The following is a 131,747-nucleotide window of genomic DNA, read 5'->3' as shown; positions in this document are numbered from 1 at the left end:
CAGGATTCTCACATATTTGCAGAACAAAAGCAATAGCCAGTTGTGAAGACTAAGCACATAAATGATTAATACATGGTTTCCTCAATCTATGTTATGAAGCGTCTCAAGTGAAAGAAACTTTGCTACATGGTGAGAGTATATAAAGCCTGTAAGATATACTCTCTGTCCTCAAGGAGCTTACAGACCAATGATAAGATTGATTAGTAAATAAGCAATCATAATACACTGTAATAAATGGAGGGTAAACAACCCACAACTCCTGCCGTTAATAAAACTCGAGGTCACTTAATTCCTACAAATACCAATAAAGATATTGCTAACAAGAGCAAAAATGCAATAAACTAAAGATTTTTCACTAACATGTCATCTTAGAATTGTCTTCCACTCTCAACAGAGGAGAAAGAAGACCAAGATCATCCAACCAACTAGCCTTTTGTCTTTGTGCAAACATACCTCTATTCCAGACCACCACAATAAAGCAAACATCACAATAAAGTGAGTTGTAAGCTTTTGGCTGGTAGAGGGTCTTGCCTTCAATTTGTAAAAAACACAGCATCTGTGACATATGATAAAGTGAAGCACAATAAAACAAAGTAGGCCTGCATCTGTAAATTGTTTGGTTTCTTTCATTATACATGTCTCCTATGTTTTTAAAGCAATCTTCTCTTCTACACCTCTAAACAGAACACTGGGAGGGGAGCGACAACAAAAAAAATCACAAATAGCAATTGTGACAGTCTGTTTACACTTTGAGATGCAAGTTTCTTAAGAGATTGACAGAGATTTGAAAAGGATTAAAGTCAACACAGGTAACATACGGAATTTATTCTAAGAGTTAGTTTGAGCTAAAAAAAAATTATATCTTTGATATTAGAGAGTTATATAATTTACTTATGACTGGAATTTTAAAAGAAGAAATACTCACCATGCCCAGGTTCATACTGGTTTACAGTCAATTGATCAGGTTTATGTCTAATGAAACCTTCCTTCAACCATTTCTCCAAAATGCTATCACAAATGTCAGGAAGACCTGAAGTCAGTAATCATAAAGGTGAAAGTTATTAAAATACTTACTTTGCATGTTTCACTCAAGAATAAAAAAGTCACTGGTAAAAATCACACACCTTTTAATTTAGTAATCGGATCCAGAAATAACAACAAACCCTCAAGCAAAGCAAAATGAAAAGAAAACCTTCTTAAGAATCTTTTAAAGTTTACGATATTGATTTTATCAAATAAAACACCCAAAATAACAATTTTGGCATTTTGTAAAACAAGAATAAACTTGTAACATTTACTATAAGATATACTGGAAATCAACCTGACCACTTTCTTATTTTAAATTATTTATTTTAAATTATTTCTCTTTAAAAAAACTTTTTTAAGTGGAACTTAATTTTATTAGACTCATAAATGTTATTTCATGAAGGAAAAACATCCTTAAATGAAACCAAAGTCAGAAAAATATACATAAATTAAATTCCAACAAAGAATTCTACCAAAGGATTAATATCCATATTATATAGTGAATTCTTATTAATAAATCAGACAACCCATTAGAAAAAAGTGGTAAAGGATGTGAAAAAGAATTTACAGAACAGAAAATACAGATGGCCAGCCTCACAAGTAATCAGGTAATTATAGAGTTAAAGGTTTTACAATATCACGTGTTGGTCGGGGTGGGGGGAAAGGGATGCACACTCACTGAGAATATGTTGGCACAGCTGTTTAGGGGGCAGTTTGTCAGCATCTATTAACAGTTTTAAATGAACATAACTTTAACACAATTCTAATTTCGTAATCTCTCTTTAGAAACTCTTGGTGCATAAAGAGGCATGTACAAAGATATTCACTGCAGCACTACCTATAAAAGCTAAAAATTACAAATAAGCGAAGTGTCTATCCAAAGGGAACAAACCGAATAAGCTATTATTGTCATTCAATAAAATGGAAAACCATATAAGATCTCTAAGCATATTGTAAAGGGAAAAGAACAATTTGGAGTGACACGTGTAATATATGAATATACAATTTATCATATAAATATAATAACATGTTAACCATATACTTTTATAGGTATCTATATCTGGAATGCACATTCATTTTTTAAAGAATTGAAATAATATATATGAAACTGTTAATATGGAAGTAAGCATAGCGTACAAGAGGAACTTCAGTGTTATCTGTATATATGCATTTTTTACACAAAACTGCACTAGTTAGCTAATTAAAAGGTTTTAAATTTAATCAACTGTTTCAAAAATTTACCTAGATATGACAATGAAACACCGTTGATTATGATATACTTTTAATATTTATTAAGTCTTTTTTTCTGAACCAGCATTTATTAACAATTACTTACCCCCAGGTAACGGTTTATCTTTATCTACACTGTTGTTCTCATAGTGGAATTCATAACCAAAATGCTTTACTCTTCTGTGTTTTAAGGACTTTTGAACTGTACAAAGAAAAGAAAGTGAACTATTTGGGTAAAAAAAAAAAAAATTCATTCTCTCATGTTTCAAAATCAACATTATGAGTAAGGATTACTTTAGTAATGGTAACTTTTGTCAACTGCTAAATTACTGTCTTTTATAAAATTCACCATTCTTCATATATCTGCTGTTCTTTTAAATCTTAAACTGTAACAAATACTTAAAAGAGTTTTCCCAATCGATATGAAAAAGATAAACATGTACACAGCCACTCATAAGACCGCTAATGATCTGGAAAGAATCAGAGTAACTATTTTGCAAATATCTCCAGGAGGCTCTTACTACATAATGTTATGGCTGTGTACTGCTGATTCCTCATAGGAAATTTGCCGTAAGGAGGAGAGAATCAAACAGATAATATATGTAAAAGTTTATAAACGTTAGGTCTACAAATGTTGGCTAATAAATATTAATCAGTTTGGAGTCTAAAATTAATAGCTATATAAATGTTATTTATTATTGATGCTACGAAGAATTGTTGGTATGACATCCTAATACTGCATCCAGGCTACTTTCAGTAATTTTGAGAAAATATCATAGGTTAAATAAAACAAAAGAGAAAAAATAAGGATCTGTACATTCTGTAGAAAATTTTAAATACCAATTTTAAAGGTTTTACTTACAATTTTGAAGGTCTGTATCTTCTGTCCAGTTAACACTTTCCAAAAGCATTTTCTCATCCTCAGAAGTAATAATTTCCTCTACTACCATGAGGCCTGGGGGTAAGGCCTGAAGCTCCGACTCTTTCCATTGTGCTGTGGGAAATCAAATTAAAAGCCATATGTAAACCTTAAAGCTCCTATATACAAATAATTCTATCCGATAGCCATTTCTCAGTTAACAAAACTCCCAATCCTCATTTTAAGAAATAAGAATGCTAAACGGCACAAGACACATTAAAAGTGCAAAATTAAGACCAAGATAAAAATTACAGTACATTTTATCTACTGCAATAACCAACAGCAAATAGAATAGTATTTACTTAAATATTGTGTTCAAACATGAATGAATCATTTTTAAATCTCACTAAGAAATAAGGTTTCTCATAATGTCTACAGTATGCTCCTCCATAAACAAGACCGATTGTCTATAAATACCAAATACAAAAATCTAAATGCTTGTTTTTGCCTTTAGGTTCTTGATACTACCTATGGTCAATTAATAGAAAAATGTAAAAGGACATAAAAAAATAAAAATATCATTGTATAAAAAATTATTTAGCATATATTAAAATAATTTAAGAGCCCATGTCCTTCAAAGTTTTAGATAAATACAGCTCTAGAAGGAAAAGAAAAAATAATTTATGACTAAAGGGAATAGTATAAGTAACATTTACTATTAGGGATATGATTATTCATTGTACAGACATAATTTCTAAAGCTGTTCTGAAGTTTTCATCTTCGAATGATTTAATGTAAAAATTCAGAAAAATAATCATATAAATATCTGCCAGATTTCATTAATATAAATAGTGAATTATCTGATATTTGCCAAGTGCTTACTTATGTCAAGCATATTATTTATTCAAATAATATAAGGAAAACTTTGTGAAGAATTTCTTAACAACAGGTAATTTGTAATGTAAATAATTCATATTTAGTTTTCTAAATATATCTATTGAAAAGTAAAAATTGTTATTCAGTGGTTATCCGGTAGCAGATATCAAAGCACTATCAAAACATCTGTGATGTAGTTCTATCATCTATTCAGTCCATTCCTTCATTTCTATTAAAAATGATTTCCAAAATTATAAAGGTGGTTGCAACAGTCTTAGAAGTACATGTGGATCTAATGTAGGATTTCAAATAAAGAACACTTTAAAATTCACTTTGTGCAATTTTTGAAAGAATGTTCAATATACTGAAAGGGGGAAAACCCAAGGACAGTATTTTCTGACTAAAACTTACTTCTAAACTGTTCAATTATCAAAAACTGATCACAAATACATAATATATGGAGATAATATACTTTTTATAATCTATAAAGCTTAAATCAGATTTAAAATACATCGAAGCACTGAAAATTGCGACTTCTAAAATATATCTTTACAAGTCTTTAAAAGTTTCCTTTGAGGCTTATTTTATAAAAACATATACTTGACAAGATTATACTCACCTATGCATCCACATGATGTTTTAAAAAAACTCTCCAATTGCCTAAATAGATGGCAAATGATTATACTAGAACATTAGATATCTAAATCAAAGTTCATCTCAATACGTCTCATTTCCACAAGACAGTGGTATTTCTGTAAATCACTCTATAAAGCTTTTATTTAAATTAACTTAATTAATTTAAATAAAACTAAATTGAAAAATCAATTCAATCACAATTGTGTTGGACAGCACAGATATGAGCATATTATCATTTCCATCATCACAGAAAATTCTACTGGACAGCACCATTATAAAGCTTTACAGATCTGTGCTGGCTGAAGTTGTTCTTCCATAATATGAAGGCTTGGCACATAATCATTTAGATCACAAGTAATTCTTAAGCAATTAGTTCCAGGCTTCTGGATAGACCACGTAAAGCAAACTGGTAATCTGAATCCTTCAACATTAAATTATGAAAAACACAATTAGGCAGCACGTCTACAAAATAAGTAACACGCATAATAAACATATTGTTAGGTTAGTGAGACCAGCTCCTTAAAGGCAGGCTATGTCTAATTCACCTCTCTTCAACTACCACTCCCATGCCTGGCACAAACCAGGTGTTTAAAGAACGTTAAAAGAAAAGAAGCTGTTTACCTGATGTTCCATTTTGTTTCACAATAACTAAACCTCCCAACTTAGATACAAAAAGAAAACCCAAACAAAAGCAAAAACTAGTTTTTAAAAGATACCCATATGATAATACCTTTTTCCACAAAGTTCAAGTACAGAATGATCTTTTGTCCTACACCATCCGCTATTTCTTTTCCATTGAGAGTAACATAGGCTTTCTTGGATTCTTCTGGAGTTTCGTATCTTACAAATGAGTAGGGCTTATTAGGTGGCATTAAGAGAGCATCCACCTGCCCGAATTTCTCTAAAACTGGGAGCAGTTGGTTCCTACTCACACCATTACCCAAACCACCATTGGCAACAACCAGGATCTTAAAAAAAAAAAAAAGAAAAGAAAAGAACATGAACAATTGATATCACCCTGTTTATTTTTAAAGAAGATTTTAAAATAAGATTATTTTTAAATAAGATTTCTACAAAGGTGTAATTAAGAAAAAAAAGTTTCCTTATGGTTATTATTTGGTTTTCTAATTTCATACAAAGGATATAAATTAATTTACTAAATATTTGGAGATTAAAAATTATTCCTCTGTTGTAAATAATACCATTTAAAAAGCCTTTTCAGTAAAATATTCATTTAATGACCTATATACAAATTAAAAGATAACTTTTTGTTGTTCTTAAAAATAAATTTAACATAATGAAAGAGAAAGAGGAGGAAGAGAGGAGAAGGAACAGGAGTTAGGTACTACTACTTGCTTTTGCAGGATACTGTGCTATATGCTTTTATCTACATTATCCTCATTAACAAAATTTTCACAATAATTTTACAAAGTAGGCAATATTAGCCCTACTTCATCGAAGAAGAAACTGAAGATCAGAAAAATTAGGTTAAGGTAGTGATTAGAAGCTGGGTTTCAAACTTATTTATGTCAGTTTCCGGAATTCAGTTTTTCTATGACCATTGTACAACACTTACTCAAAACTAAAAGTGGTGGCTCAAAAATAAAACAAAAAATAAAACAATTACAAGTTATTCTGAATATAAAATAGGAAAATTTTACTGTGCCTAAGTAATTCTGTCATTTTGCAATTAAAATTTTTTTCCTTTTTAAGTTTCATGCTTACTTCCTGTCATTTGCAGTCCTGTGCTAAACTTTATTTAAAGGATTTTTTTGGGAGGCGGGGTGGGTCTTCCTGGCCTAGTGCCCTTATAGTCTTTGTACTTAAAAAACATTCTACATGGTGTTAAGGTCTTTAATTTTTGATCCATGCGTCTTAAAAGCTTTATAACATAAGTAAACCGCTGATGGCCTACTTGCATCAGTTCATCATTTATACCAAGTATTGAAAAAAGTCTAAAAAAGATCAGATAGTGAAGATTTTACACTTCACAGGTCATATAAGTCTCTTTCGCATGGTCATATTTTTATTTAACAACCTTTAAAAATGTAAAACTCTTAGATCACAAGCCAGATTTGACCTGAGGAGAGTAGTTTGCCAACCTCTGATTTACACTAGAGATTAGAACATAATGGATTAGTTTCATATACACAAAACGGGAATATCCAGCATCTTCTTTTAAAAGAGTATAATAGAATTGTTTAAAATTAAATAAGAAATGTAAAGCTCTGTTCTTTCATGAGACACCCGGTACTTATATGTATGCAAGCACACATATAAATACTACATGTATACAATACAATACTACAAAATAGGGTACAAAATTTAGCCTCGGATTGCTTTCCCTGAACTTCATTCAGTGAAGTTTATAAATGAAACTAAGAAAATAATTTCATTATATGCAGGCGTAGTTACAAAAACATCTCCATATTCCCAAATCTAAGGAACTGCAAAGATTTCGTGAACAGCAAGGTTTCACTGCCATATCTAGGAACTGAGGAAGATGGTGAGGTGTGACGTCAGGAATATTAGTGATCCTCAAGATTCTAAGTGATATGTAGGCAATTCTAAAGGCAAACCACAGAAAAACAAGTTCAGTGGGGGTTGGAAGGGAGGAATTTACTTCCCATTACATGTGAGTTACACAATGTAATTAAATGCAATAATTGTTTTATTTATAATTTTTCAGCCAGGCAATTTTCCCAATAATATGAAGCAGAGAATTCAGAATTTTTTTTTTGTCTTCAGTCTTGACAATTTGAGGATCACTGCTCTAGGAAAACCTCACAGTGGCTATAAATTTCCCAAAAAACACCTATATTTATAACATGAGGTGAAAAGAGCATCTGTTCTCCCTTGGATAGATAAATACAACTGGAGGTCCTTCTGTAATTCTATTCTTTTCCTTTAAAAATATTGTGGAGAAAAAATATCAAACCTAAATAAGGTGACATCTTAGAAGCCACAAAGGTGAAATTAAAGCTTCTAGAGATCTGAAAGAAACAACAGATCTAACCAGAAATAAGCTTAAGAGCCGGCAAACAAACTTGGCCCATTTCTTTCTTACCACTTTTCTTCAGGACCCTGTAAGGAAAAGAAAGCAAATTACACATGGGAAGAGAGGAGAGTAGGGTATGTCAGTTTAATCTTCGGAATGCCACACAGCCTCTGGCTCTTAGCAGAAAGTGTGTGTAGGCATATTAACCCTAATTTATTCCAACCTTTTTCTAGGGATTTGGTTCAAATTCTTTGAAGTTATTAACGTTTAACAAAATCTAAGTATGGGTCTTTTATCTGCTAACTCTCTCCCAAAAGACTGCTCATTCCCAAACTGTGATGCAGCCCAGAAGCCAGCAGAAGTGTGGTATAAGGGAAAAGTCCTGGTCTGAAAGTCAAGACACCTAAATTTTAATTCCAGCTTCACCTTCTCAGTTGTTTGTCTTTGGTCCTGGGTTAGATGATGGCTAAGCTGCCTTTCTACTTGTATTCTCTATCTTTAGAACCAGAAAGAAAGGGAGGGAAGAAGGGAGGGAGGGGAGGAGGGAGGAAGGAGGGGAAGAAGTCACATAGTATTTTAATGACTAGTAAGTACTGTCATATACATGTTCTCTTTAGAATCTAACAATTCAATGGGATTCTAAAAATGTGCAATACTACAAATGAAGAAAGCTGAGGTCAAAGGACACTGCTCATTTTCAAATATATGGAGAGTCTAAGAGTCAAAGATTTTCTAATTCACAGCCCAGGAAGTCTCAAAGTGCCCTGTATATGAATTATTTCCATAAGATAAAGAAAAGGGTTTATAAATAAGGTCTAATAAAAACTGTTTTATGGCATATAATCAAAACACTTTATAATATAGATGAAGTTAGGAAGAAAAGAAGGAAGACTGAATTAGGATATAAAAGATCTAGCTTTTAGTTTCAGCTACCTTATATCAATGGATGTATTACAACCTCTCAGAACCTTAGTTTTCTCACCTATTTGATAAGGATTTTTAGAGACTGAATATAAGCATGCTTTATAAACTATAAACAGTGTACAGTGTTATTGTTATTTAAACATACCCACAACGTCCTTAATTCGACCAACACAACCAATGGGAATTCAAACTACACTAGGCTATGTCCCCAAACAGAAAGCAAGCAGGTCCTAACATATGTATGTTTTAAACAGATGTAGCACACGACTAAACAATTACAGCCTTCTTTCCTGAGCAATTATTTTAAAAAATTGATTATAACACATTAACATGGCAATCATGTACATTCAAATAATAGCTTTAGGTCACCTGAGTGGCATAGGATACTGTTTCAATGCCTTCATGTCTCAGTAAAGTATGCCTGGCTTTAATCTGTTTTCTTAAGAACTTCTTCTCAGTTTTATTGAGCTTGTAATTACTTTGTTGGCTGCCCTCCATGGCAATACTGGAAAAAAAAGTGGAAAATGTCAACCTTGAGAGTCCTGAAGAGACAGTTATAACGATGCAATAGTTTATATTTTTATGTCACAATTTTTAAATGCTCATTTTACCTTTTTAACAACCAAGAGAAGTGAGAACAAACATACCAGTGGACAATAAAGAAATATTTAAAAGATAACAAAGAAGCAAGAACATCTAATAGCATCTCTTGGGGTTCTACAAAATGTTCCAATGTTCTGGCTCTATTAAGTGAGCAATTCTACCCATAGGTGATAAACCGTTTATGAAGTTCTAGGTAAAATGTGCCACAAATTTCAAAAACATGTTAGGAAAGAAAAAAAAGAACAAAACAAAAAGTTCACAGAAAAATATAAAGTATGATTCCAATTACATAAAGTTCAAAACCCAAAAGTAAGGCATATATTGTGTGTGTATGTATGTATTGTTCTGTGTGTGTGTGTGTGTGTGTGTGTGTGTGTGTTAATTAAAATCCACAGACAAGCAAGGAAATGATAAACAAAGTTCAGGAGAGACATTATTTCTGAGAGGGAAGAGAGCACTGTGATATGAAAGGTACACATAAAGTCATTAAAGGTATTTCTTAGGCAAATGGTGTTTGAGGTTTTGCTTTATTATTTTTTAAGCTGTACATGTTATGTATTTTTATATCTATAATTCTGAAAATCATAAATAAAAGAACCCCAGAGAACTATTTTCATTTTATTGAAATATGTCGATCAGCAAGTAGTTACCGAGTGCTTTCCAACAGAGGCCTTCGCACTATCCAATTCAGCACCCTACATCATGCTTTATTACAGTAATCTATTTTACTTTGTTCACAGAATTTGACACAATTTATCATGATTCATTTATTAGCTTGATTCTCCAATCAAGATGTAAATTCCAAGAGCAGGAATGCCAGCACACAGTATGTACTCAATGAAAATTTGTTGAAGCGATAAACAAAGGATAATGGATGAATACACACATACTTATGTAGAATCTCAGCGCTCTGCAGCATACGACTATAATACACAGTTTATGCTTTCAACAAATTGATAAGTTATTTGAGGAAAACAAACACTAAATGATGAAAGAGTATGACACATCTTTATGTAATTGGTAATGGTACAGTCTTTAGGTGTGACATGAACTAGAGACAAAAAAAATGTGATTGATATTAACTAGAAAAGTTTGGGAAAACTACAAAACAGAAGGGGACTTGAACTGAGTACTGAAGGACCAGAAAAAAAGAAAGTCAAATAAAAGGGAGGGTATCCAGTAAGTCAATAAAGAGGAGAATCTAAAATCAGAAACAGATGTGTCTGGCCAAGACAGTAAGAGGTAGACATAATTTTTCAGAGCAGAGAATATTGGCTGATCGCCCCTATCCCACTCTTCACCTGCTTGAAAGTCTTCAGGCTATCAAATGAAATAAACTTAGTTTAAAAAAAAAATTATACAAAGCAGCTTATAACCAACAAAAACTCTTTATATATAGAAGAAAAACGCTGAGTCTACTGAAAGAGCTATCACACAGGGTATGTATGATAGGAGGTAAGGCCAGGAACACAGGCTGGCTGGACAGCACAGTAGGGAATTGAGAGGCAAGAAGAAATGCAAGCATGATCTGGGGTAGAGGCTGTAGGAAGAAAGGAAATAGGGAGAAAGGGGGAGGGCAAAAGTCAAGTTCACATATAATTAACAGGCCTTGATGACTACTCAGATGTGAGGGAGAGAAAAGCTTCTAAGAGTACAGAGCCGAAGTGACTGAGAGACTAGCGATGTCATATCAAACTGTAAAGTAAGATCAGGAAAAACTGCTCAGTGAGGGCGGTAATGAGTCAGATTTAGAATATAATATATTTGAGGTACTGGTGAGATACACAGTTGCAATGTCTGGTGGGCAGGTGACAATGTAAAGCCGCTAAAAGGAGAGGGAATGACATTAGAAAGCTTTAGGAGTCATCATTAGACAGAAATAGTTGAAAAGATATTTTTACCACTGCACTAATTATAGTTGTTTGTTCTAATATGTGTCCACTTCCACTAGACTATGAGTTATTTGAAGACAGGGATTAAATTGTATTATTTTGTTTGTTTCCCCAGAACCTCCTTCAATGCTGAGACAGTCTAACAGTGTTTACAGGTCCAGGTTCTAGGTTCAAATATCAGCTCTATCACTTACACAGCTAAACCTGTGTTAGTTAATTACTTATTTCTGCACTTAAGTTTCTTCACCTGTAAAACAGGAATAATAGTGCCTATTCTTGACACATAACTCTATCCAAATGCTGGACTAAAAAACTTCACCAAACACTAGCATGGCTTCTGCAGCATAAAGCCATGTCCCTAGAATGATCCCAATTGCCCATTATAATGCCTGCCTGAGAAAACACAACATGCTGCCAAGAAATTTTACTATTCGTTCTCGCAACACCTGACAATAGGCCCCTAAACTTTCTTAGAGTGTTTACTAAAAAGAGTTTACAACTGTGAATATGTACTCAGAAGTGTCTCACTCAAGGACCTGAGAGCCATGTAATTCAGGAAGTATAGGGCCATCATCTCTCAGTCTCTGTGGCAAGGCAGAATCCAAACTTTGAAAACTGCCAGTAGTAAACAGTTGGCCTAGTTGCATTTGCACCGACCAAACCTTTTCTAAGTTTCACTTCTCTAACTCTGCTGAGCTCCCTACTTTACAAATCCGCTCCCCATTCTCCATTTACTTATTTATTTATTATGGTGACATGAGTTAACAAAATCCATTAAGTTTCAGCTATATACTTTAACGGCAAAGCATATATATATTTACACTGTGTGTTCACCTCTCATAGTTAGATTTCCTTCCATAACCACATATTTAACCCCCTTGACCCCTCTACCTCCCACCTCCCTCCTACTCTCTGGTAACCACTAGTCTATTGGCCATGTCCATTAGTCTCTGTTTGTCCTGTTCATTTGTTGCTTTTAGGTTTATATCCCACATATAAGTGATATCATATGGTTTTCGACTTTTTCTGTCTGGCTTATTTCGCTTAGCATAATTATCTCAAGGTCCATCCATGTTGTCGCAGATGGCATTATTTTATCTGTTAAGGCTAACATTCCACTGTATATATGTATCACAGCTTCTTTAGCCATTCATCTATTGTAGGACACTTCGGTTGCTTCCCCAAAACGCTTCTGCACAAATCGAAATGGATTTGTGCTTTCCCATTTCCCCTACTATCAGCAGTTACTAATAAAATCTATTTTCACTACTTTAACTAATTTCCAGCTGTGTTAATCTTTGACACACCTCAAACTTTTGTTAAAAGGATTAAATGCATCCACTACTAAATTCAGTATTAACTATTGCTGTTAATTTCCAGAAGAACCAGTTCAGAATAGTTTAGGACGATAAAGGAAAACTGAGGGCCCCCCAAGAAACTATCTTAATGCCATTCCATTTCAAGGTCATTATATTTGGAATGGCAACTTTGCAGTATGCAATAGAGAAGAAAGGATGAATGTGCTAAGAATTTTTTTCTTAATATGTCACATGAGCAAAGACTACAGAGGAGGAGTAAGAAAAATGTTGAATACATCTCTTTGAAAGTCTTTCCTGACACTAATAGAGTCCAGCACCAGCAGATGGAGCTTCATAATCCCATTTCTAAGAGAATCACATTCCCTTTCCCTTCTCCTCCCCTCAATCATGCAATATCATCTGAAGAAACATGAAGAAACACAAATCCACATAGCTCTGGAGGCTCATTTGTTCTCCATTCCAGTGACTTGGCAATGAACGTGCCCCAGCAGGTCTGATTCACCTCACAAAGCTGATACCAGCTGCTGAGGTCTGGAGATGCTCCTTCTCTAAAAAGGTCACTTCCCTGGCCAAGGAATTCCTACTATTATACAAAGGCTTGGATGCTGCTTGCCATGTTATGGGAGTGTTATGGGATGTTACAGGACTGAGGTCACTATTTACTAGAATACTAGCCATGCTGAGTCAAGTCTAATCACATCCAGCCTAGGCAAGCTCTAAAATAACAGAGTTTAGAGATCACACATACTCTGCTAGTAAGTTTAAACCCAATATATCCGACCGGATATTGCCCTAAGGGGTAATACTAGTATGCGTGTCCACACCCTCCTTGAACAACAGAGTATCTATAATAAACCAAGCAGTATGGACAAATGTTCTTGTGTTTATATGTAAATTATACTTAAATTATAGCAAAAATTAGAAAGGCCTTAAATTCCTATCAAATGAGGCCTGATGATAAAGTACAGCACAGGTATACGGGGTATACATATAAGTCTCTAGGACACACAAGAAACTAGTGATATGGATTGCCTCCAGAAAGGGGAAATGGATAGACCGGTAAGGGAATGAAGGGGGTGTTCCTCTTGTGTAACTTTTTATTTTAGTAGCTATTCAAATTGCACTACCCATTTAAAAAGAAAAAAAAACTGAAATGATTAGAAAAAATTGACCCTATCACTTATATCATCCCACCTTAATTCTTTGAACACCTATTCTATATTTTTATGCCCTCATTAATTTGTTTATTCCCCATATTCCTCCTCTAATTTACTAGAAAGGAAGCTAAATGAAAGTAAGAGATTTGTCTGTATTGTTCACCCTATAGCACTCAGCACCTAGACAGGATCTAGCACCTAGTAACCACTCAATAAACGTCTACTGAGTGAGCCTAAATTTATTAACTTACTAACTAACCTGTCATCTTACCTCCTAAATCTCTTCTTCAGAATTCTGAGTTTGGTGGCCCGCCTCAATATTTTCATTAATATCTGGTGCATTACGTCTATCTCTGCAGTTTTCACATTGTGGTATAATTCCCTGTTTGTGTGTTGGGTTCATTCAGGAGGCTGTCATCCACTGGAGGTTATAGACTTTAGTGCCTGGCATACAGCAGTTACTCAGTAAATATTCGTTAACTGAAATCAAAACCAGAGGCTCACACTGGCCTAGGGATCTCTGGGATTACTCGAACAAGAGCACAAGAAGATTCAGCTGTGTGAGCTACCAGACCACTAGCAAAGCCTTTTCTTCACTGTATTGGCACGGGTCAGAAAAGCCCAAGAAGCGCCAGACTAACACTTCCCAGGTTCCAACAGCCGGTCCCCAAAGGAAACAGAAGACTGACACAGGGCTTCCGTGCCGAACACAAACACATGCACCTCAAATACTGACAGGACCATCCAACGCATAAACACCCTGCTGCCCAACGATCGCACCAGAGCACTGCTGGGATATCCCTCCCCTCCCTAGGTTCTCAGCTTCAAGCGAGTGAAGCCAATAGAGACCAGAACAGGCCAACGAGAGAGAGCAACATCTGCAGTCATCATGCCCGCCAGTAAGAAGTACCACAAACCTCTGCCTAGACTCAGGCTGGGTCCTCGCCACGTGGGTATTCTCTCCTTCACGAGCCTCTCCAGTCTATCCCGCAGAGCTGCAGCGGGTACTGGCACATCCTCTCACCCGGGCGCAGCCATGTTGGAGAAAACTGCACTACATTTCCCATGAGTCTACCGGGCGACAGACGGCGCTCCCACAATCCCCGTCGCCTCCCAGAGCTCCGGATTAACTCTTTCTCCGCCAAGAGTCTTGGCCAGTAAACCGTAGCCACTAGGCGCAGGTCGCTTTTGAGCATTTTGAGTATGGTTACTAAGGAACTGAATTTTGAATTTATAAAATTTTATTTCGTTTTAATTAATTTAGATTTAAATAACCGCATATGGTTAGTGGCTACCAAATTGGACAACAACGTAAACTCTTTAATCTCCTGTTGGCCAAATTCAATTATTTCATCTCTATCCACCTTACTTGAAGGTACTAAAGCTTTTAAAATTTTTAAATTTCTTAGCCTTCTATGGCCATGCCACCCTGGACGTGCCCGATCTCATCTGATCTCGGAAGCTAAGCAGTGTGGGGCCTGGTTAGTACTTGGATGGGAGACCACCTAGGAATACCAGGTGCTGTAGGAGTTAAAAAATAAAAAATTAAAAAAATTTTTTTTAGCCTTGGTGAAACTCCTCTTTCCTACATCTCGTTACACATTCAGTTTTTCACTAGTTTCCCTCCTTTCCACAATTAAATGCAGGCAATCCTTCAGATTTTCTGTCTTGTCCCTTGTTGTATGGTCTTTCCCTGTCTGCCTCCCAAAGTTTTAAAGAGATTTATGAATCTGCCTAATCTTTATCTTCAGGCCTGACTTCCCTTTCTTCAGCCCTGGCTTCCATTTTAAGAGGGCATTTTGATTTCGTGAAAATAATATGGTCATTAGAGTACGAACTGAAGTAGAAACTGCAAAACAACATTTACCTTTTGGGATTGATATAATCATTAACAACCAAACATAAAGAAGCCTTTTCTACTCCTGCTCCTGAGTTACAGGAGCCCAAACTTCCAACAACCTACTGTCCATCTTTGCCTCCGTAGTCTTAGAAAAAAGTGAATACATTTAAAAGTTTGCATTCAGTCCCTTTTATACAAACCTTTCTCCTTTCTCTCAGAGAAGATGACTCCCTGAAGTGATTTCCAGCTTCATTAAGACCTTACTTTAGTCACTACATAACTCCAGTGTCTTCCATGTCTTATAATAATACAAATTTAATAAATGTTAAACTGAAAAGAAACTTAATTTGAAGATAGAATTCATCTTCATCTATGCCAAAAGCTTTACATGGTGACCTATAATAATTTTTCAAAGGTATTACGTGCTGACCTATTGACTCTTTCCTTAGTGACACCCTAGTCTTAGCTTCATAAGTGAGTCCTCTGTGTGATAATAACAGAGATTAGCAAGATTTGTCTATAAAAGACCAGACAATATTTTCAGCTTTATAGACACATATGGTCTCTGGGCACATATTCTTTTTTTGGTTTTCTTTTTTTAACAACTCTTTAAAAATGTAAAAACCTTCCTTGGCTTTCTTGGCTTATGCCAGCAGAATTTGGCTCATGGGCTGTAGTTTGCTGACCCCAGGACTGTCTTTCCAGACTCTGTAATCCTGAGCATAGTCTCAAGGTTAAGCTAAGATTGGCACCACCTCTTAAGATGTTTAAGAATTACAATATAAATGAATTTAATCAGATTAGCCAACACTACCTTTTACAGCATAGAAAATTTGAGGTTTGTCACACCGTAGAGTTCCAGAAATTAAAGCTAGAAGCAACATATCATTTGGAATCGCTTTTAGTTGCCAGGGACAGAAAACTGCTCTGGTTGCTTACAGTTATTTTTCCTTAACTGACAAGCTATCAGGGAAAAGCACTCACTGGCACTGGTTCTGCTGTTCAAAAATGTCATCAAGAATCCAGGTACTTTTTATTCTTCTGCTCCACCATCCTTGGTATGTTAATTTTTTATCCTCACTCTTGATGTCTCCTGTTTACGAGGTGACTTCTGCTCCAGACATTAAGAGCAGAGTCTCCACCCTTTCAACCAGGAAATGAAGTTCCTAGTGGACTCCTCTTTGTTAATCGGGTCACACATTGGTTGCATATTGTAGTAGGTAGAATAATGGACCCCCTCCCCAAAGTATCCACACTCTAATCTTTGGAACCTGTAAATATGCAGACATAATTAAGTTTGCAGACCTTAAAAATTATCCAGAATCCCAACATAATCACATAGTTTCTTAAAAGCAGAGTTCACTTTGGCAGGAGCAAGAGAGATCAAGCAGAAGTCAAAAAGATTCCAAATGTGAAGGATTCAACAAACCATGACACAGAGTCCATGCGCAAGGACCAGAGAGAGGCTTCTATGAGCTAGGAGCAGCCCCTAGCTGATAGCTAGTTAAGGAAATCGGGACCCCAGTTCTACAACCACAAGGAATTGGATTCTGTTAACAACCTGAATAAGCTTGGAAGCAGATCCTTCCCAGAGCATCTTGATAAGAGCCCAGCCAGCCAACACCTTGATTCTGTCCTTACAAAACTCAAAGCAGAGAAACCAAGTGAGCCAACCCAAACTAATGACCTACAGAACTATGAAATAATAAATTTGTGCTAATTTGTTGGAGCAGCTGTAGGGAACTATTATCATATGCTCACCCCAGACCAAGCCCTGGCTAAAGGGAATAGGATTACCATGATTGCTTTAGGCCAATCATGATTAATTCCATGGGGTTGGGATGAGACTTATCCTCCCTGAGACTGAGAGACCTTGATAGAATACAATATCTAATGAAAAATAAAATTAGGGTTCTATTAGCAAGAAAAATAGAATAGTTGTTGGATAGACAATTAACAGGATATTCCATAAGGGGATTGAACACCATCTGGCTGGATGATCATAACATGGTCTAATCTCAAAATTTAAGACAAAAGGATGCTAGAAGGATGAGTGCTCTCGTCAACAAACAAACCCTTCAAAGGTAGAATTCTAATAGTTGTTATATTTCTACTTCAAGATTGTTCAATCAGAAAAGATTGAAAATGCTCTCAAGATTGTTCAATCAGAAAAGATTGAAAATGCTCTGAATACTCCTTGAAGTTGTTATATTTTTACTATAGTTCCAAACGGTAACACCATTTCACTGCAGTTTCAAATTCAATTCCTCTTCTCATGAGGCCTCTAATTTCCCTCCCCCTTTTCCTTGACTCAGATCATGTTTGGTTTTGGCTACCTTCTGTTTTTTTCCTCACTTGTCTACAGTGGCAAGTGTACTAGTTTTGCTTTTTTCCCTATTTATGGATAAAACACTTTCATTTCTCAATCTTTCCTTTCCACTTATTCTTTTGCTACTTATTTGATCTCTCCTGGGTAATGACAAATTTGTATGAATTTTCCTTTTCACACTTTTGTCTTTTCTGCTGCTTCCCTGGATTGCTGGCTTCTTGAAACTCCAGCAAGAATGCATTATGTAAAACCATTTGATGTACCACTGTGACATTTCAGGACGTAATGCATTATTCATGCTATGATAAAAATTCAATGAAAAGTTTGCAGTTTTACAAGTTGCATGGTAAAAATATTCCATGCAGTAATTAGAGGCAAAGCGATAACAACAACAAAGATGAAGCACCCCTATGGGATGCTGTCCAGAAACGTGGGAAGGGTCATGCTGACTGTCAGTCCTCTGTGCCACTTCATGTACCCCCTTACTCTCTGATTTTTGGCTCATGTCCTAGTCACACCCATTTTGTGTCACCCACTGGCTTCCTACATACTTCCTCTCTGACTCCAGTATCCTCATTGGTAAAATGGACAAAATATCTCCTCTTTGATTGCCCCTTAGTCATGGAGTGATATAAATGATGTGAAAGTCCTTTGGGAATTTTGCCTATTCCTGCCTCAGATCTGTTCTCTTAGGTCCAACCCCATAACTCTATCCTCGTCCTTTAATCAATCTTTGTCAAATAAGGGGCATAACTACATGTTATCAAAAGGGAACAGAGACTGATATTACAGCCCCACTTCTGCTCTTTATTATTTCCAATGATCACTCTTCAACTTAGAAACTGGGACCATTGCCCTGGTTGGCAGGGCCTACTGACTTGCTCCAAAGGGAGGGATATGTACGTTTCATAATGGGCATTATGTCATGGGATGATGCAAGAAGCAGTGTGTGAGATAACTGTGGATACATCAGAACTTATGTCCAATTACTCGTTTTGACAGGATAAGTAACTAGTCATATGCCATTTGGAAAAATGAAAAGAAAGCTACCTCGAATTTCCTCACCTCAACCCCAGCCTTCACCTGCTCTTCCTTTACGTTCCCGTTATTCAACCCACCTTCCTTCCCTGTCTCCTCACCTTTCTGTCCCTCAGCTTACTCCCCAGCACCACTCACCTCTTTCAACTTTCTGCCCGACAAGTTTCCCTTCTTTGACTAGTACCAACCATTCCCACTACCCTACCTTAAAGGTTTCCCTGACCAGCTCTTCCTCTATTCCTCCTAGGCCATCCACTAGTCACCCTATTCATCGTGGTTCCCCTTCCTGTTACCCCTCTACTTACATCCCTAAACGTCCTCCTAGGCCCCCTTTCTAATCCTTTGGACCTTGGTCCTTGCCAACACTCCAACCATCCCAACCAGACTTGATGATTCACAAATATCATCCCGGAGAGATGGTTTTTCTACTAGTGGGACAGTCCGGCGCAGTTCAGAAATTCCAGGAATGTGGACTGGCAGTACCTTGACCTGGTAAACAGAGGAAATCAATGATAATGAAACAACCAACATTCATTCAGCTTGGAGGGTAAGCTCTGTTCATTACAGGACTCCCTTTTCCATGAAGGTGTTTTCAGCCATGACCAGATTCTGGTTATCTTATACTATCTGCATTTTGCCTTCATCCTCATCTTATCAATCCTCCTAAGTCAGGTTCCAGAGACCTCTTTAGCAATTTCCTTTTCTAGAGAGTCTGATCCTTCCTCTCCTGCCTGATCAGCCAGCCTGCAGAAGCTTCTCCCTTTGTAATTGGCTTCTCCATGGAACTTGGCCTGCGACCACAGAGCAAATGGCAAGACCGGTCACAGAGAAGATAGAGAAGAGTGAAGGGTGGAGGGTAAGTCCAATTGACCCACTCAGGGTTAAAGTGTGTTCAAGAATGGGTGACCCCTGAGAACTCACACACAGGGCACAAAGCCCCTACTATAAACACATGGAGACTCAAAGGTTTTTGGTCTAGTTCCTCCAAGACTCTATTTTTCTGCATCCCAGGATTCTAGAACTTTTCCAGGGCTTTTCTGCCCTTGAGGAATGCCTCCCACAGAAAGAGAGAGGGGACCTCTATTGCGTTCTCATCCAAGCTCTGAAGGTTGAGCTTCTCTCTCAGTCTGCTGCCAATATCCCAGAATGTAGGTGGTAGCAGAGGCTAGAAGGCAAGGACATGTCTAGATCCAACCCAGATGATAGGAGACCATCAGAAGAACAGAAGACATATTAAAGTGCTCTCCTCAGAATGATAAGTAGATTCAGTGCAATCCAAATAACAATTCTAACATACACATTTAGGGATCTGGACAAGCTTATTATAATCTATAAAGAAAGAGAAAGAGCCAAGCAAAGCCAAGACTCTCTTAAGAACGGGTAGGAACAATTTCCCTGAACTTATTACAAAGATTATGGTAATTAAGATAGCATAGTACTGGTGCAAATGTAGACAAATAGACAACTGGTATGTAAAAGAGCCCAGAAACAGACTCACACATAAGTGGGCACTTACTTTAAGACAAGCATAGGATAGTAAGACAGTGGGGATAGGACTATCTTTTCAGTACATTGGTTTAGGTCAAAGGGATACTCATGTGAACAAAACTTGAGCTGGACACCTACTTCGCACTACACTCAAAAATCGATTTCAGGTAAAACAGAGATCTAACGTGAAAGATTAAAATCAATAAATCTTCTAAAATTGTTCTGATCATGAGCGGCCATTGAGTATTTGAAATGTGCTATTAAGATTAAAGTTCACACTGGATTTTAAACACATTGGAAAAACAAAACAATAAAATATCTCAATAATTTTTATAATGAAATGCTGAAATGATAACAATTCAGATATATTAGGTTAAATACAACACTTTAAATATTAATTTTATCTGTTCCTTTTTGTTCTAATTAGTTACTAGAAAATTTTGAATTATATGTGTGGCTTGCTTAATATTTGTTATTACACGGTACAGTTCTGGGGGTAATAAAAGAAAATATCTTTGCAACATCGAATCAGGAAAAAGTTATAAGTGGCATTTAGAAAATACTAACTATTAAGGGAAAGGCTGATACATTTGGTCATAATTAAATTTTTAAAAGATACTATTAAGTATCAAAACGACAACATTAAGAAACTAAAAAGGCAAGTTGTAGCAGGAGTATAAATTTGCAGCACATACAACTCCGAAATGGCCTACGCTAATAATAAAGAACTCCAACAAACTGACAAAGAAAACACAAACAATCCAAAAATGTAAAAGATTCAGAGCAGACACTTGGATAGTCACTAAAGAGACTATCCAAATGATCAATAATACATGCAAAAAGTTGGTCAACTACACTAATCAATAGGAAAATGCACATTAAAACCATAATGAGATATCACTACATACCCACAAGATGTCTATAATCAAAAAGACTGACAATGCCCAGCATCGATTAAAATGTGAATCAACAATAACCCTAGTGGAGAAGTCCATCTGCTCCACCTTGTTGGAAAGCCACTTGGTATCACTTACTAAAAGTGAACTACAGGCAATTCCCCTTCTAGGTACACAGCCAAAATGTTTGCATGTATGCACCCCGAGACATCTACAAAAATGTTCATGCAGCATTATTTGTAATAGTCCTTACTGAAACCACCCAGTGTCTATCAATTATAGACTGCATATATCAATTGTAATTTGGTCAGAAAAGGGAACACTACACACTAATGAAAGTATTAAAACCACAGCTCTGTGAAACAACACAGTTGAATTTCACAAACATAGTGTTGAGGAAAGAAAGACAAACACAAAAGCAGGCATATTGTCGACTCTACTTATAGAAAGTGAAAAAAAACAGTTAAAGTATATGGTGTTGGAGGTCAGGACAGTGAGTACCTTCGAGGAGAAAGGAGAAGGCAATGTTTGGAGAGGGGCAGGAGGGGTCTTCTGGAGTGTGGCCAGTGTTCTATTTCTCGGCTTGTGTGACAGTTAAATAGGTGTCCTGTGTGGTAAACCAGTGTGAGCTATATGTTTTGTAGAAAAGCACTTTTGTCTGTATGATGTTTCACAATAAAAGTTTTTGTAGTGTGTGTGTCTGTTTTAAGTGAGAGCACTTATCAAGAATTCTTGACTTGTGACTGAGTTTTGACCAGTCGCAGTGTCACGGGAGGAGGTGCAAGGATCTCCTGGGAATGCAGCAGCTCTCCCCTTAAATGAAACAATTAAAAAACTGTTTCCCTTAACTCTACAAGAAAGAAAATCTTTAAAATCTATAAACAATTCATTTAAAAGTCTAACTAGTTTGGTAGCTTCATATTATCATTAATTTCTCAAAGACCCCAAAATACAAAGATGCTTCCCCAAAGAGGGAAAGCTTCATCACTATACTGGATATAAATCTGTATTTCATATAATCTTCATGATTGTTTCTAACTTGGGGAGATTTCTTGTTAGATATGATTAGATGGTCTCAGCTTTTACCTTCATTATGGCTAACTAAGACCTCATACTAATTTTGCCATTTTCTGTTGATTATTTGTGCTTGAATTATCTTTATTCATCTTTATTGTAGGGAATTTAGGATTTTCTAACTCATCCATTTTGCAAAAATACTTTTTGGATTATATAAGCATTTACCAGACACAAAAGCCATGGCTTTCTTAAAGCAAAGCACGGAAGGTGCCAGAGACAGTACCCCTTGCCTGCACACTCCCACTCTACTTCTTTTAGAGCTCTTAATGTCCGTGACATGTGACGATCAGCCATGCAGACTTAATGAAGTTTCCAGTATACTAAATGTGAGTGGAGAGTCATTAGCTTTAAATAAAACTATAACTAAACTCGCAACATATTCTTCCAGATACCCTAACGTGGTACATACTGCAGGTTAGAGGCCAATACACGAAGGCATGTTTCGCAGAGGATGGTCCTGAGACACGCTGCATCAGAATCACTGGAGAACTTGTTAAAAATACCGGGTTCAACACCCCACTAGACATAATGAGTCAACTAAAAACAATCATAAGTTTTCATAGTTTCTCTGAACCCCAATGATTTATAGTATGCATTTTTAAATCTCTGAGGCCAAGGCCCAGAATCAGCATGCTTTACAAGCAATCCTGCTGATTTTGCAAGTGTTCAACCATCAAAGAAAAATATTTTATATTCTTCTCAACATAGAGCTCTTTAAAAATGTGCCTCAGAGTAACAAACTGCCAAGTTTCTAATATACTGGAGATTTGTATTTTAGTTGCAAGGGACCAATAAGCCAGTTAATACAGCACTCAGACTAACAAATCACTAGGGAACCCGTAAAATTGTCTCAAAATAATTCTAATTATTGGCGTGTCCATATCCCCTTTTACAGATATAGCATTGAGACTTAAAGACAAAGTATATATGCTGTTTAGGAGATATTTTTGAGAATGATTTACATTCGTTTCCATGTTCTCACATATATAAAAGGGTTCCATTTTGTTAGTTAAAGCATATATATCTACAACTATGTTTTAGTAAGGTATTAAAGTACTAAACACTTAACATACATCATTTAATCCTAACAACAATGAAAACGACCTAGGAGTAAGTAATATGCTCTTAATTTTACGAATGTGGAATCTGAGGCTCAGAGAGGTTAAGTAACTTTTCTAAGATCACACAGTGAGTGACAGAGGCAGGAGTCCAACTCAAAGTCCCTCCTCTTTTCCAATTGCATTCATTATGCTGAGGGACACCATTGCAGAGAAAATGCCTTTTTTATATATATATTTTGAAGTCTATCAAAGTGTTATAAGATAAATGCAGACTTGAAAATGTTTTGTTTAAATGGTTCCATCCTTTCAGCTAGCATATGCAAGAATAATTTACACAGTATAACTCTTAAACCTTCAATAAAATAATGTGTTCAGAATTTTAAGGTGCTATATTATTCATTTTAAAAAGACAAGCAGCATGAATAGTCTTGTTTTCTTCCGTTGCTCCGGCTTTCAGTGTCAGAAATGAGATTGCCTGTCATCATTTTCTCAACTAATTGAAATCACGGCCTAAGGGACCATGTGGTTAATAGGAAGTTAGCTAGACCTAGAATTTACTTTTCAACATCTCTAGAAAGCCTGTTGACATTCTGAGGATGAGGCATTAATAATTAATTAGCATTGATTATGGAACTCTTCATGAAATTAAACACACCATAATGAAAACAGATAGCTTTGAAAAATCATTTGAAACAAGAAACTTAGTGAAGTTGAATTATTGAGGTAGTGATACAGGTAGACCATGATCTCAAGTTTAAAATGTTTTCTATGACTGTCAAAATAATTGTTTGGGATTTATAAGTCTCTGACAGATTGCTTATGTCATCCCTTTATTACAAATTCCTCTAATGGATTTAAATGCTCTTTCAGTCCAATGAATATAAATGTTATTGTGACAGTGGCTTCCTGTTCATTGGTTCTAATCTAACCCGAGGAAACTGGGATGAGGTGAGCTGGTTAGACAAGTCTTGGCTAAGAATTCAGGAAACAAAAGAAGTTAGGGACAAATTGTTAAAGAAGTGGGGGTCTAGGACCTAAAGAAATACAATAAGCTCGGGGCCATATTTCGTTCTAGGTAGCAGGCACCTTTGACCAGGAGATGGCAGCAGTGGAAGCAGGAACTTCTAGAAGAAGGCATCCTGGGCAAATATCAGTCAGCACTTGGAAACCAGGATACTGCCTCGGATCTGGAATCACCAGAAGCATCTGACTGATACAGGGGCCTTTAAGAGGTACCACATCAGTGAAGTGGTCCCAAGCCTCTCCTGTTCAGTGCGCAATAGGAGTCTAAAAATTAAAATCAAGGGCTAGGAGTATTGAGCAGATGTTACCAAGCCTTGGTAACAAAGGGTCACTCAGAAGTAACAGACACCAAAGCACTGCAATACAAAGCAGAAAGCTGGACAAAGCTTTTAAAGAGCTAAAGTCACAGAACAGAGCAAAAGCAATTAACTGGGAAGCAAAAATGTTGACACAGTGGCTGGCCAACGCCAAAGACCTAAGCCAGGACTCTGGTTCTGCCAATTAATAAAGTAGTGGTGGGGAACATATTAGCAGGCCTCTGTAGGCAGCCTGGGGTCTGGCCTAGGAGGTAGTTTGGCACTGGAGAGCCATCGTGAACTGGGAGGTAGTTCAGTTGCTTGGGCCATACTGAAAGAGTCTATGAGAACAGCTAAAATGGAATGCTGTAGGTCACAAATGTCCCCTGACTTTTTATTAGCTGTTAAAGTGAATACAGTAATTAGGAATGAAACCAGGGTGTCAACTAATGAGATGAAAGAAGGCCAGTGAATGATTTTCCCAATATCATGAAGAGATGGTTGGGGGGAGGGGGAGGGTGGGGTTAGATCTAATCACCACAAGGAAAGATTTTACAGTAAGCACTTCGCTTCTAGTACAATGCCTTGCATTCTTGCTTATGCATTTTATAAAGTATTCATTTTTATAAAGCATGGCTTAGTCTCAAGATGATTTAGAACTGTCTTTAGTTCTTCTAGACAAGTCTATAGTATAGCAAAGATGGTGGTTGGAGCTGTTAAGTACCTGGGGACATTGAAAGCGGAGAAATGGCACAAATTACTAACTGAAGAAGAGCTGAGAACCTTTGTTCGGTGTTCTAAACAAAAATACTTAGATTTGAGTGATCATTTGCATTTCCTGAGGGAAAATATGCTTCAGGAATAATACTTCCCCTAGGCATACTTTTTGGTAAAAACAGGGTGAAGACCACCTGTACTAAGTTGTCTGTCTGGTCCAGAGCATAATAGTAAACAAGAATCGGTCACCCATCCTTCTTTTAAGTTATAGGACCCGTGTTCAGCATCAGATGCACAGCCCAGCCTCAGGACAGCTCCTGCCAGTTCCAAAACAGTTCCAAAACCTCTCCTCTTTCACATCAGGATCCAAGCTCATACTCTTCTTGTTAGGTCAGGTTTGGAACAAGTGTTTGGCAAAGATTGTCTTAAGGTAAAAGATAGCAGGCAGGCAAAATCAGAGTACTCACAGCCAGAGTACCCTGGGTTTGTTTCTTATACAAACAGGGCAAGAGAGTCTCTGAGGGGGAAGACTGATATAAAGAAATTTTTGAAGGATTTGGGTTTCAGACTTTGATCACCATGATCTAAGCCCTTGGGCCATAAAAAATATGGTGTGAGCACTCCTGCTCCCAAAACATCGAGGGGGGGGCAGGGAACATTGTCCATTAGCTATGGAATGCTGATCTCCACACTACATGGCCCCACACCACGGAAGAGACAGCATTCAAAGGAAAGCCCAACACTCAGGTGTATCAAGTTGGCATCAGGCTGTGCCAAGCAAAATAAGTACTGGTATAAATGCTCGAAGGAAGTGGCTGCAGGTGAGGTCCTACATGGAACTGGAGATTGAGGCTTAAGCCAATAGTCCTTTCACCAAAGACTTAGCCAAGTCTGACACAGTAGACGTAGGTCTGCTGTAAACAGCTGGGGCTTCAGCTACTGTGATGCACTTCGGTTCTACTGGAGAAAGACATCTAGCCTAGAATTTAAAAAGCTGATTTACTGCTTCTCTCTCAAACCCTTACTGTTTCTCTCCCTGCAAATTTGTCTGGGCTTATCCATAAATGCTGTCATGGGGGCTGTTACTCGCACGGCAGGTTGCTTACCCCGTAAGGCAAATGATCTTCAGCCCGGTTTTCATGTGATCAGTAGAGGAGTCCATGACTAGATTCTAGGCTCCAGAAAACTAGAAAAAGCTAAGTCCACACCAAGTAGCTAGACAAGACATCTGAAGCTCTTCTACACATGTCAAACTATCAGTGAGGTGGGCCACACTGTTCTCTGTGCAAAAGGAGATGTAAGGCTTCAGAGCGGCATTGTCCTCCAGTTACTCTTGGTCTAGATGCCAGGGCCACAATGTTGTCAAGGTGAGGCTGCTAGTTACTCATGTCCCTGTTTGCAAGTCAGGCTGTCAGAAACAACTCTCCAACTCCTTAATGGACATAGAGGCCTAAAAGGTACATATGCACTCAGGTAAGGACAAAACACATTCAGTTAGTCTGGTAGCAGCTAAGACCAGAAGCCTCCAGCTACAAGAGTCGCTTCAGCCACCGTTGGCAAGTTCTGCTTAAACCCAGAGGGAAAATGAAGAACTACATAAACTAGACATCAATCCACCTGTGTCACCAGAAAACAGTACACCCAGAGAGCAGAACAGACTTGCATGTGACATGCAAGCAATATAAGGTAACAGTCATGACAAATCTCAATGACAAAAAAAAAAAAAAAATTCCAACAGCAGGCATTTCTTGGAATTTCCAGCAGGCATCTTTTAGGGAAATCCAGCAGGAGGTAAAAGGCCTCAGTTACCAGAGTTTAAAGGGCAAAGTCCACTTCTTAGGAAAAGGACTCCCAAAAGCAAAGCAGGGTCTCCTTTCTCTGGGAAGACCAGCTCCCGTGACTTGGAGTCAGAAGCAAAAGGCGAAAAGCACTTCTGAAGTGCTCACAGACAAAACCAGAGAAGGAACCATATGGGGGCTTTAAATCCCTCCTGGTGGAAGCAGCTGGGGCAGCTTTGAGCCTACGGGTGAGACTCCAGGTGTGCTCAAGAGGCTCTTCCACCTGTGAAGAAACCAAACCCTCAGGGAACAGAGATCGGTGGGGTCTGATATACACCACTCCTACAGTGGTCAGGTAGGTCCCTCCTGCTAGTCTCTTCCATCTCTTAGAGTTTTACATTGTTAATTCATGTTTTCCTAATTAAGTTATAAACTCTTTGAGGGCCACAGCTTATACTTTTGTATCCTATAATGTAGCATCCAGGATTAGGTACTGCACATAAATAGTGCTAATACATATATATGTTTGTTGATTTATTCTGGTTTAAAGGCAGTGTGGTATGCCAGGGGGCACGAGTATTTCATTCCAGCAAGTCTTGTCACCTTTCTGCACCTCGATTGCTTCTCTAAAATGGGGCAGTTAGGCCAAACTGTCAATTTTTAAATTGTCTCCTTTTGAGCCTTAGGGTTTCTTAGAAATGCCTCAGGTAGTCACCACGCACAGTGGGAGTGGGGAGAGGAGAGGAACACTGGCCCACTATATTGCCCACGATATTGAGAATAGATCTGCTTTTGTCGATTTTATATTTTGGGGTTCACTGTGGAAGGTCATTCATAAGGGTGAAATTTTTAAAACTTACCTGACTCAATTATTTCAAAGTTTCTTTTAACTTTGACGTGATATGATTTTGTAATTCCAGTGACATTTATGTGGGACAAGTGTCTAATTAGGTAGTGGTCCCTCCCAGTCTAAAAGCTGTGTGACCCTCATCAGCCTCTGGTGACATCTCCTACTTTGGCAGAGAGGAAATAAAGACAGCTGTCTTGTTTGTGTCTAACTGCATACCTATTTCGTACTACTCAGCTCATTCATTTCAAACGTGTAGCCACCTCCCTTTCCTCCATTTTCACATAAACCTAGTTTGTGTCCTAATTGTTGGGAGAGCTACCTGGAACCCCCCTCCCTCCACTCAGTTTGAATAGATCCATGGTTCTTTCCACTTTTCCCCCCATAGCATTCTTAACTCATACTACATACTATTCCTCCTTGGCCTGGCATAATATTTGGCTTTTTTCTCTGCCTATTTAACACTAAGAAATTTCTGTGGTTGATGTCTGTAGACCAATAGCCTAAGCAATAGAGAAGGAAAAGTGACGGGAGATGGAGAAAGGGAAAAGAAAAAATAAGAGGACGGAAGAAGAGCAAGAGTGAAAGAGGAGGGTGGTTTGTACAGTCTTTTGGCACATGGTGATAGCCACTCCTCTTGCCCCCTCTCTAAAATACATCCCAAATTGCCGCTATGTGTGGGACTGCTTTTGGCTAACAATCTAGTAAAAAAATAATAAAATAAAACTTGCACTCTTTATTCCTTCTCATCAAATAGCAGTCAATTAGCATGTCTTTGAGACACAACACCACATAGTAGTTCAGACGTGGGCTCTGCAGTCAGACTGCCTTGAATCTTGAGGACTCTGAACTCTCTATGCCTCAGGTTTCTTATCTTTAAAGTAGAAATAATAATAGAACCCACCTTTATGATTATGAGGATAAAGTGAGATAACACACGTAAAATGTTCAGCAGAAGACCTGGCACAAAGTAAGGCTCTGTAAATGTTGGCTGTTATTCTTTAACAGAAAACGTTTTGCTCTAAGGCTTGTCCCCCATCTCCATCTGCTACATCATGTTCCTTTGTAAATGAATTGGCCCAGTCTCTTGTGGCCTTACCATGCCTACCACAGCCTCATAAATGTTAATGGCAAACATTGCTTCTCTCTGTGGAGTGCCTATTAAATGTTCTTGCTGTTGTACTAGTAAAGCACTAGTTTCACTTAGGCAAAGAAAAGAAAGAACCACATCTTAGTCTATTCACAATAGGCCTATTTAGAAGGTTCAGCCTGAGGCACCATACTAATGTTTTATTTTATTCTCTCTTGCAATAAAATATGAAACAAGTAAGCTGCAGTTGATGCTTTTACAGAACTTGGATTATCTCCTGAGTGTGTGGTTCTTCATCAACTGTGTGCATGAGAATCACCTTGGAAAGTTTTCAGAAAATATGTCTACATGGGCCCCATTCCCCCAAGGATTCTGATTCACTAGGCCTAGGTGATGTTCTGGCATGTTTATTAGGAAAATGGTTACCCAAGTGATTCTGATGCAAAACTACTTTTCCAAGTATTCCTGGCCCCATTCCTCCCGTTTGATGAAAATGAGTTTCAACTAGGATATAAAGAACCATCCATGATTTTGATGGTGCTCTCCACAGAACTAGGCATACTAGGCATTTCTTATCAAATTCTTCACTCTCAGAAGAAAATGTCTTTATAACCACAGGATTATAACTTATATTCCACGGGACATAAAGAAATTAACTATGGGAGGTGAACACACAATATATATATGCCTTACTATTAAAATGTACAGCTGAAACTTACCGAATTTCGTTAACCAATGTCACCATAAAATAAATAATTTTTAAAAAATTACATTCCACTGGAATTTAGCTACCAGCAACTCTTCTGATGAGGTTTTCTGCTATTTCAATGAGAACAATGAAAACACAAGGACTGTGGATAATTTTACAACTCACTTTCTTCATCTGAAGCTAATTCTACAGTGGGATGTTGAAAGTGTGATGGCTTTGCTCTTGCCATTTTTATTTTTCTCTTGGATGCTTCTCCCCTGCTTTCTTAATTTAGGATACTTGCCTACTTTAATATTCAAGGCACCCCAGTCACTCAGCACTTTAATCTAGAGACAAGAGCAAAACAGAGAATAGAAAAAATAGGATTCAGTTCTATTCTATTTAACTAAAGCATACTTTTTAGTTTCATAAAAGGATAGATGTTATAAATAAAAATACATATTGGTTCACCTTCTTGTGGCTCCTAAGCTTCAAAAGTTCTCCCAATTATCATTGGCTACTTCTCTGCCTTTAAAATTTGTTGATAATCCTGCCATCTGTAGCAGATCTTTCGATACTGGCCCTAAGGAAACACCGACTGAAATCATTTAGCAAACATAAAAGGGATTTCAAAAGAGGACTATTTCCTTGTACATTCAAAATTCAAATAAATCAATTAAGTCAGAGACTTGTGAGAGAGCCCATGTCATTTTAGTTAACATGTAAAGTGCTTATGATAGTATCTGGTACAGAGCGAGAGCAATGTGGAAGTATTTTTATCCTTTTTTAATCTTCAGACATTATTATCCTTGAGCTACGACTAAATTTTTAGGACCTAAATATGTGGACTCTCCTCTAGAAATGTTTCGGATCTATAGTAGGCACTCAAGAAATGCTTGTTGAAGTAAAGGAAGTTAATGGACTGTGAATTTATAAATAATGTTTTTGAGTTTCCAAGATGCTTCATAGGAGAAATGGCCTTTCTACAATAAAAAAAAAAGAAAAAGAGAAAGAACAGATACTCTAAACCCAGCTGTTATGTGGAATTTGAAGAACTGCAAAATCGAATTTTAAAGGCACATCACTCCAGGCTGTTGTATATTGTTGACTACATAACACACACAAATACGTGATGCCATGAAATGTAAAGCAACAGAGTAACGGCATGAGTAACAGAGCATTGCAGTGACATGCCACTAAGAAGAGATGCCCTTCAATGGAATATTTTTATTATGTGTAGGAAATTGTCCCAGACATACTAAAGAAAGGTATATCACAGACACTCCCTCCAGTGGCTCCCATCAGAAATATGTCTATATCTCTAATGCACGGCTTACTCTCGTGCATTAAATTTATCTGTTCCAATGACCTTTTCTGCTACTAGACTGTGAGCTTTTCGAAGGCAGCCTTCACATTATTTATCTTCAAATCACCACTGCCCACCAGAACCTAGCACATAGCACTCAATAAGTGCTGAATGAAGACAGGATGTCACGGTAATCTTCATCATTTCACTTTGCATATTAATTTAGTAGGAGAAATGTCTCCATATATGGTAACATCTTTTGGGAGAAAAAATTGACACATCATCTGGAACACAATTTGACAATGAGAGTAAAGATTTGAAATGTGGATAGTCTCAGAAATTTCTAGACAGATGAATGCCTTATCCACATTTTTCTTTTATCATTCTTCTTTCCATCTATCTGCTCATCCATTCACCTATCTATCCATTCATCAATCTGTTGCTTATTTATTTAAAGTACTCTATCAACTCATATTTCCAAAATAGGGGGGGAATGTGTTGCTTCTGACTTATTAAAATAAATGCATAGTCATAAAGACTACTTTTTTGCTTATTAGGACAAAACGTTTTGCCAATAATAGATCACATAATATAGGACTTAAATTAGTGAACAAAGCTGAAAATCTATACCAAAATTTAAAAATCTAAATGAAAATCTTCTCCACTACATAGATAATTAAGATGGAAAAGGCCAGACTTTATTACATTTCCTTTTTTTTTCCCACCACAAGCTGGTAGATTCTGAAAACTAACTAACTAATAAATTGAAGGCACCAACATCTAAAACTTGATCTTGAACGTTGTCTCATTTGAAAATGAATGAGTTACATAGATTTTCAGAAAAATCAGAGTTTTTTAGTTTTGAAATAAACATGAAAATTTCTAATCCACAGATACAAATGAGCCTTTAGGTTTTGAGTTTATTTTGAGGTCAACAGTATATTTAAACGTAAGGCAAATGATATAATACATATGTGGGATATAGATGTGGACCATTCCCTGGAAAATATTTAAGAATATAACAACCCAATAAATTCACATGTGTTGGAATAAAAAACTTGTAACAATGATATATTGTGTAACAGCTATTTATTACAGTGGTTAGTTGTGTACTTTCAATAGTTTAATGTAACCAAACCATCCATCCATCTTAAATCTAATTTTGCCTGCTATTCTTTACGTCTATTTTTTTAAAATTCTGGACTACTGTGAGGCAGAATTCTTTTAAATACCCTATGTCCTGATTAAAATTTTTCACTATATCCACATTGTCTGACCATACAGATTACTCCCAAAAGTCAGCAAAGTGCTGTCTACTGGCAGGTTTACCATGATAAAGAAGATAGCATGAGATAAAAAGGCCATTTTTTAAATGAAAACTATTTGTGAAATCAGAATTATTTTGGCATGAAATATCTATTCTTGAAAAAAAGTACAGATTTAAGATTTTACAAATGATTCCTGATCCTCACCTTTTTAATTTTCGAAAGAACTATTTTCTTCCTAATGATGAGAACTGTCCCTTTTTCTAGGAATGGAGACTTCTATCCCCAGTGGATTAGAAAGAAAGGAATGACTTCTTTGCCATATCGGCCACAGCCTTCTTGACTGCATGTGCTCCAAGTCAACGCCAGAAGTGACGGGGAGCTGAATATTGCTGAGTATGTTCTGAGACTCCTGGGCATTAATTCCTTCAACCTTGATCACCAGAGCCCAAATTCTAGTTCTCAGCAGTCTTGGATGATGCCATACGCAATAACAGCATATTTCACTTTTCCACCTAAGACAATGTTGAGGATGGTTTCAACCTTAGGATCAGCCACAAGCAATTTAAATATTTCATACAGCTGATCTTCCCTTATACAACTACTGAGATCCAAAAAGTTGGGTGGGTTTGGACCATTAAGGGAATTTACGTCATATGGAGCCATGTCTAGACCAGTACCATTCACAAACCAAGTGGTATTCCCACTGTTTTATGTATTTGAGGTCATTTCTGGAGACTGCATTTTCAATAGATGCATTTTTTAATTTTTTGTTCATGACAAATATGTCTTTTTATGGCTATCTTAAATTGTCCTTAATGTTTATCTAGGTATCAAAACAGATAACTTGTCCTTCCAGAGTTTCGCCAGAGGGTTTCACTTCAACCTAAGTAACACAAATTTCCAGGAGGAAATTACATAACTTCTTAATTTGATTCACAGCCTGATTTTTATAGACCCATAAAAGCCTAAATTTTGTTCCACCACTAAACTTCATAGTTCTTCAAAACAGCCTTTAAAAATATCATTTTTTTTCCTTAAAAAAAATACATTCTGGTGTACAAGCTGCCACCTTAAATGTCAATGCCCCCCCCCCCTTCAAAACTGCCCATCAGTAAAGGCCATTGCAGCATGGGCCCATTATTTCCTTCATTCAAATAACTAATTGCTTCCAAACTGCCTGGGCATAGATCCCTGCCAATTTGGAAGCTCATGAGGACTTCCTAAATCAATCCTAAGACACACTAGTCTCCAACACCCTGAGCATTAGCATTCACAGATGATTTTGGCCTGCATTATCACGGGGGAATGATATCTTAAGCAAAAACCAGGCACAGAGGAATCAGACTGGTGATTGGGATGGGGGAGGAGACTTAGTACAGATTTAATTCTATATTGGATACAAACCTGGAGAAGAAGCCCACATTGTGTATGTGGTGTGTGTGCATGTGTGTGTGTATATGTTTGCACCTCTATCTGGATATGAGTTCCTCAAGATCATGGACAGTGTTTTATCCATCTTTGTGTCCCCAGTATCTAGCATAGTGCATTATATATACTAGGTGCTCATTAAATGATTATTAATTAAATGAATTACATTCTGGACCAGTCTTTAAGTCACTGGAAAGCTCTCTCTAAATCCTGTTTTGAGAACTACTGACACAGCTGCATTTCTGAGAATCTTAGATTATTTGGTTTGGTTTGCTTCTCTAGCGTGATGATCAAATTGTCACATAACCCCAGTCATAATTTTATTAATACAGATATTAATAGGCATATTGGACCTTACCATCCCTTTAGTTTTGTACACAGAACTCCGTGGGCCTATAAATTCATTCTATTGGAATATAGAGTGGCCCTATATTAATCTTCAAACTTCATTCAACAATTAAGCAAAATGAGACGGCACCTAACACTTTCCAGCCCAGAGGCTTATTGTTTAATTATGAAGCCAAAACTTAAAATATGTCTCCTACTATCAAGTTTTCAGGTCACAACCCTAAGGCCAGAGCTGGTTAAAAATAAATAAATGGGCCATGACTTCCACCCCACCCACAAAATGATCCAGGCAGGAAATTCCTACCTGCTCATTGCTTAATCTAACCTTGCTAAAGAAAGAAACTTCTGGGTGGAGAAGTTTTTATTCAAATAAATTCCTAAGGATGATATTCGGTGAGGGAACTCCTAAGCAAGACGGCATACTCACATGTCTGGAACAGACCCAAATACTGTGTAAGTTGTAATGAGCCAATGTGGAGTCGAGGTAAATGACAGAGCTCAGCCATCTCCTAGGCCTTCCCATCTTCCTTAGCTCCACAGCTATAATTGGGGCAGGCATTAGAAGCACAACTTCCTCCTCCATGAATTCTCCACTCATTACTTCTAAATGCTACATCAGGTGATCTCAGTTTCTTAACTACCCCCTCATCTGATCTCCTGATAATCTGTTAAATAGGCTTCTTATCCAGAAATATGTAGCTGGATTCATGGCTAACATACATATTGAGCACTATAGGCCAGTCACCATGCTGAGTACTTTAGAAATCATTACTAATTTAATCCTGCCAGCAACACAACAAGGTAAATGTTCCTATTATCATCCTCACTTTAGAGATACAACTGAAAGAGGTTAAGCCCAGGTTCCCTAACTTCCAGGCTGGTGATTTAACATTATTTAATATTGCTCTAGTAAATGTCAACACTCACTTTATTTCCTTTGTTCAAATAACTAATTGCTTCCAAACTGCCTGGGCATAGATCCCTGCCAATTTGGAAGCTCATGAGGACTTCCTAAATCAATCCTAAGACACACTAGTCTCCCACACCCTGAAATTCTAGAACTCTCTCTGTATGTCATCCTACTAGAGTGTATATTAGTTATTTTTCCAATGTTTATTGATGCAAAATTTGCTTTCTGTTTGCCTGTGACAAAGCTGCATATCAGAATAGTTTTCCTTAAACAGTAGCGCCTAGTACTCTAAAATATAAAGTATGTTTGATGATAGGGATGTTTAGGAACAGCACTTCAGGTTAGCGGAGCATGAGGTTACACATCTGTGTGTACTTCCAGAGTAGGCAGATGTAATTGTAGCCATGATGAAGCATAAAAGAAATGCCTGGAGATGGAAAAGGACTGATGAATTTAAAAGATCCCTGAGAGTTTCACACCAGATAGGATATATTTTGATATTTTTATATATCGTAAAAGGGCATAATGGTCAAGTCCGGTTTCCTAACACACTCTGAATATGTTTATTAGAAGATGAAAGGTGGTTGAGAGAGATGAGAGAAAAGTTGGTGATATCCAGAAGAGAGGGACTAAAGATGGAAGAGAAGAGTCTATTGGTATAGACTAGCATTCGAGAATAAAGAGAACATTTACACTGCTGACATTAATGAGAAAGAAGAAAGGGTGTGGAGGATTCATTTACAATAAGCAGCTAATCCCTAGGGTGATGATACTTGATGGTCTGAAGCAGTGGGGCAACCAGATATACTTTGTTAAAGGCATGGTGGGTGGGAGAGGTGCAAAAGAAAAAAAAAATTGAAGATAGTTGCTGTGGATTGGAGGACGCAATAGTGACACTGCCTTATAGATGATAGTTTGTAGCTTTAGCTAAAACACAAAGCTGTAATGAATTATGGGTAAGATTTTCTTCCGCAATACTCTGTGGACCCTGAAGTGTAGAAATCTGTGAATTTGTGGCTGGAGAGACATTAGCAGACTAGGAAAGGACAAAATTGAACCAAATAGTAGGGTTAGTAGAAAGAGCAATTGGAAAAGAACTATGGACTGAGGACATGAGAAAGGTTGAGAACCTGTATACATTCATCCATTCAGTTTACAATCTTTCATTGAGAGTCTATTCCATATTGGTTATCTACAAGTTGTGTAAGACAAGATGAATAAGATTCTACCCTAGAGTTAAACATTAAACAAGGCAAGCCTGTCACTAATTGCTGTGGAATAAATGTGTACAAACATGCTTTGGAAAGGTAGGTCCTAAGCGGTGTCAAGTCTGTCTCTCACACTCAGACAATAAGAGAAACAGAGAAAAACTTAAAGTTATTCAGATAGGAGGTAGATTCAAACAAATGATATACAACGGAATAACTACTGACATAAATAGAGGCCAAAGGTGGTAAAGTGAGGGTTTGGGGAGTGGTGCATGATCCTGGAAGAGATGTTTGAGATGCAGGAGATCTCTGAGTTCAGGTTGAATCTGACCATTGGAGAAACATTATTTCTTGAGGTTAGAGAAAGGATATATTTTGATGTGGGGATTAAACTCTATGGCCTTCCCCCATCAGCTTCCATTCTTCATATAGATTGTAGGTACCTACCTAGAGGAGTTAGTTGAGGGAGTCAAATGAAAAGTGTAAAAAATCATTGTTTCAAACAAACTGGCAGAGATATATGTCCATGTAGTTTGGTTGACCTAGGGCCAATATTAATATTTTTATTGATTTTCTTGGAAGAATGAGTCAAGACCATCTAGATTAACTCAACAAATAACACAAAGACCAAAAGAAAAACACCTGACATGTGACCTTGGTGATCACTTATTCTTTAGGTGTTTATCACTTATTCTTTAGGTATTTATGACCTATCTTCTTCAAACTAGATTCTAAGTTCCATGAAGGCAAGTATCTTGTCTGCCATGTTTATTGTTGTTTTCCCAGCACCTAGAACAGTCCACATATTAGTTGCTCAGTAAATGTCTTTACATCGCTTAAACAATAGCAATAGACTGTGATAAGTGCTGTGACAGCAGTATGCCCTGAAGCAATGACAGCAGAGCTTTAACTCTACCTTGGGGTTTGGGGAGGCTTTCAGAAGAAGGCGGCATTTGAGCTTGAAGCGTGGGTAGAGTTTGTGAAGTGGAGAGTATTCCAGAAAGGATAGAACACCATAAATAAAGGCAACATATTATGAAGAACATGCTAAGTTTGGGAGGAAATGAAAAGTTTATTTTTGAGACATCAATACTTTAAAACGTGGACAGTATTAGTGGAAGGTGAACTTCTTTCCATAGAAGCATACCTTACTTTATGAAATAGCGTGAAACAGGACCAGTAAATTAAATTACTTTTAAAAGACTATGGAGTGAAATTCTTTTGTCATGTGGATAAACCTACACATAGTGAATCTCTTCTAAAAAGCTTTTCCCTCCAAAGAGGACCCATATATGGCCTTAGTCTAGCTTTTTCCAAGAGATTTGGTTCATTCAAGGAAGTTCAAAGAAACTGAACCATTGAGAGAAAAGGAATAATAGTGGCTAATGCTTTTAACAATGATAAAAAAATTAGAACAAGGTTTGAAATTATTTAATATGAGAAGGGAATATGATAAATGTTCACCACTTAAGGATTATCACTAACCCAATCTTCATTTAAAAAAATTAAAAAACAGAATAATGGAGGTGGAAACCGCAGAGAATTATATTTGGTGAATATCTACTATGTAACAGGTGCTTTGCAGACATTGCTTCACTTAATCCTCACAACTGCTCAGAGAGACAGGGCTCTTCACCACCCTACATTTTACAGAAGAGGAAACCGAAGTGCAGAATGGCTAGGTAACCAACTGGGGTTGTAAATGACCTAGAAATCAAGGCTGACCTCTAAACTCATCCTCTTTCCCAAACCCTATGCTGCCTAACATAAAATTGTGTGTGTGCGTGCGTGCGTGCGTGCGTGTGTGTGTGAGTGAAGTGAGTAGTTCTGGGTCGGTCCTAGTGCACTGTGAAGCAATGTTTCCCAAATAGCCCCAGACCACGGTGTTTATAATTCATCCATTATATTAACCCCGGGGTTAAGGTATTATTTCTGAAGTCCTGGTTGAAATACAGATATGTGACCTGGGAGGACTGACGAGATCTCTCAGTTACACCTAATTAAAGCGCTGGCTCTCTGCGAACTTGACCCGCCTGGTCCAAGAGTCGGCAAGGCGGGGGCTGCCAGGGCACCCCTGCCGAGGAGGTCCCCAAGCACATGAAGCAGGTGAGCGATAGGTATCTGGACTGGGGGAATCGATCACTCGGTGAGTCTGCAGAGGTTGGGGCTAAGATAAAAACAAACTTTGACTTTGGGACAATTCTCTCCAGAGGAAGCGAGGAACGTACCTTGCTCTCTCATTCCAAGTCTCTTCCAGAATCCCATTGAGGTTCACCACCTTCCAGTCCCCCGCGCCTCCAGGGAATTGTCCCAGGAGGAATTAAACTGGGCTGCTGCAGCCACCTCACTGCATTGTGCCCACAACGGCCGTGTCCGCAGGTTTAACCCTTTCCGAGTGATGGGGGCCACGCTCCCTCCCGCTGCGCTGCGCCCGCGCCCCGGGCTTGGGGACTGGGCATGCTCAGTCGCCGCCCGCGTCGTGCTCCCAGGGAAACCTCTGCACGCCCTCCCCCGGCTGCTCGCAGTCGCCTCCTGGCCGCCCGCCGCCCCGGGTGCATCCCGGCTTGCTCCGCTCCACGCGACCCAGATTCCTGCCCGCCCCCGCCCCGCCCCGCCCGCAGCCAGTGCGGCAGCCGCGGCCACCCCTGTCCAGCCTCCGTGCCGGGGCGGACCGCGCCAACCGCCGCGGCCGAGCGCGCAGCCAGAGCTCCTGGGGAAGGCGGAGATGGAGACCCGCCTGCCGCGTGCCAGGACCTGCTGAGCTGTCTGCCGCCGCCGCAGTCCAGGTGAGTAGCAGCACCTGGGGTCGAGCCTGGAGGAGCAGAGGGTCGAGGGGCGAATGCCCTTGGAGAGGAGAGAGGTGGCGGCGAGGACGCGAGGCACTGTGCGAGCTGCGCTGCGTCTGGGGCGCAGCAGGAATGTAAGGGTGTGAACAGAGAAGGGACACGAATGAAAGTGCACGCTGCCTCGGTGCAGGGACTTCGGGGTCACCCAGGTCCTTAATTTGTACCCCATTCAGCCTCTCAAATCAACACCCGCGGAGCTGCAAGTTGGCGAGAGAGGCCGTTTGCAACTCGGCCCCAACGCGGGTCACCTAGCGACTGAACGCCGAGGGCTCTGAAGGAGGCATTCCTGGCACAGGCCCAAATAGGAAGCTGGGGCGAAGGGCGGCCTGGCCCCGGCGAGTGGCCGGTCGGGGTCTTGGGGAACCCAGTGCAGGGCTGCGGGTTAACGGGGTCGCGCGGCCGGGGGTCGTCCGTGCTCCCAGAGGGGAGGAGCTGTCTGAGGGGCCGGTGCGCGGTGCTTCCTCCAGCTACTGAGAAACTCCTTACTAATTGGAGCATCTCTCTTTCCTGGGCAGGTAGAATTGAAGGCGAGTGCCTGACAGCTGTGAAAAGCAAAACAGTGGTGTGTGGTGGTGGGGTGTGCTGTTGTGAGTGCCTTTTTTCAGTGTGGGTGCGGGCTGGTCCTACTCACCGTGTTTCTTCTCAGCCTTTTAGTGTCGAGTCCTGTAGCTGTGTAACACACCTTATGAATATTTCAGGAACGACCTCGCAGGCTCGCTTGCTTCAGATCAAGTTTAATATGTTTGTCCGCCTTTCTGCTCTACGCAGGCAGGTGGAAGCCCCGTGCTTTGAGCTTTCCAAATTTCATCCCTTTCCCACACCAACTAGGAAAAAGACTCTGCCAACCCCCAGTGAGCTTTAGAGTGGAACCGTAAATTGAGTCTGTCAGGCATCCAGGCATTGTTCTGCATCTCTGCAGTGTGTGCGTTTTGAGGGATAGCTTGACAACCGTCCTTAACTGGAGCTGCCAATATGGTGGAAGGCAGGTAGTGTGTTTGTGTTGGGATAAACGTCTTATTTAATAATCATCTTAGGACACCAGGTAGTTATAGCCGACTTAGTCATTCTCTCTCTGGAAGTTGCCCTGAGACCACACTGTCTAGTTGAAATTTTGAGGAAGGCACACTCTTGTCTCTCCCTGCATTGGGAGGTATTTCTCTCTCTTTAATTCTGTCATGGGAATAAGAAATGAATGTCTTTTCAGTAATTGCTGTCAAGAACACGGAAAGAAGAATGCATTAATGTAAGGAACTTTCAGGATTGAAACAAACCGTAGGGCATCTTTGCTTCCACTTTGGGTTATAACTTCCATCGCACCATCGCCGTTAATCAGTAAAGCGGCATACACAGCAGTTTTACTCTAAAATCATACTCCTTTTCAAAGAAACCTGCTTTTTCCTCATTGGCGAGATAGATATGTCTCTAAACAGCTTGTGAGGAATTTCTCTGTTGACCTAGATTCCAAGTGTCCAAAATCTGTACAATGCTGAAAGAGGCAATTCTTTTCTCTTGCCAGCCCATACACAGTAAAGCTGAAGCACTTAGATTTACAGATGTTTCGCATTTAGGGAAGGCTTTTCCAACAAAGACCCACTGCGGTTACATCACAGGCTCCACCTCCTCCTGCCAGGCTGCTTCTTCCCAGCCTGTTAGGACTGTCTCGCTGAGCTTAATTAACGAAGGAAAGAAATCCCAAAATGAAATGTTAATTTCCCTTATCATGTTTTGTTGGTTTAATTGGAAATATGAAATTTTTAAAAATTGTTTATTAATACATGTAGCCAGGGCTTAAAACTCCGGTGAAGTAATAATTATGAATATCAGCTTACGACGAGATATTGAGCAACATGACAGTCTTCTTTGTCCTAAAATTAGTAATAGATGGCATTAGAAGGAAATTCTATGAAATAGCAGAATAAGTGAAAATTTTTCATAATAAACAGCATTTTCTAAAGGATGTTACTGAGATGCTCAGAGATACCCAGCTACATCAACAGACAAAATCCGGTCAATTGCAAAGTTTGTACAGCTTGGATACAAACCTACAGTGGGTCTAGAGAAGTGTCCCTTGAGTCCTCTGCAAATTTTCAGAGTCACTAGCAGAGTTTTGAGGCTTAACAAATAAAAATACAGGTTGACAGTTAAAAACAAAATTGTTTTTAGTAGAAGTGTGTATATTTGAGACATGCTTATACTAAAAAATTATTTACTATCAATTCTGACTAGGCAACCTGTATATTATCTGGCAACTCTAGTCACTGGAAATTTCTCATTTCTCTTTTTTGGGTCACTTATGGGTTGAAAAATAAAGTGGAGCAGAAATCATATGTTCTGCAGACAATCTGGGACAAGCTCAGTTCTGGTGCAAGCTCTTGAAAATAACTCATGCTTAAAAGAAAGTAGTTTCAGTTCAACACATATCTGTGAGTACCTCTGCTTTCTAGGCTTAGTGAGAGGTGCCAAATATACAAAGATGAGTAGGGGAAGGCAGGGGCGGGTGGGGAATCTACATCTTATGATGTGAGACTTGCTTTGCCAAGTGTCTGTGGGGTCCACTGTAGGAGCCTTGGGAGGGATAGTGAATTCTGCTGGGCATCTCCAGTCAGGGAGTGAGATGACCAACAGTTTTGACAGGCCTGTCCTTGAATAAAAGAGTGAGATCTTACCCTGGGTGGAAAGGAGGAAAGAAACTCACAGATTTATACCTAGTGTAGTAAAGCTGGAAGTTGAAGGATTTTGCCTGATGGCCTCAGAGAAATGAGTGGCCTGCTGAGAATGAAGGAAATGAAAAGGGGATTCTAAAAGAAAGACTTTAGATAGTTGCTGGTGGGAAAGGAAGAGGGAGCTGAAAAGGGATAAGCACAGGAATTGGTAAATGGTACTTGGGTGAATGCATTTCTTGCATTTAAAAAAGCAGTTGTTCTGCCCTTCAGACTAATCCCAAAGTGTTCCTTTGCTATTCCACTACCATCCTGGCTTCCTCAGGTAAAAAAGGTCATCATCAAACAACCTTGAAATATAAAGTTTGAAAATCTTATTATTTTTATATAAAAGTAGATAATTAAATGTACTATTTGAGATGCTGGTCAATATTCAGTTGCTTCTGACACAAATTCCTGAAACAAGCAGATTTTTGGCTTTAGCAAATCTATTGCTTCAAGTAGGAAAAGATATTAAATTGTGGTCATTTTCTGATTGGTCCAGCTATCCTTAAGGAAGCAGATTCTGATGATGGAACGAATGTAGGTGTTACAGAAATAGCACTATGTGAAAATGACCATATGCTTGGAGTACCAGAAAGCACCTACCCAGAATGTTCCAAATGCAATTAATTCCAAAATCTTGCACACTACTTACATTTGTGTCTTTGAAGATCCAGCAGGTCCTTTTACTACTGATCAGCATAGGAAGTTTCCAGGAAAGTCGAAGATCAAACCAGTGGCATCCATGTAGAGAACAGTTCCTCATTTCTTGAAGATTCCAGTTTGCCAATCTCAAGCAAATGACAATGGAGTGCCATTCTGTCAACAAATCTAGTTATTTTAGGGACCATCTTCAGAAGAGCTTCACATATTTGAGTGTTCATATGTGTAGCTAAATTTCCACTTCATATTTCACAATAAGTTCTTAAAATCATGAAAATTACTCTATGCTAAAATGTATAATGAAGTAATTGGGGTCTCTCTTATCAAACGATTATCCTTGAAAATAGAGCAGAAAACAGTTCTATTTCAGATACCGTTCCTCTTTATACTGTCTGCCGAACATGCCCTGCCTTATAATTATGATAACATATGAGAAAAAAGTGATCAAGGACATATTGAAGTTGTTAAAATTTCAAGGCATTTAGACCACAGGTTTTATCTTCAGTGAGGTTTCACCTGGATACGGCTTACTAAGAAAGGCTTATGGACTATCACCGAGGGAGAGCTTTAACTGAAATAGTGTGCTCAATTCACATTCTAAGTGCTCAGTAAATACTCTGAATTTAAAGACTCTTATTAAGACACTATGTTCTTGCATCCCAAGAGCTTTTAACCCCTCAGCTCACTTATGCTGACCATGAGTAAGTCTTAGTTACATCAGTTTCTGTGCTCTAAAATGGAAGATATGCACATTTTTAAAAAGAATATTGTGCCAACTCCAACCCCCTCTGTCTATAAATGTTAATTGTTATTACTGTTCCAAGGGATAAAGAACTTCATTCTCAATGTAATTAGACAGGTTGTATATTGTGTGTGTACTCTCTACGATGTTTCAGATGACATAGAAATAGTTCACAATTTGCTGTTTGATCTTTTGCTTTTTTGCACAAAGCAAAATGATTGAGATAAATGATAAGGGAGAGCTCATTAAGCCCCTTTAAAAAATCAGTCTCAAACAAGCGAATGCCTGCAGGTTCAAAGGTCTTTACAGTGCTTTTAAATGTAGTTTCCATTTTAATTATTGGAATTAGGACTTGGTTAATTAGAATGCTTGGTGTAAGAGCTTGTTTCAGCTGCAATAACTATCCTTCCTGTTTTCCTTGTACAAGTACATGGTGAAAAGCTGCCATATGTTTTGAAGATTTCATTCATGATGAAACTAATAATTTACTTATCCCACAGCTGCTTTTTGGTTTAGCAAATATCAATGACATCATAAACTGTTCCCTAATATTTTTAATATTGCCAGTTGACATTATAACTATTCTAAGTATGAATCAATCTCTGGAATGAATTTATTATTCATTTCTTTTTCCTTAAGAAAAATAAGAATGTTCTGCTCTTCAGAATTTGAAAGGCAGATTTTCTGAAGATTCTATATTCCAATAAAACATTTACATTTTAATTTCAGGTTTTCTTTTGTCTTAGATTCATTTAAATTGGCAAGAAACTTAAAACAATTGTTTTTAATCAAGAAGCTTAATCATACATTCTCTTAAAATGGTAAACATTTATCAAAGCTTTAATTAAAATGCACATCATTAGCTATAAATTTAAAAGCCTGTATTAAAACACCTAACATAGAATTTTGACTTTTATGTTCTGTCTTATGTATAATGTACATGTGAACCCAGTATATGAATATCAAATCTTACAAAACAGAAAGATTGGGTTATGATATTTGCTTCACTAAAGCATTAAAAATTTCTCCTACTATTCCTTTAAATTGTAGGTAACGTAGCGTATTTAAAATAGAGTCAGAATAATCAGATTTTTACATCTACACAACCCTTCTGGGACACATCTATCAACCAGGCTCTTGAGTAATCATTGTGGGTGAGATGTAGAAGTGAAGTCTAGGTTCATAAATGTAGAAGCCATCATGGAAGGTGGTTTCTATTGAGCTGCATTATAGCTCTTCTTTTCACCTAACATTTCTATAATTTTATCAATGACTCAGATATACTTATACATATATATCCTGTTTGTTGATAATGCAAAGCTCAAAGAACTAGTGAATTTGGATGACAGTCAGTATTAAACTTGATATCCCTTAGCCCAAAGCAAGGGCTGAAACTAAGATATTTAAAAAGAATAGATGTTGGCTTCATGTAGATTCTAAAATCAATTGCCCAATGACAGGGGGTAGAAGTCCTAGTTTAACAACAGTTTGGGTTTTAAAAAATAATTTTAGTTTTCATGAGCATTAAACCAACAGTATGGAATAAATTAATGCCCTCTTTGATTGGATTCATGGATGAATAGACCCCATATTAAAAAGGTCAGAAATGAACAATTTAACATGCTGTACTGAAAGTGATGTATTTTATGCCACCTGTCATGGACAAAATAAGAGGGAATGCCTTTATTGGGTAGAAAGTTGGCTCACATTACCTTAAAAGTACTTCCTAAATCTGATTATGCAGTTTAAATTGAATTCCCAAGCACTTAGACACGAATCTGCCAATGTCTAATTCAGTAACATTTATGTAACATATAACTATTTCACATCCTTTCCTTGATTTATAACAAATATCTAATCCTTATTCTTTTCTACTTAATAATTATTCCCTAGGTAATTAATCATCAATTAAAATAAGGGTATCTACTCTGTGACCACTACTGTATTAAATTAAAGAGGCTATTTCCAGGCATTCTTTAACTAAGATCATACTTGAAATTCTTAGTTCAAAATTATACATATTTCAAATAGCCATAAAATAGGCATATATCCAGATTTTATAATAAAATTAGACAAAGAAGAAAGGCAAATTGTTCACTCCATGTACTCTATTACTCTGCATTGTGTTTTGGCTTTCAAAGGTATTTGTTTATAGTATAGGGTGAATATTTGTCATTCCTTTTGAACGCTCCCATGTCAGGGGCTCTCCCACATTATGAGGCAGAGCCCACTCCCCCTATAGCAGCTAAAAGTACCAGATACTTCCTTTCCCAGACACCCTTGCATCATAGTCATGGGCCCAAGACCAAGATCCTGTTCCATTGGCAAATGTTCCAGTCAGAAATGCCCCTTGACCAGCGCTGGGAGTGAGGATGAGGGTGGTCAGTGGGACCAGCTCCAGAGTCTGCACCAGGTCGCAGCAGGAGAGGTGTGTATACTGGCCTGGCTCTATGTCAACATTCTCCAAGTTATTTTTAGCTACATAACCACTAAATCCAGTTCTCTAGTCCTCCTGGGTAGAGCTAGTTTATGGCTTTTACAGTAATAAACCCTGACTGGTACAGGGTACAAGCTTACATTTCCATGTTAGTCACTAGAACCCGCTAAACACAAAGCACTCTGAAAGGCACAAAAAGGAGTGTTTTTCGTTCTCTGAGTATTTCTGGAACAAGTCACCTTGCTTGTCATTGGACTGAGGAGAGGCACACAAAGTTGATATTTTTAAATGAGTGCATGGGCACAAGTAGGAGGAGCTAGAGACACCACTGGCAAACTAAGATGGAGGCAGATATCATTCTGTGGATTCTAAAGATTGATTTAGTGCAGGGATGAAGGGTTGAGAGAGGAAAAGATGCTTTTTTGGGAAAATATTGTGTTTTATCAATTCCAAGAGGCAACTTTTTTCTTCATCTTATATTTATGAAATTAGAACACATTGTTAAAGTGTGTCATGTTTTAATTGTAATACTTTTTTCTCCTCAACCCATCTATTTTATTTCACCAAATCTAAGATGTCATTGACATACAGTATTACATTTTTTACCACCAAGAAAATGCTCAAACCAAAGTGTCCTACGATAGATGATTGGATAAAGAAGCTGTGGTGCATATATACAATGGAATATTACTCAGCCATAAGAAGAGATAAAATACTGCCATTTGTGACAACATGGATGGACCTCAAGATAATTATGCTAAGCGAAATAAGCCAGACAAAAAAAAGTTGAAAACCACATGATATCACTTATATGTGGGATATAAACCTAAAGACAATAAACAAACATGACAAACAGAGACTCATGGACATAGACAATAGACTAGTGATTACCAGAGGGGAGGGGGAAGGAGGTAGATGGGGTAAAAGGGGTGAAATATGTGGTGATGGAAAGAAATCTAACTATGAGCAGTGAACGCACAATGCAATATGTACATGCCTTACTATTGAATTGTACACCTCAAACTTACTGGATTTTGTTAACCAATGTCACCATAATAAAAATAAATATTATTTTTTTAAAAAAAGAAAAAATCTCAGGAAGCAAGCACTAAAAGGTGGTGATGCCTAACATTTAAAAAGACCCTAAGAGAACTAAGCCAGTCATGGAAATAGTGTGGGTTAAATACCAAATTCCTGTTCATTGTTGCTGTAATCTCCTAAAACTGTTAAACAGTAATAGGTTTACTGTTTATACTGTGTATACCTGACTTCTGGTATAAACAAATTCAGATGCTGATCATTTTGGCCTTGCTTGGCTGTAAAAATGACTAGTATATTTACAGTGATTCTCAGTTTTGTGGATGGAATCTTTTTTTGGTAACTTTTTTATTTGGAAAATTTCAAATATATACAAAAGTGGACAGAATAGTATAATGGATCCCAATATTCAATAATCAACTTGCAACCAGTGTTGTTTGATTTCTAATCCTATTCTCTATCCACCCCATTTTATTTTGAAGCAAATCCTAGACACACATTCTACCATTTATAAATATTTTAGTATGTATCTCTAAAATATAGTGACTTTTCAGACACATAATCACAATATCATTCTTATATTTCTAAAAAAATCTAATTTGTGACACCTTGTTTAATAAACAAAGTTTGTATTTAATTGGATGTTAAGCTGCTTTTGTCTTTAGAAGTTTAAAAAAATAATTTAAATCCACTTCAATGTGTACTGGTTTTATTTTAAGAAATTTATATGATGCTGGCAGGTTATACTGCATCTCTGTAATATCTATCTTGATTTTCCATTCTTAAGCTTTCTTTTGAATATGTTTTCTAATTGAAGATTTGTATAAAGAATATACTGCTGTTTTGCCATTTCCAAAGCAATCTTCAGGAAGTCATATCTATTCCTTTATTATTTTTGCTTACAAAGAGAGGATTCATAATTACTGTATCGAATGATTTGGACATTCTGGTAGATAATGAGTACACACACATCACCTTGAACCATGTCAACATTTGTTAATTCGAACTGTTCCACTTTCCCATTAAATATTTCCAATGCATTTTTATCTGTGTCAGATTCAACACACAACCTGCAATGCATGGCCTGGTTTGTTACTGTTCTAGAAGTAGTATGGCTTTTTTGAATTCTTCTACTTGTTCCAGGCATGTCTCTCCTTGAGCATTTGTTTCTTTTACATTTTTTTTTTGAGTGTAGGTTAACAGCATTTAAGGGCACTTTATGAGGCTGGAAGTACCACCCTGTCTTTGTCATCTATTTAAAATTTAAGTTTTTGTCTTTATCAAAGTAATATACATCATTTAAGAGATCATCTAATTTAAATCATCTAATTTAATGCCCTAATCCATCTCCATTCCAGATTTACTTCTCAGGAACACCCACTTTAATTCTTTTAGCTACTTCCTCTGGTGTGTTCTACCTTCCTTCTAAATAATCCGCTTATTTCTCAATATTTTTAAGATTAAGATCCATTGATATTCTACTATAGAACTGAAGATTTAACTTTCATACCTAACCTCTCTTCCTTATACTCATATACTTCTTCTTCAATTCTCTCAGTGCCACTTTTTTTTTTGATTAAACAAATATTCAGTGTTTGACAATATAAATTTTATTTGCAATTGATTACATTTTCTTTTCATATGATTTTTGTCTTTCCAAGAATTAGTAATTAACCTGTTTTTATTTGCTTATTTTTCTATTATGCATATCACAAAATTATCCCCAAAACAAAAGAACTGTAAATATTTTCTTCATACATTTATGCATAACAAATAATTTATCAGTGCCAGTTTTTTTGGTTTCTTGTTTTTCATGGAGACATCCTTTTTTTAAGCCTCATTCACCATCATTCTGAGAATTTCTTTCACTATTCTTCAATATAGAATCTTCTGATTCCTGGGTCCAATGTCTTTCTCATTTTCTACCTTCATTTTAGTGGAATGCTCCATTTAGAACCTCCTAAAAAGGTGTGCTTGGAAGGTACATGAAAGTCCTTATGTGTCTGAAATTATCCATTGTCCCCTCACACTTACTTTTTTGATTGGGTATAGAAATCTAAATTGGAAAGAATTTTTTCTCAGTTTTTATTTTTCTTTTCATGTTCCTGTTGACAACTCGAATGTATCTGAGTCTTAGGCTTTTGTATGAGATCTGTTTGTTTTCATACCCTATTTGGAAACTTTTATGTTCTGAAATTTCATCATGACATGCTTTGGTGATCTTTTGTTATTTAAGGAGCTGGTATCCTGTAGGCCCTTTTGATCTGGAAACTCATGTTCTTTAGTTCTTGGAGAGTTTCTTGTATTATTTCTTTAATAATTTTTTCACATACATTTTCATTTTTCTTTGTCTCCATTATGTCTGTTGTATGAATGCTGAATCTTTTCCTCGCCATTTTTCTCCCATTTTTAATCTTTTTGTCAATTTCTTCTCAGCAGATCTCAAATCTGGGAGATTTCTTCAACTTTATTTTTCATTTCTGTCATTTAAAAAACTTCAAAGAACATTTTCTTAGTCTCTTAATGTTCATTTCTATTATTTCTTGTTTCTCTTTTGTAAGCATAATATTTTTTCTTATGTCTATAAATTTAATTATAATGTATCATAGCTTTCTTCTCTTTGCATTTTTCTTTCTCTGTTGCCTGTTTCTTCCAAATCCCATTTTTTACATTTCTTTGAGTCTCTAATTCAATCAAGTTAGAAACTTTCCTTACTTGTCTAATAATCCCTGGCTGTCTGCTTATATTTAAGATTAAGGCAGTAAACTGGTGACAGAAGCTTTCTATGCATGGCTTGTTGACTGTTTGTCTTTGCAGTAGTTTAATTAGGGGGTGGTGTTTCATTGGGGAAGATGCAAGTGTGTGTTGGATAGTTTCCTTAGGGATAAATCTTCAATAACCTGGGGAGTAGCATTCTGGCTGCCTTTGTTCTAGGAGTTGAGTTGGAGAAGAAGACTGGATATATCTCACATTTATCATGTGAACTTTCACTTACCCTTCTTGTGTTAGTAGGACAGCCTAATCTCATTTTCTTGTGCTCAAAAGTTCAGAGTCTTTTTCAGCTCAACCTCTTCAAGAGTAAATCTCACCTCTTCTGATAGAATGAAGAAGGATAATGCCTGCTTTCAAAGGATGGGGAAGGAGATCTAGGCCTGTTTCTTATGAAAACATTTAACCAGGCCTCCTGTGTTAACTTCATCTTACACTACCACTCTTAGAGGAATTGGGCATCACTAACTCATAAATATGACAGAGATTCTATACTCTAAATTATATTGCCTTTGGATCACTTTCCTCACTGCAGGCTTAGTCTGTTAGGCTTACTAAATTACCACTTGTCCATCCCTCTTCAGCTTCCAGAAATCTGATATCTCCTGTATGCTCCTATTGCCCTTAGCCTTATGGTTTTATGCCATTTTATTTCTTTACTCTCATGTTGATGAGATTTCATGTGTTTTATTTGCCATGATTAAATGAAAGTCCATGACACAAGTTTTAAGGGCATACTTAAAAGGAATTAAAGATGTAAAATCGTGTTAAATACATCAATAATCATTATAGTGAGCTAATTACTGTTTAAGTAAGAGTCTTGTGTTGCCTGTGTATACATACCTCCGCAATTTCCATGCTTGTTTGGCTCACTCCTCTTGTCTCCTAACACATAGTAAATTTTAATACTCTCTTAACCTAGTCATAGGACCTTCTTAGCAAAATAGTTCACCTAACACATATTACTATATATAATATATTATATGGAAGTTGAATCTTTTTATCACCATTTTTTTCCACTTTTTATCTTTTTGTCAATTTCTTATACTACAGAGTTGTCGAGAGAGAGAGAGAGAATTTCATACAATCAATGTCCAGAATTTTGTCACATCTGGAAAGAGTACATAAAACTGTGACATGTTGGTTAGAAACCCTTACTTAAGAGTATAGTCTAGTTTAGTCTGAGCATGGCTGAAATGTGAGAAAGTTCAAAGTTTCTGTACTGGCTTCAGAATGGCACTAAATTCCATGTATGAAATCTTTTAGATTCCCCACTCCTCGAGGGCAAAGACTATGTCTTATTTATTTTGTGTCTCTGTGCCTAGAAAGAACTGAACAGAATAAGTTAACAATAAATGTTTATGGACTAGATTTAAGAGCTGAGGTCTTTTCCTGCCAAATTACTATCTGGCCTTGGAGTAGTCATTTGTTGTAAAAGGTTGAGCTAGACAGGTCCAAGAGAGAATGTCACTTAGGAAAGGTATAGAGAAAGAAAGGGGCTGAGAATGGAACATAGGGGAACACATATACTTAAAAAGTAGACAGAAGAAGAGCAGTAGAAGGAAAATCAGGAGAACATGGGATCATGGAAACCAAAAATGGGCCTTTCAAGAAGCAGCATCACATTAAATAATATCATATGAGATAAGGACAGGAAAATGCAGTATGGACTAGACCATGCTCTGCCTTCAACCAAGCATTTACATACTCACTTACACTTTATGTAGCTAAGAAGTACTTTTCACTCCTGAGGTGTTTATGGTCAGAGCTGTCTTCGTAGTATAAGGAAGTTATCTTGAGCCTAGTGTATGTGTGTGAGGGAGGGAGGGAGAGAGAGAGAGAGAGAGAGAGAGAGAGAGAGAGAGAGAGAGAGAGAGAGAGAGAAAGAGAAAGAGAGTGTGTGTGTGTGAGAGAGAGAGAGAGAGAACTGTGTATGTTGTGTGTTTAGTGAAGGGATTGTGATAGGGGAAGGGAACCAGAGCCCAGAGACTATGCAGTAAGCAGCTGAGAGGATCTCCAGTGAGGCTAAGAAGGACAGAAGTTGCTCATACATCATCAACCTATAATGTGTCATAGAATTAATTAACCTGGTTTAACCTGAATGTTTGAGTCCGGGAATAAGAATCTTCTCACGTGATTTGCCGCAGGCCTTCAGTACTCGTTGTCATCAACCACTGGATTCTTCTGCACAAACATCATAACCTGGAATGTGGAAATAAGTAGTTCAGTCTTACCATCTTTCATCAATTCTAAGATGGCTTTTTCCACTACATCACTAAAATGGGATGTGTCATAATTCGATTAGCAGCATTTTATTCTTCCTTAAGGGCATATGAAATAATGGTACATTTTACCATTGATGGCACTGATGAAATACCATTGGAAGGAATAAAAATAATATTCACTTAGCAAACATATATCAAGTCATAGCTCTAAAGTGAATTTAAAACTTTTTAATATTTATTTTACAGTTTGAGTTGTTGCAGAAACTCAAACTAAATGGTCTACTTCTCATAAGTGAATGCTACTATATCATCTATTAGGTCAAGGTCAACAGTTGCCTTAGCAATCAGGTACCCTGTTTGCGTCCAGGTCCCTGGAAATGCCTCAGTTTTCTTGGACTTTCCCGTACATTTATTTCTAGATATATGCCCTCACTATGTTCTGATTATATGAAAGTGAAAATTTTGCAGAAAGCATCAGTTTAGATTGGTAAAAACATATCTATTTAATGTTCGAGCAAATATAAGTTTACCATTCTTTTATTGTGGTTTTATTTATAAATTTAACTTTTTAAACTAAAATTTGTAATCGAGAATGTAGAAAATCTAGATTGAATATTTTTGTGGAAAAAATGGAGTAATATTTAGATTTTAAAATTTCTTTATTCTTTTATAAAGACAAATTTAATCAATTCTACTCTCCCTCTTTGTTCTCTCCATGAAAACAGTACGCGCATGCAGGAAACCACAGTGAAAGCCAGAAAATCATTGTACATTTAAAACAGATCTTGTATATATTTGCAGGCAGCCCTGAATTCTGTGGCTGGCATGAACCTCCATTGCTATAAATCACAAAAATAAACCCTGAGTGAATGTTACATTCCTGTAGAAGGGAGAAAAAACCTTTCTAGTTGTCGTTTTAGTGAGTGTCAGCAGAGCATTGCTCAAAATAATCACCCGGAGAAGGAAGAAAGGAAACCTCTAGAATGTGGCCTCAGGGAGATTTTTATGCATGAGCATTATACCTCCACTATGACAAGTTGGATAGCATGTGTGAAATGTAAATACATAATTTGAAAGATTTTTCATTTCTCTGGAATGTTAAATTTTCATATTGCCTGTTCTCTCTCCTCATGTGCAAACCTGTATAAAGTAAAAAGTAACATTTTATACATGTTTCAAATGCTTGTAAAAAGCCTTAGAAATTTTTCTTTCCCTTCTCTTCCCTCCCTTCCCATTCCTTTCTCATTTCATATGATAAATCTGACTGGATTATGTCATTCGAAGACCAAGTCCCTTCTCTGTCAACTGTGCTCCTTAGGACATTACAAACTACAAAACATGGTGCACACTTACCATCATCCGAATTTGCTAATTCAGATCTATTTATTTTCCTAATTTGAATCTGATACTTGGCCCACCTTATTTAAAAAGACTAACCTCCTTGTGTTGTTTCGTGAGTCAGCTAGCCAGAGTCCAGCCCCTCACAAGACAGGTGGTTTACCAGCTACTCCTTATCCACAAGCCATCTGTGCCCTTGCCTGGTGTTCCCACAGATAGGTGCTTCCTGCTGAGAGAGAGGCCAGCCTTGTTTCAGAGACTTTCTCTCATTTCTTGAAAACCATCCACAGATATACAAACACGCAGAGCATAATAGAGAATTATGGGAGCTGGGAACTGAATTAATCACATCATAAAACTTGACACTGGTTATTTTTAAGTTTTGGCCTTTATCAGAATAGTCACCTTTCTCCTCCATTTTTCCTTTTCCATCTTGTAGCCATCACTGAAGAAAGGGTAGAAAAGAGAAGCCTGTAATCTGTTTATGCAAGAATCCCAAATCACTACCTGACTGACTGAGGAACGTCACCATTTTAATTGCATTAGACTCTAGCAGGGCACAGGTACATTTCTGAGACCATTCAAGTGGGAAACTGAAATTTCCACATAGGTTAAGATAATTTACTTGGAGTTTTTATTGTTATCAGAAAATTTTCTCTATTACTTTTAGAAAATATTTAAAGTACATAGTATAATAAAGATATAGGATAAATGGAATTGAATCAAATTAGCCACAGGCTTTCTTCTGATACCCAAAGCAGCTTTGGATCGATCTGATTTTTAGGGGAGAACACCATAAAATTATTTATGGATGTCATGGTTCAATGTATTGTTCTTTCTTCTTTCATCTAAAATGAGGAGAATATCCCAAACTTAGAAAATTAATCAATGGCAAATAATTTTGATATTGTTGATTTGAATTTATCATCTGCAGAGTAAAATGGTGTGTGCTCCCTTCCCCCAATTGCTAAATAAAACTTTTTTTCACAACTGCTAAAAAATGGTGCCCAAACTTTCTCTTTGTAATCTAGATTCAAGGGGCAAGGAGTGAAACATGTTTTCATCTAATGATTATCATTAATTAATAAAGTAAATTGTATTTTGAAGTTGACTCATTTGATTGAAATTTTTTTCTCCTTGTAGTGTTTATAGCATAAAAAGAAAACAATAACAACAAGAAGCAATTAGGGAAATCTAAAGATCAATGGAACTTACTTTGCTTTTCAATGAATTCAAGAAAATTTATTCAAGTTAGTATATATCTTCAAGGTAGATTTGTAATATTTTATCAGTCATTAGATATGTTTTATGTTTAGTAAAAAATAAAAATAAAAGGTAAACAAATATTTTTATTTACAAAGGAAAAGATGTAATGTATTATGAAAACTAAAACATGTAGAGGTAGACTGAAAGAAAAACAAGAGGAAATGCTCATTTGAAGACTCTATCACACTGACCAATGACTCAAGTAATTTGGGAAAATGAAATCACCACAGAAACAGCAGTGTGGACCAGGAGCTTGAATTTTATAAACCCAAGTGAGTGCTAGATTTACATCGGGGCGGGGGGTGGGGACACAATATTTTTACTATTAGTTATTTCAGAATTATACTGCCAAAGACTCATATCCATGGAAATATGGCCTCAGTAAGATATATAAAGCTCACAGTTTTGCTCTGTGTTTCATAACTTCTTCCCATAAAATTTTGTTTAGAAAATTTCAGCTCTGTAGTACATTTGCTTCAGGAAAGGAAAGAAGTTAATTTTTAGTGATATAATAACCATTGCTATTTAAGAGTCCTCCAGCTAGCTCCCAGAACACTGCTAAATTCTGAGGTGCAGGTATACATCCAGGCTTTGATTATTCCAAGCTCTGAAGTTTAGTCTGAATTGAATGTACTATTTATTCTCTTCATTCTGTGGTTTTCAGAGGCAGCACAGGGGAATAAATAATATCACTGCCTCAGAAGACAGGCTTCAAGGGTTTGAATCTCAACTCTGCCATGTATTAGCTGTGTATGACCATGGAAGCTTACTTAATCAATCTGTGCTTCAGTTATCTCAGCTATAACATGGAGATCATTATTTTTATTCACTTCATAGGAAGACTATTAATTGAGCTATAATAAAGCCATAGAATATTGCCTGGCACATGATAAGCACTTTGTAAATATTAGTTGTTACAAGACCTTAAGCTGAGACTAAATATTTTAAATTAAATTTTATTTTTAAATGTGCTCTATACAACATTGAAAAAAAAAACCTAGGATATTACAAATTAGGAAAATTATAAGAGTGAAACATTATTTGCATTATGGGTTATCTTTCATTTATTCGAAAACATTATGAGTCCACAAACATTTTGCTTGTTACAGGGTTTGCAGTCAGAATTTGAAGGGCTGCTTAGAAAGTAGCATTTTTCATCTCACATACAGATTAAGATTTTAAAGAAAGGAGTTCTGTCCCCTCTAATTGAGTCTCTAATTCATTCCCAGGGATGCTCAATAGATAGATCAGCTTCCAAGAGGTAGAGTCACGTAGCAGTACTTTACAAAGAGCCTCAGGGGGCGTCTTGTTCAAAGGAGGCAGGGCAAGTTCCTTGACTTCAGGAGAAAGGATGAGTTTTCAGAAGTAGCAGACCACTCCTGCTGCTCCTTTTCTCTCAGCTGGAAATAAAAAATACAAGGGACATATAACCCACACTCAGCACTGAAGTATCAGTTGATCTCTGGAGGTATTTAATCCATCAAGCACTATCATTGGCTTCTTCCCTTTGGAATGGTTGGGGCAGTGTTGCTGTATGCATGGAGAGAAATTCATGCAGGTTGTGACTTAAATAAAAGTCAGGAAATTCAGGATTATAACCATATTTCTTATTTTGGTTAAAAAACAGATCTATATGTTTTTTTTCTCTTCCAGTGGGGAGATTTTTAGTTTATTTTATTAGTGTTGTTCCTAAATAGTGTTGTTAAAGAAATACATTTCTCTAAAAGACGACAGAATTCAACAAATCCGAATAGAGCACTCAGTGTGCCAGACATTGTATCAGGCCCTGGGCTTCCCTGGTTACCTAGAGGAACATGTAGTCCAGAAGGGAAACACAAAACAGATCATTTACAACAACATGAGAGATTCGACATATAGCAAGTAATTCTGATGTCCACACTGGTTACAAACCGCCCTAGAGAGACAATTATAGGGAAGCGACAGCACACAGAACAGTTCGTATGTTCTCCTTGCATACTGCGAAGTAGGTGGCATTAAAGTTGGTGTCTGACCAAAAAAAGGTAAACTATGTAAATAGTACCTCAATAAATCTGAATTAAACAAAAAGTTAATATCTATTTTTTTTTTTTGATTAGCAAGACAGCTATAAACAAGGCAAATAACTTATATTTAATCAAGGTAAAGTCAACAGGCTGTGTGTGTAAAGTACTTGAGCAGTCTGTCAGGGCTACCATTTTGTTAGAACATCGTGCAAACAAGCAAACTCAGATTTTCCCAGACCTTAGGCCCTGCCCAGCCACTTGAGAAATGATGCTTTGGCCACAGGGGGCCTAACACAAAAGAGTAGATTAACTCAGTACCATTTATGGAAAAACAACTCAAAGGATATTTCTTATCAACAGTTCAGAGTATCATACGCTGCACACCAGCTATGATTTGTTGCATGTCTTTTGAACAGATTCTTTGGTTAGCAGTAAATAGGACCTTAACACATGTGTCTCCTTTAAAACAAAGTCAGATTTGAAGACACTTAGAGAAGTTATGTAATGAATACCCAGTGAGTAATGAGTTAAATAGCACAGGCTCTCTTCTATCACTAGAAACCATTTTTGGTGTTTCCTCTTTTGGGGGAAAGCTAATTAGAACTAATTGTTGTTTTTGTTTCCTGTTGGGGGGGGCACAGATAATTAGAGCTAATTGTTATTTTCTCTCCCTTTGCTTTTCCCAGCCAATCAGTATGTCCAAGCTATTCCACTTTCCATATATTTTCCACCTCTGTTCACTTCTCTCCACCACTATCATTGTCCTAGTTCTAGTCACAACGTGCCAGAATTTAAGTCTCCTAAGTAATTTTCACTTAGGAAAATGATCTTTTGCTGTAAAGGAAAATGTAATAAGAAAGGCAAAATAATAATACGGAGTACTGCTCACTGTATGCGTATTACATACCTATAACTGTGCTAAGCACCTTACATGCTTTTCTGTTCATTTGGTCCTTATAGCTACCCTGTAAGGTGGTTATAATTACAGTACTTTCTGTCTAACAAGGAGAAAACGGAACCCTACAGAGGTTAATTAGCTTGTGTAATGCCACATGGCTAATGTTGTATCCCTGAAATGAACTTTCCATTTTCCAAGCTTGTGCTCTTAATCACCATGTACACTCTCTGCCATATTTGTCCAATTTTCCCTTAAATTGCAAGCTCTCTTACAGTTTTAAACTATGTTGCATTACCTAGCACAGTGCTGTGCACATAAGATTTCAGAAAGTCTTTTATGACTGGATAGACTCAAGAACCCCTATGTAGAGGGCAGGAAGCTGAAGTATTATATTACTTTGTTTATCCTACATCATTATGAGATGAGTTGTTTTTTTTGTTTGTTTGGTTGTTTTTAGGTAGACTAGTTTTCTGGCTAACTGAAATTAAACCATTTAAGGATTTTTTTTTAATTTTGATAAAATATTTCTGAAATGTATTCCATTCTTTATTGCCTTGGTCTTGGTAGTATGATAATTCTAATTTAATATCCTAATGACAAAGAACTATTGTCATGGACAGTTATTGTGTGTGCTACTTATTTAGTACTTCCTTCTGGCCTATAGTTTTAACTACTATGTATAAGCTGATGAAGCCCAAATCTTTTGTCTCCAGCTGGGATTTCTCTCTTGACCTTCAGATCCATGTTTATCCAAACTACCACTTGACCCTGCAAGCTCAAAACTCCTCCAACCCCCCAAATACACCCAGATCCCTAAATCTGCATTTCTAGAATTCTGTATCTTAGTGAAAGATTCTACTGTCTACCCAGTAGCCAGCCATAAACATGGACATTATGTCAGCTCCTCCTTTTTCTTCATATCCTCTTGTCAGTTAACAAAAGTCCTATTGATTTTACCTTCTAAATATCTCTCAAATCCATCACACTTCTGCCTATGCCTATTGCCTTATCCTGCCAATATTATCTTTGCCTGAATTATTGTAGCAACCTTCTAAATTCTGTCTCTACCTGTAATTTCACCACAATCTGATTTATTCTCCATACTACAATCAGAGTGAGTGTATTTTTCAAACTAGAAATCAGATCATGTCACATCTTAGTTTGAAAGCTCAATAGTTCCTCATCGTTCATGAGATAGGGTTTAAACATCTTTAATATTGCTTACAAAGCCTTTGATACCTGACCCTTTCTTGCTTTTCCGTATCTTGCCATCCCTGTTTTTGCTGGTCTCTCTTAGCAAGCTCCAAGTAGCATGGGCATGTTGAACATTTCCCCCTCTATGCGCTGTGTATCTTGCTTCTAGGACTTTGCATGTACTATCTGGGGGAATCTCCTGACTCCTACATCTAAGTTAATCTCACACTGTCGCAGCACTCATTTTCACTTGTAAAACTATGTTTAAGTATCTATTTGTTTCTCCATATCATCTTCTATCTTCCCTCAAGATTGTTGGGTCTGGAGGATGGAACCCATGCCCTTCTTTCCTAATTCCTCACCCTGTATCCCTAATTGCCTAATTTTGTGTCTAGAGCATAGTAGGCATTAACACGTTGTAATATTTTTTTTTATTTTAATAGTTTTAGATTTACAGAAAATTTACAAAGATAGTACAGAGTGTTCCTTAATTGGCGCCCAGTTTCCCCCTACTGTTAACATCTTATGTTGTTAATATGATACATTTGTCACAACTAAAGGACCAATAATGATAACTAATTAACTAAAATCCTTAGTTTTGACCTAATGTCCTCTTTTTTGTTTCAGGATTCCCTCCAGGATACCACATTACATTTAGTAGTCATATCTTTTTAGCCACCTCTTGGCCATTATAGTGTCTTAAACTTCCCTTGTTTTTGATAATCTTAGGAATTTTGAGGAGTACTGGTTAGGTATTTTGTGGAATATCCCTGAAAGGAGTTTGTCTGATGTTTTTATCATGCTTAGGCTGGGGTAATGGGTTTGGAGGAGGAAGGTAAAGTGCCATTTTCATCAGATATGTCAAGAATACATACTATCACCATGACTTATCACTGTGGTGGTAACCTCGATCCCCTACATGAAATAGTATTTGTCAGGTTTCTCTCCTGCAAAGTTATTCATTCCCCCTTCTATATTGTACTCAAGAAGTTACTATGTCCAGACTCCATGATATTCCACCTCGTTGAGGACAGAGTATCTACGTAAATTATTTGGAATTCTTTTGTATAGGAGATGTATATATTCTCTATTTAGTCATTTATATAAGTATAAAATTATGGATACTTAATATACTTCGAGTTATAATCCAATACTACTTTATTCTGTTACTCATTGTTCCAGTTTTGGCCATTAGGAGGTCTTTCAGTTGACTCCTGTGTTTGACACATCCTTCACTGTTTGTCTTTTGAGCACTTCCTTACTTTCTGGCAGATGCTTCAGACTCACCTTGTATATTCCCTGCCTCTGCTCCAGAGTCAGCCATTTCTTCAAGGAGCCCTTATCCCTTATGTCTGAGAATGCTTCAGAAACTATAATCTAGGCTCTGGGTAGACACTAGCACTTTTTAGTTAAAATCCGGATTCATTTTTTAAATCCACAGAAGTACAAAGAATAATATATATTCCCACCACCCCAAATGAACAAATGTTTTTTTTCCATTTATTTTGCTTCAGAAATAAAACACAAAGTTGAAGGCCATTTTCCCCTTCAGTCCCTCATGTTGCCATTGCAGCTGGTGATCCGTTTGTCTCTTCTCTAGTGAGGTAACTTCTCTCTGCTGTAGTTTCCAGCCTCTCTGCTCTCTAGTCTGTAGGCAGCTTCTGGTGTCCTCTTTCTCAAAAGGAAAAGATAATTCCTAGCATTATAGACTTTGGGAAAACAAATTGTGTGACACCTTTTTTTTTTTCTTTTTTCTTTTTTTTAGCTTAAAGACATTACCAGTTGCTTCTAGTTATTTTTGAGTGCGCTTCTGGAAGGCTGGGGCTGCCAGATTTAAGTTCATCAGATACCTGGAAATCAGAACAGTAATTTTATGGTTTTTCATTTTTATTTTTTTTATAAATACTTTCAGAAATACTATATTTCTTATAAATACAGATATAGGAATAATATCCAAAATAGAGAAAAAACATGCTATTGAAGCGATTGCTCATGAAACTAATAATTTCTCCAGCAAGTGACTTAAAATGAAAGGCTAATTATATAATTACAAAATTAAAGGTGTTAGCTATACTCTCCATCCATTGAATTGCATTGCTATGTGGGTGTTTGGTTGATAATGTTCTGGGTGCCATATAACATATTGTCTTCTTACTAAGGTTAAGCAGAAATTTGGGGTTTGGGATTTCCAGCCCCCTTAATACTAAATATACCTAATTTCTTTCCACAGCTTACATTTACTTTGACAAAGGCAAATTTGAAAGCAATTGCCCGAGGATAGTTTGGATAACATTTGGATAATCAAAACAGGCACGATGAAGCACTTCCTGAGGTAAGTGTTTATGGTTCCCAAGTTGAACTCTCTAAAATGGAGGAACTTCCTTGCCAATTAGGATATTTCTGTTCACTATTTGTGACTCTGCAACCAGGTCTTTTATTATTGCCTAAAATAGCATTGTATTTGATTTGGGCTAAGAATAATTTGGTCATGAGGTTCCTCTGCTGACTCTATGTGCATATTGATGCTGAAAGTAACACTTAAAAGTGATAGGTTATAAGCAATTATAAGAGGGCATGGGCACAAAAACATGGGGAGGGAGCACTTTGGACTATCTTAATGCCTTGTGTCTCTAAAGAGTGGTATGCTGCTGGCCTTAAAGTTGAAGTTTGAGGATTAGTAGTCAAGGAATCAGTATACTTTGTGTAGAATCATATTCCTGAATTAAGTAATTTTAAATATCCCTTAATTTAGATTTTAGTTGGCTGGTCGATCCAAACAGGTATTTTTGAATGTTCCTTTTTGGTAAAAATATATAGTCCAAGCTTCTGCTCTTCCTGCCTCAGTGATGTTTCTGAAATCTGCATTAATTTTTGGTTCCCTGAAGACTGTGCTATACAGAGCACTGTGTAAGTTGGTATGTTTTGGGGTCATCTTGTTTTGTTTGGAAAGCCATTTGCCTAGACCTATAATTATATATATATATATATATTTTATATCATATTAAAATATGACAAAATAAAGTTAGGCTTGCCCTCAAAGTTGGAAAAGAAAACACGCTTTTCAGATTATTGCGTTTTTTTCCTGCAAAATGGTGGCCCACCTCTATTACACATTCTTGTCCCTTGCTCTAGCTTGTTTTCTCTAAGCAAACGATTAGTGAGCTTGCTTCTTTTAGGAAATTACCTAGTTCTTTCAGTGGCTACAATTTAAAATTTTCTTTTCCCCACTGGTTTTGGTTGCAGCCAAAGAGGTTCTTGGAGCACCTAGGTCAGTTTGTCCCGTGCAGCTACTGGACATTTTCTTCCGGTGTTTACTGGACATTTTCTTCCGGGAGGTTACTATTACATCCATTAGCATTTACAGACATACTCTTCAACCTGTTTATCTCAACTAAGTTAAAGGAGAGTATTTGATAAATCACTGTGACTTTTGCCAGCAAGATAGTGGATCTGATATGTTTTTGGTTCCTGTGGTAATAACCCATCTATCTACACATTCATAAAAATGAATGTGTAAGTGGTGTTATGAATCCCTTGGTATTTATGAATCCCTCCTGCATAAAAAGGTAATGTCTTTTAGCCATAGAATCATGTTAACAAAAAGTTGTAGTGTCAGATGAAACTTTGAAGTCAGGAGCTCTTCTGTGAAAGGAGAGATGGTAGTGGTCAGGTCTTTGCCAAGACTTGCGCTACTAGATTTCTTCTTCAGTGTCTTACTTGATTTAGAAAAACTTGAGCAGCCTCACACCCAGATATTTTAGGAGAAATAGTAGCATTTGCTTCTGTTAGTTTTTTAATTAAATTGAATAGGACCAACACTATGTTTAGTATAGATTATAACATTTTAAAAATTAATTTATATTTGATGATTTAGAATAGGAACTGTGAAAATCTATCATTGTAATTTCACACAGACTAACACCAAGGATAATGGAACTAGCACATTTCTATCGGTTATGTGCTCTGATACAAATTTTTCTTTTTTAACTTGGCACATATATTTCATGAATATTACTTGACACTGATTATTTATGTGAAACAGGCTATGACAATAGAAAGAAACTTGAGGATTTTCATTGACTGTTGGTTTTAATAATAAAAGGAAACTCGATCATTGCCTCTCCTTAGTTGATTATTGCTTTTGACTTTAATTTTTGTTTTTAATGCTTTTTATTAAGTCACAATGTGTGTGAATTCATTATGTGTTAATCCATATGGAATTTGGAAGGCTAAGAGGGCAAGGAGTAATAATCCTGCATTATAAACTCTATCAGATCATTTAGATTACCTTTTATTCCCTGTAGTCCATTCACACAGACGTTGGACAATTTGGCAGTCTTTTTATTTGAACCAAAGAGGTTATGTAAACATAAGCTCCATAAATCAGGTGTTAGTTCCTGAGCTCAGCAAATATGTGGAATAAGGAGTTGACTTTCACTGAGAAAAAATCAGTGTCATTTAAAAGCCCACAGAATGATTAATCTGTCACCTTCTGAGTTGCTCTAGGATGAAATGCTCCATGTACAGCCCCAGAAGAAATGAGGTTAATCTTAAAGAAGCCAAGTTGTGGGAAAGAATGGATTTAGTCCAAATTTAATATACATGGCACCCCCACTGTATTCTCTTCAGCTCGCTGCTATTATTAAATATATTAATGGCATAACTACTCAGTATAAAGGAGTGGAGAAAATATTTGATGTATCTTTAAAAAGTTACATGAGATATTTGAAACAAATGCTACAGGATTCGTACATCCATTTGAAGGGTGTATTTTAAATCGAGAGTAGATATGGGATATTGGATAAGTACATCATAGTCGCCCAATATGACTTTAGCCATGGTTTGCATTAAAAGAAAAACAAGGATTTAAATAGAGAATAAAGTGTGTCTGTGTATGATCAGAAAAAGATGGGATAGTTTTTGAGCCCCAAATAGGTTCAGTTCAAATAATATATTTTATTAATTTTAATTGGTGTATATAATAGGGAATACGGAAGATATTTTCCCTTGCTAGAATTTAGTTATTGCGATTATATTTTTAAAAGTCATCGGACATTATTCATTTTGAAAATTTCTAATACAAGAAATCTTTTAAATCACCCCATATAAATAATTGCTTCCAGCTATCTTGGCCTCAGGATCTCACTTTCTTGACCATGGACTTCACTGTGTATTTTTCTTCCTGAGGCAGAAGAGAAGGAAAGCATCTGCCAAACTCAAACCTGCACTTTGAGTAGTACAGCAGACTTGCACCCACATTTTGGCTGTGAAGCAATTGAGAGGGAAACAGAGACTCATGGACATGGAGGATAGCCTAGTGGTTACCAGAAGGAAGGGAGAGAGGGAGGAGGATGGAGGTAGACGGCGTGAAAGGGGTCGAATATGTGGCGAGAGAAAGAAATCTAACTATGGGAAGTGAACACAATGCAATATGTATGACTTACGGTTAAATTGTATACCTGAAACTTACTGGATTTTGTTGATCAATGTCACCCTTCCCAACATAAAAAAAGTATTTTACTATTATAACTAGGTAAATACAGTCTTCCAGTGAGCAAAAATATCTGTAAATTGGGTTGTATAAATCATTCACAATTAATATCTCACTCCACTGACTCATTTAGTATTTACTGCTAACAATTGTAATACCATACCACATTTTAAATTATTATTTTATATTAACAACAACTGTAAAAAGCAAGAATTAATATCCCATTACACAGTGCAGGGCAAGAAGGCTTAACAAAGTTAAGTAACTCACCCAAGGGCACACGGGTATTTGAATGCAGGCCTGTCTGACTTCAAAACTGTCTCATAATTTGCACATTGTGTTACCCCCTCACTGTGTGTCTACTCTGAGGCGTGGATGATACAAAAGTGAGTATGAGGTGGTCTCTGCTCCAAAGTAACATACAACCTGATAAGGAGATGAGGTACATGTGTACAAAACTGAGATATAAAAAAGAATGTGATCAGTGACATGCTAAAGGCATTTTGTGGCAGGAATATTGTGGGAAGGCTTCACTGAGGTGATATTGAGATAAAGGGAGGACTAGCATGTTAATACTTTAAATAAGGTAAGAGGGTGTGGGAGATGGAAGAAGATGCTCTATACAAAGCCCAAGAGAATGTGACCAGCTGCCTCAAGCAGCAAGTGGTCCAGGTTTGTTGGATGTAGACCCTGTTTAAGGTGAGTAGAAGCTAAGTTGCAGAGATAAAGTTGGGGGCAGTTCTCGGACGCTTTTACAAGCATGGCATAAAACACCCAAGAAGCATGGTAACATTTTCGTCCAAACCTGAAGTGGACCTTAAAGATAAGGAGGAGTCAGACAAAAAAAATCGTTTTCCCATGCAACATGTATCTAGCCTTCCCTTAGAGCTAGAAATCTAGTCCACCTTACAAATGAGAGACAGAGGCCAGGAGGAGAAAAGTGGCTTGATCAAAGTCATAGAAATCAGTGTCATAGACTTGAAGTTGGACTTCCGGACACTTCCCTTTTTATTTAGGCACTATTTCCATTCAACACGCATTGATTTCCACTGCTTTTGAGGAGCATAAGGTGCAGGGTCATATAGTTGCTCCAGAATTTTATTAGCATAGCTTGAGGCATCAACTGAGCTTATGAGATATAGAAGCTAAGTACTGAAAGAGGGTTTATGGCCTGCACATCCAAATACCACTCTCCCTGTAGACTGATATGTTGTCTCTTTTTTAGGATACAGCCATACACACATCATGTATGTATATACATATATAAATATACACATATATACACACACATACATGTATATGTATGTATATACATATACCGCATACATACAAATACACATACATATATTTTAACTTATTTCATACCCTGCATTTAAACAAAAACTTTCTAAACTCTTGTTGAAATATGTTAACCTGAATAGTTTCCTAGGCAATATCCTGTAGGTGACCCCACCAGAGTCTGCCCATCGCCATCAAGCTGCCACTAGAAGTTCGTTTGGCACTCCATCTTTGGCACCCCAGCTCTCCCGCCCCTTGGTTTTCCCTCAGCTTCTCAGGGCCAACCCTTCAGCTACTTGCCTGTTCATTAAGCCCCTCATACAGAGCATGAGATAAATGAAAGCCCTGGTTTGAATTTCACTTATTTAACTATTGTATTTTTAACTTTTGTTCTGAAGTAAGGCATGCTGATTTTCATATTGTTCTTGCCTCCTTGTCAGGATAATTAAGAGTTGGCTTTACGGTCCAGTCTCAGAGAAAGGCATTTTTGTCCTCTGCCTCTCTAACATTCTAAGCAATTTACTTTATAGAATTATCACACTTTTTTAACTTTTTGTTTTTATTGTCATTTCCTTGCTGTATTATAAGCTCCTCGTGGACAGGGATAGCATGTGGTCGCAGTGAAATTAGGTTTTTAACTCATATTTGCTTTTTCCCTCTGCCATCATTCCCACACTTTTTCCTTCTGTACCATACAGCTAGTCTTCTCATTTAGTATTCGTTCAATTTAGTGAAGGAATAAGTAAAGTACCTTTCAATGACCACTCTTCATTTTTCCCTGATGCATTTGAAATCTCTTTCCTTCAACAACTCTAGGTCTTTAACTCAACAAAAATTAATTTATTAATAATACCAAGAATTTATTCTAACCTGATTCTGATGGTATATGTATGTATGTATGTGTATATATATACATACATATAAATAAATTGTTTAGTGTAAATAATGTAATAAATTATATTATCTATAATATATTTTATGTAGTAATAAATTATGTAGTAATAAATAAATTATATTCTCTATAATAGTAACAGGCCCACTCCTTTTTTATCTCCACTACTTTTTAGAAGATTTTGAGGCCTATTATGGATGATGACTTTCTTTTACTTATAAATTTGTTTAATTTGGGTTCTTTAAAAATATTTTTATAATAAAAGTTCATATTTGAGATTACATTGAAATTCCTTTTAAATGTCAATGTGTAATGTGTTTTCTGCTTCCTTTATAAATGAATCAATAAAAGTATTATCCAAATAGCACAAAAAAAAACTTTAAAAATCTTGTAAAATGTATTTAAGCATCGAATTTTGAATTGAATAGTGATATCATTAATAAAATAAGATAAACTTGTGCCTGCTTTTCTTTGAAAGGAAAAGGATAAACCATTAGTTTTTTAGTTATCCCATTGCTCTAACCCCTCAGATAAAATTTCCCTAGAATGTAAAAACAATGCCCTTTGCTATAGCAATAATATCAATCCATAGCAGATTTGTACCTACCACTTTGTAAAGGCAGCATGATCTCTTCAGATAAAGAATGATGGTAAAGACCACAGAGCCCACAATGCCTGGGCACTGTGTGCTGCCTCGCAGCTGCTCAGTGGGAAGAATATACTCTTGTTTTTCTAGAGGCCCACAAATGATTTCTTTGTGTGATTTCACATTTCCAGTTCATGAATCAAGTTCTCTGAAGCCTCTCTTTCTAATAGGAAGCTCATTATAGAGAGGGCACCATCTACTAGGCCAACTAACAAGTTAATTGAACTGATGGCCAGTACCCCTGATTAGAAATGTCAATAGAGCAAATACAATTTTTCAAAATGTCATTTTAGAAAGTGAATGAAATGCAGGAATCATTGAGCAATTTGCCATTCTTTATTTTCGTTTACATGAAAAGTTTAGGAAACTGTTGTTAGAACTAAGAACTTTGATTACTTTGTACACTTCCTTCCTCACCAATAGTGTACTTCTTATTTATTACAGGATTTCTTCAAGCAAGAATTAACTTTCATTAGCAAATCCATTGAAACTGTTCAAATTAAGACACTTTTCTCTTATTATTGCAAAGAAGACATCAGAGTCACACATTTAAGATGATGGAGTAGTGTTGCATTACAGGTACTCACATCCCTTCACCTTGCACACAGGAGGCCTCATGGTTCTAGTGTATCTCCTGTTTCAGAGGCCCCACCCCTGCTGAATGGATTCTTCTCACAAGACACCATGAGACAGGAGCTCGCTTTTATTTGGTAGCATAGATATGATCCATGGTGAATAATTTACACTGGGTGGCTATTCTGGTTCAAGCTAGAGAACGAATGTTAAATAATAAAAGTGATCATAATTGCCTTTAGAAAGAAAACTGCTGTGAAATCAGCCATAAACTTCACTCTGCAGCATACTAATAAATGGCAGTAACAGAAAACATTGGAAGTAGAGCATGTGTAAATAGCCCTTATTAAATCAGATTCTCCCAGGGCTGAAGCAAATCATTCATCTTAGGAAGCTGCAGTAACTCCTTTTGGAACATTGTCAAAAAAGATGTGATTAAAAAACAGAAACAAACATAAAAAACTATCTTTGCATGTAGTTATTAAAAATGGGAGATTGTGATCAGTATTTTCTACTCTTCGTCTTGAAAACTGGGTTGTTATTCCTACAAAATGTAGCACCTCTTTTCAGTAGTGAGTTGAGACTCTGCCATCAGAACTAAGAAAACTAAGACTAGTATTATGACGGGGGAAAAAAATGTTCCCCTAATTAAAACTAAGTTTATTTATTTGCTGATTCAGGCCAAGAGTTAAAAACAAGCAGAACTAAAAACCCCCTGAACATAGGGGATGGTGGAGAGGGCATGGCTGTAAGTCTTATTCTAAGAGTAGGAACAGAAGGATGAGATTAAAGAAAGCAAATGGCATCTGCCTCTTAGGTACATTTGAGATACCTTCTCTCAAGGCATGCAGTCAGAAACATGAGGAGATAAAGGAAATTAAAAGGACAAAAGATTCTATGAATCCAAAAATACATAAGCTCAGATAAGAAATAAAGACTCCTCTCTCCTTCCCTCCCTCTTTTCCTCCCTTCTTTCTAAACCAAGGACTGATTAGCTTAGGAGCATTTAAAGATCCATTTCTTAAATTCTTTTTGGGATAGACACGCCAAACCCATTTCATGTTCTCCCAAAACATTTAATCATGTTTATTGTTTTTCACTGGACCTTCAGCAGGTTTTCCATAAACTTTGCAGTTTAAGGACTGTAATAGATTCACAGATTTAAGAAGTGAGCTCTAGTCAGCCATCCTGAAACGCTCATGGGGAGGTTTTGCTGATCTGGTCCTTTCGTGAGGAAGCCACCTCATATTGTTTCTGTCATCAAAATAAGCCTTCCAAAGTAGGGGGGTAGCACTGGTGTTTCCACCTCTGGCCTTGCCTTAGATTTATGATCTAAATGCAAAATAAATTACATTCATCAAAACATAGTTTGGCCTGATGATCTAGCTTGAAAAAATATAATACCTAGCATAACAGGAAAATATAGTGTCTCACATAGCAAGCTGGCCTTTTAATGAAGTATTAGTATATTGGCGCATTAGAAAAACAAGGAAAATATATATCTTTGATAATAAATAGCATCAGGATGACTGGCCCAGAAATTACAAAAGGGTAAGGAAATAGTGTATAAATGCCACTTCACAATTGGAATGGACATTTATTTCTTTTTCATGATTTGTGATATTGTTTATATGATTATGTGAGAGGGACATGAAATACCTCACAGAGCGGTGAGCCCTAAGAAATGATGCAGCATCTGTAACCTTCCTCACTGTAGGTTTCCACCGGGTTTCCCTGTCTTCGACAGTTTGAACATCCTCAGGGGAGTTGAAAAAAAAAGATAAAAGCAAATAGTCTTTTCTCTCCTTTTAGTAAGTCTGTCTTAATGCAAAAGAGTTCCTCGGGCATTTTCTTCTCATGTACAAGGAAGCTAGTGGAAGAAATTACAGATGGGCTATAAGTCACTTTACATCTGGACATTTCCTGCCACTCAGGATGATGCCTCAAGGTTTCAAGCCATGTCTTTGTATAGATCTAATGGAGAAGTTACACAGGGAGAGCTTTCTGTAGTTTAATTTAAGCTATAATATGGTTCAATGGCTCGTACCTTAAATAGGGTGAGTACAAGAATTCTCCTTAAACAATATTCAGAATCCTCATCTCCAGGAAGATTTAGTACCACAAAAACCTGATTATCATGGAGTCCTGACACACAGACTTAAAAGAGACTTCATTTGAGGAGTTGGACCACATGCTAAGCAAACTTCACTAGAGATTCACACAGTACCATAAGGACAGATATTATGGAAAGCTTTTATCCTTGACTTAGTAGTAGGCATAATGCCAAACAGTAATTAACATCATTACTATTTTGCTGGTGACCAGTTCACAGAGATAGTGCTCAATTTTTCTGGCATAGCTATCCAATAGTTGGAAAAATGGAAAACATTTTACAAGAGAGCAAATTGAGGTTTTATGAAATTTCTCACTCAACTAATTAAAATATTCCACTAAATTCATTTTTAGGATTACTTTTTTTTTTAAGGTGATAACCTAAATCCTAAGAGATCTTAGAACGTATTGAAGTAAAACAGTTGAATTTCAGACTTTACAACATAGTGAGTTCATTTTTTGTCTTTCAACAGAATCTAAGTTCACTTAGAAATTTTATATGTACTTTTATAATGGCTTTGGTGATTATCTTATACATTTTAATTGTTGCAGCTTTCTTTTTCTTAAATAAAATAATATATATTTATTATAGAAAAAGAAAATATCCTTGCCCAAAAAAGAATAAAAACTACTCATAATTCCATTACTCAGAGATATCACTATTAACATTTTTTGTTGTGACTCCTACCAGTCTTTCTTTCCTTGTTTATATATCATCATTAAAAATTTTTGATTAACTTCTAAAGAAAAAATAGGTCATCCCATACAAATTCCTTTCTAACTTTTTTTCTATTGGATAAGCCTATTCTGGACATTATCTCATGTTATTAGATGTTCTAGAACACAATTTTATTGCCTTAAAAGGATTCCATTATGTTATGTTAGCATAATGGTTTGGTTACTGATACTGTTTTCTCCATTCCCTTTGCATTTATGTGATCTAGACCTTCTGCTTTTGTGCAAGTTCGTTTTTAGAAATTTGTATTTTTAACACATGCTGTTCAAGATATTGGAGCCAGAGCAATTTGAGCAAAGGAATAAATAATCAAGCTGTTGAATCATAGTCAGAGATGGATCACAGCATGAGGCTGTTAACTACTCTAATTCATCTGAATGACCCTGGATCACCTTATGTTAAAACTGGAGGGGAAATGGTGAATGTTAGAGAAAAGGAAACATCTTTTAGAAATGACACCAATAGGAAGTAATATAAATAATTCTGCTTTTTAGGAATGCATAGTGTTGCATATAAATTCCTGGATGATAAGTCCTCTTTCCTGCTATACCTTGAGTCATTTAAGACTCTGAACAGTACCATGAGGTGGTAGACACTGACATATTAAAAATAAAAGCCAGCATAAAACACAAATTCACATGCCAGAGACATGAAAAAGTACATGATTTGTGGCAATATACTTCATAGTCTGTTGAGGTATTATTGGTGGGAGATAGAGTGTGCAATAAAGAAAATGTTTAGTAGGAACTCAAAACAAACTTGTCAAGAGGTGGAGTCTTTGGAAGGTTTAGATCAGAGGATGTTGGAGAACCAAACGTCAAGGCGCTCATTCAGTGGACTTGTGAGGAGGCCTCTGGAAAGTGTCAAAAGAGAATTGGCATTGGTCAGAAAAGAAGATAGGTAGCCACACAACCAAGTTCTCGAGCAGGACAAAGTATCTAAAGGAAAGCAGAAGGAAGGAAAAAAGAATGGAAACAAGGGAAGAAGTAAAATAGTGGCCAAAAAAAAGGAAGTAAGGATGGGCTGGAAATGAAGCAGGGTGAGCTGAGAGGCTGCTGAGGCAAGAGAGAAGAGTTGCCATGGCACATTCATTCCCAGTATTAAAGGGAGAGACAGCATCTAGAACACACAGATGCTATTTTCAAGGCGCTGATTTATTTTCAAAATGTTTTAAGGCAAAGATCAGAAAGGAAAGGATTCCCATTTCTCACCCTCAGTATCCAATTTGCTAGAATCGGGCATTCTGGAGTCGTGTGCAGTCATAGTGTGTCCTCACAGACCTCGGGCTTCCCTCGCAATGATGGGTTTGTAGCTACTTAAAATAAAATAACATGGATTATGAAACCAAAATAAGTATGTAATCCCAGAAGTCTAATGGTTGGTTTTCTTCTGGGCTTCTTTTCTTGCTGGTGGTGGCTGCTTTCTGTTCTCTTCCAGAGTTCTGTTGGAAGGGTGCTGTCTTTTGTTTTTGACAGAATGTTGATCCAGTTGTGCCTGTATTTTTACTGTAAATTTCTGTGGTGCGGCCTGAAGTTTGTAATGCGGAAGCTGACTGGAAGATGTGAACTGCAACGAATCTGTTTGAATACCAAGCCTGGAGCTTTGAGAACCATGAAAATTGGTAAGCATGAAACAAAGAAGTAAGCAAAAGGTAGGCTTGGTGGAACTGAGGATACAGTGTTATATTGCAGTGTAGTGATTTTAAACCACTTGTAAAGGAAAATTTTTGAATGATTTTTTAATTATTTCTTTTATAGAAACATCACTGAGGAATTCAAAAAGTAAGGTAAGTACAATTGTTTCTATATTTTTTAGCAACTTTGTACTTGGAAGCTCATGTGCATCATCAAAAAATAGAAATATACCATAGGATATGAAAATTAATATAAACTGCGAAGAAAGGATTACCTGCACATCACCGTCCACTGTCCTTTTAACATGAAAGCAGCCACCGTATGTGAATTTTTATGCAGATATATGATGTACATATTACTTCACTGTTTAATTCATCCTTTTTTATATATCTCTTTTCAAATCATAAATATTCTTTGAAAATAAGAGCAGCATTAATGCTCTGCTGTTTCCTCAATGTCCAAATCATTTAACTTTATACTCAGGATTTTCAAAGAAAATCAAGGAAGTCACTATCCTAGCTTATAGCACATAGTTAAGTATTTACATGAGAGAAAAACTTTTTTTTTCTCAAGATTCTTGAATATTATTAAATTTTGGCATCCTTAAGACTTTATCCCTCCCATACTTCACTCAGTCATAGACATAATGCTCATTGACAATGGAAACCATGTATGCTGGGTGAGAAAAAGAAAATATAATATTTTAATGGAAGTAGCTCAATACAGATGAAAATGTTTAAAAAAATGTATTTTTGTTTTACGTTATTACCTTAACTAGGAAAATTGTACTACTCCCATTGTGAACATGTCAAATTTACTAGAATTCAAATACTGAGACAATTTTCTTTTAGTTTAGTTTAACATCCCATAGAGAAGCTTTAAACAAATGCTAGAAGGCCCTATCTGAATAGACCTCATTTAAGCCACTGGTCTTCATGACAGGGAACTGATTTAAATATGTTTTCTAGCTGTTGCAGACTGCAGTGAGTGTTCACCCTGATGCTATTGAAAAAACCATAGAAGACATCATGGAACTGAAAAAAATTAACCCTGACATAAATCCACAGTAAGACTATATTTATTATTTTGTAAATATAGAACACAAGTCACATGGTCACATATTTATTCTTTCTATGGGACTCTCTCTCTCCACCTCCCCAATCCACAAATAATCCTCTGCAATATTTTGACTTTCAGATGGAGAATAAAGAAAAAAGGTTCATTTTAATATTTGTAAATAGCAGCAACTTTGTACTTCTCTTGTGATTTATGCTTATGCTTTGAGATGCAATGAGTATTAGAAATATGATGGAGGCCCCTGGTATCAGAAGATGAAATAAAGGGAGCTCATTCATCAACAGTCATTCCATGCAGTGCCAGTATTTTACATTGAGATAAAAGTTCAAATTGTTAATGTGCCTAAGCTGATTCTGCTCCATAGAATATTCCTTCAGTTCATGGCAGGCTGAAAATCTTGGAGATAGTTTCTACCTGCTTGTCAAGAAGACAGGCATGTGTGGGAGGGAGAGATAGTTTTTATAGGAAGACTTTAGAACTGCTGTCATCGCATCTTGAAAGTATTAAAATGAATTTGGCAATGTACATGCCATTTAAAATTAGCTTTATATTTTTCATTGGGAACAGGAATTTTTCAGTAAAATTTCGGGCTGAGGTATTGGTTAGAATAAATTCTGCATGCAGATATATTTAGAGGCAGTTTAGGTAGGTAACAATCAAACTGTCTTTTAGATATGCATGAGAACTTCAGATGTTGTCACTGAGAAAGGCTTTTAATTGCCATAGACAGGAAGCTGTAGTCGAAGGGAATTTCAGAGTTCACTTTGCATGTGTCTGTCTTTTAGAGGGATTCTTGGTACTTGCTAATTGGGGCTCATCAGAAAACTCCATTTCCACACAGTCTCCATAGCACTTTTCGGCAGACACCAGATAATTAGTTGCCTTTTTATTATTCAGTCATTAAAGATGATTTAATTATGCAGTAAATGACTTTTTGAAACCTTCTGACATATATTTTATTTGTCCGAGAAGGTGATAAGAAGACAATTCATTTTAAATTAAGTTAAATGAAAAAATTTAAGACTGCAATTGGGCTTGAGGGATGTATTAGATCTATAATCATATTTAAAGATTAGGTTAGATTTAAGAGCAAACCTTTTCTGTCTCTTCTGTGGAAGTTATATGTTTCATTCAAGACCATTTCCTTGTGATCTATTCTTTTAATTTTCGTTAAGCGAAAAAAACTCTTGGTAATAGATTGTGTTTTTATATCTCAATATGTATTTTAGTTCTTTTTTCCAGATTGACATTGGCAAAATGTGATTTTAAAAACTTAAATAATTTTATGGAAAAATATCAAGAAATAGGCCTAGGGGAAATGTTTTATAATTTATCAAGCCATTAATATTATTAACCTAACTTTGTTTTAATTACTTTTTTAAATTTTTTTAAAATTAATTTATTTTTTTATTTGAAAAAATAATTTAAATTTTTTTTTCCTCATCTACCTTCCCCTGCCCCCTCCCCCTTACCCTCTGGTAATCACTAGTCCATTGTCCATGTCCATGAGTCTCTGTTTGTTTATCCTGTTCATTTGTTGCTTTTAGGTTTATATCCCACATATAAGTGATAGCATGTGATTTTCAACTTTTTCTGTCTGGCTTACTTAGCTTAGTATGATTATTTCAAGATCCATCCATGTTGTTGCAAATGGAAGTATTTCACCTCTTCTTATGGCTGGTAATTACTTTCTTTTCAAGTGATGCTTATGCTGGTGGTAAGAATTACTACAGTAAAAATTGAATTAGCTTCTCTTATTTCCTCCTATTTCTCCCACTCTTTTTCCCCTCAAAATCAACTCTCTTTTCAGTTCTGCATTAATTTCCTGAGTAACCAATGCCACTGTCCTGTTTTCCTAAATTTAAACATCTGATTAGTTTTTCAGTGCTGTGGTAACAAGTAATTATAAGGACCATTTAACTGAACATTCAATTCTATTTAATTTTAGTATTCTGGGTTATCTAACACTGCCTTCTATGTTGGGATTAAGTATACAATCCTAAGACTTATAATTCTCTATTACCTCCAACTTTACACTTAACGCTGTACATCTTATTCCCTCTAAAAAAGGATGATGATGACTCTCTCATTATGTTTATAATGACCAGTACCACAATAAAATGTTCAAATTTAGTGAGTAAATTAGGAGTGGAAGTATGTTGTACAATAATTCAGTTTGACACATATGAAATTACCAACATTCAATTATTTTGAGCCACAAAAGCAAATGATGATAAGGAAATTAACAACAATAAATAAACATGAAATACAACCTTTAGATTTAAAAATGCCATCAAATGAGTATAGGAGAATAATTTATGTGACAGTAGTTTATAATAAAAAAGGATCTTGGTGATTAGTTAGCTATCTGTTTAATAAACTTGTAATGTTGTGCGACTAGTTAAAAAGACCCTATTTTAATCCCAGGAGCACAGGGATGGTTCAGCATATGCAAATCAATTAACGTGATACACCACATAAACAAATTAAAAAATAAGAATCATATGATCATATCAATAGATACAGAAAAGGCCTTCGACAAGATACAGCATCCATTTATGATCAAAACACTTCACAAAATCGGTATAAAAGAAAAGTACCTTAACATAATAAAGTCTATCTAGGACAAACCCTCGGCCAACATTATACTTAATGGTGAAAAACTAAAAACCTTCCCTCTAAGGTCAGGAACAAGGCAAGGCTGTCCACTATCACCACTGTTTTTCAATATAATATTGGAGGTCCTAGCGAGTGCAATTAGAAAAGAGAAGGATATAAAAGACATCCAAATTGCAAATGAAGAAGTCAAACTGTTACTATTTGTGGATGACATGATTCTCTGTATAGAAAACCCTAAAGACTCCCCAAGAACACTACTAGAAAAAATAACCAAATACAGTAAAGTCTCTGGATGCAAAATCGATGTTCAAAAATCCATAGCATTCCTATACTCTAATAATGAATTGTCAGAAAAAGAGGTGGAAAAAATAATTTCTTTTGCCATTGCAACAAAAAGAATAAAATACCTAGGAATAAATTTAATGAAACAAGTGAAGGATCTATATGATGAAAATTCTAAGACCCTATTAAAAGAAATAGAAGAAGATTCAAAGAAATGGAAAGATATTCTGTGTTTTGGATTGGAAGAATCAACACAGTTAAAATGACCTAATTACCTAAAACATTATACAGATTTAATGCAATCCTCATGAAAATCCTATTGGCATTTTTTAAGAAATAGACCAAAAAATCATCAGATTCATATGGAAGCACAAAAGACCCTGAATTGCCGAAGCCATTCTAAGAAAAAGAATGATGCTGGAGGCATCACTCTGCCCGACTTCAAACTATATTACAAAGTGACAATAATCAAAATGGCATGGGAATGGCAGAAAACAGATACACGGACCAGTGGAACAGAATCAAGTCCAGAAATAAACCCAGGTTTATACAGGCAAATAATTTTCAACAGAAAAGCCAAAAACATACCATACAGTGGAGAAAGGAAAGCCCCTTCAATAAATGATGCTGGGAAAACTGGAAAGCCATCTGCAAAAGAATGAAACTAGATTGTTGTCTATCACCACACACCAAAATTAACTCAAAATGGATTAAGGACCTGAATATAAGATTTGAAACAATAAAGTGCATAGAAGAAAATATGGGAACTAAACTCAAGGACCTTGACCTTAAAGAGGATTTTATGAATTTGACCTCAAAGGCAAGGGAAGTAAAAGCAAAAATAAATGAATGGAACTACCTCAAAATAAAAAGCTTCTGCACAGCAAAAGAAAACGTCATCAAGGCCAAAAGGCTACCATCTGAATGGGAAAATATATTTGCAAGTAATGCCTCCGATAAGGGCCTAATATCCAAAATATACGAAGAAATCATACAGCTCAATAACAACAAAAAACGAATGATCCAATCAAAAATGAGCAGAAGACTTGAACAGACACTTCTCCCAAGAAAACATACAAATGTCCAACAAACATCTGAAAAGATGCTCAACATCACTAGCTATTAGGGAAATACAAATCAAAACCACAATGAAATACCAACTTACACCTGTTAGAATAGCTATTATCAACAGGACCATCAATAACAAATGTTAGAGAGGATATGGAAGAAAAGGAACCCTCATACACTGCTGGTGGAACTACAAATTGGTACAGCCACTATGGATAACAGTATGGAGATTCCTCAAAAAACAAAGAATTGATCTACCATAAGATTCAGCAATCCCTCTACTGGGTATTTACCCCAAACACTTGGAAACCCATATTTGAAAAGATATTTAAACACTGATGTTCATTATTCATGGTGGCCAGAACATGGAAGCAACCGAAGTTTCCTACAATAGACAATTGGATGAAAAAGCTGTGGTACATACATACAATGGAATATTAATCAGCCACTGAGATACTGTCATTTGCAACAACATGGATGGACCTCGAGATAATCATGCTAAGCGAAATAAGCAAGACAGAAAAAGTTGAAAACCACATGATGTCACATATAGTGGGATATAAACCTAAAAGCAACTAATGAACAGGACAGAGACTCATGGACATGGACAATAGACTAGTCATTACCAAAGGGTAGTGGGTAAGGGAGGATGGGGGAGGTAGACAGGGTAAAAGGGACCAAATATGTTGTGACAGAAAGAAATCTAACTATGGAGGGGAACACACAGTGCAATATGTATATATGCCTTACTGTTAAATCGTATACCTGAAACTTACTGGATTTCATTAACCAAAATCACCAAAAAAAAATTAATTAAAAATAAATTTACAAAAAATAAAAAATAAATAAACAAACAAACCCTATTTTACTTTCTAGGTTGTAGGAGATAAAAACAGCATTCACATCATAGGAAATATTGATCCTCTGTGTGTCATACGAGCCAGATTGTTTTCTGTGCCCATGACATGTTGTAAGATGACATGTTATAAGAACCACTTGATGATAAGGAAAGCAGATTTTGTTGCAGCCTAAGAAAAAGTATTCAGAAGTCGGAATACACACACACACACACACACACACAGACACACACACACACACACCCCTTACTGTTAAAATGTATAGCTGAAATACTTTGGATTTCATTAACCAATGTCACCATAAAAATAAATAAATAAATAAATAAATAAATAAATAAATAAATAAATAAATAAATAAATAGAAAAATAGAATTAGAAATCTCGTAAAGTAATATATTCTGTTTTTTCCCCCACCTGGAAGTCTATTTATTTTTTAAAATTTATTTATTTAAATTAGTTTCAAGTATATTGAAACTTATAACAGTACATTGGTTAGACATCTATATAGTTCATAAAACAATTCCCCCCAATTGCTGGTTCTTTCTTTTTCTTGGCATTGCCTCATCTGCCAGGAATGCTCCCAAGCAGAGATGGTGGTGGTGGTATTTTAGAATTTTTCTTACCTTTTAACCCCTGAGGGCCATTTCTCCCTCTGTCTGTCTCTGTGCCTGTTTCTTTCCAGTGTCTCTGTCTCTCTCTCTGTCTCTCTGTCTCTCTGTCTCTCTCTCTCTCTCTCTCTCTCTCTCTCTCTCTCTCTCTCTCACACACACACACACACACATACACACACACAACCTTCTGAAATATTTCTAATATACCTATATCATGAGAGCTAAGTGATCCCTAAAACCTCATTATCACCTCTATTTTCTGCATCTTACTTTCAAGTCACCTGCATATGGGGCTCCCTTGTTTTTTAAGCTATAACATGGCTTAAGAAAAGGCCTGAATGAGAGGTAAGTTTTAGCCAAGTTCTACATCTGTCCATGCGTAGCGTCTGTAAGAAATTATGCTACTATTAGATGGATCCTCTTAGAGCAATTCTCTAAATATTATATAAATATGAAAAGTCCTTTTGTGCATATATCAAGTGAACAAATGCCAAAGTATACGTTTTGTTTTTCTTCGTGTGTGTTTTGTCTTCTGAACACTTTAGGTTGGGAATCTCTCTTCAGGCTTGCCTTCTGCAAATCGTTGGGTACAGAAACCTTATTGCAGATGTGGAAAAACTGCGCAGAGAACCCTATGATTCTGATAATCCCCAACATGAAGAAATGCTTTTGAAGGTTAGTCTTTGAACTCATTTCAGTCCTTTGCTTATGTCAACTGCTCTGGTCATGGAGACACAAAGATGAATAAGACATGGGCACCGATGGTTGGTAAAGCCTACTTTTTGTGCTGGTTCAGATGTTAGAGGTAAATTTTTCATTAGAAAATTTATGTGAGGAGTTAGATGTAAAACCAATTTTCTTTTGTAATCTAAGAATGTATCAGAGGTGATTTCTGTGGGTTTTCACATTTGGCTCAAGTTTAAATTGTTTAACTGCATTGAAAGCCAATAGGAGCAATAGCATTTGAAAAGAGTGACCTGGGATTTCCATTTATGACTTTTAATAGACATCAAAGAAGACGAAGTTGGTTTCTGCTTCAGCAATAGCCATCTTGGGAAATTACCCAAGATCTTAGTGCTGATTATTTATTCATATAACTTGGATAGCATTAGAAAAGGAGGTAAAGGTTTATATCTGGTGTATTAAAACTATTGGAAGACTAATATGCAGTTATAAATACTCCTTCTAGCTGTCAAAGCAAAACCTTAAGAATCTTATATGATCTGATGGTATGTTATAAAACATTAATAAAACTTTACTTGAAAAACTGACTAGTGATTTAAAAAATTAAGACAATTTCAATCAAACTTTAGAAAACTACTCATCTGAATTGTTTTCTAAATTCTCTCCTGAAAATAAATGCTTTTTAGGATGCAGTCCTTTCCTAAAATTCAAAGAGGCAGTGATAAAATTCAAAGAAAACATTCGTTTAGCTACCTTAACCTTATTTTATGGGAAAATGTCAATAGAAGTTGTATTTTTGTGTGAAGTATGTGTTTTTGTGTTTATAAGTACTTAAGCAGATGACTCATCTGTCTCTACTAATTAGTGCTAGATTCGATGTGAATCATTAAAAATAACAGAAGCCTCATTTTTAGCAAGTTTTTCTTCTCTTTCCCCTCTGCTTAATTTTAGCTAAGCCACTGGCCAGCTTCATCTCCTTTTCTTGCCTTATTTTTTTTCCATTTTCTGATAGAAGTAGTTGAATTCAATAAAATGATCTCAAGATGGGAAATAGGTGGATGAAAGAGAAAAGAAGTGGTATAATTAAAAGACTGGCCACAAGCACCTGAACAATTCAGTAGAATGGCTGAGATGCCCTCTGAATCAATGACATTTGGGTGCCTGCTGTGTATCATCTTAACTGATCTGTTATATGTGTGGTGGCATATAGTAGATTTTCAACAAATATGGGTGAACGTATGAATTGTTATAGTTCATTAGATACATGTCAAGAACTTCTGTGATGTGACTTATCTGAGGTCATGATTAAAGTATGTATGTAGACAATCATTTTTTATTGTTAACCACTATAAAATATAAACAAGGTTATGGTTGTTACCTTTACTTTAGAGGTGAGCAAATTACCAGATTTTAGTCCAGGCTCTGATTCACACAGCGAGTAAGTTATAAAGCCAGGATTGTCCACTATTGTGTTAGACACTAGAAAAGGTTGTCTTTTCTGTCCGTAAGTGGCTCACAATCTAATTGGAGAGATATTCTGCATTTACGAAAATCCCTAAATCTTACCATAGAGCTCCCCCACCAAATACTTCTTGAATGTTTTCCGTGCCCACTGCTTTATTCTAGCTATTATCTTCAACTGAAGCTATTAAAATTGCCTTTTAATTCTTCCACTAACATTTCCTGGCTTCCATCTCCTAAAATACTGTTGGAGGAATTATCTAGTCATGTCATTCTCTAGGTTAAAAATTTCAGCTTCCCTATGTCTGATAAAAGCCCATGCATCTTAGCACGCATTTTGGACCCTTTCCAATTTATTTCTTTAAGCTATCTCCCATTATGTACAGTACCTTTCGCCATGCCCTGTCATTCACCCTGACCCAGAATAGGCCATGCCACTCCCTTTGCCCAGGTATTTGCTCATACCATTTCCTCTGTTACTCATTATTTTCACAGAAGGAGGAGGCTCATTTTTAAAAAATTGTTATTCATTGAATTTTGAAATCTTATTTAGCCTCCTCAAGCAGACTTGGAGTGGGATTTCTATTCTCCTACTCTCTTCATTTTATTCCAATTCCTAGTATGATGACAAAATAAGAAAACATTCGCTGAGTGTTTAGTACGTGCTAGTCATTACAGTAAGCATCACAATAAGCTTGTAGTGAGATATTGGTATTAACCCCATTTCAGGTGAGGAAGCTGAGGCTGGGTGGGTAAGTGACTGCCCAAGCTCATACAGATAGAAAGAGCTCTATACTACTGCACTGCACTACCCCTCAAAGGAGACGCCATGTCTTGTTCACATTTGTAATTCCGGAGACTGGTACATGGTTTGTGTTTACCTGCCTAAGCTTAGGGTTCTTCATCTTTAAAATGGGTAATAATACCCTTGTTACCTATTCTAGAAAAATGTTCAGGGCAGAGGTCAGAAAATTAAAGTCTGTGGGCCAAATCTGGCAACCCATTTTTATAAATAAAGTTCTGTGGGAACACATCCATTCATTCATTTATGTATTGTCTGTGGCTGCTTTTGTACTACAATGGCAAAAGTAGTTGCAGCAATAGCCATATGGCCACCAAAGCCTAAAATATTTACGATCTGACCCTTTACCAAGTTTGCCAACTCCCGATTTAGAGGCCTCGGTAATATATTTCCATATTGTTTAAGTGCTTTTATTTATGAACGTAAGAGACCATTATCAGTGTTTCTGCTTAAAGTCTTAAAGAATAAAAAACAATCTGGATTTTATGATCAATGAAACTGAATAACATCACTTTATATTCATGTAGCACTCTCCATAAGAGTTATTCAAATAGGTAGTTCTATTTAGCATTTCTAACCAGGTTAAAAATAAAGACAATTTTAGATAGATTCATGTCTTAATAGAAAAAATATAACCCAGAATTAAAAGATGCTTTCCTGATAAGAAGAGAGAAATACAGCAGCCTCAGTGAGAAACTGCTTCTTGAATGAATGGATGGATGAATGACCTGCTTTCCCCTTCTGTTCTGCAGCAGACCTTAAAAAGAAGGGTTCAAGTAAGCTTACAGCAAAGGCTCAGTACAAAGAGAAGAGAATTGAACAGAGCATGGGCCACACTGGATAATAGTCTCACTCAAAGTACAGCTTCTACATCTGTAGTTTGTCATCTACCACAGAATCACCCGTTTTAGCTCTGGTGTCCTGCACTTTGCAGGTAGCTTTATAATAACTCTGTAGCACGATCTTAGATAGCTGGACTCCGCAGCACCCTCCACCAGAACCCAACCCATAAGTTCAATTTTCCAGTTGGCTTCCGACATGCAAGAAATGACCTCGCCCTTCAGGAGTACCCTGCCTCGTACCCTTACCTCTTTCAGGGTTGAAACTATCAGAATAGAATCCAGTAATTGAAGCATTCTTAAAGGAAATATACACTTGGTAGTACTTCATATAAGTATATTAACAATCAATTTTCATTTTCCAAGAAAGTGACTCTTATTAAATCAGATAAGAATAAGAATTTAATTAATACTTTTTAGCCATCAGTCTATTCTATCATAATACATGAAATTATTAAAATGAAATTTATTTTTAAAGCATTTTATTATTTGAACTTTTTACTTAAATATTTCCTTAATGAATAAGGTTTATGACTTACCTTTAAAAATAAAATTCTTGTTTTTTCCCTTTTACTCCACTCACTTTATGAAACCAGGTATTTCTAAACTGTGTAGAACCCTGAGATTACATAAAATTATTATCCAAATGAATATGATGAGCTTTGCAATCTCTTTCCTTTTTTTTTCCTAATTGTGACAATAACAAAATCAGTTCCTAAAGGAGTTTCAAAAAGACACTTTTATCTCACTTGTTCATACTCTTCTGATGAACTCAGAAACATTTTCCGTTTTGATGAATGCAAAGAACTGGCAAATCTTATATCGATAGTATAAAAGGAGATTTCTTATACCTGTGTTTGATATTTTGCTTCCAAGTATGATAGATTTTTTTCTTTCCTCTGAAAACTCTTTTGATTGAATGTACCTATTGTGCCACTAACATAAAGTATCTCATATTATTTGAATAATACATAATTTTGAATTAGTGCCTAGAATAACTGATGAATCATGACTCTTTTTATTAATATTTCCTGTCGTTGAACATTGTTTTCTACTGCGTCAGATATGTGACAGTCCACTAACTATTTAAAGCAAGGTGGTTGTGTATTCCTATTCTGTTTCAACTTTAAAATCCATACGACATAGAGTAAGCAATTTAGAAGTTGAATTATGTTTGAAATGGTGATAAAGAAATTTTACATTTGTATTTATCTCTATAATGAAGATGTAATAAAAAGTATTATTAATATTCTAAAAAATAAATTTGTTTACATGCCCATTTCTATTTATTAGAAAGAACTAATAGAGCATTACATATTCATATAGCTGTGGGGTCTCATTTTCTCTCCCTTTCCAGTAACTATATCTGTTGAACCTATCTTTCTACAGAAAACCTAGAAAAATAGAACTAGTTTTTTAAGCAGTGAAAAGCATAGTGCTTAGAATTTATATTTGTCCATTAACATACAATTCATTGTAATTGAAAATGTTTTAGGTAGCTCTTAAAGATAATATATTTTGAGGTTTACCCATAAATATTACCGATCTTCTTTATTTAGCTGTATGATGTTTACTCTCACCCCTATTATATAGGTGAGCCCTAAGAAATAAAACTCAAGACAGTCCACTTTTCTTTTCATTAACAATGCTGCTAAAAGTTTGCTATAAGCATTCTCTGAGGATTTGAATAATGCATGGCTTCAAAATTTTTGCTGTTCTCCCCTTCCCTTTCTTCTCTTATATATTTTTGGAGGACTCTAAAAAAGTTTTTGTAGGAGATATATATTTGATTAGAAATTAAAACAAATATTTCAAACACAGAAATGTAAAAGTGCATATTCTGTTGCCTTCAGAGGAATGCCATGATCACATGTCATGCAGCCTCTGAAAAATTCCACTGTATATTCATGAGAAGATGAGAGTGAAAATGCAAATAACCTATTGTTTTTATTTGAAATATTTTTTACCTCCCAGACCTTCTGAAGAGGTCATGGGGTCGGTCCCTCCAGGAATCTTCAAACCATGTTTTGAAAACTGCTATCATTTCAATTTGATCATTGAAAGATGATCAAATCTTTAATTGTAATATATTTGCATGTATTCAACTTTCACAAAACTCTTCTTAAATGACATAGTTTACAAAATCGGAGCCAATAGAAAAGAGTATTTGTGTGTGTGTATCATCAGGCTAATTTTCTTTCTTGTCTCCAGTTATGGAAGTTCTTAAAGCCCAATACTCCATTGGAATCTCGGATTACTAAGCAATGGTGTGAAATTGGTTTCCAAGGTGATGATCCTAAAACAGATTTTCGAGGAATGGGACTTCTGGGACTGTACAATTTACAGTAAGTAAACTTAAGAATGAGTGTGTATTAAAGTGATGTTCTGGTCTCTTCATACTGAACTGACAAAATTGAGTTATTAGTTCCAAAAGCCACTTGCCAGAAGACCCCCAAAAATATTCAAGTCCTCTAAGAATTAACTCAAGTTCATAAAATTTAAAAAACTGCTATCGCCTTCCTTTCATTTGGCAAATTTCATGGATTCTTTTAAGCAAATCTCAAATGTATTTATTTTAAATTTTATCTTATGAAAAATTTTAAATATGTACAAAAACAAAGGGGAAGATTATAAAGAACTACCCTTATACTAATCATCTGGGATTCAGTAATTATCAAGGTTTTGAAAGACTTGTAGTGTTTTTGTGTGTGTGTGGTAGAAGTGCGTTAATGAATGTTATACTGCTTGTCATTTTACCCTCAAGCTCTAAAAAAATAAATTACCTTATGTTAACCCGAATGCCATTATCACATCTAACAAAATTAACAATAATTCCTTGGTGACAGCTATATCAATCCACATTCAAATTTCCAAATTCTCTCAAAAATCTCTTTTTATAGCAGATTTGTTCCAATCCAGTTCCATACAAGATCTCCAAATTATACTGAGTTATCATGTCTCTCCAGTCTTTCTCAATTACAGCAATTTTTCTCCTCCTGCCCTTTCCTTTTGTCCTCTCAGCCATGTCGTTAACTTGTGTAAGATTCCCAGTCAATTGTCCTGTAAAACGTCCCATGGTCTAGATTTGTCTGTTTACATTTATACCCGTCCCTTGTATTCCTGAAAATTGGAGGTACTCAGAAAGGCTTGAGTAGCTGCAGTTGGACAGTATAGTAGGAGGTCTGCAGTGTCCCCACCCTCAGACCTATGCTGAGATATATCAAAAGAATTACAGCCTGATGGCTCCATCATAAAAATTCTGTCAGCCCTTCATCTCATCAATTCTTCCAGTTATATTCACTGAACCAATTAATTAATTGTGCAAAACCTGTTTTTCTAATTCTGTTATTCTTCCCACAGTTGTTGGCTGAAATTCTATAAAGTTTCAGTTTCCTTTATCTGCTATGATTATTTGGTTTCTCTAAATTATAGGCAAGACAGATGCTCACTAAATAAGTTGCCAATTTTTAGATCAAGGACTTAGTGCCCTAGTTCCCTTGTTAGTGATCAAAAAATTCTTTTTTTGCTTTATTTCTCTGTTTCTTAAATATTTTTAACTCCTGGTATAAACTAATTGCACTCATTATTTTTTCATGCTTAAATCGAATCTTTTGTGGCCATTATTTTTCAAGCCATCAACAGTCCTTTTAAGTCAGTTCTTGTGTCCTTTGACATTACCCTATTAATGAGAATAGTAATTTTTTTTTTAGAAATGAAGGCTTAGTCATTTTTGATGGTGCTCCATTTTTCCCCTAGATCTTTGCCTTCATTTTAAATTTAAGAAGTTTAATAATCACTCATTCTTTTATGAAATGTTTTAAATACTACATTATTATATAATATGAATTAATAAAAAGTAAATTTTGTTGACAAAGACAGTGTTACAAATAAGTGATTAAAGGGCCAACTTTTGAATAAGTAGAGCTGAGAAAACAACTGGTGTTCCATTTAGAAAAAAATAAAATTAAATCTACCTTCCCTCAATTCCATAAACTATAAAAGAAAAATTAATAAATTTCACACATTAAAATTGAAAACCATTATAAGATAAGCTACAATAAACAAAGTGAAAAGACAAGCCAAGACTGACACGTAAATGATAAAGGATCTGTATATATCCTGGACTATATTATTCTCTACAGGGTTATCTGTCTTATTTATGTGAGGATTGTTCTAGACATACTGAACCAAGAAATATGAGCAGACATAAAAGAGGAAACCTAGATGACCAACAAAAGTATGAAAAGAAACTCAATTTCATTTATAGTCATGGCCATATATATTAAACTCACTGACTTCAGTTTGAAATTTTCTGAGAGAAAATCTGAGAGCTTGTTTTATCCTAGATTTATGCAAGAAATATGTATACATCGGATTAAATAATATATGCTATAGTCTTATTTTCTAATTGTTGTAATAAGTACTCTTTATGATTTATTTTTGAAGGTATGTAAGCCTTTTATATTTATTAGGAAACTTCATTATCTCTTTCTCCCCAGAACAAAATTTTATTTTTAACATCTCTAAGCTCTATTTTTCCATTCATCCAGAATTAAAATACTCCATGAATATTCTCCAAGGAAAATGCATTTGAAACACATCCTATATCACCTCCTTTAGTCTCCTCCTTTCTGTGTCCTTTGACTGTTACAGTCCCTCATCATTTCCCTTCATCCAGGCTTTTCTGACTCTTAGGGGCCTCATCCTGACCCCTCATCTATAACCCCTCTTAATAAGAATATCTTTGGCTCCCTGGAGAATGGCGAAGTTCATAATTAAATTTTCAAACCTACTGAAATCATTCCTAAATCTATGTGAGTTTTACAACTACCCTATTATATTGTCATTACATTTGGAAAATTCTATTATGGAAAGGTGTTCTCTGGAAGAGCTGAAACAAGTGATAGATAATTTTATGCTGGTGTCCATTTCTGAATCCAAAATGGCCTCAAATTGGATTTAAATGAATGTATTCAATAGGTATGGAGTGATAGTGTTCTTTTCCTCCAACTGCAGGTATTTTGCAGAAAAGGATGCTACAGCAGCTCAGCAGGTCCTCTCCGATTCTCTTCATCCAAAATGCAGGTAATTGTTGAAAATAAAAAGGTAGATTAAATTTTATGAATGAGGTAGTATGAACCTCATCTCCTACATGGATCTGTTGATGAGCTTCTCAGGAGAGCTGACCCACCAGAAGTGAGGCTTAAACCTCTTTCAACCAAGCCCTTTTGACAAATGCTCATGATTGAAACTTCAGATACTTATTATGGGACTGAGGATATAAAATAGCACATTCAAGTGACATGTGTATTTAAAGGGCCTGATAACATCACTGCTTTCCAGGAATATTGAAGAGGTGGACATAGAAGTAGGAGAAAGTATAGTCTAGAAGAAAGAGCTTAGAAACAAGGGAGCACATGGGAGGCTAGAAGGGAAAATGGAAGTCATGAAGTCAGGGGCTGAGAAAGTATAGAATTGCAGGGGCTTTAATTCTTTTAATAAAATTCCAGATTCTAAATTATTTGCATTTTCATTTAACTTTCTAAATTTTTTCTTTAACCGATTACATGAAGGGATATCACTAAAGAGGAAATAAGGTATTTTTTCTTTGCTTTTGTGTTTTGTTGCTTTTCTTTTCTTTTAGAATAAATATAGACAAAAAGTTTTTAAAAGAAGAAACCTAGATGACCAACAAAAGAATGAAAAGAAACTCAAAAAGCAAACATTTTTCAACTTGGTATTTAATATAGTTTATTATATTTAGGCTGTGTTTTAGTGAGAGAAAAAGCATTATACCAATCTGATAGAAAATGTCAAAGAGCCTTTTCTACAGCCATCACTATACCTGGTTGGAGAAATATTTTGAACACTTCACCTAAAGGCTGAACACATCACCACACATGCCTTGACCTCATCTATTCCCTAGACAAGGGTATTTTATTTGGGAATTCTGTTGCACAGAGGAAATTTGCTCTTCTTTTAATATAGTTCTAATTTTATTATTACATATATATATATATAGTGTGTGTGTGTGTGTGTGTGTGTGTGCGCGTGCACGTGCGCGCTTTAGTCCCTCTTTTGCAGTCATTATTTTGTATCACCTCTTTCTCCTCAGCATGGCAAGTTCCTTGTTAGTGTTCATGTTTGCTAAACAAGTCCAAAATTTTATCATACCATTCTCAAAATTCATTGACTTTGGGGTTCTCCTCCAAGCTTACTATTATACTTATTCCAGCTTCTTATAGCTAACGTCCATTAAATTATACTGTACTTCTCAAATTTATATTTATAATCTTTTATGTTAAATTTTTGTTTTCTTTATCTTTTATTCACTTTAAGAAAACATTCAAATCATTTAGTTCTTTCTTGATGCATTATACAGTTAAAATCAAGCTATTCTACTTTTTTAACTACATTTTCTAAATTGCATATTTTGTAATATAGACTCTTGAATTCTCTCTAATTAAAAGGGACTAAGAAGTCTGTGTGCACTGTAAGGTGGCATTTCCTGGGAGAGTTTCATCCAGATGACATGAATCCTCCATGGTCCTGGAGAAGTGACAATAAGCTTAAAATATTTCTTAATTAACCATTGGAAGGGGATAAATTGTGTCTACAAGCCATTCTTAGAGAGGAAATATTTAAGAGTTTGTGTGATTGCTCCTATTTAAGAAGAGATTAGTATGTGTGGGTGTGGGTGTGGGTGTATGTGCGCATGTGCACACATGAACACAGGCGTGTAGATAAAGCTACCATGCTTTGTCCCTCAAGCTACAATAAAATTGACTAGATGAAGTTCAAATATTGATCATTCAAATTGATGGTAAATGCCACTGAATACAAATTAGAATGTTTTGAAAATGTTACTGTCCTTTACCAGTGTTGGAAAGGAGTATATATATTGACCAATTTTGATATCAGCATAGATTCTGTCAGGCCCTAACTATTTCAGGTGTCCAATGGGGAGAAGCCAATATAGATATACCAAGCAAAGCTCTTTCCTATCTGTCCTTCAGCAATTATATGTTACAACTCTTGTGAACATCCATCTATTGAGTCCTAAAGTAACTTGAAAGATAAAAGTAGATTTAAGTTTAAAAGAAGAATTTTTACTGTTAGTTTTTTTCTTTGTTTAGAGTGTGTGTGTGTGTGTGTGTGTGTGTGTGTGTGTGTGTTTCATGAAGAGAGGGGTTCATTCTTTTGGGGCCAGGATATCCTATAGGTAGTCAAATGAATAAAACTCAGTTGGCCTTTTCTTGTATTTCCAAGATTTCGTTTAACAAATGTGGAGACACTATGTATTTATAAAGCTTTGTTGAAGAGAAAATGAGTGCTTATAAACTCGTTTATGTAAAGTTTCTTAAACTTCATACACAACTCATTTTAGTTTGGATATGAGTCTTTTAAGGTAAAAATCTCTAAATGCCTCTTTGGCTAGATGTTTGGTTAGTTAGCAGTTACACTTTATAAACAGGTGGCATGTTTTAACATTAAAGGCAATTACTTTTACTTACAGCTAGTCATTTACAGAGTAGAAAGTATATATAGTTAAATAGCAGTTTTGCATCGTGTTTTCGTGGTCTTGTGCTGTGTGTATGTGTGTCTTTTGATGTTGTGTTTGCCATGTATTATAGAGACCTCTCCTTTCTCCTACTTAGGTGGAAGCTAACTGTTCATAATATCTCTAGTTTTTAAATTTTATTTATTTCAAATGATAACCACATTTTTTAGCATAAAACACTGAATAAAAGTTTCATTAACCATGAAGAAGAATGAAACTTGGCTCCTGCCTACGAGACAGTAGTACAGATTGGGGTGAGAAATGGGTGGATATGCAAGTACACGAAGTAATAGAATGCAAAGCAGAATTTTCAGAATGTTTCTATGATAAAACCCTTTCTTTAAACAGTCTTATTCAGAAGCTCGAATTATAAGGTGGATTAAAAGTGGAATTGCAATGGTTTAACTGTTTTAGCTTAACCAAAGGAAATGTCAGCACATTTATTGAAACAGAATTTTTAAAACCTATATAGTATTTCTCACTTCCTCCCTTCCTTCCTTCCTTTCTTCCTTCCTTTTCTTTGCTACCTCAGTATCTTATTTAACAATAAATATTTATCTGTCATCTACTGTGTGCCAGACATTACAAACAAGGCTGAATAGGAAAATGCCATGAGATAAACCAAACAAAATGCAGTGAGGAATTCTGAGAGAATGAGGAGAGAGATAGCAGGCAAGGTTTCATGAAAAAGATGTCATTTTATAATTCATGATAGTATAAAATAGTCTTCAGGGCTGTCTCCCACTGCTATGCTAAAGTGAATGGGAGACAAGTAACATGGCTTTAACTGCATTTCTGAACTCCATATAAATTGTATCGTGGCTTTTTCATTGAAAAATTTAAATTGATTAGTATTTGATAACAACTGAGTTACACATGTTTCTGCATCTAGTCAACAGTTTAAACATAAACTTTAAAAGACAACAAGTACCAATTAGAGATTAAATGTTATTTATTCATTCATTCAGCAAATTCAGCAAAGCAGAATGGGAGAAGAAAAGGATGGATAAAGCAATTGGGTGAGTGTGGAATTTCATAATAAAGGTGTCAGTCTGAACCAGAACAAAAATGTCCCAAGAACACCATGAAAGATGACCTGTATGAAATCTATTTGTCCTGATGGAAATATGTAATCTAGTTGATTTTTTAAAAGGATCTGTTTATATGTTTTTAATGTATTTGTATGATTATATGACACTTCTTCACCTGTGACCAACTGACAAGGTTTAGAAACATATAACTGTATGAAAATGACTTTTAGAAATTATCATTTCAAATTTTATATGGTAGTTTTATTTTAAGAATTTCTATCAAGTATCAGACTATTAGATAAAAATTTATTTAGAAGTTTTTTTTTTTTTAATAATGCCCATTACATCGAAAAATATTTTTAACTGAGAACTCCTTTCTTTTTAATGTGCTGGATTTATGTCAGATAGGACTTAAAAACACTTTTATTTAATTTTCGATAGACATGTAGAAAAGGGATAGAAAATATACACTGAGTGTTAAGATACTTATTTAAATTTTATCTCATTTTGAAAGTAAAAGTTATTTATTATAGAAAAATTAGAAAATATAGGAAAGTAAACAAAAAAAAATCATCCCAATCTTATTACTCTAACATACTCATATTAATATTTTGTGGCAATTCATTCTGGTTTGCTTTCTGTGCACATTTGTGTATATATAATAAAACTTGGCTTGTTTTATACAAAAAGTTTTAAATCTTGCTTAAATAGTCTTTTGGGAATATAGTTTTTATGGGCTGAGTATGTTATATTAGATTACCATAATTTGTTTCACCAATCACCTTCTTTAGGATATTCAAATAGCTTCCATGTCTTTGCCATTATCAATAAATAATGCTATAATGAATATCTTTACATATAAAGCTTTCTCAATTTTTTATTTTTTCTTTCATATATTTGGAAAAGGAATTACCAAGTCAAAGCACATGATCTCTCAATTCTCTTGTACACATTATTGAAATTTTCTGATAAATTACCAAATTCAGGGTTTCGATAACAAATAGGAAAGTGAAACCTGTCACCCTAATAATTTAATAGCATTTTTAAATCAGATTATTGTATTTTTAAAACTTATTTCCCATATGTGACATGCAGTTGGTTTTGTGGTTTACACTTTACAGGTACTCATTTGCAATTGTGGGCATTAACATAACTGACCTGGCATATAATCTACTGGTGAGCGGAGCTCTAAAAACTCATTTCTACAACATCGCCCCAGAAGCTCCAACATTGTCTCACTTCCAACAAACATTCTGTAAGTGTCCAGTTGCTTACTTATCAATGCAGGTTTCTGTAGAACACTCTAGAGAAGGGTTAAAATTGAGGTATCTTTTTGATTTGGTTGCTCTGGGACCTTTGAACTTCCTCTTTTGGTTTTGATTTTTTGTTGTTGTTGAAAACCTTCGCTTACATTTTCAGGCATTGTAGATTTCTCCTCTTTCTCAGCCCTTGTATAACATCTAATGTGTCAACTTCTGGTGTGACTTAGCATGTCTCTCACCCTCCAAATCCAGCTTGCAAAGCACTTAAGAGTGGAGGTTCTAAAGACAACCCAAACTGACTGCGAGATCTATGTTTCCTAACCTCTCTAAGCCTCTGTTATCTCAGCTATAAAATGAGAAATGAATCTTCCTTACAGAACTACTGCGAATATAAAATGAGACGATGGATAAAATGTTTTTTTATTAGCTAGCCCCATAGTTAGTCCTCAGTAAACATTAAAAGAGCCCAGGTGAGTAAGCATGAAATAGGATTAGTTTTCCCAAGCCCCTCACAAGTTTTTAGAAAAAGCAGCTATCCCCCTATAGATTGGGATATAGGCAAAGGGACTCAAGCCTTTCTAGAAGAAGCAAACTGTGCCTTGAATTAATTGTTCCTCCATCAGATGTGATCAGTTCTTCCAGTCAGCTCTATACTATTCTTGCGATTACCTGTGTCCCTGCATATGTCTCTGCTGTCTGCTAACTGAATGCAGTGAAGCAAAACCAAGACACATTCAAGCAACAACAAATACACTGCAGGTTTGGATTGAAAGGCCAAATTGGTATTCAAAACAGGTATTCCATGTAGGTAAAAGAATATAAGAATATAATAGCTCTGTCATTCTGACTTTACAGTACTATTCAGTGAACACTGTACTGCCAAGGCAGTACGCTACAAAAATTGCATTCTATCTAAGGCTCCACTGAAATGAAGTAAGGTTGTGTGTAGTGAGTAGAAGGAAAGTACAATGGTCAGAAGAGAGGGAAGAATTATCTTTTCTTTGACCTTCAAAAGAAGGACCTATTCAGTAGGTCCAAAGGAAGAGAATACACTGGAAAAGGCAGCTGGCACAGCTGTAGAAAGTCATCTGATTTCAGTTCCTGCCTTCCAGTTTCCAGCTATAATTGGGTGATTACACCCCATTCAAGTATCTTTTCGAAGTCCAGTGTTGTCATCTGTAAAATGAAGGTTTATCAGCATTACCTACCCCACAAAGCTGTTGCAAAAATTAAGTAAGAGACTTCAAACAATAGCCTGGCCTCTATTTCCTACCTCTGCTTTCCAAGCCATTTTGTTAGCTTTCTTAGCTAACAAATAATCATCTGAAATTTTCTACCTGGATCAATAATTGGGAAGCATAGGAACTCTACCTTTTTCTTGTATCTTTACGTATTTGTTAATTGGCTGATGGGCCAACTGACCAACTGACCAAATGGATTTATGAACACTCTGTGATGCTATATAAAGGGGTGGAGTTTTATGATTATAATATGTACCCCAGAAGCCAAGCCCCTATTTCTGCATTTCAATTAAAATCATGTTATACAGTCTCTAAATGTTTTCCTGATGTGCTAGGGAAAGAGAGTCCCAAGAAATCAGTCTGCAAGCTTTAAAGCTTGACTTTTGCAGCCTTCAGAGGAAGGATCCTGAGAGTGGTGTCAGATTGTTAACTACCCCCACCTCTACTCTTAGCCTGCCTTTTAAACTTTCCAGAATATTTTCCTGTAATTTCATGTAAAATAGAACAATGGGGAAATCAAAGGGATCTCCATTCTTCTAAAATGCTGTGCTATACTAGATCACCTTTAGAGTAAGTTGCAATTTACCGGCACATTATAGAACTGTGAATGTTCTTATGTACATTGTGGGAAAGTGAATTCTTCATAATTTTTCATAGTACCTGTTTCTTTATTGCAATAGAAATGAAGACCTTATCATTTATGAGATATTAATGAAATGCCTTTAATTCATCATGAGTGATTTTAATACATACTATTGGAAACCTGACTCTATGTACAAAACAGCTCAGAGGCCAAGTCAGAAAAATTATGTGTGTATTTTATGTAGCAAAAGAAGAAGAAATTGTAAATGATCATATATTTCATTTAGAAGCATAAATTATAATATTTAGAAAGAAGCCAAGGGAACTTAAAAAGAGGGCATTTTTTAGACCAACGTTCCTCAAACTTTAGTGACATGAATGAGATTTATTTTACCGAACTGTGATGCCTGGTTGAATCTGGAAGGATCTGCATTTTTAAGAGGGACCTCCATACCATTCTTGAGATACTTTAGGATTTTGCCCAGTCACTGACATGGGCAGATGATTGAATTGTTTTGATTGAATAAGATACCGAGGTTAGAGGAAATAAGTTTCTGTTGGTGTGTACTGAACTAACCAGGATGATAAACAGACTCTAAGTCATGGCATGTGCGAAGTGGTGATGAGAAACAGGGATGCTTAACCTGGAAAAGAGATACGCTCAGGGCATAAAGGGCACTTCAGATACCTGAACTGAAGAAACACTGAATATGTTTTAAGAAATACAGGCCAACATTTTAGGCTCAGTGTGAGGAAGAACTTTTTAAGAATCAGGTTCTTCAGTGGAACAGACTAATGTCAGTTTCCTCACCAGAAGAATTCAAGGCTGGCTGCTACCTTAGGGAATGCAAGCATCAGATGGAGCAGAGATGGATGGGATGGCTCCTGGGGTCACTGATACCTCTGATCTAGAGCTTCTCTGATGTGTTCAGGTTCTCATAACGGTAGCAGTGGGCCCTGGGTTGGGTAACCCATAGGCATTTGGGTAAGGGTTGGTGTATGTCCACATCAGAGATGTTGAAAGCAATCTATATGTTAACTTTTGTTAACACGAGTTAACATAATGTGTTAATGTGTGTGGAGATCCCAAAGGTAGTCCAATTCTAAAAGAAATGGAACAGCTAACCCCCCAAAAAAGTAAAATAAATTCTCTTTCTCCTTACCACTCTTTCTCCTATAGTTGTAGAGAGTCCATATACTAAATGATGTACAAATATACTTAATAATGTAATGAATGAGTAATCAAGTAAGTTTGTCAATGGAGCAACATCTGGCAGTGTGTGTTTGTGAAAAGCGAAAGTCACTTCTAATTTTGTGTTACAGTGAGACATGGATAAAGATTTTTTAAAATCTGTTTATGGAATTGTTAAAGGTTTTTCCCATAAGTAGCTAATTACCAGAAAAACAAAACCTATCAATTTTTTTTTTTACAACTGGAATTGAGTATGTTCGTTTCGAAATTCTCTTGCCATGCCCCCTCCTGCTGCTCACTCCTTTTCCATCAACATGAAAGAACTAGAATTCAAACCAGGTTTCTGGCTCCAGAATCCTTGCTCCCACTTTCCACTGCCTTCTAATGTTAAGACAAAGAAAAGTTTGGTTAATATTTGGTTTTCTTCTTTTTTTTAACTAGGAATATTCCCTCAAATGCTTTTCTCTTAATACATAGAGAGACACTTGAGCTTGCAATAGGTTTACTACATGTAAATAAATATTATCGTCCTTTTAAAAAGCTATTCATGTTTCTATTCTAAATGTAGTGGAGAAGGGGACACAGTGGAGAAACAGAACACAATGAATAGATTCTCATATCAAATAATTACATTTATTCCAAAAATTTTCCCAATCCAGATCATTCATAGATAACATTTCTGAGACACAAAAGTATTTGAATTGAAATTATGCTTCAGAGCAAGAAAGTCTTATTAACAATTTCATGTATTTTAATAACCAGTCTGTGTTGTTTAGAGTTGATTTACAATTTTTATTGTCTCATAATAGATTGTCAGAACACATTTGTTTGATTTGTCAGGGTAATTTAAAACTTTACTCAAATCAAATATCAAAAGAAAAAAAGGTTGAATGGGGGTAATTTTGGAAAATTAGACCATTATGTTAATTTAATCAGGAGGCCAATTGCTGTTGGCCTTTCCGAATATGTTTCACATGTGATTCATTTTCAAGAGATGTCAGAATTTATTTATATTCCTGCTTGAGAAGAGTGAGAATGATTCCAGGAATAATTGGAAAAATCTTGCAGATTAGTAGTTTCTACTGCACTAGTTTTGAAGAATAATTCTTAACAGTAGTATTTGCTATGAAATACTTTATTTAAATATTCTGATCTCTTCCTTGAGCTCCATGGTTGCCATTATTTGGTTTGACATCTCTTTCAGCATTTAGGGTGATTTCTAATGGGATTTGAGATTGTTTTTTCTCCTGCATTCTTATCACTATCTTATTTCTAATAGGCTATTTGATGCACGAGTTTCATAAGTTTTGGATTGAAGAGGACCCCATGGACATAATGGAATTTAATCGTGTGCGGGAGAAATTCCGTAAGAGGATCGTGAAACAGCTGCAGAACCCAGACATGGCATTGTGCCCACACTTTGCTGCCTCGGAAGGTTTAATCAACATGTAGTTCCCCATGCTGATTTTAATGGATACCCCAGAACACTGCCTCATTGTCCTGTTAGATCTCTGCTTAGGTCCCAGCTCACACATTGAATGCCCACGGTGATTGTATGCATGCCTTTTCGTACAGTATTTTCATCTCTTGATCATAATTACCAGATCCCCAGATATCACTATTTCTGGAGTATCTGCCATCCAGTGACTGCTCATATTGTGGCATTATGCAGTGTTACATCCTGCCTTGACACCCAGGTATGGAGAGAGTTTTCTATTTTTTTAGATTGTTTTCTTCCCTCTCATAACTCAACATTGAAGAATTGTATTTCTCTAGCTGTATTTTATATGTAAGAGATTTATCTGAATCTTGTTATGTGGAAGCCTTTTAATTTATTGATATGTTTCATGACTATTGCTGCTAGCTTTTCAAGCCAGGTTCATGCTTGGGCCTCATTCCAATTAAGTATAAGACTTAAAATAATACAGACAGACACATGATAAGCCAAACCATTCCTGCAAACATAACTGTGCTTCACAAAAATGTAACAAGGCTTATAAGAAGCAAATTTAGGTAGGTGCTCTTTTTGTTTGAAGTACCGCAGAATTATATTGTAATTTACCCACAGTTGCAATTCTGTCATAGTCGTCTGGATATTAAGTTATTTTATTCCCATAATTTCACAGGCTTTCATGCCTAAATATGTGTATGATGCTTGGAGCCTCAAAAAGGAAGTATGCACACTTCAAAAGCTGTGAAAGGTTTTTCACTGCCTGCCTCTTGCTGAACTCAGACTTACACCCTGGCACTGTTCTAATCCAAGCATCTTTGCCAGGGGAACTCAGTGTTGACTGGTTTGTTTTCTCTGTCAAGAGGCAATATTAAAATACAATTTGCAAGAAAATTTATTTCGAGAGAGGAACCTAAGCTATGTCATTCTGCAATATTTCTTGAAAATAATGACCTTGATTGTATCAAGAAGTAAATTGCTCAGAAGAGGGAAAAGATCAAATCATTCCAAAACTACTAAAAATCATTTACAAAACCATGATTTAGTTTGGAATTATGATTGTAGTCTGTTGAATAATATTTACCATGGCATTTCATACCCATGGTATTTTATACTTTCTATCATTTTAGTATTATTAGACATTTGTGTAATCACTTGCTTATTTAAATGAATTTTGAGTACTGCCTGTCAGTTATATGAATAAATTATATGCCATTCTACTGTAATGTATAGTGGATTTCATTTTAATATTTTGTGCTCATACAGCTTCTGAATATGCAAATATATGAGTGGGTAGAATGTCAAAGACAGACAACCTGGAACTGAATATAAATCACACCATCATTCAGAGTAACCAGGAATAAATTAGTGTGTGTCATGTCTGAGAAAGGAGCTCTGGTAGTGCTTTAATGAAGGAATAAGGTCCATCTTTTTCTTTGTAACTTCTTGTAAAGCCTGGTCTGTCTACTGCTAGACAGCTGATAAAAGAAACATTAAGCTACCTGTTGTTTCCTTGTCCATTCTAGTTCCTCTAGGATTTTGCTATCCTTTCCCTCTCGACCATGTACCAGGTGGCGGCATTTTATATTGCATCTATTACAGCCCTGTGCCCTTTCTTAGAATAGGGAACAGAAGGAGTTGGTTAACACATGATGTGTACCATGAATAATTGCAAGAGTATATATTTCTCTGGATAGGTGAGAACCTGTGAACCAGGTAAATAGCCTGCCTCAGGAGCCCTGCTATAAATGAAGGCATTATCCTATATGCAGTACAGGCTTTGTCAGCCATATGTGTGTGAATTTTCTCTTTCTATACACTGTGGTCCTGTGTCACCGGTATGGCTTGATAGTATGTGGCATTTACACCAGCTCATGTCTCTTCTGTTCAGGTAGAAATAGTTGATGGTAACAATGCTGGGAGTTTTCCCTCCCAGCTTCTCGAATGATTTCTCTCTGTTGTATCTTAACATGGCTGCACAATTTTAGGATGAGAAAACTGCCAATTCCCTCTAGTTTGAAGTATTATTAGATTTCTCATTCACACCTCTTTGTGGAAGATGCATTCTACCCAGTAACATGAAGTAAGGTGAGAAAAAGAAGAGCAGAAGGTTTAAAAACCATTAAAAATGTGTGATGTGTGTGTGTGTGTGTGTGTGTGTGTTTTCCCTTGAGCATTCTTAGCTTGCTTATACTTATTCCACAGAACAAGGGTTGACCACTTAAAATGTAAATAATATGGCAAACCTCTTCTAAGTTTTCCAAAACACCCTTGCTTCGATATAAACACGTTCCAGTTTGCACCAAATAAAGAAAACACTGAAGTACTGTTTCTGAACATTGTAACTTCAATCTGATATTCTTTCTCATAGTTCTTGTTATCATACTGAAAAAAATAATCTTTTGCTTTATAACCCACCATCTTTTTTATTTGAAAAGAAGCTTAAATGTACACCAAATATACCAATCGCAAATGATAAAATGGCCTTACAATGTATCCTCTGAACCAGAAGATGTTGTTAATAATTTCTTTAGGACAGCAGGGTAAACTGCAACAGTTTGAGGAAACTGAGACGTTAGGTGATTAAGAGAGACCAAGAGACAGACAGGATCGTCCACCCACTACTCAGTTAGACAAACAACCCAATTTCTTCTAACCTCTGTAGGAGAAGTACATCATAGGGGCATAGACATTTTGATATCTAGCATACTACCAAAATCTTAAAGACCCATCAGAGAGTGGGCTTGATCTGAGCTAGAAGGTCAGCTGATTCAGTTGGGCTTATAGAAAGTTGGCAACAGGAAAATAAAACCTGGCAATCAAACTCCACAGCTCCAAATCATCTTGATCTATAAATATATGGAACCATATCCAACTGAATAAGAATGAGGAAGACACTAGAGTTAATGGGGACAGAATGGGACATGGAAAGAAGAAAAAGGGCAAATGAAAAGGAAAGCCGGTTAGGCACATAGCCACATCTTTATGTGGAAATTTGAGCCATGTATGTGCTCTATCAAAGCAATGCCTGTAACTCTTTAGGAACTTACAGAAGTGACCGCTCTACTCTAGAAATGAAGTGACTGAAAAGCAGAAGCAAGTATAACATCAAGTCGTAGGAGACGAAAGATTCTGGTATGGGTTCCATTACAAGAGCTAACATTTAGTGAGTTCTTACACCATGTGCCAGAACTGTGTTGCTACTTCTTTGTTTCATCTCCTCAACAACATACAAAGTGAGCTTGTTTGCTTGCTTGTTATTCTCAACAAACAGGATTAGAGAATTTAAATGCATTACTAAAGGTGTCAAGAAAGAGAATCACAAACCACAAAGAAATGTCACCTCACACCCATTAGACTAGCTGTTATCAAAAAGACAAGAAATAAAAGTACTGGTAAGGATGTGGAAAAAAGAGAACCCTTGTGCACTATTGGTGGGAATGTAAATTGGTGCAGCCACTATGGAAAACAGTATGGAGGTTGCTCAAAAAATTAAAAATAGAATACCATATGATCCAAAATTTTCACTTCTGGATATTTATTTAAAGAAAATTTCAGTACTTATCTGGTGAGATATAGCATAGGGTTGTGTAATTGAGGCCTGAACTGTCACTCATGTCTGTTCTTACAAGACTCTAGTCTCATTCATGAGGGTCCCATCCTCATGACCTAATCACCACCCAAAGGCTCCACCTCCTAATGACCATCGGGTTGGGGGGCAGGATTTCAACACATGAATTTTGGGAGGACACAAACATCCAGTCCATAACAACCCTCTACCTCTCCATGCTAACTCCTCTTTATACCTCCAGGTGGATAACACACTCGAAGTGGGCACAAGGTCAAGTTGTATTGACGAAGTATGTTGAGGGGAAACAAAGGGAATGTTTGGTTTATTTCTAAACCATTAACAGCTGAGACTAAACCTTGTCAGTTTTCAGTGGAGAGTGACCAGATCAATACCCTCGAGAGCACTGCTTCTCAAACTTTAATGTGCACACGCATCATCCAGGGAGAGTGTTAAGATGGAGAATCTCCTTCCATAGGTCTGGGAAGGGGCTGTGAGGATTCATTTCTAATAATTCTCATGTCGGCGGACGAAAGACCAGACTTTGGGAAGCAGGGCAGTAGATTTAGACTATGAGGGCCATGACGAAGGACACTGTCTCCATTCCTGTTTTATCCCCAGACTTGGCATAATGCCTGGCATTAAAGCTCTCAGTAAATATTTGCTGAATTGAATTAATGGGGGGACACTGGCTACAAGACACTAACTTGAAGAGATAACTTGCATCTCCATGTTCACTGCAGTACTGTTTACAATAGCTAAGACATAGAAGCAAATTAAGTATTCACCATTGGATAAATGGGATAATATAGTATGTATGTATGCAATGGAATATTATTCAGCCATAAGAATAAGGAAACTCAGCTCTTTCTCCACCATTGCGAACTTACTCACCATGTCTTCTCACAAGACTTTCAGGGCCAAGTGGTTCCTGGCCAAGAAATAAAAGAAGAATCAGCCCAATCCCCAATGGATTCAGATGAAAACTGGTAATAAAATCAGATACGACTCCAAGAGGACACATTGAAGAGGAACCACGCTGGGTCTATGAGGAATCACACCTGAGATGGCACACATGTTTATGCTATATCCAGGTTGCTTGGACCTTACCAAAGTACTGAGAAGATCACTACTACGTGGATAGGTGGACATGTTTTATTAAGAATTTATTGGAAAAATAATTTTCTTCTATATGTAATATGTAATTTGTACTAGTAAGTTTGTTCAGTAATAAATATGTGAGACTTTAAAGAAAAAAAAAGGATACCCTGCCATTTGCAACAACTTGGATGGACCTTGAAGCCATTATGTTAAGTGAAATAAGTCAGAGAAAGACAAATACCATATGATCTCACTTATAAGTGGACTCTTAAAAAAAAAAAAAAAAAACTAATTCGTTGATACAGAGAATAGATTGGTGGTTGCCAGAAGTGCAGGGTGAGAAGTGGGCTAAATGGATTAAGGTCAAAAAGTATTCACAAAAAAAGTCAATGCCATAGCTAGACCTTGAACCCAAGGCCTTAAGCTGAGACATTTAATCATTATGCTGCCTACCTGATTGAAATTATTCTCTACTATCCAGGAGACTGGCAGACAATAAAGTCACGTACACACCTAGCACCCAAGTGATAATATACATGTAAATAACATTTCTTGCTCAGATTTCTGTAGGTTGAATTCAGACCTACACATCACAAATGCTACCATACTGTCCCTCAGGACTTTCCACATTTTTGGTCAGAATTTCTTCCATGCACAAAAATTCTGACAGGATTGTGAGCTCTTTCTCTCGTCCCTTGCCTCCCCCAAGAGCACTGGAAGCCTGTGTTCCTCCTTCCTGCTGGCTTATGGGAAACCTCAAGCAGGTGGGCTTACAGAGCCCACTCTGTCATACTCAGACAAAAAGCTGCAGGGTGTTTCGGTGGAAAGAGGAACATGTAGGACTTTGGACATGCGGACTCCTCATAAATAAAACATTCCTCTGACTGCTGAGGTTCCGGTGTCCTGTTGACCTGACTTAGCTTCCAGAGTGCTACTAATCACAGACACACTAACAGGTACGATGTCGTCTGTTAACAATCCTGAATACTTCCTGGAAACCCCAGAAAGATAGTAAGGGCATAGTTACCAAAAATAAAATGCTTACTTCTATTATTTTATCTATAATGCACCTAGTACTGTGGTCTACTTTAGGAAAGAGGCCACAGAAGAAAAGTTTATGGCAACTAGAAAAGTGTGGTAAAAAGGAAAGAAAGTTGAGATTAAACTTGAAAAATCACAGTTAAACCCTCACTGTCATGCAAGGTGGGTTAAAGTGGAACCCTTCAGGACTGCCACCTACCATAAGAGAGCCCAGATGAATTCCACAGCATCACGAGGCATGGGTTATGGAACAGATCTCATTAGGGACATTTCTAAAACAAGTGTCAGTGAGAGAAAGGAAGGTATGAGTGCTTCTCTTTGTCTCAAGGCTCACAAGAGCCTGTGTGCTGTGCTAGACACACTGGAGCTGTGAGTTCAGGTGGGGAACCCCCGTCCCTGTTGTTCTCTCTTTTAGGGAGGCCTGAAACTTAGCAGAGGGGTGATGATCTGATAGGACCATTTCGTAGCCAGGCAATTGAGATCTTGCTGCCTGCTGCTTGGGAGCCACGAGGGAGCATGCACTGCCCTGCCCTACAGTCCTTGAGGTCTGTGGGATGTTGCCTTGGGGGAGGAAATTTCTGATCCTAAGGGAAGCTGAGCATGGATGTAGCCCCTTCTGCTGGGAGAGAGAGATGGACCTCCAGACATAATGGGTTTGTCCCAGTATGCCAGAGAAAACTTGTGAGTTATTTTTTGACAAATCTCATATTACACCTGTATTTTAGATGTATTAGATTTTCTGTGTCAAGTGTGTAGCAATTACAGAAGAATATGGACATCAACAGCCTCAAGCTAGATACTAAGAGTTACATAACCCACTTTTGGTCAAGTTATTACTCTTGCTGCAGAGTACAGCAAGAAAAAGCTAGCTCTCAGGAGACCTTTGTTTCAGTGTATGTGCTGCTAGAGTTCCTTAGGCCAACAACTTACCTTCTCCGCCTGCTTTTACCATCCATAATGGAAAAATAATAGTGAAAGCTCCTCTTCAGAGGATTATTGTAAGAGTAAGAGTCAAATAAGCAATCATTAATTAAAGCACATAAGAAACTCCAGAGTACTAGATAAACACGTGTTTAGTTATGATTGTTTTATTGTTCATTTGGTGTTTGGCTATGAGCTTACTCTAACAGAAAATTCTGCTACAAAATTTGTCCTTGTAGCCAGTGTCCCCCCATTAATTCAATTCAGCAAATATTTACTGAGAGCTTTAATGCCAGGCATTATGCCAAGTCTGGGGATAAAACAGGAATGGAGACAGTGTCCTTCGTCATGGCCCTCATAGTCTAAATCTACTGCCCTGCTTCCCAAAGTCTGGTCTTTCATCCGCCGACATGAGAATTATTAGAAATGAATCCTCACAGCCCCTTCCCAGACCTATGGAAGGAGATTCTCCATCTTAACACTCTCCCTGGATGATGCGTGTGCACATTAAAGTTTGAGAAGCAGTGCTCTCGAGGGTATTGATCTGGTCACTCTCCACTGAAAACTGACAAGGTTTAGTCTCAGCTGTTAATGGTTTAGAAATAAACCAAACATTCCCTTTGTTTCCCCTCAACATACTTCGTCAATACAACTTGACCTTGTGCCCACTTCGAGTGTGTTATCCACCTGGAGGTATAAAGAGGAGTTAGCATGGAGAGGTAGAGGGTTGTTATGGACTGGATGTTTGTGTCCTCCCAAAATTCATGTGTTGAAATCCTGCCCCCCAACCCGATGGTCATTAGGAGGTGGAGCCTTTGGGCGGTGATTAGGTCATGAGGATGGGACCCTCATGAATGAGACTAGAGTCTTGTAAGAACAGACATGAGTGACAGTTCAGGCCTCAATTACACAACCCTATTCTATATCTCACCAGATCAGTACTGAAATCCTATAGTTTTTAGAAAAGAAACTGAAAGAAAATATACCAAAATGGTAGAATTATATTATTTTTATTTTATACACATCTATGTTTTCCAGATATTCTCCCATGAGCATGTATGGTATCTAAAATCTGAAGGAAATAATAAATGTTTTTAAAAAATAAAATCATACTCTGTGATTAGTCTCAGGAACTTAAATTTATGCATGTTCTTTGGCAGGAAAGAGGAAACTATCGTAAATAATCAGGCCTGGGTTGCCACTAGGAGTGAAAGCCAACTCTAACAATTTTTCCAATAAAAATCTACTCAGATAGCAGTTCCCTGGGCTGGTACTGGCCAGAACCTTCCTTTTACTTAGTATTACCATGAAAGTTTCTAATTATCTCACTGGCTCTCAGAGACTACTAGTTTGTTGGTTTTCCTTTTTAAAAAAGAAAAAATTATCAGTAATAATTGCAGGCACTGAAGCAAAAATTCCAGGCCATACATCTTCTACTAACACTTCATAACTCTCTGAATAATGGTATCGTGAATATTTATTTATGTATTGTTATTATCACTGTTGCAAGGAATGACAATTTCAGCACAAGTGATCATATTCATTTCCATCTCCATCTCACTGCTCAACCCTGAATATTCTGTTTTTGTTTCCTCCCACTTGGCAGCTTCATACACTCCACTGCGGGATTGCTTATGATTCTGTTAAACAGGTAAAATACCCCTCAAAGAATGTTTATTTTCCTTCCCTGTGCAATCAGAGGGTAGAGAAATATGCATCCATTCATCCTCCCATCAGCAAATATTCACTGACAGCCTACTCTACGCTAGGCATTGTGCTAGGTGCAGGGATGCAAAAAAGAAAAGACATGCTCCTTGCCTGCAAGTCTTGTCCAGAGATAGACAGGTAAATAGTCCACTACACAGTGAGGTCAGTTCAATGACTGGCACTAAGTCTTGGCTGCTATGGGAGATACCATTCATGAGGACAACATGAACAAAGTCACCAAAGTGAAAAGAGCTCAGTCTGGGCAGAGTATTACAAACAGTTCAGTGTTGTCGGAGAGCAGGAGGCATGAGATAATAATAACAACTTCGAAGGCTTTGTTAAAGACCTGAGACGTGAAGGTGAACTTGAGGGGTCTAAAGTAAAATAGCAATATTGTTGGAAGATTGATAGTGCAGTCCAGGTAACACATGTGGAACTGAACTGGAATTGTGGGCATAAAAGATTTACTGGCTCATGTAAATGACAAAACGAGTCATATATCTGACTTCAGATACAGATGGATCCAGCAGCTCAAAAATCATCACCAGAGTTGAGTTTGTCTGCATCTGTTGTTGGCTGCACAGTAGCAGTGACTGAAGCAGCTCCCACACTATATACATTTAGGTTCATGACCTGACAGGAGTTCGATGGGGAACCTCCTTTAAATACAACCCTGACACTGAGTCTCTTACTAACTCCACTTGAGACATGTGCCCATCGCTGTTACTAGAGGGAAGTAATGCTTTAATTTACACAAACATGTTCAGGTGCCACTTTCCCAAAACTGCATATACTGAGACTAGAAGAGGAGCCGTTCGCTCTTAAAGAAATCAAGTATTTTTGCAAGTAGCAAAAATGGACATGGGGTTTATTTTTGGAACGGTAGCAAAAGACAACCAATGTCCACTCTGTAGGTTACTACTCCATCAATTACAATTATTACTTTGGATTAAAACTACACACACATATACACATCCCTATATATTTGTATACATGTAATTTGTACACATTTTACATATATAAAATATACTATCTAAGCTGGTTGGTTGGTTGTTATGTATATAGCAACCAACCAGCTTAGATAGTTGTAAAGCTATCTTCATTTGGACATTGTACTACATTGTACTACATTGATTGTACTAGGAGCCCCAGTTTTTATACTTCCCTGAATCTGATCTCTCTGCCCTCCCCATGACCCTGTGCTTGACCTTGTGCCTTGCTTTTACCAGTGGGACAATATCAAACGTAACACAAGCAGAGGTTTTAAAAAGAACCTTTGAGTTTCTCCTCCCCTCTTTCAATTTGGCCACCACCATGACAACAAGCTAAGGCTAGCCTGTTGGAAGACAAAAGGTCATGTGGAGGAAAGTCAAGATGTTCTAGCTAAAGCTATCCTAGACCAACCAGCCCCAGCTGATCTGCCAGCTAACAGAGATGCATGAGCAAGCCCAGCCAAGATTAGCTAGATCAACAAAACCATCCAGCCATGGATTCATGGGAAATAATAAATGATTGTTGTTTCTAATGCAACGATATGTATCTTAAACAGTCTAAATTAGGGTTCCCAGACCCAATTCCAATGAGGGGAGGGAGAGTAGGGGATTGGTTACCTTCAAGCCAACAAAAATATTCTTGGATATCAGAAAAGTGTTCAAGAATTCAACTCAATTCTGACACTAGCTACCTAGAGATAACATCAGATTCCATAGGTTAAGGGCTCAGTCTTACAAGACTGCTCCCTGTCCCCCCCGCCACACACACACACTTCAAATGCCAGCTTCAAGCCCAGGCTACCTGTGCTTATTATCAAGTGGCTACATATTGGAGGTTCCAATGACCCTCTATAATTCAGAATGCTAATTGCAAATCCAGATTGTTTTCTGTAGTTTTGACCAACTGACTATAAATCAGATGTTCTCATAACCCCCTCCTTGGGTCCAATTTGCTAGAACAGCTCAGAGAACTCAGAGAAACATGTTACTTTCTAGATCACTGGTTTATTATAAAATGATATAACTCAGGAACTGCCAGATGGAAGAAATGCATAGGGTAAGGTATGTGGAAAGGGGGAACGGAACTTCCATGCCCTCTCCAGCACACAGCTCTCTTTGCATCTCCACAGTGTTCACCAACCTGGAAATTCTGGGAAGACCATCCTCTTGGTTTTTTATGGAAGCTTTGTTACATAGTCATGACTGATTACATCATTGGCCATTGTGATTTATTCAACCTCCAGCCCCTCTCCCTTCCTCAGAGGTCAAGAGTGGGATTGAAAATTCCAATTCCAACCCTCTAATCACATGGTTAGTTCCACTGGCAATCAGCCCCTACCCTTAGGTGCTTTCCAAAAGTCACCTCATTAACATAATAAAATACACCTTTTTCATTCTCAGCACTCAGGAAAATTCAAGATGTCCCCAATACTGTGAGCCAGGAATTGTGGAGGAAGACCAGATATATATGAGATATATATTTTGGTCATATAAATGACCAAATATATATTTCTTATAAATCACAATATCACACAGATATTCTCCATTTTTTCCCAATAATATGATTATTAAAGATAACAAAGGCAATGAAGTCCAAGATACTAATGGACTCATTTGGGTAGTGAGGAAGACAACAGGAAAGAGATGGACACGTGGCTACAGCTGAGTAGGTTGCTACAGTGAGCGCACTGGCAGTCTGAAGCCTTGGGAGAGCAAAGCCAAGGTGCACTAAAAGTCAGAAGCAAGCTGCAAAAAAAAAGGTGGTTGGCAAATCAAACCAACCAACCTACAAGTTTCCATTCACACATTTATCAAACTACTGTTATGTGGTGCAGTGGCCTAGGCCCTGGAGCTGAGGAGAGGAGACTCGCACTCATAAAATGAGCCGAGCATAATGATCCTTGTGATATGATCAACTGCACTCTGGCAAGATGCAGATGCTGAAAGAGGTAGAAATGGGAGCAGGGAGACAGCACTGGCATGCAAGAAAATTAAAGGAGAGAAATCAAGCCAGATTTTCCCATGAATAGGGAATATAATCCCCAGAATTTAGAAGCTCAGACAGTTTGTTGAAGGATATGAGTTATTTTGTGAACCATAAAAAAAATCTGGAAAAAATTATTTCACTGGCTAGAATGGAAAAGCAGAGAGTTGTGAAAAGACATGAATTTTGCTTCTGTCTGACCTTGGACAGGCCATAAAACATCTTTAGGTCTTAGTTTTCTCATCTATAAAATGAAGAAAATAGGTAACCTCTAATATTTCTTTCTTTTCTAAAATTCTCTAACTCTATATGAAAGAAGAACCCAATAAACAGAAAATATATTTTCTGTGATAATTCATCTACCTTAATTTTAGTCCAAGAATCAGCTCTTTACCAAGAAGCTGAAAGAGGAGAGAAAAAGCCAAAAGCCAGTAAACCATCATTTAAAACCTGAGGATAAGGGAGAGATACATAATAGGCTTCAAACACAGGATGAAAAAGAGTAATCTTTTGGCGATTATTTTTTTCTAGAAATGTTTCACATCTGACAAGCGTAATGAGGACTCTGTCTACATTTTTTTTTTGCAGTGTGAAAATGATCAAATAGCTTTCTGTCCTTAGAACACAAAGCTTCAGTGTTTAAATAAATAAATACCTCAGTGTTTGATGATGTAAGAAATGGTACCTCCGTATCAACTGTCATTGCTCTCTTAATACGTGTAGTGAACTGTGTTATTTAGCTTCTAACACCCACCCCCATTCTAACAGCACCTTAATTTTCCTGTGGGGAAATAACTCCATCCCACATGTAGCCTTAGAAAGAAGAAAGTTCTTGGAAACCATTTCTCATAACAGAAGATGTAGGATTCAGATCCTCCTTGTCCCTGGCCCCTGGGGTGGGGCCAGAGTTGGTGCATGTTGCTAAGCTTGGCCAATAACACAGTTTCTGAAGACTTTGATTTTGAGTCATTTGAGTGGAAGTTTGGTGTTATTCTTTCCAGATGTCACTCACCAAACTGTTGCTTTCCCAAAATGCCTACAGAGGTGGGTTTTCACAAATTCTACATGTTTCCAAGCCAATCCTTCAGCCTCCCATGGTGTGAGCCCCCTGACATTCTCCCAACATCATTAGCTTAAACTATTCTGAGTCAGTTTCTATCATCATAAGTGAGATTCTTAACTGATAAAATAATACTCGACCAGAACCAGTCTTATATGTAAGCCAAGTATTCTGCTGTCTCTCACTTCCTGTCCTTTTTACATACTGTTTTCCCTGCATCATGTGCTCTTCTTGCTTTAATAATAATTCACTATTTTTGGTACTTTTTTATGGAGACTCTATAGGATAGCAATTTAAAGCACAGGTTAAAATTCTAGTTTATCCACTTACGAACTATATAACAAGCTCATATACCTTTGCCTTTAGTTTTTTTATTTGTAAAATGAATGTAATAGAAGCATCTATATGGGGTTGTTATGAGTATTCAGTGAGTTATATTGCCTTAGGTAATTGCCTGAGAAATTCAATAATATATTGAATGAGAATAACGTCTGGTAAATGCTATGTAATTGTTTGCTATTGTCATTATGTACCAAGTTCTTGACAAACAATTCTCTATGCCTTTCGTGACAATTTATCGAGTAGGCACAATCATATCCATTCTAAGGAAATTGAGGCTAAGAAAGCTAAAAGCTTGCCTTGGGTCCTACCTATAGTAAGTAAAAATGGCAGAGTCAATTTCATGTCTTTATCTAACTAACTTCTGCCTGCCTCAACTCTTTTTATCTCCTCCAGAAAGCCTTAAAACCCCACATCTCGATTGAGAGAGATCTCTGGTGATCCCACAGTTCAGTTCATGTCCTGTCTTGTCATCATAGTTTCATAAATTGTAATCATGCTCCTTCAAGGCAGGGATGAGGCTTTCTTTGCCCAGTCAGTACCCAATAGAGTGTCTGTTACACAGACAGTTTTCTGGAAAATAGTTAGGGAATGAATGAAGAGAAGGGTATGAAAAAAGCATAGAAAAGAGAGGAATAGAGGAAACTAAGGAACTTTCACCTTCATCTCAGCTCTGCCTAGAGCCAGGCCTGAATCTCCGTGATTCCAATAACAGAGTAATGGAGAGATTTGTGATAAGTCAGCTTAATCCACTTGGGCAGCCAACCCAGAATAGTTAAATTTCAAGGCTGCTAAGCCTGAAAAACATTTGTAACTTTTAAGCATGATCGCCTTCTGAGAATCGATCCCTAGGATATAATCTGAAATAGAGAAATAAAAGCTTCACACAAAGAGATGTTTGTTGAGTGTCACTTTAAAATGAAAGCGGTGTAAATAACTGAAATTAGTAATATAGTGGTAAATAATGGTGTTTTAAAATATTAACGATAAAAATATACTTATAGCTAAATTTATTGAGCTATAAGTATTATAGCTATTATAACACGATAACATACACTGTTCTAGGCACTTTAAATATATTAACTCAGTCCTCACCACAGTGCTATGAGAGAAGTATTACCATTATCTCATTTGAAAAATGAGGAAACTGAGGCACAGAGAGTGCCTAGGTTCATACAGCTTGTAAGAGACAGTAATGAAGAATAGGCACCAACATGGAGAGGAAAAATCTTATATAACAATTTAAGTGAGGAAAGCGGTATGTTTATTTGGTGATCAGAATGCTGCTAAACAAACAACACATCTACAGACAAACAGAGAGAAGAAGAAAGAAGGAGAGAAAGAGGGAGAAGAAGAAGAGGAAAAAGGAGAAGAAGGTGTGTGGAGGAAGAGAGAGAGTTGAGGGAAGGAAAGAGTTAGAGAGAGGGAGAGAGACAGAGAGACAAAGAGACTCCAAAATGTTAAATTAAGGAAAGATTAGGAATCTGGGTGATTTTCCTCACTTTTCCCCCTTCCTTTTCTCTATGTAAGCTCCATGAGGGCAGGCATTACTGTTTTGTTTTGTTTTCTACTATAGCCATACTGCCTAAAACAGTGACTGGCACATAGAAGGCATTCTTTAACTATTTGTTCAGTAGATGAATACAAGATCAAATGTATTGTCCATGATGGCTTTGTATTACTTTTATAAACTATAAAATCTAACTTTTACAAAATATAATCATGGAGGTATAATTAATCAGATTGAAGATTGACATTAATTAATGAACTTACCTTCAACTTTTCCTTTGCAATTTGACTTGCAGCTACTCTCATCAAGGGGTGGAGTCTATTTCCCTGCTTTCTGAATTCAGGCTGGCCTTGGTGTTTTATCTGGTAAATAGAATGTGGCAGAAATAACAGATTACCAATACCAAGCCTAGGTCTCCAGAGGCCTTGCCCATTTCCACTCACTTTCTTGAAATCTTGCCACTATCTCATGAGCAAACCCAGGCTAGGCTACTAAATGATGAGGGAGGCATGTCCCAATCACCTCTATCCACCAGGCCAACATTCAGCAACCACCATGTGCATGGATGAGACCATCTTAGGAAAGCCGTCCCCCAGCCTACCCATCAGGTCACTGAAGATTTATGACCAAGCTAAACAAATCAGCCACATCTGGCCCAAATCAGCAGAATCCCCCAACTGGTCTATATACACATAAGCAATCATAAATACATATTGTTTAAGCCACTCCATTTAGCATGATTTGTTAAACTGCAATAGCCAACTGATACATTAACTTGCTTTCTATCTTCTCCTCTTACTCCCCGCCTTACATCTTGATATTCCTTCATCCCGAATTATTTGACATTCCATAGTATCTCGCAATCATGCCTCACTGCCTTTGTCATGCTATATCCTCCACCCAGAAGGCCTCTCTCTTTCCTATCTTGTGAACATCAACTCATCATTCAGTAACTAGCTTAAATGTCATTTTTTCATTCATGTGATATTTATTGAAGCTAGGAATTGAGGTTTCAAAACTGAACAAGACATGGTCTACATTCAACTAATTTAGAGTTGAGGAAAGGCAAGCAAGTAAATATCTAATGTCACTTTCTTATTTCTTTTCCTGACTCCCTTAGATAGACTTATGTCTTCATTATCTCTCTCCAAGCACTCTCATTCCTTAATTGTAGTACTTCCCACAGTGTGTTGCCAGCCATATAACAGTACATAACTTGAAGAAATATTACAAAAAATAGATGAGATTATCAAAGCAGAAACCCTTAGCATGGTGGGTGAAATATAGTAAATGGTAAATAAATGATAGCTGTTGTTACTTCTAGTTAACACATAGTCTCGTCTCCTGTACTTGATGGCATACGAGTTTCTTGAGAATAGAAACTGGGTCAAATTCATCTTTGTGTCTGGAGTACCTAAAGACTATTTGTGTCTGGCACATAATAAACACTCATCAGATGTTTATTCAACAGATATCAATCAGACATATAAGAATTGAACACAAATCCAACAAAAATCACTGAGCTATTCAGCTGCCCTGGGCTCTTGTGTTATACTGAGGCGCCCTCTGCTGTGAATGAGTCTGTTGGCATATCCGGGTATGAAAAGAAACTCCTGAGGAAGCCCAAAAAAGCAAGAAAGTTTCCAGAAACTCACATTAACCAAGGGGTACTGCTCCCCACCCCATTGCTATACATGGGGTCATTCATCTTATAGCTGCAAACATCCATGTTATTTGTTTCCTGAAGAAAGAAAATGTTTTTCTCAGATTTTATGCCTTACTTAAATAATAAATAAATCCTTCCAAAGTAATGATGGAATAAAAAACTAAAGGGAAATGGTGGGACAGATGAAAGGATAAATCACAGGACTCCATGCCCTGCCATGTTTGAAATTGCTTTGAGAAGAAAGAAAGTAACTATATGCATGGGACATACTCATGACTTGAGATTTTAGCTAAAGACACCTAAATGTAGATGTACTTCAGCTTACAGAGTAAGCAAATTCTGAGGAACACCTATGTAAATCAGTTTTTATCAGTCGTTATGTGCCACGATTACTTAATCACATACCTGTAAAGAAAATATTTAAACAGAAGGGATAAAAATTGCAGCAAATTCTTTAAAATAATATATTAGCCTGAACAAATATATAATTTATATATTAGCAGTTATGGTCAGACATGTGGTAAAGAGAGATGTGAGTGGGAGATGTATTTTCATTTCTGTAAAAAAAAATTTTTTTTTTTACTTATCTTCAAAGAAAGCTGCTTTGAATAACTAAATGTACAGTGCTCAATAGACACTGGCCTCTTTCTGGTCATTTCTGTTGTGAACAGTCAAACTTCAGTAAAAGGGCAATGCTATGTTCTTGTATAATTACTTCATGCCCATAAGACTAAAAGCTAAGTGTGAGATGAGCCAATTAGAGTACTGCATTTTCCATAAATGCAAAGCTTCTTTATTCCCCTATTTCTGTTAATACTAGAGTAACAAGTCCTTTGGACTTCTAATTTTGACTGAAATTGACAGCTGACACTCACCCAGATATACTGATAGATTTTTGACTGCAGTAACAGATTTGTGCGAATTTAAAACCCTTTTCTATTTTCAGTATTAATTGAGGCAAGTGACAGGGTCCCATCTCTGGAGGAATCATAAGCCTTCTCAATAGAATAAGGAAGAAAAGGAAAATTAAGGTGACTCAAGACAGAAAAGAAGATAAAGACAAACCAAATCACCAAAAAAGTAAAATGTTCAGTAGAAAATTTACTATCAAAAAAGAAAGCACTTGCATAACCTGGAAACTATAGTCCAAATGGATAAGTTGAGTAAAAAGGAATGCTGGATAGACTTGTGCATATGAAATATGGGCTAGATAAAACTGATCTTAACTACTTCTTCATTTAAACTGTATATAGACAATAGTATTGCTTTACCTGGGAAGGTAGCTCACTTTACATTATTTTCTTCTAAAGTGAGTCCTTCATACTTCGACACAACAAACTCAAGTTCTACTCAACACATTTAATAAAAATAAGAAAACAAGCCTTTTAAAAGATGACTAAATTGAAAATACAGAGAATATTTAAAGCTATAAGAAACTATAAGAAACTACAAGGGATAATTTTATAACAGTATTTATTTTTTCTTTGAACATTTTAAGCAGTTTTTCAAAATCCATATCTAATGATATCCATTATTTATATTCTCTGTCAGTCTTCCTTATTTGTTGTTTGGAGCTTTTTTTTTTTTCTTTTTATTACCTCATCTTGTCTCTTTATATGCTTAGTTATTTTGTATTGAGCGTTAGATATTGCCTATGCAAAAAGAATTTGCGGCTTCGAATTATGAGTCTCTCCTGAGAGAGTTTTCATTTGCAATACCAGACTTCTGTGATGCTAGTAATCTTGTATCACCTTTATCCAATCAGGGGTTTAGATGATTCAAATCTATACTTCCAGGACTTCTGATTTGGGCTAAAATGAACAAACTTGCTCAACTCTATCCCTTTCTCAAAACTCATATAACAACCATAACATTGGTGAGTTTTCTGTTTTTTTAATTTCCCTATACCTAATTTAGACTCCAAGTCAGCCGAAATCCTGTATCTATACAGCAGATGTAAATAGAAAAACTCCAAGAGAAAACCTTTTTTTTTTTTCATTTGGAGGGCAACATAAGGAGTCCTGCAAGGTTGTTAATGTAGAGGGAATCCCCACTTTTTTCTGTTATTAATCTCCTGGCCCTGCCCTCTGGCAAGTCAGGAAGCTGCACTCTTGCAACAGAGCAGCAGCGGTGAGCTTGCAGTGACTTGAAACTCAGAGAAAATCCTTCTCTGCTGCAGAAGAATGGGGGAAAAGGAGTCCTGTGATCTGAAAAGTGTTGGGTGAATTCCTGTTAATTGTTTGCTCTCTTTTTTCTCTCTACCCTCTATTCCTGAGGCAGATTGGGTTATGGAAAGTATGCAACAATATGGAGAGACCAAAATTCCAGGTTTCTAAGGGCCATGAGAAGTGGCCTTTGAGAACTAGAGAACTTCAAGGAAATTGTAGAAAGGAGGGAGCTGGAGAATGGACCTCTAAATCTGTGTATGAAGTCACTACTGAGCTCTTCCTGGTTGGATAGGAAGCAGCATAGCAAAGGCTTTGAGAATTAAAGTATAATGTAGACCATTGCCTATGTCACAAACTGGCTTCTGGGTGGGTCATACAAGGGGTGGATCCAAATAACACTGTAAAGTCTTTAAAAACTAAACTAACATTGGAATTACAGCGCAGAGAAGGCAGGTTGGGGTTTGCAATCTAATATTAACCAGACTGATTACCTGCTAAAACTGAAGATCAAATTATCCAGAAAAACTTAACAGAACCCAGAGTTCTAACATAATATTCAAAATATCCAGAAGACAATTTAAAATTACTTGATATATAAGGAATAAAGAAATTCTCAACTCAATAGAAAAGATGGTCAATAGATAGGAACTCAGAAATGACCAGATGTTGAATTATTGTTATACACTCAAACATGTTTATAACAAAATAAGGAGGCATACTCATGACAAATATCCTTGTTGTCTCTCATCCAAACCACTACCCCCAAAACACACACATACAGTGATCAGTGTGTGAGACTTGGTGGGGCATTAAACTCTCAAAAGCTTACCTTATAGAGAGTTGGTGCTTCATTCTGGTAACCAGTCTCAACTTAAAAATCATAATACAAGTTACAATTTATCTATAATCTACTATGTTTGAGTACTTTATATGCACTATTTCTACTTTTTCACTACCTTCTAAGTAATATTATCTCCATTTTCAGATTAGAAAACTGTGGCTCAGGGAATTTACTAGTCATGGGTCCAATGTTAATAAATGGCTGAGTCAGAATTAAAACTTGAGTCTCATTGTTGTCCAGGCCCATGCTTTTCCCACTATGCCCTGTTGCATATATATGTCTCTCTTCTGAGGAAGATGTTGTGGAAATAATTTTTTGGCACCTCTCAAGGAATAGGATACTATGTCACTAGGAAGATTTTCTAGCCAGGATCTTGGTGCCTATGATGATTCATATTTAGATCATGTTCCTTGAGAGTAGGAAAAGATATCAGTAAGCAGCTTGTTTTAGCAACTGAGAGTTGTAAAGAAAGTTCTCAGGGAAACCAGCCAATGATATTGTAGGAAATCTCAGAGGTCATAAGTGCTATTTATTTCTCCCCACAGCTAAAATTTCAACTCTGGCTGAAATTTTCTTTTCACTTCCAAGCATAACAAAGGCTAAAGTATGTATAATTAAATAACTATAAGAAAGCTTCTGAGAGATTCCCCAGGTTTCTGATTCTAGCATCCTTGAGCCCACCCTTTTCAGGTAACTGCTCTATTAGTAAGCTGAATCTTAATTAAGTAGGCCTGGACATCTAGCCAGGATAAAGTGTCAGCATATTTTTCAGCCTATCGAAAGAGAAACCTACCAAGGGTAGGCACTCAATCATATAGTTTCAGTCATGTATATGTGAAATAAGATATACCCTTTGAGTCACAGACTAACAAAATATCATATTTTGCCTTTTTTTCTCCATCTGAGAGCTGTGAAGAGAGATTCCAGTAAAGGAATCAAATTATTCAGAGTTGTTGGTTGAAAAATGTTGGCCCAAACACTAGGGGATCTGGCCTCTCACCCCAACGTTGTCACTAATAAATCGTAAATAGTTGCTTACTTTCTCTGTGTTCCCTCAATGAAATTCGCTGTTAAATTGAGTATCTTTGAAATCCCCTTTAGCTGAAACATTCCAGAAACCTCATTGGAGGTAGTGAAGAGACAATTATTCCCTGTGTTTGAGGTTAGCTCTAGATTACCGTGGGGCTGTCTCTCCTGCCTCTCTGTTGAACCTTGTGTCCACAGTGTGTGGTCGAGTTTAAGTACCCTCACTGAGTGTGGCCCAATGCGAACCCTTCATTTGAAAGGATTTTATATTTTTTATAAGTCAAGGGTTTCCACCACATTAAAACAGGCAACTATAGACCACATCCTTTCCCCTCTCTTCCCCTATATTACTTCATGAACCTTAATCACACAGATATGGTTATAGAGGCCTTGATCTCAAATACTTTGAAATCATAAAATATGAAAACTAAAAGTTACAAAATATGATCTGCTTTAGTCAGGGTTCTCCAAAGAGACAGAATAGTTTATTCTTTCCCTTCCCCCAAAAAGAAGGTTAAAGTCCTTAAGTGATGTTTACTCTTCTCCTTGATATCCAGTAACTTAAAATACTATGAGAAAAAATTTACAATACTTAAATACTATTATATAAAGTCAATACATCTTATGTTACAAGATGAAGGAAAGATAAAAGAAAGTAAAGATTCTATATGTATATAAAGGTATATATGCATATATATTTATGCATATATACAATTGTTTTCATCTCTCTCTTATTCCCTTAATATGTAACATAAGATATGTTGACTTTACATATTCCATACATATATATATATATGGCTACAGAGGCCGTGTGTGTGTGTGTGTGTGTTCAAACATGTTCATAGTAAAATAAAGGGGAATACTCATGACAATTACAATTCACATTTCTGTAACTGGTCACATGATTATAGCTGGTATTTGTAACTACCTTCTTCTACTACCCATTCTGTATTCTTTTGTTGATGAAACAGGTAAGAAAGACAATAATTTCATTAACATGGCTAGAACTTAATTTTATTTTACCAAAGAGCTCTAACAGCCTCAGGGAAGCTCCAGCCAAACAAAATTTGAAAAATTTGTCTCTTCCCAGAAAATATAAGACATTATAATAAAGGATTATAACCAATTGAAATTAAAGTGGTATAATAACATTATAAGAAATCATCTTTCAAAGGTTGAGTATTTTTTGATTGGTACCCAGAGAGGAAAAACTTCTGGTATCTTTTTTCAAGTCATTATACATAATATTCTGAAGAACACTTGCCACTTTTGAATTGCAAATAAAAAATAGTACTTATCAAAATGTATGTCCTGCTGGCAGGCACTACTACATTATTTTCTCCCAGCAGAGATACTCCTTCATTCTCATCTTCATAGAAGTTTGTACAGCTAAATCTGAAGCATTGGTCTTGCTTTACATTTTCTCTGTAGATACAAAGAATGTCCTTTTATGTTGGGGGATTAAACTGCAGATTAAATACACCCTCCACCAAAAGTCCATATTAGTCATCATTTTATCAGAATAAGCATATTTGGGTCACCAAAAATACCAGGAAAAGAGGGAAAAGGGAATACCAAGAATAGAGAGCTTTAAGGAAAATATGTTTTGCTGTACATATCTTTCTCAGGAAGAAAATGCTTTATGACTCAAAGACCAATCGTCAACAATAATAAAAGTCGAAGATATGATCTTTCATGAGTGACATCCAAAACAAACTGGTCCAAAACCATTGTTAAAGTGAGTAACATATGGTATAAGGCATTAGGTATCTCAGGTTGGCAGTCCCTCAAATTGCAGTGGCTGTCTCTCATTTTCAAATCAAGTTTGATGGTAACATCGCATGTGACAAAATCAAATCTTACGAGCTTAGTTTTCCACTTACTCTGTTAATCTGCTGCATGAATGTGATCCCAGTCATTTTAACAGGGCGGGGATGGGAAAGGCAGGATCAACTTTCGTGTTAAATTGTTAGATAATCACCACAAAACCTCTGAATAGTTGAAAAGTTTGCCATCGTGAAGACAAACTAACTTGGGACTTGGCAGGATGTATGTGAGTGTGTGGGTCATGGTATCACTATTCATGTCAGCACTGTAGACACAACGTGAGTTGAAAATAGACTTTTTTTTCCTTCATGCCTTTTTGAGGCTGTGTCAGAGGAGTAAAAAGGGAATAAATGGTCAGAAGAGAAACAATTCACAGTTGGATATGGGTCAGACGGTATGGGCTGGAGCCTGTGAACCCAGCTACCAGACCAATATCACATCATGCAGACCTTGAATGGAATGACTAATGCTGAGGAAACTCATTTTCATTTACCTACCCAGGAAGAAAGTAACAAAGTTCTAAATTTTTAAAATCTGAGGTCTAAAGTAAAGACTTTATGCTGATTTGCAATCTTGGGATTCAGTCTGACTGCTAGGGAAAAGATGAGAGTCAAATGGGAACATAATTTGGAAGGATCTATTAATATTTAATGTTTCTAAAGCTATTAAAATTTGAGTGACAGTTCCAATATTTTCTTTGAAAATACATCAAAGTAGGACTCTTGCATATAAGCTAATACACTATATAACCTCAAGTTAAAAAAAAATAACTTTTATTAAACATAGCTATAGATAATATCTAAATCTGTAGGTACACAGAAACCAACTTGTTTGAGAGAGAATCTGTAGATCCAGTGTAGAAACTGACTAGAAATGGGGAATAGAGCGTACGAAGAGAGCTTTCCCTGGAGAGATGGGGAAGAAGATCACTCTGCCCTTCAGCCTATGCAGCAAGCAGGTCTACAGAAGCAGATCAATTTCTAGTTCAAGGGGATATGGATGATAATTCTGAAATCTTCCTGAGAAAGCGAAAATGTGTGAACTTCTCAGTCCAGCCAGTGCTGGAATCCTTGATAATATTAGAAATGCATATCCTGGGGCTGGCATTGGAGGAGGTTGTAGATTAGTGGTTCTAAAACTCTAATAAAGATAAGAATCATCAGAGGAGCTGGTTTAAAATGTAGCAAGCCAGACCTAACTCTTCAAGATTCCATTTCAGTAGGTTGGTACAGGAATCTGCAATAAAATAAGTGTTTCAGATATTATAATTCAAGTGGTCTTTGAATTTTGAGAAATATACTACTCTCCAGGAGTAAAGGTATTTGTGATTTTACTATCTTCCTGCTTTCAAAAAAAAAAAAAAAAAAGAATCCCCAAATTTTGCAGAGTGTTTTATTTTCCCTCTTAAAAGAGATAGCATTAAAATATTGTTGCATAAATGTTGTGAAATCAGACTGGCAAGAAACCAAGCACCACTTGGAGAGTTGGAATTCAAGTTTATTACACCAGAGGTACCAGAAGAGCTAGCACTCTGAAGATCTGGGCCCTGAGCTCAAGGACAAATTTGCTTATGTAGGGCTTATTTGGCATGTGCCGATTGGTTAATTTGTCCTCAGATTGTTACAAACCATGGAAGTTACTATGGGCTATGGGCAGTTACAGAGCATGAGATTTTCAGACAGGAGTTCTGTTATCCAGACAGAACAAACAAAAGGGAGGATGAGTCTTTAGTTAATTTTGAGGTCACCCTGCCCTTCAGTCTATGCGGCATGCATATTTACAGAAGCAGAACAAAGAGCTGATTACAAGGTAGCCATTTGAGTGGAAAATTCCTCTTCATATCATGAGCAGTATTACCCACCAACAATCCTTAACACTTTTTTAGAGCTTACTATGTTCCAAGCATTGTAAACACTTTATGTTATAATAATACTAACTACAATTTACTGAGTTATTTACTAATTGCCAGGCATGTTATTTAATTAAACGCAGGATATTTTAATAATATCTAATTTAATCTTCTTACAAAGAAAATATTATTCTCTATTTTTATAACAAAGAAAATTTTTATAACAAAAGTTCAAGAACTTGTCTGAGGTCACATATCACTAAACAAAACACAATCTGTGAATTCGAAGACCGTGTTTTCTAATGCTTTATTTTTAAAATGATCTAATGAGTGGGAGAGGAAAACATCTCCATGTGACAAATTCCTGCAAGTGTGTATAACTAGCCAATGCTGTAAATGGAGCTGTCATTCCCACTTAATCCCCACAGATAACACCAACACATTGAAAACAGCTTAATCAGTCATCAATATTCTTGTTCCTTCCTATCTCTGCTCAGCCGACTAACAAGGAAAAGATGATTCCAGGGCTTTGTTTTAAACTCCTGGGAAAAAGAACTGTGTAAGTTGCACACTCCAGATGATTGAGTTGTAGAGCAATTAAGATATTTGCCATATCTTTGATACTTTCTGTCTTGCATAAGATAATGTGTCTTCTGTTCTAGAATCACTTAAATAATAGTACAGAAGGGTAGCCATGGTGATTGGAAAGAGCTCTGCCGATTCTGAGTTAGAAAGAAGTGAATTTGCCTCTCTGCTCTGCCTTTCATTATGTTTTATGTTCTATGTTTTGGGGCTGATCATCTGTTTTCTCTGCTCTGCCTTTCATTATGTTTTATGTTCTATGTTTTGGGGCTGATCATCTGTTTTCTCTGAGCCTCGGTCTTTTCACTTTTAAGGTATGAATAAAAATAAATACTCCAAAAAATAAAAGAGAATTAAATAAAATAAATTCCCAATGCAGAATAGGTGTGCAATAAGTTTCATTTAAATATTCTGTTTATAAGGAAGTTTAACCTTAACTTTATGCAGCTGGAAACATGGAAGTTTCTCCAGTATCACTCTGTTTTTAGATGAATTCAAAAATATGCTCAACACATTGGGCTTTGATAAGTCATTCATAAACATTATCAAACTCTTTGGGATGGTGATAGAGATAGATCAAAAGAAGCAAGCACCATGAATATTTTATTAAAAGGAAAAAAAAATGAAATGCCTTTGGAAAAGCTGTTTCAACTGCCTAAAGTTTTTTAAAAGTTTGGTTTGCTCACTACTGTAATAAAACTTTTAGAACTACAGATTTCATGCCCCTCTCTATTACCTGTGGTAAGTACAGGTCATGCATCCAATTCATAGAAATGAGTATATGTCTATTCCAAAAATTTTTATATTGAGCCAAACATTTATTAATGTGTTCAGGAGACAGTTATCCAATGATGATGATGTACCAGCTAGGAACTAAAATTCAGCATTAAAGAGAGTCCCCATAGACAAGAAACAAACAGGGGAGAAGCACACAAACTATACAATGTGATAAGTGCAATGAACATATTGGCATGAGGCTCAGAGAAGGGAATTATCTAGGAATAACTTTGAAAAGGTAATAATACCTAATGGCAATCTTAAAAACTAAATTAACCAGGAAAAGAAAGAGTGTAAAGTTTGGGCAAAAGGAATAAATGTGCAAGGTCACAGCAGTATAAAAAAGCATGGCATACTTGAAAACTACAAATAGTAGAAAATAGTTGCAAAGCAGGGTTTGGGGTGGGGCATGTGGGACAAGTAAACAGAAAAGAGGATACAGGTAGAGATGCATCAGCTAAAAAGGATCTTCTGTGCCAAAATGATTTTAAAAGAAATTCTGAATGCCGGAAAATGATAAAATGTATATATCTAAGTGAGTGACAGATAAATTAGAGAAAAAGAGAACAGAACCAGTTTAGTCTATTTTGTGCCTCACTGCTTTCTGGGTATCCTATGCATTCAAGACAGGATTCTGGGTAGCGGGATTTTAAGGTGGTAACAGACATGCCTAACCACTGAGAAAAGTTCTGGGATCCCATAAAAGAATGGCATGGATCATGCACCAGAATGGTTGTAGAGGTAGACAGGATTGACAGAAAGAATTGTGTCTTATAGGAGCAAAAGGGATAGCTAAACAATAAGAAAATAATAGAAGTAAAAGAGAGCTATCCCTTTAAGATGCTTTCTAGATTTATAGTCCCAAATTAAAAGAGAACAATGGAAGCACTACCATTTTATGACAATTTCCACACACCCTTTCTGGGTCAGTGGACCAAAGAGAGAACTGTAGTTGTGGAAGCTGATCAGGTTAGGGGACCTTGGGGCTCTTAGAGCCCTGGCTTTGGCATGATTTATCTGGACAATTTCTTATGCCTATAAAAACAACTGTATGGCTGTCCAGAGAGAGGAGTTGGTGGCCAAATATGGTGTTGGGAATGCCAGAATTTTATCAAAGCTCGTATATTTTCTCAGTGTAAGAAAACAGTTAGATAAAAATGAGATGTTTCAAAGGATGTCCAATTTAGTAGTAGTGAGTTTAGGACAGATTGGAAGAAAAGCCTGAGCCAACACTACAAGATAACCTCTTTTTTAAATTCAAATGTTTGTTGGTATTATAATATGAGCAGTTTAACTTTATGATGTGCTGAGATCTTGGCAGCCCAGGCTTATGGCAAAAAGAGACCAGCACCGAACAGAAGCTGCTCAGGGTAAGATGGTAAGTAGGGAGAACTGACCTTGTTGCTATAAACAAAGGTGACCAGGTGTTCTAAGGCCCAGTACCTAAACTCTGTGCAAGCTCAGACATGGTTTGGACAATTGTAGGTGGCAGGAGGTCCCTTCCAGTGAGTGAGGCATGATGGTGAAAGATCCCACAGGTGGTCCAACCTGGAAATCAAACAGATGCAATCAGAACCTTGTGATCTGACTTTATGTGACATAATTTCAGCCAGTGGCTGGAGAGGGACTCTATGTTTCAGTATGTAAATACTTTCAGTCTCCTGACTTTGTCATGCTCTCTGACCTTGGAATCTTTACTCATTCTGTTCTCTCTGTAGAAATCTCCACCAGCAATACCCTACCATTCTCTTGTTGAAGAACTTATCATGCCATTATAATCACCTGTTCATGTGTCTGTCTCCCCCAATAAACTATATGCTCCACAAGAATGGGGCTTGTCTGTCTCATTCACCATTTATCCCCAGTGTCCAGTACCATGCCCAACACATAGTAATTTTACAATAAGTACTTGAGAAATGAATGAATAAATGAATGAATCAATGAATGAACTAAAGAGAGAGAAGCTAGAGAAAGAAAGATCAAGCCCATGAGCTGGAACTTTAGTTAACAACTAGGATTCAGTGTTCCAGTTCTAGAGGAGAACTAGCATCTTGTTTTGGGGAAATGGGGCAGAATTTTAGTGGGTGGAGCCAACATCAAGCGTGTACTGTGATGATTCAGGGTACCTGAGGTCCCAGAGAAGGTTATATATAAAAGGAGATTTACAAGCCACACAGGAATTTAGTGATAATGACAAGGATTCCTAAATGTGGAAGAAATTAGACATAATTGCTAGCCACATAACTGAATTTGCTAGTGTATGTCCTACCTGCAAAGGTGGCCCATAATGTGGTCTGTAAATGGGTCTTACCAGTAGATCCCATTGCAGGATGTTAGGAAGAGAAAAGCATGAGAAAGGAGGCGAGGATTGAGAAGCAAAGAGAAATTATAGAGAAAATTGCAACTATTACCTTTATCTAATTAGTTTACTTTAGAATGCTAAAGAATGTGAGAGTAAAATTTATTTGGAGATCTATAATGAAGCATGATATGTACACAGTCCCCAACAGAGATTAAGTTGATGCTTTTGTCATCCTAACTTCACCATTTATATCTGGTTAGTGAGAACTATGATCCTCAGTTCCCACATCTGCTAAGTGACATAATGTATGAAAAGTACCTAGGACAGGGCTTCACATACAGTAGACTCACTAAGTGGACCTGTTGTAAATGTTGGCACCAGGACTCAGACTGAGATGAAAGGAATGTGGTCCCTTGTTTTGTTCATTCCTCTCCCCAACACCATACGTGCACCTTCTCAAACACATACACAGACACCAGTAAATTCTCTGAGGGTTTTTGTTTATTTGCTTGTCTTTTTTTTTTTTTTTTTTGAGTAAGGGAAAGACTAGTAACCACCCACCAAATGCCCTAGAGCCACATACGTATGCGAAGGTGTGCTGCATCCATATTTGTAGGCTGCCCCTGAAATTGGGAACAGGACATTGAGGAATGCACTGTTCTCTCCCAGTTTTGGCTTGGAACCCCTCAAAATAATAACACTTTTCTTTTAACTGTATCAGGGTTCTTAATACTGAATACTCATTAGAATCATCTGGAGTACTTCTAAAAAAGAATAAAGCTCAGATTCACCCCAGACCAATTAAATTACAAACTTCTGGGAATAAGAGTCAAGTTTGGGCCTCTAAATGTTCCAGGTGATTCTGATGTGCTAATTCATGCATAGACCATGAATCATAACACCGGCATCATTTAAGGGTTTATTTAAAATGCAAGCTCTCAGGCCCCTGTCCAGACAGAATCGGAATCTGCATTTAAGGAGATCTGTCAGTTTTTCATAATCACATCAAAGTTTGAGAAGTACTGGTAGATTTCTCAACTCTGAATACGCAGTATAATCATCTAGAGGACTCTTGAATAATTCAGATGCTTGGGCTCTACTCCCTGAGATTGTTATCAATAACCAAACTGGAATAACCAAACACAGGTCATGACTCATGTTCTACTTTAACTCAGTGATAAATAATTTTAAAGATCTGTATTAAAAGAAACATGGAGGTAGGGGAGGAGGAAGGGGTGGTAGATAAGGTAAAAAGGGTCAAATATGTGGTGACAGAAAGAAATCTAACTATGGGAGGTGAACACACAGTATAAATATATATATGCCTTACTGTTAAAGTGTACAGCTGAAACTTACTGGATTTCGTTAACCAATGTCACCATAAAAAATAATTAATTAAAAAATAAAATAAACAGAGATATTATAGGATAGAATATATATTTCTTCATAATGTAGGATAGAACATGAATTTTAAAGATAAAATGCAAGACTTCAAAAGAATTTTGTGCTTTTAGCAGACACGTCAGGCTATGCCCAGACCTCCTAGTGGAATGGATTTATTCTCCATCTGCCCTTGGGACTAGTTTAGAAGGAAAGTTTGAGGAGTAGTGAACCAGTGAAATTATCTGAAATGTGATACTCTTAATTGACTTGGTTTCAAATCTTCAGCAGATGGAGTATCTTGGCTTAGCTCAAATGCTAGAAATACTCTAACATTTGTCACTTCGATCCCAGCCAAGGGTCAAATGCAGTACCACAAATAGAAACTAAAATAAGCTCTAAAAGTCATTTTTGTGGTTGACTTAACTTTATTCACATGATAGCTATGAAGACTGACAAAGCCTTCCTTTAACATTTCTTTCTTCTGGCGGGATGATTTAGAGCTTGGTTGCAGACAGTGTAAGTTGAAGGGCCGTGTGATGAGACAGATCAGGAGCTTGTTATATTTCTACATTATCACGAATCCAGTTTCATTTTAACCTTGTGGCTTGTCTAACACATTTGCTGTAAGGGTTGGGGAATAAATCTAATGCTCACTGGCAAACACTTGGCAGCTCTTGAGAGCAGCATCTTTAGAGAACATACAATCAATCCTAACAATGGAGGCACCTCAGATATTGTGACTGCAGGTTATGAGTGCCTTGGGGTGCCAAGAGAGGCATCCCATGACAGTAGTGGGATCTTAGGGCATACAGCAGTCAGCTCTGGAGTGTTGCAATCAATTCCAGGAGTATGGCATGCCGTCTCAATACTGATAGGACCTCACAAGGAGCCACATAAGGAGAACCGTAATCAGGACAACGGTGAAGTTGAGACACAGCTCCCGGGTGGATAGCTCCATGTTCAGAGTGGCTCCGTGAGAACCGAGAGCAGACTTCCGAGTTTACGCTGGAAACCTCCTGCTTGTCCTCAACTCCTAACAGAAAATAACAAAGAAAACATGGGGGGGATTAATGAGCCTTCCCTCCTCAAAGGAAATAGAAGCCTTGTGGAAGAGGATAATGTTATGGGCTGAATTGTGTTGCCCCCTGCCAAATTCATGTGTTGAAATCCTAACCCCCAGTATCTCAGAATATAACTGTATCTGGAGATAGAATTTTTCAGAGATAATTAATTTAAAGTGAAGGCATTCAGATGGGCCCTAATCCTATATGACTGGTGTCCTTATAAGAAAAGGAGATTAGAACACAGACATGTACAGAGGGAAGCCCATGTGAAGACAGAGAGAAGATGGTCGTCTGCAAGTCAAGGAAAGAAGCCTCAGAAGAAATAAACCCTACCAACACCTTTATCTCAGATGTCTAGCCTCCAGAATATCTTTGGACTAGAATTGCATTTCTTCTGGGTCTACAGCCTCTTGGCCTGCCCTGCAAATTTTGGACTTGCCAGCTTCTACGATTGCATGAGCCAATTGCATATATATATATATATATATATATATATATATATATGCATATATATGTATATATGTGTGTATATATATGCATATATATGCATATATATATAATATGGCATATCTTATATATCACATACACATATACACCCGATTGGTTCTATTTCTCTGAAGAATTCTGACTAATACATCTTCCTGATGTCAAAAAGACCAATAGAGTCCTGACTTTTTTCCTATAATGATTATGTTGATGCTTTTGATAAAATATTAAATATTACATTTCCCTCTCTCCAATTTCCGTGTTTGCATATGTGTATGTGTTTGCTTCGCTTAGAGTACCAGCAAGCAAGGTCATCAAAACAGAAAAAAAAGTTATAGTTTAGTATTGTTCTTGCTTTAAATTATACATAGAAGTAGGATACCATAATTTTTCAGATTTCAGGCTACAGGGGTCTTCATCTAACCCTGGGAAAGCATGAAGTAGTTTCAACAGCTGCTTGGCCTTTTATGAGCACTGCATTGGGCACAGAACCTACTGGGGTCAATCAAAAGTTCCTCACATGACAGGCACTCAGTACAAAGAGCAAGTATTATCCTCATGGCTACTTCTATTTCAACAAGGGCTTGTGCCAGCTATTTTTAGGCAGGTCTAGGATGTACCTAGATTGTAAACACTTCAAAGAGCAGGATGGTGTCTCTATAGTTTGTACAGATAGTACACTTAGGAAACCATACTTGTAGAACATAAGTAATGCAGTCGATCAAATTATTACCCTCAGCGATGTAGCATAAATTATACTTGTGTGTGCAAACTAAATGATATTAAAGATTAAAGATAATATTTTAGATACTTAGGACAAAAGTCTTCTGTAGAGTGAAGAAGTTTAGGGAGAAAAGGCATTTTGTTCATTTTCTAAGGGTAGGAGTTCAGGGGGCAGAAAGGATTATTAGCAAGCTTTTGGCCCGAAGGGTATTTTAAACCATCTAACCTGACTAAATTATTGATTGTAATAACTATATTTGTTGCATTATTAGTGAACAAAATTATTAATTGTATAAACCAGCTGAATAGTCATTTTCATATTATTTAATTGTTAGTATAACACAAGTTCAAATCAGATGGTGTTAACCAGTAGGAAGTTGAATCGTGATTTAGAATATGGCTAGTGATGACTGATTTATGTTTCTTTTCATTCTTATCCATCTTTTGGCACTCCACACGAAAGATGGAGTAAACTGCCAATGAAAATCTTCACAAAGACTTGCCTGAAGAAGAAAGTAAACAGATAAAAATAAGTGAATGAGCCTAGAGGCAAAGGAATGAGAATCAAAGGTAGACTCTTCCTTATGAATAAAATCAATCCTGGTCCAAATGCCAACTTATTTGGGTAAGTTCTAAAGAAATACAGAGATATACAAAAAATATGAGACATTTTATAATGATCAAAACAACCCAGATCAGGGAAGGCAAGATAACTGTCCCACAAATCTGCATTAGATTAAACTTTTAGATGAAGAGAGTCGTGGAGAGTGACCCAACAGAAACACTGGGAAAATGTTGAAAGCTGTCCACAGCTCTGGTCATGAGACCTTCACAACAACTCTGACCTTCACAACAACTCAGGCAAGTATTGTTGTGATTTTTGTCTCTCCCATTGTTGTGATTTTTTGGCTTTTAGAGAGGGGTTAATAAATTGTTCGTAAAATAACATGTAGCATGTTAGAGGCAGAACTAGAACTAGCAGACTGGAACTAGTTTCTAGAATTGTGATTACTCCATAGGAGTGATTACAAGAATGAGTTATTACTGTAGTTAACTGTTCTGGTTAAACAAAGTTAGTGGAAATTCTCAACCACGTTGAAAAAAAATTTTTTAACATTTTTTATTAAGGTTGATAATGCTCATTCCTTATTATCCAGCAACTTCACTTCAACTGTAGAAACTCAAGCACATATATACCAAGATGCTAATATAAGAATGCTCACAACATTTTTATGATATCCCCAAGCTGGATGATGAATTGTGCTATATTTGTATTCTTGAATACATAGAGCTAAGAAAATACATGAACTATAATAATACTCAACAAGATGGGTGGATCCATAAACATAATTGTTGGACAAAAGAAGAATTTACAGAAGAAACATAAAATAGGATTCCATTTATACAAAGCCAAATACAGGGAACTTAATTATATCATTTAGGAATGAAGACATAGACAGTAAAGTTATAAAGAGAAGCATGGACAAGACTATCTCAATGATCAAGATGGTGATTACCTACAATGGAGCAGAAGAGGGAAGTGACCAGAAATGGACTTCTGGTGCTGGCAATGATCTGTTTCTTAACCTGGGTGGTGTTTATAAAGGCGTTGCCTTACAATTATCGTCAAACTGTATGTGTTATGCCCTCTTTACATTCTTGTCAGTAGTCTCTGAATTGAAAGGCTACCCATCACACTTCTTTATTTCCTGTGATTTAGCTTACTATTTCTTGCACTTTGATGATGAACTTAAATATTTATTGTTACATATTTTTAAATGAATAAACACAAAGAGTTAAGGTAAGAATTTCTAATGAATCCAATTTAATCAAGACATATGCTGACTGTAAAGAGTGGGCTTGACTTTCACACACATTTATACCAAAGTTAAACAGAAATTCAAATCACAACCTTCCTTTTTCAGCTGTTAACCCACAAAGACAATTTTAGCTCCATTTTAAATTCCCTGGAGTCAATATCACACTATATGACTTAAAGTGATTGACATATGGATGAAATAAAAATCTAAAAAAGCTCTGTATAGATTGGCACTGACTTTCTTTGAGAAGATGCAAGACAGACTTTCTTCCATGATATGAAAAAAAAATTAAGAGAAAAAGAGAAAATGCATCCATGAGGAAAAAAAAAAGACAAGAATCAATATTATTTACTTTATATCTGAAATACTGTATACAGTAAGCATTGTCTATTTTATTAAAAAATGTAATCACTTCTCTGTCTTTCCCATTTGCAACTTACACACACACACACACACACACACACACACACACACTCTCTCTCTCTCTCTCTCTCTCTCTCTCTCTCTCCCTCTCTCTCTCTCTGTCTCTCTCTCTCTGTATGATAAGCACAGAAATCGTGCTGTTCCCTAAGAGGGTCAAGAACACACCTGGCTGTGGTAGGCTTCTCCTCCCTCTCTCTCCAACTTAGGTTCCAACTCCTGCTTGTCTCCAGAGCTTTCTGGACTCCTAGGTACTGGAGAGGGCCTAAAGTAGTCCCAGAGAGGTGGCAATCACTGTGATGTCACTGATGAAACATCTCAAAGGAACAACCTCCAAAGGTTTGAGTCTATTTGTGTTTAGAGGGACGTGGAAATATGTTGACTAAGACTGTTTCTTTGGCTACCAATTTGTATTAACACCCCAGTTGACTTTTTTTACAATTGATGCAGGTTTTAAATTTATCTTTTACATCTTCATGAATACCTCTAACATGTGTTTAAAACATCATAAACCAGAGCAATATACTAACATTAACAAATCAGTGCTGCACTTGGCTGCTCCCCTTACTCAGCATGTGAGGATATAAAATGTGAGTTCATCTTACTACCCATTGCTATAGCTATTTGAAAATGAAGAGTTCTCTGCCTTGTACACACACCCCACCCCCAAATGTCTCTCTCTCTCTCTCTCTCTCTCTCTCTCTCTCTCTCTCTCTCTCTCTCTCTCGCTCTCTCTCTCTCTCTCTCTTTCTCTCTCTCTCTCTCTCTCTCTCTCTCTCTCTCTCTTTCTCTCTCTCTGACACACACACATACACCAGAATTCAATGGATATCTTTAGCTCCTTCAAAATTGACTTTAGTCCAAGCAGTGAAAGTTATCCCCTCAGTCACCTGCTTTGCATACCTTTCCAGCTATGCCGTATGTTGCAAGTTTACACATTAATATACAGTTTCATCTAAAACAGCTGTGGAAGCCATGGTTTATATATCCCTGTCAGTAAACTAATCCAGCAGTAAACTCATACAGCAAAACTCAAAGTCATTTGGATAGATTGAAGGTAAAAGAAGAACTGGTCAAAACTAGTGAAAAACATGAGTTATGGAACGTATATCTGAATGACAGAATTGTATAATTTTCACATATAAACACTGAGTAAAACCAGACTGTCAAGATGAGTCTGTATTCAACATTTCAGATGTTTGAAGGTAAAAGAAGCTTCATTAGTGTTTAACTAGACTTGAAAGCACATCAGTTAAGCCCTTCAAACATGACCCCCAAAATTTCATTTGCTCAGCAAATCTTTTCTTCATAGATAATAGAGCAAATATTCCCTCTAAGTGCCCAATTAGGTTTATGGCCATGCCACTCTGAATATGCCCAAACTGGTCTGATCTTGGAAGCTAAGCAGGCAGGGCCTGGTTATCCTTGGATTGGAGACCACCTACGAATACCAGGTGATTAAGGCATTTAAAAAAAAATTTTAATAATAATAAAAAAATAAATTCCCAATTAGGGTCAGTGAAAATAATGCATTCCCAGAAGGCATAAAGAAAAAAAATTCTCTATTTAGCTGTGTTCATAGTCAAAACTTTTCCCATCCTTCCTGATACCCGAGACATTACTGAAAGAAAGACTTTTCATTCCATTTCTTCAGTTCAACATAAGCCCAATGATAGGTAATCTTAAAACAACATTCTGTCACCACATGCCTTGTAAAAAGATAGCTTGCTGAAGTGACAAATAGTATACAATAATTATAACGCAATCGAACACTGGCAGTTATTTGTTGCCATCTGGCAAACTCCTTGAATGCAGTCAGATTTCTGTCTTTTGTCTCTAAGCTCTTGCCAGATTGTTTCAAAGCTAGGAATGTTTTCCTAGTCACCAAACCCCACCTGTCCCTTTTTTAACCACTCAAAATTACTTTTTGTGCAATTGAAAAGGTATCCTTATTATAAAAAAAATTTTAAATATGAAAGTATAAAGAAAATTTAAATTACCTTTACTTGTACCACCCACAGGGGGGAAAAAACTTTATATTACTTTTTATTAATGTTTGAGGCTGCATAGATACAATCTCAAATTCTTAAGATATTTTAGGTAAAGATATCTGATACTTGAAAAAAATTTTTTTCTTAATCACATAGAATCAAAATATTCATACTATTCTATATGTTGGTATTGGGTCTATGGGATAAGCATATTGTACATGTCAAAATAGGAATTAGCTCTACACTATTGAAAATATTAACTCCGATGATGAAATATAAATTCACCACAAAACAACTTGTCAATTTGTCAATTTAGTTGAATTGGTCAATTTCAATATAAC

The 131,747-nt window shown here is 36.6% G+C and overlaps 3 protein-coding genes, 1 long non-coding RNA gene, 1 other non-coding gene and 1 pseudogene across 9 annotated transcripts; 3 read left to right on the top strand and 3 right to left on the bottom strand.

Annotated features, from left to right (window-relative positions):
• Positions 1-6: 6 nt before the first annotated feature.
• Positions 7-14,584, bottom strand: ALKBH8 (alkB homolog 8, tRNA methyltransferase). 3 transcript variants are annotated; one of them, XM_036220706.1, is made up of 6 exons: positions 14,438-14,584; positions 8,919-9,054; positions 5,358-5,595; positions 3,119-3,250; positions 2,363-2,458; positions 7-1,030 (listed from the first exon to the last, which is right to left on the bottom strand). In XM_036220706.1, exons 2-6 carry the CDS (start codon positions 9,045-9,047, stop codon positions 906-908), a joined length of 720 nt encoding a protein of 239 aa, XP_036076599.1. In that variant the 5' UTR covers positions 9,048-9,054; positions 14,438-14,584; the 3' UTR covers positions 7-905. The 3 variants fall into 3 exon arrangements, with proteins under 3 accessions (XP_036076599.1, XP_036076600.1, XP_036076598.1); XM_036220705.1 differs by lacking the exons at positions 7-1,030; positions 14,438-14,584 and adding exons at positions 1,536-1,750; positions 13,792-14,421; XM_036220707.1 differs by lacking the exons at positions 2,363-2,458; positions 14,438-14,584 and adding an exon at positions 13,792-14,425.
• A 347-nt stretch (positions 14,585-14,931) lies between these two features.
• Positions 14,932-15,050, top strand: LOC118603085. The gene has a single exon (XR_004951127.1). It is a non-coding gene; the product is annotated as a 5S ribosomal RNA (ribosomal RNA).
• Positions 15,051-20,674: 5,624 nt separating this feature from the next.
• LOC107508382 lies at positions 20,675-43,339 on the bottom strand. Of its 2 annotated transcripts, XR_004950860.1 has the most exons (4): positions 38,385-43,339; positions 30,160-30,271; positions 26,747-30,035; positions 20,675-26,668 (listed from the first exon to the last, which is right to left on the bottom strand). It is a non-coding gene; the product is annotated as an uncharacterized LOC107508382 (long non-coding RNA). The 2 variants fall into 2 exon arrangements; XR_004950859.1 differs by having other exon boundaries at positions 26,747-30,271.
• Positions 43,340-60,485: 17,146 nt separating this feature from the next.
• On the top strand, positions 60,486-98,603 carry ELMOD1 (ELMO domain containing 1). 2 transcript variants are annotated; one of them, XM_016160591.2, is made up of 10 exons: positions 60,486-60,609; positions 71,481-71,626; positions 71,763-71,791; positions 72,608-72,705; positions 78,699-78,828; positions 84,151-84,284; positions 86,956-87,024; positions 90,469-90,519; positions 91,653-91,786; positions 96,088-98,603. In XM_016160591.2, exons 1-10 carry the CDS (start codon positions 60,593-60,595, stop codon positions 96,258-96,260), a joined length of 981 nt encoding a protein of 326 aa, XP_016016077.2. In that variant the 5' UTR covers positions 60,486-60,592; the 3' UTR covers positions 96,261-98,603. The 2 variants fall into 2 exon arrangements, with proteins under 2 accessions (XP_016016077.2, XP_016016078.2); XM_016160592.2 differs by having other exon boundaries at positions 60,488-60,609; positions 71,443-71,626.
• A 2,118-nt stretch (positions 98,604-100,721) lies between these two features.
• On the top strand, positions 100,722-100,877 carry LOC107518679 (annotated as a pseudogene).
• A 24,494-nt stretch (positions 100,878-125,371) lies between these two features.
• Positions 125,372-129,632, bottom strand: SLN (sarcolipin). The gene is made up of 2 exons (XM_016160556.2): positions 129,584-129,632; positions 125,372-125,935 (listed from the first exon to the last, which is right to left on the bottom strand). The coding sequence occupies exon 2, from the start codon at positions 125,858-125,860 to the stop codon at positions 125,765-125,767; it is 96 nt and encodes a 31-aa protein (XP_016016042.1). The 5' UTR covers positions 125,861-125,935; positions 129,584-129,632; the 3' UTR covers positions 125,372-125,764.
• Positions 129,633-131,747: the final 2,115 nt, after the last annotated feature.

Source organism: Rousettus aegyptiacus, unplaced genomic scaffold (assembly GCF_014176215.1).
Source record: "Rousettus aegyptiacus isolate mRouAeg1 unplaced genomic scaffold, mRouAeg1.p scaffold_m13_p_5, whole genome shotgun sequence".
NCBI classification, from domain to species: domain Eukaryota; kingdom Metazoa; phylum Chordata; class Mammalia; order Chiroptera; family Pteropodidae; genus Rousettus; species Rousettus aegyptiacus.
The sequence above is the reverse complement of the archived record's forward strand: the minus strand, read 5'-3'. Positions and strand labels throughout refer to the sequence as shown.

Bases quoted from the DNA above. Each gene is read 5' to 3' on its own strand.
- SLN (XM_016160556.2), bottom strand. From the start codon at position 125,860: ATGGAGCTATCCACCCGGGAGCTGTGTCTCAACTTCACCGTTGTCCTG.
- ELMOD1 (XM_016160591.2), top strand. The intron at 78,829-84,150 runs GTTAGTCTTTGA...TCTTGTCTCCAG, and splicing joins ATGAAGAAATGCTTTTGAAG to TTATGGAAGTTCTTAAAGCC. The intron at 91,787-96,087 runs GTAAGTGTCCAG...TATTTCTAATAG, and splicing joins TCACTTCCAACAAACATTCT to GCTATTTGATGCACGAGTTT.
- ALKBH8 (XM_036220705.1), bottom strand. From the start codon at position 13,862: ATGCACCAGATATTAATGAAAATATTGAGGCGGGCCACCAAACTCAGA. The intron at 3,251-5,357 runs GTATTATCATAT...GATTTCCCACAG, and splicing joins CTTGAACTTTGTGGAAAAAG to CACAATGGAAAGAGTCGGAG. The intron at 1,751-2,362 runs GTAAGTAATTGT...AACTGTTAATAG, and splicing joins AGATAAACCGTTACCTGGGG to ATGCTGACAAACTGCCCCCT.